Source organism: Sceloporus occidentalis, unplaced genomic scaffold, assembly GCF_023333645.1.
Source record: "Sceloporus occidentalis isolate IW3139 unplaced genomic scaffold, rSceOcc1.0.p SCAF_88, whole genome shotgun sequence".
Classification (NCBI taxonomy): Eukaryota; Metazoa; Chordata; class Lepidosauria; order Squamata; family Phrynosomatidae; genus Sceloporus; species Sceloporus occidentalis.
In genome coordinates, this window is record NW_028317068.1 from 2406720 (window position 1) to 2550898 (window position 144179).

Genomic DNA, 144179 nt, shown 5'->3' on the forward strand with positions numbered 1-144179 from the left:
TTGCTGGAGGGAGGTGAAAGAAGTGAGATTTTTATGGCTCTATATAGATTTTTGTGGATCTATATAGTCCAGGACATAGCTAGGAGACTTTCTTTTTGGCTACAACAAGAAACAATAACATCTCTAAGAACACCAGTATGTCCTTACCAGTGATGTCTGATCCAGTGTTGGAGGCAAGACTGGAGGAGATTAGGGCCATTGCAGTTTCCAAAGGGTCTTTTTGAAGAATCAATGGCAGCATTGAGGGGTGCAGACATTCTTACCCAGTCCCTTAATGTCTGTATCTGGACCTGTCTGGAGTAGGCCCAGTAGGCCATTATCACGGTTGAGTCCTGATTTTGTCCCCTCTTCTCAGAGGGTTTATAGTGGTGGTAGCAGAGAAGGTGCTTCTGGGTGCCATACTACGTTTTCCGGCATTGGTTCAGTTAGTCCAGAAGAAGGCTACACTGGTCTTACACATATACTATGTAAATATATATATATATATATATATATATATATATATATATATATATATATATATATGCCTGTGTGTGTGATCTCATCCATTCTATACTGTGTCCCTGCATGGGAGAAATAAATTGTCATCACCTTAACAGGACCAGGATGTCAGGGTCTGAGGTCAGATTTTGTCAAGTTTTGTCCTCCATACCACAAATAAGTGTGCTGCCTGGAGACACAGGGGTTCTAGTTCACTGCCCATGGACAATAATGGGACATTTACAGGGTTAGTTCCTTAGCAACCCGCTTCTGGCATCAGTACTAGAGCTATTAGTTAGTCTTAGATGCTTTCTACAACAATGTGAGGATCGAGACAGGGTGCCGACTGCAGAGATGGGGGGAGTTGCTTCTTTTCTGGGGAGCCTATTTTGAGTCAGTTGCTACTGGAAGTCTGGGAGAAGTGGTGCAAGAGGTGGGGTGGCTGTTGCCTCTTGTTAAGAGGGGGCATCAGCTGCTGAAGTCCTAGAAGAAGATAAAGGGGAAGAGACTGTTCACTGATAACCAAGGGAATCACAGTAATGCGTTATAAAAGTAGGCAGCAACTTTATTGGAATCTGGTTTTCTTTTGGGTTTTGCATCCCAGGGTGCTGTCTGTACCTAGAAAAGTCTGTGTTATCCATGTGTGGTTGGGGGTGAAATGATGAAAGAGGTTGCATTTAGACTAATTCATCATCACTCTTTTCCTAAGGTGGTGTCATAAATGATGACATAGCACCAGAATTGTGCTGGGTCTAATATGCTTCTTTTGATTGGACGGGTCAGATGTCTAGGCAATGCAGTAAAGGGGTTTTAATGATCAAAACTGACATAAAGTCAACTTTCTGGTTGCTCCTTGGGCAAAGGATTATTTCCCTCCCTTGAGGTATTCCTGGGATGGGAAATCCCAACGAGTTGTTCAATCACGTGTTTATATTTTGAGAAGTTTAGTTTTACATTTCTGGAATGAGTGATGTCACGGTAACCCCCTGTGGCTGAGGAGACATGAGGGTATGTTTGGGTTTGGGAGGGGGCACTGATGCATTCCTGGGGAGACTCCTCACCTGCCTGTCCAGTCCATTCTTATGTGTTATCTATTATGGCTCATTGGTGGGGGGGTGGCCTGTCTGGTCTGCCCTAACCAGACTCCCATGAACTAGCTGGCTATGGGGGCTCTACATGCATGGAAATGCTTGATGCGCCTGACCCGGACCTAGCCACAAATCCATGGAGCTGTATGGCAGCTAGAAACCGCGTCGATACCCACCGGCAATTGGAACTATGACGCCACAGACATCCATTGTCCTACAACTCTTCTGGGGTTATACTGTGCTTGTGGTGGGCAACACTTGGAGGTGGTTACAGAGAGGGAGCTTATTTAGGAACCCTGGTTTTATTACCAGTCTTTAGAAATAGAAAAGAGTGAAGAATCACTCAACAGAACATGTTTCCTCTGTGATGTGAGGCTTGCATGCAGCTGCTCGGCCATGGAAACCCAATCTTTGAAGCTCCCGCTGCTCAAGCTGATAATAATGCGAGTGGAATTTTGGAACTCTTCAGCTATTGAATCAGCAGAGCTTTGGCGACTTTTACGCACCATGCCCCTCCGCACTTAGTGACCCCACTCAATGACTTTACGTAGTCTTCCACTTCGTGGAGATGCTGCTGTTCCTAAACGCTTCCACTAATACCATTGGAATGACCATGGAATATCTAGCAGGGATGACATTTCACAAACTGACTTATTGCAAAGGTGGCATCCTATTACAGTACCACACTTCAATTCACTGAGCTCTTCAGAACAACCCTTTATGTGTAAAGGCAGCATGAAAGGGCAGCATATTTGTATTTATGTGTTTGTGGGCAAGTGTGTATTTGTATAAGTGTGTTTTGGGCAGGTGTGTATAAAGGCAGCGTGTATGGGCAGTCGTGTGTAAGGGCAGTGTATGTGTATATGTGTGTTTATGGGCAGGCGTGTGTAAGAGCAGTGTCAATAAAATAACCTCTGTAAAAAAATAGCTGAGGGGGCACAATTTTCCATTCTTGCCTCGGGTGAAAACAGGGGCGGGCTGGGTCAGGGGGCAGGGGGGCACCCTGATTCTACATTAAACGGCCGCGCAGCCAGCCATTTAATGCCCGAGATGCCATTGCAGCTGATGTGGCTGTGAGTCCTAAAGGGGCGGTAAGACACGCTGGCCACTTTAAAATCATTAAGCGGCCAGCGTGCCTCCACAGTGCCACCCAGTGTCCTGTTCCGTGTGACTCCGCCCCCTTGAGTGGCACGTCACATTGTGAATGTGATGGGCCGCTAAATAGGGCGCAGTCACACGGAACAGTTCCTCGTGACAGGTAGAAGAGCACGTTGGAGGACAGCAGCAGTGAAGGATGGCAGCAAAAATGTAAGTATTAAAAAAATAGTTGTAATAGATGGAAGGGGAGCCGTATTCAAAGGGGGGGTGCATTGGGACAACAATTAAATACAAAATGGGGGTGGCTTGGGGGTATAAGTACACAACAGGGTGGTTGGGGCACCACATAAATCAATACACAAAGGTGGGGGGTGGGTGGCTGGGTTCAATATACATGGGTCATTAACAATGCAAAAGGGGCATCAATACACAAGGGAGGGAGGCTGGCTGGGGACATCACATAAATCAATACACAAGGGTGTTGGGGCATAATGTACAAAGGGGGCTGGCTGGGGGCACAAATCCACATGGGGCAATACACAAAAGGCATAATGTACAAAGGGGGCTGGCTGGGGGCACAAATCCACATGAGGCAATACACAAGGGTGTGGGGGGAAATACAGTAAAACCAAAGGGGGGCTGGCTGGGGCATCAATACACAAGGGGGGAAAACAAACAAACAGCAAACCAGTGTGGAAATCATTTTGGATGTGGGTGTCAGTGTGGCAGAGCCTGTCCTGGTGTGTGTGTGTGTGTGTGTGTGTTTGGGTGTAGGTGTGGCAGAGCCTGTCCTGGTGTGTGTGTGTTTGGATATCGGTGTGGCAGAGCCTGTCCTGGTGTGTGTGTGTGTGTGTTTGGGTGTAGGTGTGGCAGAGCCTGTCTTGGTGTATGTGTGTTTGGATATCGGTGTGGCAGAGCCTGTCCTGGTGTCTGTGTGTTTGGCTGTCTGTGTGGCAGGGACTGTCCTGGTGTGTGTGTGTTTGGGTGTCGGTGTGGCAGAGCCTGTCCTGGTGTGTGTGTGTTTGGGTGTCGGTGTGGCAGAGCATGTCCTGGTGTGTGTGTTTGGGTGTCGGTGTTGCCTGTACTGGTGTCAGGGTAGGCTGTTTGGGGACAACATTGGCTCACACTGGGCTGCTTGGGGACAAAGTTGGCTCACTCTGGACTGTAATTTGTTAATGTTATCTTGGTGCTGGTCGGGTTCTATGTGGGCAGTGTGGGCACCAGGGCTGGCTTTGGGGGTGTGCATCCTGTGATCTATGCCTGTAATTTAGGGGGTTTTATCTATACCTTCAATGCTTAGTTGTTATGTGATTTCCAGTTGATCTGTACCTGCAAAGCTGGGTTTGTGTGTTATTCTGTCGATCTGTATCTGCTATGCTATGCTTCCATACATTATTTATGTATACCTGCAAATACAGGGTTTGTATTTCTTATTCAGTTGATCTATACATGCACGTGCTGTTTACATGTGTTGTTTATTTGATCTTTACCTGAACTACAGGGAGTAAGTAAAAGAGAGCTGTGGCTTAGTGAATGACAAGGACAAAGGGACTCTGGGGATGATTACAGGGGAGAGGACCTCTCAATGTCACAGTAGGGTCAAGAGGAGGGAAGACTGTACTGACTCTCACAGTCTTCCCCTAATCAATGGTCAGTGTGCCAGGGGCCCGAGGAAATGCCTAGGGTCCAATTTTTCCATATTTAAATTTTTTTTGTTACATAAAAAAATAGCTAATCCTTGTATTAAACATAAATTATTTTACTCTCAGTCCCATCACATTACATCAATATGCGAAAATCAGGAAAAGATGGGCATGGATGGTGTGCTGATTCGGTGGCGCAACGGGCCACTTGACTAGACTTGCCCCACCAGGCCTTAGGCTGCCAGCCCTCCCCTGGGTGAAAAAAAGCTAGCTAGAGCTCTGCTCACAACAACCAGGCAGCTTGAGAGCCTGTCGCTGAACTTATTTGTAAACTATAAAGAAAAGCTTTTGTAAAGCAATACCTGAGAAAGAAGGAAAACTTTTGAAAGCTTACATTTTGTAAGTATTGTGTTAATCAAATAAAAAGGGTATCATTGCATACAGCAATACCCTGGTATTTTGGCATCTATATATATATGTTGTTTTTTCAGTGGCATGATTTAGTGCCCCCCAGTTTTGACTGTGTGCATCACAGCATGCCTCTGTCAACCCAGCACCACTTAGTGGATGCAATTAACATTAAAAAATACCATATCTATTTGTCGTAACTTTAATTTATTATGTAAGAACAGCCATCGTTGTTTTTTTCCTATTATAGTCCTTCTACCTAATAGAAGCTGATTCTGCCAGCCTTAGAACAAGTGAAAGGGAAGTACAAAAGTCTTAGTTATACAGTTTTTTCCTCACATTCTGTTGACCTACAAACAAAATAAACAAGTGATCAAAAAGCTTTAGTAAATATTCGTAATAATGCAAAAAACAAATGTGGATGACAGAGCAACTGATATCTGATATCATGTGTAGAAAATAAGCAAATTACGTTTACTAAAACACACAAAGTATATTTGCCTAAAACAGACATTACTTATTAGAACCTAAATTTGTAATTCTTGGCATCGATGTGATTTGTATTTGTGTGTCAAATTTGAGCCTGATAACCTTTGAGCTAAAGAAAAATTATTTAGTTGTATGTTGCGAAGAGGTGCGAAGAGCCATCAGTTTATGTTAGCATTTGAGTTATTTCATGATCTGTAAACGTAGCATTCAAAAATGTGTTGTGTTGTTTGCCTTTGCCTTTTGCTATAGTTTGGTTCACCTTCACAGTTTGCAAAAACCTTCTACAAGCTGCACAGAACATGGAGGTTTAATTATACTTCATATATTTTGTTTTAGCTAAATAGTGATCGAGCTGACTCTAGAACGGGGAATTCCTTTATTGCTTTTTTTTTTATCAACCACTTCCTTCACAGAGTACAAACTGTACTGCACGGAAGTGGCTTAGTTCCCTAATTTATTTGTGTAGCTAAGTAAAACACTAATACTATTTTGTGTTAGTTAATATGGGCTTTGTAGTTACCCCAGCTGCACCATTGCTTTACCCTACTGCATTACATTCACCTTTACAAATTCCCATTAACGGGCACGCTAGATGCCCAGTAACTGGAGCACAAGGGAATCAAAGCATTCCAGGATTGTTGGAACATATTTGTATGCTCCTCCTGTAAACCATGACTGCTGTGCCCGATATTTTTTTATAACTGTAACACATATGTGTGGTTCATTGTTGTACACGTAATTGTTGTCATTATTACCCTTTTCAATAAATGGAGAACTGAGTCAGTCTGTCTGACATTGCCTGCCTTGTGCCCTGCTCTGCCTTGCCTGCTGTAGATCAATTTCCTTCCTTACTCTGAGTAATAAATATTTTTCTAATTTTTGGGGCAATTCAGTGTCCCGTATGGTGGAGCTAGATATGTGCCAGTGTCAGCCTACTCCCAGTGCCCTCCTACTACTGCAGCTGCTGCCATATCACCTTCATTACTTTGAGGGATCATTAATTAAACTGGTCCATTTTTTGGGGAGTAATTGAGTCACATAGCTTGCTGCTGGATGTGTGTATCCATTTGTGCAGTGCTGCTGTTGCTGGTGGTCCTGCAGTGCAAAACCGAGTGTGGATCTCTTTCTTAACCTTACAATGGGGCTGCTGTAGGCAAAAGGTGAGTCCAGAAGGTTTCATGGACCTCTCCCTTTGAGAACGTCCCCTGAATGTCACTCACAAATAAAAAAATGCACCCGAATTTCCTCTGACCCGATAAGCCAGGAAACAAAATTAATAGCCTGAAAATGAATGCATCTGAATCAATTTTGCTGGCCATGCACAAATATAATGATAATAATAATAATAGCAATAATAATAAAAGCACTTGAGGTAGAAGCTGCAGCTCTGCTTCACATACATTTTCTGAATAAACCCCCATGTACAGCGTTAGTCCAGTCACTGCACAGGGCATCAGCAAAAGGGACAAAACGGAAATTAAAAGGGACCTGTTAGTTATCATTTGCATATGATGACTGGGCTTTCCATTGATACTTTATAACTTGAAAAAGGTTATCTATATTCTATCCCTTAGAATTTGAGTTTAGACAGGTAATTGAGTCAGAAATCATGTGTTTCTCACCTCCATTTTAGATGGGTCACTAGATCGGACTTAATATTATTTATATATTTATTTATATACATATTATCATTTGCCCTTCAATGGTTGATGCCAGAGGAGGCCCCTGCCAACGACCAATAGAGTTGTTCGTACGGACCTTTAACTCCTGGAGCCTCCCCAGACCAAGTTTTGAAGTCAGGACCCAGAAGACCAATGGTCTCCCCAAGCCAAGTTGCTCCGAAGGGTAAATTGCCCTGCCCTTTGCCATTGGAACACAAAGTTTTTTTTACATGAACAGCAACGCGGAGACGAGCACGAAGACGAACACCAGACCTGCGCCCAAGTCTAGTTATAAAGCCATTTACAAAAAATGTAAAGTCCATTATTCTACATTGAGAAAGATTATTCAAAAGTGGAAAACATTCAAGACAGTTGCCATTCTTCCCAGGAATGGACATCCCAACAAATTTACCCCAAGATCGCACCGTGCAATGCTCAAGGAAACTGCAAAAAAACACATCTCAGACAATACCGGCCTTAGTTAGCATGTTAAATATTGAAGTTCATGACTAGAAAAAGACTAAACAAGTATGATTTTTTGGAAGGGTTGCCAGGAGAAAGTCTCTTCTCTCTAAAAACAACATGGCAGCATGGCTTTGCAAAGTTGCATCTGAACAAACCACAAGACTTATGCACAGCGCCACGTTTGGCAAAAACTAAACACAGCATATATGCACAAACACCTCATAACAACTGTCAAGCCTTGTGGCCCAGGGGGTATTGTGACAGAGATCCGTACTGGGAGTGACTAGCTCCGCTGTAGAGATCCTTCTTGCCGTTGAAAGCTTAATTGCTCTAGGGATTAACCCTTCATATTCCCCCCAAACACTAGTCGAGACTTAGTGTATGGGTAAAACAGAACAGTTTATTGAGGAGAGCACAGATATTTATACACACAAACATGATAGGATTAAGGGTTTATTCTCATCTACTAGCAGACAGCCCAGCGCCTCCATACAGTTCTATGGCCATATTTCTATTTCGGGGTGATCCCCAGGGAGCAGCGTCAATCTGGGTCTGGGATGTTATGGGTTAAAAAGTGACGTGATCTGTCATCAGGTCATCAGAGTGTAATGTCTCTGTTGGTAAATGCAGGTAAGGAATCCAGTATGCAGGAAAGGTAGCAACAGGAATGGTTCGGACAAAGAATAGTTGAGCAAGCCGGGTCAGGAATGGAGAAGGTAACGTAGTCAGGAGCAAGCAATGGTTCAGCAACAGGAGGATCCTCAGACAAGCCGGGTCAGGAGTGGAGAAATCAGAATAAACAGGAACAAGCCGAGTCAGCAACGAGAGGGTAATCAGACAAGCCGGGTCAGGAGTGGAGATATCAGAGTAGCCAGGAACAAACCAAATCAGAAGTAAACACAATATGCAGCAGGAAACAGCTCAGCTGGGAACAACAACCAAGCACTGACTGAGTGTCAGTGCTCAAGTTTTAAACTTGCTGCTTCTCCAAGCCCCGCCCCCAGCTGATGATGTGGAGCTGTGCGTGCAGCGTGATCTCCACTGAGGCATAGAGAGAGGGAGGGGGCGTGTCATGTGTGCGTGCGCCTCCTCCCTATTCTGGAGGGGCGGTATGGGGAGCAGCAGACCCCGAGTGCCCGCCGGACGCGGGCACCGAAGATTGGGCACCGGGGAAGGTAAGTGGCGAGTACCCGGGAGAATGGCTCCGCTGCGGTTCGGGACGAGAACGTCCCGGATCGTGACACTGAGCGACAGCGTCGGTAACTTGGCTGGGAACAGTTCGTGCAGTAGCCAGGCCAGAGTTCCAAGGCTGTTACTGAGTAAACCCCGGTCCTAAAGATTGGTAATAAAACCAGCATTCCCAAACGAGCTCTCTCTCTGTAACCACCACCGAGTGTTGCCCACCACAAGCTTAATGTAATATCAAAAGAGCGACATGGTGGGGCAAAGGGTTTCCATAGTGACGCTGTTCCAATTGTCGGCAGGCATCGCCGTGGTTCTTAGCCGCCGTACAGTTTCATGAATTTGAAGGTAGGTCAGGCCCCCGTGGCCAGCTAGTTCATGGGAGTCTGGTTCCAGCAGACCAGATGGGTTTTCCCAGTTACCCTATACGCTCCAATGAGCACAGGGTAACTTAGACATAAGAGGGGACTGGGCAGGCAGGTAAGGAATCTCCCCAAGAATTCACCAGTGCCCTCCTCCCAAACTCAAACATGCCCCTTGAGTCCTCAGCCTTAGAAGGTTACCATGACAGTGATGATTTGACCTTGTTTTGCAGCCACAGGACCTGTGAAACTTGCAGTCATTGAATCAACAATGAACTCCTCTGTATACCAAAGTATTCCAGAGTTAAATGTGAGGCCATCTGTCCGACAGCTAAAGCTTGGCCGAAATTGGGTCATACAGCAGGACAATGATCCAAAGCACACCAGCAATTCTACAACAGAATGGCTAGAAAAGAAGCAACGGCCCAAACATAAAAGTCCAGATGTCAACCTGAATGACTGTTGCTCAGGAATAAGTTTGCAGCAACCGTTCGGCGCCCCTCACTCTCCTCCCTGAGGCCTCTGTCTCAGTCGCGGTGCCGACATTTCAGGCTGAGCGCCGGAATATGACGCCACAAAGGTGGGAGAGGATAGATAGTGAGAAAGGGGGTAGATAGTGAGAAGGGGGGTTAGATAGTCAGAAGGGGTAGATAGTGAGAAGGGGATAGAGAGTGAGAGGGGGGAGAGGAGGTAGATAGAGAGAAGGCGGAGAGAGGGTAGATAGTGAGAAGGGGGTGAGTTTCATGGTCAGGACTACTTGCCAAGCTGTGACGGTGTAGAGGGTATGGGCATGAAGGGGTTAATAGCACCAGGCCTCTAGATTTACTAACTTCGCCCCTTAACAAGGCATCAGTTATATTAAATTAACCCCCAAATCCTGCCTGTATCCCCAGTTAGTCTGCCACTCACGATTTTGATACCGGATTCGTGAGATACCCCGATGCCCGGGACATGCAGTTCCAGGCGCCAGGCAGGCAGCAGGGTTAGGATACAGATTCCCCGCAGCGGTGCAGGGGACCTGCATCCTACTCTCTGATACACTCAGACAGCCTCCCCTGCCAGCACTTCCCACGGGGGAGTGCCGGCACGGGAGGTTGTCTAAGCGCATCGTGCAGACGTTCACCGGCTGCGGCGATGGGCGTAAACAACCTCCGCTGCCGGCACGTCTGCACGATGTGCTTTAACAATCTCCCTTGCCGGGACTCCCCCCGTGGGAATTCCCGGCAAGGGAGATTGTTAAAGCACATCGTGCAGACGTGCCAGCTGCGGAGGTTGTTTACGCGCATCGCCCCAGCCGGTGAACGTCCGCACGATGCGTTTTACCTCTGCCCCCAGTGCCGGCACCGGAAGTTGTATACGCGTATTGCGTAGATGTCCCCCGCCGGCCCCGCAAGACACCCGGGAGTCTGCTCTGGTAAGTCGGGGGGGCAGAGTGGCAGCATATCTTGGGGGGGGACAGTGGCAGCATATCTCGGGGGGGGACAGTGGCAGCATATCTCGGGGGGGAGGAGGAGGACAGTGGCAGCATATCTCGGGGGGGGGACAGTGGCAGCATATCTCGGGGGGGACAGTGGCAGCATATCTCCGGGGGGGAGGAATAAGTGGCAGCATATCTCGGGGGGGGGCAGTGGCAGCATATCTCGGGGGGGGGACAGTGGCAGCATATCTGGGGGGGAGGACAGAGTGGCAGCATATCTCGGGGGGGGCAAAGTGGCAGCATGTCTAATAAAAAAGCACCAAACTTTTAGGGTGCGACCTATATACGGGGGCGGCCTATATCCGAGCCAATATGGTATATATATCCTCTAGAAATTAGGTAATAACAATTTGGTAACGTGTTATCCTATTTTAGGGTTTGTGGATATCAATACTAGAGCCCAAAGACAGACTTGGATTATGAATATTTTAATAACAAAAAGACAAATGTTACACATTGTCACAATTACAGAAAACAAGACATACAAAAGAAAAACAAAACAGGCAAACAGTTCTTAAAAACAATGGGACTTAAACACAGGACCCTCACTCACAAGTTTCTTCAATAAGCAGGCCTGTGGAAACTCCTTAAGTTTGGGGTGACCGTGACACTCATCCCCTTCTCACTATCTACCCCCTCACCCCCCCTGTTCCAATTAGAGTATATTGTGCTTTTTTGAAGTTGCTGCATTGCCCCTAAATAAGAGTATTTTTCAAAGAAAACACCCTGATCACATGACCAATTATATGACACCTTTTCCAAGAATTGGTTCCAATCTTTGATCTGCCAATAAGTTATTGTGGGGAAAAGGTGATGGAAAACCCCTCCACTTAAATAGGAATGGAATTCCTATAACTCAGGATTCTTATCAGTTGGTCCATGAATCACCACAGGGGTCCTCTGTGAAGATGACACTTTCAGCCAGAACAGATACAGAGGGCATGTCCAAAGAAACTGATCAACATCAGATTAACTCATTCAATGCTTACACATAGAAACGAACCATCTGTGCTGGATTACCCTTCCATGAGTTAATCATGACCGTGAGGGGGTAGATAGTGAGAAGGGTGGACAGGGATAGATAGTGAGAAGGGGGGAGAGTGGGTAGATAGTGAGTAGGGGGAGAAAGGGAGTAGATAGTGAGAAAAAGGGGGGCAGGGTAGATAGTGAGAAAAGGGGGGGACAGGGTAGATAGTAAGAAAAGGAGTGTATAGTGTGGGATTGTGAGAGTTATACCTTCGAATTTGTGAGGTGTTTCTTGTGACGGCCCCAGGTACAGCTGCCGAGGCAAGAACCTGCCCACCCCGAAACAACGCTTCGGGGAGTTGTTTAAGCTGCACCGTCGCTTGATGAGATGGCAGCCCACCAAGGAGGAAGTAGCCAAACTGGAGGGGTTGGTGGCGAAGGAGCTCCAGCTCAGGGAGCTATACCGACCATTATATTGGGCTGCAGACCAGCAGGGGTTGGGGTCTGGAAGTCACTATTCTCCGGAAGGTGAGGACACCGGCATCCCTGGCTTAGATTGGGAAGCCTTTGAAGCAGAAGAAGACTTTGGTAGCTCAGAGAGCTATAGGCTCTGGGACCTGTACAGAGACAGCGTGGAAATGCGGTCATTTTCCCAGGAGTTGACCTTGGCAGCTGACTTAGAAGGTCTAGTCTACAGCGAATGGTACCTGGAGATGGAATACTTGTGGCTGCTGGAAGGTGGCCTCTCCATGACACGGGAGTCGACGGATCTCATAGTCCCAGCTGGCCTCTGCCCAGCACCTACAACAGAGATCCAGGGCAGATCCCAATTGAGGGAGCTGAGGGTGTCGTCCCTCCTCCTCAGCGGCTGATGGATGACCTGGGAGATGGGGCAGTCAGCCCATCTCCCCAGAGGTTGACCCAAATTGAGGGAGCTGAGGGTGTCGTCCCTCATCCCCAGCAGCTGACAGATGACCAGGGAGACAGCGCTGCCGGCCCATCTCCCCAGCAGGAGCCCCAGGGAGGGTTTGCAGGCAACAACCCTCCCCAGCAGCTGCGTGAGTACCCCAGAGATGCGGCTGCCGGCCCAGCTCCCCATCGACAGCCCACTATCCCGGGAGCAGAGGAACTTGTCCTCCCTCCCCAGTGGCAGATGGGAGCAGGGGACGCCGTCCTCTCCTCTCCGTCCAGTCTGGGTACAGATCAATGTTCCCTCTAATTTTTCTTAGGTGGTGTGCGCAGAACATTTCTGTTGTGCAGTATATAGTAGGGATGCACCGAAATGAAAATTCTGGACCGAAACCGAAAATTCAGCATTCACTTGACCGAAACTGAAAATGACCCCCCTTTAAAAAAAAATAATAAATAAGCACTTTATTAAAAATAACACACCAAAATTGGACAAAAAAACCCCCAAAAATATTATATATATATATATATATATATATATATAATTGCTAACAGCAATCACACTCCTATCATGCCCAGGCAGCCAGTACATGCTGGAACCTGGGCATCATATGAATGTGATTACAGCCTCCCTATGCCATGCTACCCCCCCCACTTACACATCCATGCTATCACACACACACTCATTCACAAACATTTAGCATAAACTACAGCATTACACCCATCACTCTCACACACTTACTAATCCACTCTCACTTAATGTTTTTCTACCTTTCCTCTGTTAGTTACTTTTGCTCCTCCTCTTCGTTCTTCCTCTTGAGTCTTCTTCTTCTGTGTCCTGTCCTTTCGGTTCAGTGAAGGCGGTGGGCGTGGCTTCAGTGTTGTGCGCCGGGATACGAGATCAAATCCCGACGCACAGCATCAGTTGCCCGCTCCCTTGATTGATTTTAAGCCGGTTGGAGGGAGATCCTTGATCTCCCCAACCGAGCTTGCTCCTCCAGCGGCGGACATTACTGTCCGTCTCTAGAGGAGTGTCAGCGTGGTGACACCCCCCTGACGAGCGGCACCCTGGACGGACTGCCCGCCCCCCCTGCTCCCCGTTAGGTGCCGTGCGCACAATTTTAGGACGTGTGCACTCTCTCTAAAAGTTATGTGCGCGCGCACAAGCTCGGTCCCGTCACATTTCTATTATAATTTTGATGTGGTGCTCAGTCAAGTCCTTGCAAGTCAATTTTTGGGAGTCAGGCATACTTAAAGCACTTTACGCCATATTATGATGTCCCAAAAAAAGTTGTCAGAAAGACACAATGCATGTTTTCACATCAGTACAGAGATTTCTCTGTTGATGTGCATGAAGTCATACTGTCTCAGTATTGTCCAGTACTGTTGGTGTGAGCTTTGTTTTTTAGGGTTAATTGATCAGATTCTTTTACTTGTGGTTTTGATTTATTTATGATATAACTCCACTATGTCATATGGTTCAGCCAAATTGCTTGCCGATTAAAGACACATGATATGTGACAAATATTGTGCTTACTAACAAGATGCACCTTATACCCTTTGAGAAGACTATCAGCTTGCTGCCAAAACATTTGGGTATCGCATGTGGTGCCCTGTCTTTTTTCCTATCTAGACTATTTATGCTGACCATTGAAATGTGTGTGTTTGCTTTATATATATATATATTAGATGCGTGCAGTAGCGTACCTAGCGGGGGGGGGGGGCGCTCATCACGGGGGTGCCAACTTGCCGGCACCCGGCACCCCTCCAGAGACGGACAGCAATGTCCGCCGCTGGAGGAGCAGGCTCGCAAGGGAGCGGTATCGGAGGTCTTTAACAGACCTCCGACTCCCTTGAGTGATTTTAAGCCAGTTCAAGGATCTCCCTTGAACCCGGCTTAAAATCACTCAAGGGAGCCGGAGGTCTGTTAAAGACCTCCGATACCGCTCCCTTGCGATCCACGCGGCAACAGCTGCTGTGCGCCGGGGTTTGTTGTCAGATCCCGGCGCACAACACTGAAGCCACGCCCACCGCTGTCTGTGCCCTTTGAACCGGAAGTAGACAGAAGAACTGAAGAAGAGGAGCGAAGAGCAGGAAAAGGAGCTGTAAGGAGAAAAGAGGAAAGGTAGGAAAGCATTCAGTGAGAGTGACAGAGTGTATTGGTATGTGTGTATTGGTATGTGTGTATTGGTATATGTGTGGATTGGTATATGTGTGTGGATTGGTATATGTGTGTGGATTGGTATGTGTGCGGATTGGTATGTGTGCGGATTGGTATGTGTGCGGATTGGTATGTGTGTGGATTGGTATATGTGTGTGGATTGGTAAGTGTGGATTGGTAAATGTGGATTGGTAAGTGTGGATTGGTAAGTGTGTGAGAGTGATGGGTGTTATGCTGTACCATTTCCAATGTATTTTTCATTATATAATTATGCTCTAAAGTACATCATAACTCCGATCACTCTATACTGTTCCATACAGTGGCAGAGCTGGGAGACAGAGGCCTTGCACCCCCACCGCAGGACTCCTGAAAGGTAAGTGAACTTCAAAGAGGGAGAGGGTAGATAGTTAGGAGGGGTAGATAGGGAGAAGGGAGTGAGACGGGGGATAGGGGGTAGATAGGGAGAAGGGAGGGAGAAGGGAGTGAGAAGGGGTAGATAGGGCAGAAGGGAGTGAGAAGGGGTAGATAGGGCAATCATGCCAAGTCTGCGAGTGCCTCCTGGAATCTGGGTATGCCTGGGCATGATAGGAATGTGATTGCTGTTAACAATTATATATATATATATATATATATATATATATATATATATATTAATATTGTTATTTAATTGTTTTGTCCTATTTTGGTGTGTTACTTTAAATAAAAGTGTTAGATTTTTTTATGGTGTGTATGGGGGGGTCATATTCAGTTTCGGCCAGGTAAATGCTGCATTTTCGGTTTCAGTCCAGAATTCGTTTTGGTGCATCCCTACTACTAATGAAGTGGTAGGACTACACCACATCAATGTTTGGCTTAGTATATAGTGATTGGGGTTATGCTGCACTATTATCAATGTCTGGCTCAATGTATAGTGATAGGGATTACGCTGTACCACCGTCAATGTGTGCCTCAGTATATAGTGATAGGTGTTATGCTGTACCACTTTCATTGTCTGCCTCAGTATATAGTGGTAGGTGTTATGCTCTACCACCGTCAATGTCTGCCTCAGTATATAATGATAACAGTAATGCTGTACCGCCTTCAGTGTCTGCGCCGGTATATAACGGTAGAAGCTATGCCGTTTTAAAGTGTGTGTGTGGGGGGGGGGGTGCCACATACAGGATCCGCCCCGGGGGGCCAAATACTCTAGGTACGCCCCTGGATGCGTGCATTCCGATTTGTATAAATTATAATTTAAAAAAATGTGCCAATTATGTTAATTCGTACCAACATCTGAAAAAAAGAAGGGGTCCCAATTAAACAAAGCAGAGAGCTCTAAATGTTTGTATTTCATTGACTTTTTTACTCTCTCTTATTCACTTTTGCTCACGCTCTTTCACACTCTTTGCCCCTGCTTCCTTTTCTGCAGCTCCACTTCTTGTCTTGCTTCTTCTTGTTCTTCTGTCTTCATCCTTGGTCTGCTTCTCCTTGCTATCCAGTCCTCTGAATTTCCTCCAGACTGAAGGGCTGGAAATTAAATTTGTTGTCTGAAAACAAATTGACCAAAGCATGCAACATGTTGTTAATACTGTATATAATATATATACAGTATTAACAACATGTTGCATGTTGTTAATACTGTATATAATATATTCTTACATTAGTCTTATCTAACTTTTGCCACAAGATGGTGCCATGTGCCCATTTTATTTTAAAACTAACTACAAAAACAGGCTTGAAATTATGTATAGGCACCTATAAATAGCATTGCTTTAAAAGCTCAGGGCTAGGTTACTAACACTGCTGGGTAGTATTCCTAGGTATTTATACACACTGCTGTTCAAATGTTTGGAGTCACTTAGATGAAAACAAGGACATTTCTAGCTGTGGTAACATAATTGCAAAAGGGTTTTCTAATGATCAAATAGCTTTTTAAATTTAAACTTGGATTAGCAAACGTGCCATTGGAACACAAGAGTGATGGTAGCTGATAAAAGGCCTCTATATGGCTATGAAGATATATAATCAGCTGTTTTCAGCTACAATAGTCATTTACAACATTATATATATATATATATATATATATATATATATATATAATCACTTTTTTATGTATTTACCCTTATAGGGGGTCAATCATACATTTGTAATTGTAAAGAAACTTGTCGGGAATATGCAAAACATCAGAGTTATTTTTTTGACATTTGCTTAATGAAAGGTTGGTAGGAATAAGGAGAGCATAAGAGAGTGAATTTATTAGATAGAAGAAAAGGAATCAAATGTAGACAGGTGCCATATGATAAACCTCCATACTTCCTCAACAGCAGCAAAAAATAGGACTGGAGCTCTCCTGGTTCTGCAATATTCCAAAATTTATTGTTTAACAGCACATAAAATTGATCAGTTGTTCAGTTCTCAAGGCAGATGTATTATTTGGGTTTCATAAACACCACACGCTGGCTTTATGCGAGGCACTTAATCATAGGCCTGAATTTATTAGTTATGATATAAAATAATGGACGTAGGTGTGGTTTTGGTGGGGGGCAGCATTTCATTCTTGGACCCAGGCAGCACAATGTATTGGACTGGCCCTGAATCAAGTGTACACTTTATGCCAGTGAGTGGCCAAAACATTTTGCAGCTTCTTTTGAGGGGTTAGAAGTTGTCCCCTTAAGACTCCAATACTGCCTCTAAACTAAAATCAGGGACTAATGAAATATCATATATATAATGTTCAGATGAAATGTGTAAATTTCATGTTGAGCTCTAGCAAGTCACATGAATAAACCATGATATTTGTGTATCCTCTGGAGCGACGAATCACTCTTTACTATCTGCAAGTTTGATAGATGAATATAGCCTTGTCAAATGCCAGGAGAATGCTATCTAATGGGATGCACAGTTCCAAATATTTAGTGGAGAATGGATAATGGTCTTGGGCTATTTTACTGGGTTTGGGCTAGGCCTCTTAACGCTAGTGAAGGGTAACGTTAATGCTAAAGCATACAAATACATTTTGACTATTTTATGCTTTCAACTTTGTGACACCAGTTTAGTGAAACTTGCTTTCTGCATGGCTGTACCCTGCTGCACAAAGCAAGGTACAAAAAAATTTATTTTGACAAATTTAATGTGTAGGACCTCCACAGTGGCCTGCACAGAGCTCTGACCTTAACTCCATTGAACACCTTTGATATAAATTGTAGCACTGATTACAAGCCAGGCCTTATCGTCAAACATTAGTTCTCTGATCTCACAAATGCTTCTTTTGGCTGAATGGGCACAATTCCCACAGACACCCTCCAAAATCTTGTGGAAAGCCTTCCCAGAAAAGAGGCTGATATAGCCGCAAAACGGGGCCAATTTCATATTAATGCCCATGGTTTTGGAATGAGATGTCCAACAAACTTATACTGTGTAAGTGTTATGGTCTTTATTTTATACTCACTATTTAAAAAGTGAAAATTCTGAAAATGCTTGTGCCTTTACATGTGAAAAAAGTTTGACCTTAAAGTGTAAAAGAAAATAAACGTGCTCATACATTGACCAATACCAGAGCCGGACTGGCCTACAGGGGTACCTGGAGATTTCCTGGTAGGCCGCCTCCCCTAGCCACCTAATAATACTGGTGGCCACGGCTGCCAATGAAGCTGCAGTACTGGGAGTGACTGCTCCTATGCCAGTCTGTTCCACACCGAATATGACGTCATATCCGACGTTCACGCTGACTGGCATACATGACCCCCAATATAATGGCGAGGCTGTTCACATAGTGTGCAAGCGACAGAGAGAAAGCTGCAGATGAGATAAGGGGGTGAGAAAGAAAGAGGGATTGGATTTAGCTAGTGAGGGGGAGGGTACGGGAGACAGTATGTAGAAATGTATGTTAGAATAAGTGTGTAAACATGAACCTGTATTTGAGCATGAATGTATACTTGTATAGGCATTTGTGTGCCCATGGATGTGTAAGTGTTTGGGGGCCAAAGTTGGCAGAGGCAGGCTATATAGGGGAACTAGCAAGCTGTTTAGCAAAGATGGAACAGGCAGGCTGTTTAGGGGCACTGACTAACTATTTTGGTGCCAAAAATGGCAAAGACACTTTGGGGTGCTGGCAAGTTGTTTGGGGACAAGCTGTGTGGGGGCACTGATAAATTGTTTGGGGGTAATGATGGCACGGGCAGGATGTTTGGTTGCAAAGATGGCACTGACAAGCTATTTGGGGGCATAAACAAGCTGTTTGCGGGCAAAGATGGTTTGCCCTTATTAATGACTCATGTGTTTTAATTGACTTTCAAATGCAGGGTTTGTCCCTATTCTAAACTGAAATATTGGAGCCAGAATGTGCAGTGTGCCCAAAATGGCACCATTAAATAGGGGCTGTATTCAATTATTTCTAGGGCTGGCTTTAATTCCCAGTCAGGCCCTGACCAATACAGTTTGGGAAAGTAGCTTTTTTTTATGGAGGTCATTCATATTTCTTTCTACACTACAAAAAGTTATCTTAGAGGGGATATGATATCATTATACAAATACATATGGGGACAATGCCAATCAGTCTTCTGATGACCTAATCATTAAAAGGACTGTACAAAATCCATTAAGACTTGAAGAATAGGTACTTTACAATCAGAACACTAAAGAATCGGAGCTCACTACCTACAGAGGTTGTACTAACAATTCAGATGATGCCTTTAAATATGGGCAAAAAAGAATATACAGTACAAGATTATAACTGATTATAAGGACATATAGCTCCTTGTTCCAGTCTGAGAAATCAGATTGCCATTTGGATTCAAGAACACATTTTACAAAATTTGACGTTGGTTCTTTTGTCTTCTTCTGGACCAACAGCAATGTTGAACTTGATGGTCTTGTGGCTTCATTAATTACTTCATCTGCAAAAGTGCCTACAGATTTTGTCATACAGTTCCAGCATATTTCCACAAGATGTCACCCAAACACTACTGCAAAGACAAAACAAAAAAGCTCACCCTGGTCAGTATAGTCTTTTATTGAAATGTTACTAAACACAGTCATTTAGAACACTGATATTTTAATACAGTGATAATCCGGCAATGAGACACATTTGAGGCATATGCATTAAACAAAGATTCTGCTTTCCCAAATTTACTATCTACTTAAGAAATATCTAAATAAAAAATAGGCAAATTTTTAAATTATGGATCTACTGGCTGCTTAGTACCACCTTAGCGTAAACTGTTAGTTATTACCCTCAATTATAAACACTGAAAAATGTATTACATTTTCTGCAATGCTCTCATACTGCAGTTTCTCTAAAAAAAACATGGGACCAATTCTCTCATAAGCCAAACAATTTTGTTAACAGTTTTATTAACAGTTTTTCAAGGTCAAGTTAGGAAAAAAGAAGGTGAAATCCAGCCCTATGTAATATTCAGTCATCTTAATATTTCACAAAACCCTGCTTTTGTGACTATATGCGTCAGGAACATATTTTTATTGATTGATTGATTCTACATGAATACTGAGTAATTGGACACTGAGGAAAGTTTAGAGATTCATACACAATCGTAAAAAAAAATCTAATACTAACACATCTAATGCTCAAGTTCTCTTATCTTAAATCTTAAAAGAAGCTTGTATTTTGAACACATATAGGTACATCATTTGGATCACAATATTTTGGGAGGTAACTTTAGGTATGCAGGAATGTATTTTGGAGGCTTTAATGATGAAAAATAATTTATGAGAACCACAAAATTGCTACAGAGTTGATCCTTTTTGAGTGTTTCTTTTACAGTTCTCTAGCTGCTTGTATGATATAACATATTATATTAGTATAGCTTACAGACTATAGGCCAAAGGATGCCATACAAACTTATGTTCTTTTGCATAAATAATTACAAAATACTATGACCATGAGGTCAGAACACAACTCATGATGAACCATTGGGTGGGACCCACAATTTTCAATGGCAATACAGTGAAGGTAAGATTCACCCATGGAGCTTACCCAGTGAATTAACATTAGTGAATTAAAACCCCATATACCTGTACAAAAATGAAAAGGGCAGGTAGTTCCGAGAGGAACTTTTTTTCCAGAAGTGTGTTATCCAAAGAAAGGGGAATCCCAGTGAACACACTCACATATTAACTCTGAAATACCGGTATATTAAAAATACCTAAACAGTCATTATCAGACTATACTGTGATCACTAACCATGTAGCCATATTCATACTGCTATATTATATTAATACATTTAATATTATCTCTATTTGAAAAGTCAGTATACTGTTAATTGTGTCATATATATATATATATATATATATATATATATATATATATATATAGACCAGTGGCAAACAGTATGGGAATTTTTTACTACAGATTAGCTCCCATCGAATTTAACACTATAAAAATGGAGTAATGCTCCTTAATGCACAAAAACAGTAACCCAGACACTACATTGCAGTGACTAGACTCTTGTTTTTAAATTACGCACCTTCCTTTTTTCCTGTCAGCACCCAACAAATAAACAAACCGTGTGTCTTTTTTAAAAGTTTTTATTGCAAACCCTTGGGTTTGGTCACAGAAAAGATACATTTCCTCTTATTAATTACAGTACATTGGTGTGATGTTTAAATTCTTACATATATATCTGTTCATTTAAATATACAGCTCTTGATTATATACAATATGCACAAATGGTCAGGAATGTCCAAAAAAATAAACATAAATAAATGATGTTTATTAAAACCACATTATTACTACTTTGAACAACTAAATGTGGGGCATTTTGGTCCATAAAACGCATTTCTAAAAATAGAAATCTGAATAGCAGCAATGCTTTTCTAGAAGCATTTTAAAAATATTGTTGCAAGCCACTTGGCAATACATTTCGTTAGTACTACCTAAAACACAAAACAAGATTTTGCATCTACATTAAATTTCGCTTCCACATATGGAAGAAAAGTACAATGCCCCAAAATTAGTGATCAGCATGTGTCACATTTAGGTGTGATTACCAGTCACACTGTGACAAACCACACATCCATTTCATTGTATAAACCCAAGAAATTCCATCTAATGTGGACAGTTCTAGAGTCTTGACTATCTCTGGATGGAGAAAGGCACATTGCAAAAAAAAACAACACAGTTGCTTCTTCTCTTTCCTTTTTATTCTTGTCTTCACATGTTCATGGTCTGCAGCCAGGTTGAAGTTCATGTTCTTCAGGACATTAGCACCCAATATTTGGGGGCAGTGTCCTCCTCCATTTGACGCTTATCTACTGATGATTCCTCCCAGCAAAACCAAATAATGTTGTTAAAAATTATGGCTGTGATGCTATGACGAAGGATGTGCAATCGTTAGTAGAGAATAAAAATAACCAAAGTGACTGAACCGATGGCTAAACGGAGGATTGCTCAAAGAAAGGACTCCATTGGTGGGGCATATGAGAAGCCCATAAAAGCGTCAGCAGCTTCTTTAATACTGGCAGTTATGAGGATGCTGTCAGGAGATTGGCCAATGGAATTGGGGACAGGCTCTTCAGTGAACTCAGGATCGAAGTGCTGCAAGTCACTTGGACCACTCTGGAGGGGGAAAAAAAACCATTAAATATTATGATTTGCCAGACCAAAAACATCCAGTTCATTTTATTACATTTATGTAGTGGCTTAATGGAAGAGGGCTATTAATTTCTTGGAGGGGGGCACATTTTAAATGGATTAAACACATCGAATAAACACAACTAGGGAAACTACAAACGTCTTAAAAACTATTGGGAGTACTTGTTATTGATAAAACACATAGCACATAAAAAAAAAAACAAGCTAATACTTACCACATTAGGGTTAAACGGAGGTGTAATCTTCTTATTGATGAGATCATCCCAGTTAATTGGAGTGAAAAAGACATGGTTCTTAATCTCCATCTGTCAGCAAAAGGAGGAATAGGATTAGATCAATCAAAAGTAATTAGACACGTGTGGTGCTGTCCTCAGTTGTCAGCTGATCATGAGTGCTTATATTTAGACATATACTTACAAAGTCATTCTTGGCACCAAGTCTTTTAGTTCTGTCTTTCTGCAAAAGACCCTCCAGAAGATTCCTGGCCGAGTTTGTTATGTTTGGTTTTAGCTGCAGTGGTTTATTCAAGATATTGTCATACATTTCTGCAGTGTTCCTGCTGTAGAATGGAGGCTGTGGAAAAGGAAAAAAAAAAAAATATGTAAAAAAAAATGTAGCCTAGCAGACCATATGCAGATATATATTTATCTATATTACACACACACTTTAGTCGTTTGGGCACCAAACATGTTCAGAACCTTTTGGCATGTCAAGAGCCCAGATGACTAATAAAGCATCCTAGATTTCATTCCACATAATATAAGATGTAACAGTAACTCTGCTTACCAGGCCATATAACATCTCGTACAATACAGCTCCGAGACACCACCAGTCCACAGTTCTGTCATAAGGCTGTTTGTGAAGAACCTCGGGTGCAAGGTACTGTTGGTGATGAAAACATAAAAATATCTATAAAAAACCAATCCACACATATTGGCACATTCAGTTTCAGAACCACGTAATCAGTAGAAGCAAAGCCTACCTCAGGGGTGCCACAGAAAGTGGAAGTTGTCCCATTGGGTTCAATGTTCTCCTTGCAAAGTCCAAAATCTGTCAAGACAATGTGGCCTTGAGAGTCCAACAAAATATTCTCTGGTTTTAAATCTCTGCGGGGGGGGAAATAAAGAAAACAAAAGGTTTGAGTTAAAATTATAATGTAAAATTTTATGCAAGAAAAAAAATTTAAATGGCATGGGAAGTACATCTAATGGCCTAGAGCAGATTGATGCTGGGAACTGCTGATATCAAACAATATGGTATATAACTGGGAGTTAAACAACACATACCTATAAACAATGTTCAAAGAATGAAGGTATCCCAGTGCACTGGCGATTTCAGCAGCATAAAAACGAGCTCGAGGTTCCAAGAAGCACCGTTCTCTTTGAAGGTGGTAGAACAACTGTTGAATACAACATGGGAGAAGATATTGAGAAGTGTGCCAAACAATACACAATTCATTTCAAATGACATGTATAACCAAGGAAACAATAGCAGGAAATTGCATGCTGATCATAACATAGTATAAAATTTGGCAGGTTAGAGGGAAATGCTATAACAAGCAACTTTCCATCCTCTCTGTCTTTTGCGTTCCCCGATTAAAAAAAAAAAAAAAATGGGATGTGACCATAGAACTGTGCAGCCAAGGTGCGAAAAGATCTACTGTATTAAAACAAAGCTCACCTCTCCACCATTGATGTAGTCCAAGATAAAGTATAATCTGCTTGTTGTCTGGAAAGAAAAGTGGAGCCCAACTAGGAAAGGGTGCTTCACATTCTTTAGCAGCACATTACGCTCAGACATTATGTGCTTCTCCTAAAATTAAAAGAAAGGCAAAAAAAAAATTAAAAACTGTTTTAAAAATAGTAAGTGCTATTTTCTAGTTTGTAGACCAGGCAAACACCAACTATAACATACCTCTTTTTTCTTTAGGATTGCTTTCTTCTGCAAAACTTTAACGGCATAGAATTTTTCATCAACTTTATGTCGTGCAAGGAGCACCTTTCCAAAGCTTCCTTTACCAATGATTTTCAGAAATTGGAAATCAGATGGTTTAGCATGAGGGTTTGATGAGGGACCAAGGTTGATCTTCTGAGATGGACTAGGCTGTTGAGTAGAATGTTCCAAAATTAAATGATATTCAGTTAACCATTCTATAAAGTCTACATTTTCATAGACCCCAAATGATCTCCTTATTTCTGTACCCTTAAGACGTAAATATGTTTTTTTCTAATGATAGTAAGTAGTCTTGGTATATGAGATCTGTGCAAGTATACACATCACCTCAGTGTGAACTGGCCCATTTACTTTTAGATGAGCAACACTTAAAAACTACTTGGTAATGGCAGCTATATTTATATATAGAGAGAGAGATATTGAAAGCAAATTACTTACAGGAGGTGATGAGCTGTCATTCAGTAATTCTGGTTCGGTAGGTTGAGAAATATTCAGGATCGACTGAACTTCAGGGCTAAAAGTTGAAAAAATAAAATAATAATAAGTGTTATTTAAATAAAACGATTGTGGAATTCACAATAGTAATACAATTAAAGAGAAGTCGAATAGGAAGTAATGTAAACCTAATAGGTGTTGAATTAGACTTCCCACCTACACCACTACAAATCTTAACTTGAAAGCAGATATAATGCACTCTTTGATTTTGTTATTCCACAATCATAATAAGACATATTAAAAGCACTTACTGTTTGCAAGCATACGAGTTGGTGGCAATTTTCTGAATAAAATCGTTCAATCCCATTCTTCGTTGTTTCATGAAAGCTGCAAAACACAAAAAAAGACGGACCGCTCAGTATGCTATATAAGATCAAAAGTAATCAGAAGCCCGATCCAATCCGCAGACATCCCACAGAAAGCGCTGGAAGGACCCCAGAAATTCTAGATCCTCACTCACCGATGAGTATCGCTACCATTCCTCTCATTTTGGAGTAAGTTAGAGCCGGAGAAGTGGCTCCGCTTTCCGTTTTTACAGTCATGGCTGTAATTGGAGTGGTCTAAGTTTCCAGTAAATCCGAATATGGATGACTCGTATAATCCAAAGGAGGAAGGCGCGACCAACCCGAGAACAGTCACTCTTTCTGAAGTTCTTGGAACCTCCCGGGGCCTTTTATACGAGAAGCGAGAGGAGGCGGGACTAAGCGACACAATGAGGAAGAACTTGGCACAGGTTCAAAGCGCCCTGAACTAGCCAGGGTCAGGCAGCCGGCGCCTCCGTCTACACCACGCCCCTCGTTCGTTGTGTGACGTCAAAAGACTGTAGCGCCTTGCTGCAGCCTCAGCTTGTTCTACCAGTAAGGAGGGCAGAACTTTGTGTACCGCGGTTTGTGCCAAGTAAGGGGGGGGGGGGGAAGCCGGGCATCAACTAACTAGGTAATTAGTGCTGCGGGCAACAATGCCTATATGACTGAAATGTATATAACGATATCAACGAAAGTGCTTTCAAAAAAATAATTGAAAATAAAAATTGGACGTAAAACATCAGAGCTGTTTTCAATGTGGCAACTTGCACTTGTTGGCAAGTGACTCGGGAGTCGGGACTGATAGTTATAAAGAAACACTTGTACAGCGCTGTGGAATATGTTGGCGCTACAAAAACACTCACATAGTAAGAACGCATTTGTTATGTTGCTATATGCTGTAAGATCCGCAGAAACCTTTACATTGTTAAGCGTTACACATTGACATGCAGATGATTCGGCGCCCACCCTTTGCTGACAACACCAGAGGTGGCAAATACTATGCATTGGAGCAGGTGGTTCACCAACGCATCGGTGGGAGTAAAAGTGGCAGAATCATGCACCACACAAATAGCACATCCCACTCATTCTGCACCCCCTATGCCAACTGTCTCTTTAATTACACAGCCAACACAAGAGGGACTCCCTTCAAAACACAGCCATCCCTCACACCAATGCAGCTGAAAACCAGAACAAGCCGGGTCTTTGAACTCACTAACCTCACTATATGCAGCTATGCCTTTGGGCAGCGGTATGCAGATATGTCCGGAATAGTGTTTGTTTAACTAGTAGGGCAACTGACAACAATTACAAGCAAAACCCTGCAATCAAATCCTCGTTTCCCATCCACAGATCTGATGATAATATATATAATCACCGAGACCCAAAAATATCCTACAGATAGCAAACATTATCACCCAGACCCCTGGCTTTTTTGTAAACTCCATTCAACTATAACTAGCTACTATGTTCAATTTATATGCACGCACATATATGAACATATATATCTATATATATATATCTATATCTATATATATATATATATATATATATATCTATATATAGATATATATATAGATATATATATATATATATATAACATTAGACCACACTTTAAAACTCAATATAAACTCAAAGCAGATACTTTATTGGGTGCTTTTCGATGAACCCCATAGATGATATAGGACCACTTAAATGATATAATGGCACAGCTTCGTGACTACCACTAGATGGCGCTAATGAGTCTTAATTTAAATGTATACAAGTGGCAAGGGGGCGACTTAAACGTCACATTTTTAAACACAAAACAAAAACCATATATTTGTGTATGCGTAAATAATTTCATGTATAGTCTCTGACTGGAGCTTAATTGTGTATATGAATACATCTATGTGCATACAGTATAATATGTATTATTTTATGCAAAGAGACTACTAGTGTTGCACTATTATTGTTCTGTACTTTAAATGAATATATAACAATGTGATTTATTTGCTAAGTTTTAACACGTCAGATCACAATGCAACAGTCGAAACTCGACTATATGTGTTTGTGATTAGCAAATAAAATAGTTTACAACATTTTTTTTATAGCTTTGACAGCAACCCCCTCCTCTTTCATGTATTAATTACCCCTTTTCCCGCTAGCCATTCATAGTCTTTCAAGCCCCAGGCGCATTAAAAGGTATGCTAATAGCAAAGACAATGCTAATCTAATAAACAGATTACACACATGGCTGTGGTGGGGTGGGAGTTAGATAGATCAGATAACTGCCAGCAGGAGGTCTTTCAAAAGAGTGCAAAAAGACAATAGAACTTTCGCTTGACTTGTTTGCTTGTTTGACAATGATGTCTTATTTCAATACATAACCAAACCCATAGTTCCGATTGCCTGACATGAATCCCACAGTCTTATGCAAACACGTTAATTGCCACAAGCAAGTAGTTAAGAGTCCCCTTTAAAGTGCCACTCTATGTTATCACTGATCAGCGAGTGATCCCTAAAACCAGGACCCCATATCTATGCAGTGTAACCTTACCTTTCAGAGGAGACTTTTCAGTTTTCGTTCTCATGTTGGTATGCAGCTATGCAGTGGAAGGAATATAATCCACAGGACCGATCACTCCCACCCCCCCCGAAAAAAAAAAAGACTGAACAGGATCCACAGTGTTGGGGTGGAAAGAGTCTCTCTTGAGCAGCCGGCTTACTTTATTAACCCACAGCAGTGCTGATTAGCATACAGTAGATAAGTCAGCAGTTAAAGATTGGCTGCCGGACTCTGCCCAGTGCTGGATCACAGTGCCAAGTGACAAGTAAATCAGGTTGTAAAAGTCACAGCAAGGATCACCGGTACTTCTATTGATTATACAGCGGATCGCTTCACCCAGTGCCTGCTGCTGTCCTTCTGGCTACCCACTAATCAAAGGCTAAAAAGGGAATAATAATAATAATAAAAAGAGGAAGCGCTGGCAGACTTACACTTAAGCGGAAGGGGGAAGAGCTCAGGGGGTCTTTTTGGATGTCAGCAGACAGATGTGCTTGTGAGTGGCGCCCGCCTCGAATATCCTCACTGACTTGCAGTCTCATCTGCATGAAAGTCAAGTTTGTTGAGACTGGTTTTTCCTCCCTACCGGATACCTAGAGGGTGGAGCAGGCGCCCCATGTCCAGTCCTGTCACCTAGCAGGAATTTCCTTACAGGAAAAATACATTTTTTTTCTCCACAGCCCCCCTTTTTTCCCCTTCCTGTCATTGCCTTACTGGGACCATTTTTTTTATTACATGGAATTGAGGAGGGAAAAACTTGCTGATAAAAAGATTAAGTGGAATTAGTATTATTTGGGGATATTTTGTGACGAGATCTACAAAGTCTGCTTAATCCAGCTAATAAAACCATTGAAATAAACAATATTTACTATTGTATACACATTATTCCAGATGAGTATCTGGTCAGTGTTGGTGATCTGTCACATTGTCACCCGGCTGCTGGTGTCAACAGGTCTGAGACCAGCAGTGGTTTCAATGAATAACCGCAAGGTCAGACACCTCTGAACGTTATTGTTTCATTGAAAACCCTCAATAACAATGGATACATACATAAAAAAAAAATCTCTGCCACTAAGCATCCACCCTGTCGTTTATTTCAACTCCCACCACGCTCAGCCGGGTATAGCTTGATAGCAGTAGTGGTCCATAATATCAGAATGCATCATATATCATTTCCCCCATGTCACCGGTTACAGAAGGCAGGGATATAAAAGTTTCCAAAAAAGAACAACCTGTGTAGCCTGTATACATTAATATATATATATATATATATATATATATATATATATATATATATATATATATAAGTATAATATATATAAAAGTATAATATATATTAATTTATAATATTATATATATATATATATATATACATACATACAATGTATTCATATTTAAGAATGTTAGGCACACTTAATTTGTGGTGTCTCGCTCATTTCTATTATCATGGAAATCTTTCAATCGGTACACCAGAAACCATTTAAGTTTTTGCCATAGGTGGCGTTACTGATCTTTAGTTTTTTTACAAAAATTTCTGCTGATTTAGAGCTTGCGTGATTTCACTTGTGCTGGATCTGATTTCCTCAGGAAGGTTACAGTGACTGAACCCAATGAACCTCGGAGGAAGCTGACCTTTGGACAATATAACAACACTTGCAGAAAGAGAATATACATTTATTAACCTTAATATGGTTATCCCAATGCACTGGCTGATTTTTATACATAAACTGGTTGATCTTGCATAATTAATAATGCAGTTATCCCCATCACGATACAAAATATATGGTATGTAAAAGTAGTTGCTCCTTAGCTATATGACCCAAGAGCCATTGACCTTAAATTTTAGCCATGTGTGTTAAACATTGTAGTTTGCAAACGTTGTATATATTTACATTACCGCAAGCTTTATTACTTAAGTAAACAAAGATTGTTTACACACGTATAAGTAACTATTTCTAAATGTAGAGTAACAATTTTACATTAATGGATTGCTATTGGGACTTGCAATTGCATGGAATTCCAACTTAAAGGGACCGAACTGTCTTTTTTTATACTTAAAGATCATTAAGATTTTACACTTAAAGATCCTCATTAATGGTGTCCAGAGAAGGCTTTAATTTGCATGAGCGTCTCAGTGGGTTAAAGTGCAGTGCAATCCTTCGGCTCCTTGGTAAGCATGACACAGAAAAATTGCAGCTGGTTGGCTCAAGTGTGCCCCTACCTTGCAGCTTTAGTGTTATTTACGTACAATTCCACTTACAGCTACCAGAGCATCTGGAGTTTTTGCACCATTTACACAATTACTAGATCATTTCTGTGCTCTACACACCTGTGAGTTTTACACATACAGTGATATGTTTCAAGACACAGCCATTTCTAATAAGAAAACAGGGTACATTCATGGAGGCAGATCTCCGCAACATAGCTTGTTAGACCTATTTTGGCTCCAGGTGTTACGTTAGGCCTGTTTTTTATGAACATGATCTGCACTAGTAAGGCTGGTGACTTCTACACTAGATACTTCCATACACAATATATTTATTGTTCTAGTTTTAGAATGTAGCAAATATACTGTGCTGTAATATACAATATAATGTACTCTTTAACTACTTAATGTTACATGTTATAAAAGGCAGTGTGGTTCCCCTCATTATTGCACTGTCAAGGTTGCACAGGACATATCATCTACCCATATAAATTGTATATATATATTGTCAGCTTATGTGCAGGGTATTCAGAGGCCCAATATTCTTGCTTGGAACTTCGGCATGAAAGCTCACAGACATGGTCCTCAACTGCTGTTGTAGCTGTATGTATAAATGTATCTTTGTTATGCATTAGTTGACCACCCATATTTTAACTGTACAGCGCTGTGGAATATGTTAGCACTTAATAAAGAATAATAATGGCATAATTTATTTTGGACTGTAAGCTTACAATCCGGGCATTTATTAACCCACATTCTGCTAGGAACTTTGTATTAAAGCGCTGTAAGGCTCATTTGGTATTTGGTAACCACCCCATATTTAAATACAGCTCTGAGCAATATGTTAGCTTTTAATTAAAATCATGTCTAAATCAATTCAGGATGTTTTAATATTGTTATCTGATGTGGCAAAGGTAGGTTTGCAAACTCAGTTTTTCTGTTAATGTTGACTATTCTTATTCAAATAAATCTGTTCATTCCATTGTAGAGATCAGATGAAATGTATATACATTTACTTGATATATGAATACATCTTGTTTAAGTGTTTCTAAGAAGTCAATCTGGCTAGAAATCTGAACAAGCGTTCATTTGCAGATATTGTGTGTAATAGTTCACTTGAACCAGTACATAATTCATTGACTGATTGAGGAAAGAGACACTGAGGTCAGTGAACACACTTGCTCCACAATTCCTTGCATCAGATGTAAATCCAAAAGTCTAGGCAGAAACCTAAAAAACCCTTTTTCACCTGTTCAAATAGTTCAAATACTTTGATGTAAGTCAATACCCATTGCATTTGTTAACTAGGTATAATCAAATAGATCCCTTTGCTTTATACGAAATACTGCCTGGCTAATTCACTAATGAACTTATTACAGAGTAGACATATCAAAGGCCCAGTGCCACACATAAAACAAATATATATTCCACTATACTAACAGTTCATCACAATGCTTTATTGCTTAGTGTAACTATAACAGGACAACTAAATTCTTGAAATGTTGTCATTTTGGGAGTGACCAAAATCATAAGGTCCACAGACATTCACTTTAGTACTACGACTTTTTCTAAACAAATGGAGTACAATAAAAGGAAAAGGGTTAAAAAGTAAAGAACAAATACATATATATTGGAAAGTACCCTTCCCCAGTTCAAAACAATGTTCACATTTTGTCAGGGAACTTTGAACTGTCATGTGACACAACAGCAGGGATGGAAAGGTTTTTGCCATAGAAGCCAAAAAAACATCTTTATGATTTCTGTTAATTTTATGTAGTGAAAATGAAGAAGGTGGCACATCTGCCAAAGTTCATTTGATTACCATACCTAAAACCCCCAATGTTTAGTTTGAGTGTGGAACAGCATATTTAAATTATGATAACTACAAGGTGTTAATTGAAAATCTATTCTGCACCCCTGCTCTAAAAACAGCTAATAGAAATTTACTTTTGTCCTCCCCAGATGTCACTGCTGGACTGACAACTTTCACAACTGATGCTACGTTTTCTTTGCTAATTTAATTAAGTGAAGGGATCAAATCTTATTTGCATTATAAGTAAGCAGTATAAACAAATGGTTAGTTACTAAATAAAACCCCATATAATATAAAAATGATTGAATGATCTTTTAACATATATTTCAACATCTATTTGAAAGGTTGGAAATGAATGAAAGCATTAGGGTCATTGGTATTCAAACAGGAACCACTAATAAGTCACTGCCATTCACCACCCCTTATCCTTGACTTAGACAAAACAAATACCTGTTTACACAATTCAAAGAAGAGATAAAACAACATATAAGGGTGAGGATTAATTGATGACCAGCCAACAAATAGCCACAGCCCATCCCAAAGAATGAATTGGACACTGCTAACATCCTCTAATTACAAATAGGCAATTTCAAATGAGCCTATGCTAATTTTAATCTGATAAAATTAAAGATTCCAGCAATGGAATTAAAAAAATATACAGTATTATAATTTAAATGCACCATTAATCAAACAGATAGAAAAAAATCCAACTTTAAGTGTTGGGCAGAATTACTTTACTGGCTATCATTTACCCTTAGCTCCAGAGTCTGCATTAAATTTGAATTTGAGTCCCAAAATGTTAATCTCTTCAAGATAAATAGGAATCCCAGCCTTTTATAAACATTTCATTTTTTAGTGCTCTATATTGTTTATATTTAGTTAATCCACCTAAATAGAACATTTTGATTATGGAAACAAATTGCAGTTTGACACATATGACATCCAACCCATGCAAAAGCCAAGCAATACGTTGCTCACTGGCGCTTTAAAATTCAGAGCCAAGATGAAGTCAGTAATGGAATTATTGAAATCCTTGGCTTTATTTATTTTTTCATTCTTTGCTTTCATGATCCATCTGCTGCTTGTTGTTGCCTTTACCCATACATGGCATAAATTACTCATTTATCCGATAAATATAACTTTAAGGGTGTGCTTTAGTTTATTACATTATTCACATGTATGTAGTTTTAACCATTTGTGGATGCAACAAAAGCACATGGAACTGAAAAGGAGGAAACATTTTTGCTGCAACCTTTCAATGGGCTAAAATGTCAGGCAAGCAATTAGATTAGAAAAACAATCTAATTAGCATGATAGCATTTCGAACTGCAGTCAAAACTGATTTAAGGGGAGAACTAGAAATGACAGGGCCCTTGTGCGAAAATTGCCCTGGGACCCCCAACTTTACCAAGCAATATGTCCCACAGTGCCACCTTTGCCCTCAAACAGCTTGTAAGTGCCACTTTTGCCCCAAGCAGCCTTATTAGTGCTATGCTAAACCCCAAACATGCTGGCTTTGGCATCCTTGTGCCCTAACTGCTGGTCAACAGAGGTCACCAGGGCCCCATCCCAGTTGCGACCCTTGTAGTTATGCCACCGAAGATATCAGATATATAATGCAGCATGATAATAACTTATAGCCAATGCTTAGAAGTATGGATTTAATTTATTTTATTTTAATTAAAAGAAGAAAAAAATGTATACCCAAGGTATCTCAAAATTACACCTGAGCTGATAATGTCATGGTTGTCAGGAGGACTCACATCCTGGCAGCTCGATCCATATTCTTATTCTCATGATGCCTGGCAACAGTATAAGGTCCCTGGGAATCAGCGTAGCTAAATGGACAGGGAGCATGTATGTGTGTGGGTTAGTGCATGCTCAGGGCATGTCCGTGTTTTGATTGGGGTATGTTAATTGAGGGGTGGGAGACCCTAGGTGATATAAGGTGCCCTCTGGGTGACCCCGGTCACTGTCCTTTTTTACAGACACGGCCAACAGTCTTACCTGCTTCCCACCCTCCCTCCCTATTTCTTGTGTACTAACTTTCTTTCTTTTGTCACAGCTGGCGGTTTGTTTGTCCTTGCCGGTCTGGTTTTGGTAAGTGATGGAGTTTGGATGCTGGTGTAATGGAAGGCTCAATCCTCCCCTAACCTCTGGTGTTTTATTGGACGTGCCCACCGAGCTTGTTGGACGGCTGGTGGTTAGCATTGGTGGTGGGACAGCGAAAGGTAGCTGTCAATTTTGTTTGGACGAGGGGGGAGGTGAGTACCTGTGGTCTGGATTGTGCAGTGTGAGAGGCCGGCAAGGACGGGGTTAATTCGGTTCCTGTGTTGGTTATGTTTTGAATATGTTACGGTAATGTGTTATGTATATTTGTATATTTGTATTTATTATTTATCGGTTATTGTATATTATTCTTATTGGTTTATGGTGTTTTGGGCCAACACAGTGTTTTATGGTTTTATAATAAAATTGTGCTGTGGCCTGCTTTATCCAATTTCGGTCTCCGTGTCGTTATTTGGTGGGTTAAACTGGTATTGGGTTTACAATGCACGATACACACTACCTACATACATGTGTTATGCCTAAATCTTTTGGCCTCGGCCTGAAAAGGCCACTGGTCACTGGTACATTAAGATCTTTAAGATAGGTACTGTCATATCCATGCATTGTTCAGGGCTGGTAACTTGGGTTGAGGTTTTCTTATCATTAATTGTGTTAATCACTTTTATAAACCACTCCCTTTTCACCTTGTGCTTGTATGACCATATTTACAGTTATTCAATGACTGCCTTATCACTTCCTTCATTCCAGTGGATTATTCATCACTCATATTGTAAACTCTTCACTAAGCTCATACCTCCCAAGTATCCTCTTAAAGTTCTACCCCTTGCAATCACTCTAACCGCATCAAAGTGTCTCTTTTGCAAGTTTAAATATTTCAAGGTATGTGTCGGTGTTTATAATTGTCCTAATATTTGCACTGGCGTTACATAAAGTAGCAATACCTTCCCTTCCCAACAAGCTGTGTTGAGGGTCCTTCTTCTATGATTATCCTGACTTAGATCTAAGTTAATGTGTCTTGGAACTTGTTACTGCATGCATGTGCATTTATATGACACAACTAGTAGGCACAATGTAACAATTTAAGCCAGTGAAAGGATACACACCTTGTGTGTGTCTAGTGATAAATGATAAACAAAGTAATTCGTGTCAACTTCAAGGGGCCATTTTTTGGGGCCACACAATATTTGGGAAGGGCACCCCCAATGTTTTATGTGCCCAGATCAGACACTGTTGTTGGGGGCATGGTTAGAGACAAGTGGGGCCATGGATGTACCTTAGTACCTTGCATTGCATTGAGGCAGGACGCCAGTATATGACAACACAGACCTGAATCGATTTTACAGCTCTTCTGATCTCCCTTACCAGCCCATGATCCCCACTGTGTACAACAGGAGCTTGTTGGGATGGTTGGGAGGTATGGGAAAGGTTGCGCTACTTTATATTCGTTAATGTGTAATTTCTGAAAATAATAATAATTCTGCTTTTCCCATGTCCTACAGTTTATAGTTATCTACAACAAATAAAACAATGCTTACCTCCCATCTGTCTTTTACTTCTTTGAGCACTTACCTCCCACTGTCCTGATTTGGACACCTGAAATGTTGATGGGTATGTCTACGTAATGTTGTTTAGATATTAAGTAATAAATGCCTGTTAACCCCTTCAGTACCCTAAATACAATTTTTTGCCATTTTACCATATGTTGGTTTAATCAGATGCCCCTTTTGCATGTTTGTTGTACCCACATAAATTAAGATTAGGATTCCTTTCTATTGAAACCATAGAAACACAAAAAAAACATAATTATTAGTGCTATATAAAAAAAAGCCCTGACCCATCGAGGCATGGACTCCACTAGACTTCTGAAGGTGTGTTATGGTATCTGACACTAAAAATTTAGCAGCAGATGCTTTATGTCCTGTAAGTTGCAAGGTGGGGCCTCCATGGATGCATCATGGTGACGTGTTCTCCAGGTGATTCATGAGACCAAGCCACCTTCTTCCACTGCTCCGTGGTCTAGTTCTTATGCTCACATGCCCATTGTAGGAGCTTTCGGATGTGGACAGGGATCAGCATGGGCACCCTGACTGGTCTGCGGCTACGCAGCCCCATATGCAACAAACTTTGATGCACTGTGTGTTCTGACACCTTTCTATCAACTGTAGTAGCTCTTCTGTTGGATTTGACCACACGGTCCAGCCTTCCCAGCCCACATTTATCATTGAGCCTTGGCGTCCACAACTTTTCAGAGTTACTGACTACTGCAGACCAGGAAAACTAGTGGGTTAAAAACATATCTAGGAACTCCATGGGTTTAGCTCCATGCCTAATTCGCCTCCCACTCTCGATCCATGTAATTCCCCTTGTACATTTAACCACACCCCTCACATACTTGAGTGGCATGAGCTTTAAATAAATGTTGGAGCTTTAAATAATTTATTCTTAAATAGAATACAAACAAGATTATTCTGCAGTTAACCAATAATATAGTTATATGTCTTAATTTACACAACACCTTTTTCCAGTATTTAAAATTAATAAAAACATATTGAAATATTTAAAGAAAGGTTTTCTCCGTGCTCCACAGTTTTGTGGAAGCACAATGAGATGCCAGAATAATGCAGATAGATTCTTGGAGAAAGAAAGGTGCAGAACCAGTTTTCTTTCTCCATGAGGCTATCACTAAAGAACATATCTTGGGATCCACTGAGACCCATGTAATGGCTGACTCTGAAGGGCCCCCTGGCATGTGCTCACTTTTTCCCACTTAATGGTTTATATGTTATTGGGGCAGGGATCACTTAGCTGTATCTGCCCCAGGCCAGAAGGTGACAGCCTTTCCCTGGTATAACATGTCTCTCAATACCTGCAGTTTTTTCAGTTAAGAAATTGAATTGGTTCCATATAAGAAAGATGCATAAACAACGGTCTTCGTCAGGAGCCCAAACAACTACATTTGGTATTGAAACCCTGTTCAACCTCATGACAGATGTAGCTTCGACTCACGGGCCAGGCTCAGCTCAGTTGCTCAATTAAATAAAACACCAACACACAATATGGGTTTGAAAAGGCCACAGCCGTTTTATTTAACAGTCATTGTCCTGTAAAACCTGAAATAATAAACATAAATGCGTTAACAGAGACAATGACGTAACCAAAGCCAACCTAGCTTGCCAAGTTATCCAGGTATCATACCACACACCAATTTTGGGAGGGGACATACCAGGATGCCCCAACCCGGACCTGAGGTTCCGAGCACCACTCCTTGCAAGGAACCTCCCACCCGTTATGACCACCAATGATCATACCACCACATTAACCCCTTGAATACCTGGCAAGCTACCGCCCACGACTGTGACTAATGCAGCAACACCACTCCACAAACTCAACCACATACTCCTGTGATCACCAAACTTAAATATCCTCCTACCAAAACTCCTCCCCTAAAATCCACAATTCCAGCCTTAGCCTAGCCCTGCTCAGCACTCTGTCAGGGCCCACTCTAGTCCATTCTGGCCCCCGTGGGCTTCATTACATTTTTATTGTATCCTAGCAAAAGAAAAGAAAGGTGTCCTGCAACTCCAAGCAAAAAATAAACCTTGCAAATAAACTCTGCCACTGCTTCACCACTCCGGATTTCTGCCATAAGCAAAAGGACCAGGATTAGGGAAAGAAAGCCACATCTACTGGAGAGACCGAGAGCCACCACAACAGTCCATCCCACAGACACCAAGGTAGTTTGAGGAAGGCTTCATGACTATCTTCCACCTGAGCTGCCATTTCCATGTCAGGGACTCCATACAGCCCTAAGTTGTGTGCGCATCCAGCATTTAGTGATACATAATTTGGCACAAATAGTGTTGTGAAAAGTATTTGCTTCCACATATAGTATCATGCATACACCATCAAACTTTAGGTACTGCTCATCTATAGGCCGATAGCTGACAAATGGGTCAGGAGATAATTGCCCTAGGTAATTTTCAGGTAGACCTTTAGGCATCATTTCTGAGTTTGTTATGTTATTTCCTGTTTTGGGGAGGGCTGGTTTCATTTGGCAAATACCGGTTAATGTGTATTAAACTGAGAAATGCCTGCTTTACAAATGTGTCTTTAGGCTTATATTACCAGACCACTTGGCTGGCGCCTGTTACCAGAACTACATAAAGAAGCATCTATGCACCACCATATCCCAGGGTAGGGATACTAAGTGTTTGCACAAGTATACTAATTTCAATAAATTAGGCTTTGGAAGTAATTGTTTCCTATGGAGCATTTACAAAAATCTTGCTGCCTACCCTTGCCACTTGCTGTAAGCAAGTCTCCTTCTTTTTTGATGATGGATCCAACTAAATAATGGCTCCCTTACTTTATATATTATATTAGATAATTGTTAGAGATTTTCAAGTTTATACTAACCATTAAGATGCAGTGACTGATCTCTGAACATTTCTGATAATCTAACACGCTATTGAACTTGAGCCTTCAAAATCATTACATGTGTCATCTTACTTGGAATATTGCACCAGCAATAAAACATGTGTAATTATTACAATTCGATAAGCAGGTGGACTTTAAATCCTTTTATATGCTGCTATGTATTCACAATTCATTGACCCGTATAGCAATCTTAATTGCTACTTTTATACATTTAATAATTTGTATATTTTAGTTAACACCAAAGTGCACAAAAACAGACAGCTTGTCTTTTAAAATTCTAGTAATAACAGCACATTTATATTCATATCGTAAGTAGGTGGGTTGGAGAAATCAAAGATCTCCTCTGTAACTGGCCCATTGTGCAGCAGGACATGGGTTTTGTAGCAGGGGAACTGCTGCCTTCTTAGACCTTGTTGACCTACGCCTGCATATGTCACTAGCCTGGGGCATAGGATAAAAACAACTACCTGTCATTACCTTATTTTTAAGGTCTTAGGACACATTTACCAGTATGCACCTGATCTATGTTTCTGCATGATCTCATTATCTGACACTGACTACTAATAATGTAAGTGCAGCCTCCAGTTGAATATGACGGCCATGTTGCATTTTTCTGGGTAACGTGTAACGTGCAGCTGGACATATCCAGCTGGCGGGTGCACAGTGCGGTTTAGCGTTGACTAGGTATCAATTTTTGGCTGTTTTAAAAAAATGCTTAATTGCTTTGATTTTACGGTATAATGATTATGGTTCTCATTATTTAAGGATAGTAGTGGCAACTGAGGCAGCTAGATGGGGATTGGGAGAAGAAGCCATTAGAAGGATTGGGAGATGGGAGTCATCCAGATTTGGTAGTTATGTTTGCCCATATTTGTGGGGTTGAGTTGTGTTGGGAATGGTCTAGTGGCTTGCTGACTAGGTTTGTGTTAAGACTTGTTTTTGTTTTGTAGGTTGGGTTGTCACAGTCTGGATTTTTGTCCAGCTTGAAAATGTACCATTTATGACAACTCTCTGTACTCACTAAGCCAATGTTTAACCCAAGACCACATATTTGCATCTAGACCAATTTCTTTCAGTTTGAATACTAAGCTATTGTGTGTCACGATGGGTTGCAAATAGCCCACTGTGACATATTTAATTTCCAGCGGAAAAATAAATATGTTTAATTTTACAATGTTGGTCTATGTGTCTTTAATTTATGGGCGGGGTCCCCTAGACAATCCACCAGTCAAGAGAAGCCCTGAAAGGGGTTAAAAGGAAAGGGAGACATGACTGTGGTTGTCATTTAAGGTCTGCTTTATTGCATCCTGATGTAGTTCTTCAAAAGCTTGGGTAGGATGCTAGGCCCTTTTTCTTTCCCCCATTACAAAATTTACATATTTCTCCTTTGGGGGTTGTGCCTAAAAAACAATCTGGGAAGTTTCTGGGAGAAACCGAGACATTTTGAGGCATGTGCAAAATTATTTTGTTTGAAAATTATCATTATGTCCAAAGTTGCTCCGGTGTAACCTTGATAAATCTATTTTTTGATAATATATGAAAAAACATTGACCTAGATACAGTAAAAGAAAAAAAAAGGCAATGCTATTTATTTTCTCTGTAGAAACATTGCACATTAAAAAATGCCACTGCACACTGAGAACTTTTACTGGATAATTGTAATGCACAGTAATGTTGACAGCAGCACGAAACATTACAAAAATACAAAACATCCACAGCAATCATATTGATGCTTGATAGATCTGCCAACCAATAGAAACTCAGGGCTAGGTATTTTTTCTTTTTTAAACAAAGTTTATCTGCTTACTTGCCAAATTTGCAAAAGCAACAGATTGATTCTGAATCATAGGCTGGCAAGAACCCCCCCCCCCCCCATATGCTGCATTTAACACAGAAATCTTATTACGTGTAAGGCATGACTATTAAAATTGCATTGCTTTTTTCATTTTGGTTTTTAGAACTTTATAGCTTTTTGGAATAACATGCCATGTGTTTCAAAAGAGGTTATTAAACCATAATAGTTATAATTAGTATTATTTGGAGACTATTTACATTTTTACCCCTGGTTAGATCGGGTTTCAGAGATCACATAAAATATATGAACATACTTTACTTGGGAACTTGCTGGGTTTGCCCTCACAGGTTTTGGCAGCTGACTGTTGGGCACCCAGGGCAGTCCTGGTTTTCTTTGCCCTGGTGTGAGTGGTGTGAATCTCCTTCCTGATTTATTCGGGTCCGCTTTATTTTCACATTAACCATGGAGATGGAAGGGATGACCTAAGTGGTTCTTTGGGAAAGCTGGATGGATAGCGACAACTCACTCCCCCACGGTTCACCCAAGGTTCACAAAACCTTAATTTTAAGAAGCCAGCATAACTGGTTAACATTAAAGAACAAAATGCTAACTATGTGTACTATCCTACTTGTGATTTGGATGACCTCATAATGAGCATTGTATTATACACAATAATACCAAGTTCCCACGTTCTTCTCTACAGGAAAAGAGGACAGTGCTATAACGAGGCATCAGGGAAGCGTTGACTGTGGACAAGCATTTATTTTTTCATCACTGTAGCTGTAGTGCCACCTACTCACTCTCTGAAACCCAGCCACGCAGCACTGTTTATCAGCACCTGCAAGCTGACTTGTCATTTGAGTCCTAATTTTCATGGTACTTTCTATTCTCAAAACAAAACAAAAAAATACCCATTTTATGACAAGCCATAAAATGATTACAAACTGTGATTAATAAATCGCATATTTAAAAATCCTGTCAGTAGATCCAGCATGCTCATCAAATTAACAAATAATTAGGTAAACAATTTAATTTATAAAGTAGTAAACCTAAAACATTAATATAGGAGATGTACTCTCATACCACTCTGTAGTGAATTTAGTGTTTGTTTTTGAATATTTAGGGCAGTATATGTATCTTTACATATATTACATATTCTCATGTGTATATATAGATAGATAGATAGATAGATAGATAGATAGATATCATCACCATAAGAAACAACATAATGTAAGGTTCGAGGCACACCTTATTTTAAATGATAGCAGTGTTTACACTAGTACAGAAAGGTTTAAGCTTTGTGAATTGGGTAGCCTATGGACAATTTATGCAAAGGAGTAACAGAAGCTCGCCCAGTCTTTTCTTATCTGAACTAGCCACATGCAAACATTATGTCAGAGCTAAAAGGCCAGCCTCTTGAACAGGAGAGAAACAGAAGAACCATACAGAAGCAGTGAAGTGAAAACATAAGGACCAAGTGTAAATTTATAAGGGTATATTTTTTATTAATAGCTGAAACACTGGTTGGTCAAGTGCAGTTTAGGCTAAAACAAGCTAATGATGATAAAGCAACCAAAATATTTTTTTCTTTGCAATTCATTTGGTGACCTTAATATATTATGGCTGGACCCCTAATTTACATCACATGTCATTGGGTGCCACAAAATGATTAATTATAAAAGAGTTTACTTTCAAAGAGCACACATATTTCTTAGCACACTAGGGACTAAACATGGCCGCCAACAGTATGACTTTTTTTAAACAGTAAAGAATTCTTATCTTCATGTACTTAAAAATGCATCATCTGTATACCATTTTAAAATACCGTAATGAATTGCTCAAGCATCTGGCACTCAAAAGATTAATGCAATCCTTTATATAACGAGTCAGCTGTCCATTTACTTATTCAAAATAAATTAAAAAAAAAATAGCATTAATTCAAAGTTGTGCGTTGTTTGGGGGGGTTAAGGAGGTGCTGTTGGTTAGGTTAGCCGGCAGTCCTATTATTACTCCTATGAAAATGACTTCTGCTGCAAACCCAAGATTCTTCAAACAGTTTTCTTGGTCCTTTAATCTGAAATGGCTGTCTAGTCAACTGTAAAGGTCCTTCAACACTGTATGACAGCTGATATTGAGGGGATCTGGTAGCTATTATTTAAATGTTATGTGGGTGCATAAAGGGTGGAGAAAGGTAAGGTTTCATATTTGTATTTTGGGAAAAAATAGAGATTTACATAAAGTTTATCTACAAGAATTAAGTGATGTGTCCATGGCGACATGGCATAAGGATGCAAAATGCTCTTCGCATTGTGTAAATATATGTCCACAAAACACCCCTCTAAAAAAAACAAATCAGAATGATTAGCGAAATCAAAGCTTTTAGCAACATATTGTTCATAAAATTTTCAAGGCCCTTGGAATTAGAGAAGTGTGTTTAGCTCTGTTGAGGATGAAGAGCAAGGAGCAGATGGAGTAACTAAGGAAAATATGTCCAGTTGACAACTAAGTCAGGCACCTTAATTGACTGCCAAAAGCCTCATAGCGTCACTTCTGAAATGCTGTAAACAAGTGTCCTGCTGGGATTTTAAAAAGTAATGCAGGAAAAAAGAACAAAAATTACTGTTTCCAAAACAGTCCTAGGGCATGGAAAACTTGGGAAAAGGGCCTGAATTACTATCCAGAAAGTTGTAAAGATAATGAAGCCTGGATTAGAGCTTGGTTATTGTTAGGGAAGATAACACACCTACAGTAGGTTTATTATAAAATGGTAAATAAGTGGTACCTAGTAGGATTGTGCATACAAACTTGACCGCTTCGTACATTTTTACGAAACACTGAAAACGAGTGTGATCCCTGATGAAAATAACGAAAGCTAATTGCAAAACTGCCGATGTGTTTGCCTGCGATGGATGAGCTATCTCACACATTTTCAGGGACATTTTCTACACATTTGATGTACTGAAAAAATGGAAATTGTTGTTGGATTAAAATATTTAGAATTTTGTAAGATATTTTTGGAAAGTGGATTAGCCCATCCCCTCAGGGGGCCTTACTACATTTAGATTTGGAAGTTATCTAAAATGAACATGACTTAGGGGTACATTTGTTACTAGCCGTGAAGCTTGTGATAGCTAGAAGATGGAAACAACAAGCTGAAATACATTGGGAATATATTAGAAATCAGATGAACTCCCACAACATTTACATTTGTTTGCGGGAAAGGACTGCTGTATAGGGCCCAAAAAACCCTAGAAGCCTGCCCCATGGAAGCGTTATTATTCATCACTATCTTGTATTGATTCGACCATAAGACCACTGTTATTTTTTCTGTGCTCCAAAGTCTGACCTGATCCTTGTTCTGAATACAGTTCATAGTTGGAATTACGCATACTATTGCCTGCCACAGCTCCATTGCATGGGAACTCTGTCTTCAACCAGTCTCCACAGTTGTTGATCCTCTTTGTCAAACTCCCTCCTACTTTACTTTCCCACCGCCAAGGGTTTCTCAACCATCCTCACCACCCTCTTTTTCAGTTTAATTACTTTTCCTTTCCATTTATAGACACAAGTGCACTCAAGCATGCCCAACACATCTACTAAGCAAATAAAACAAATGTAGTATTAGCTTTCTCAAACAAAGTGTGTGTAGTTATCAATGTTTTAAATTACTCTTGGACCTTTATAGCAAAGGTCCAAGAGTTTATATATTGTAACAAACCTTCTAATATACACAATTTTGTGTAAGACTATTAAAAGTGAACAGGGCATTGCATATCCTTTTAACATTATCTTTAAGCATCTCGCCCTTTAGTTAGACTATTACCTGTAAGTGTAAGTGTGTGTGTTAATGGGAGAGTAAGTGTGTATGTGTAAGTGTGTGTTATTGAGCATATGTGTGTGTGTTAAACAAGAATGTGTATTAGTATGTTAGTGTGTGTATGTTAGTGAGAGTGTATACGTGTGTGCTAGTGGTAGATTGCAAGTGTGTGTTGGTATGAGTGTGTGTTTGTTAACAGGAGTGTGTAATCATTTTTATCCTGTGAACTTTCCAATAACTTAGCTTATGCTTCTGGAGATAGAGTTCACAAAACTGTGCACAATATGCTAGACAAGGTATAGCTACCCTTCAAATTCCAACCCTGATAATGCTAACCAGGCAAGGCAGTCCCTCTGCCACAAAACCGGGGGCAGATCTCCCTATTGATCTCCTCAATTGAACGATGTACACTACTGTATATGCTGAGGCAGAATGGCCACCACTTTAACACTGTGCTATCTGTCCCTCTAAACAGAGCACAGACACTCAGTAGAATAGCTGGTAGCTGCAAGGGTAGAGGCAGTGGTTGCTACCCTGGGACAAGCCTAGGGCAGCATCCGACATAAATGCATTGCTGCCTATGTTCTTTAGCAATATGTAGTCAATTGTAGTCCTATAAGAGTTGGATAACTAGCTGCTGTCTACTTGTATGTTTGTTTTTGTGTTGGAAGGTATTTGTAAATATAACCTGCCTTGCATGTTGTCTATATTTTATTATTAAGAATACCCTTCAACATTTCAAATGGTCAAAGAGGGATAGCTTTGTTCAAGGGGGTGGGGGTTAGGAGTGTGGCTAAGGGCAGCGCCTTACCAAGACTTTATATGTGACTTTGTGACCTCCTAATTTATTTATGTAACCACATAAGGCATTTAGAACAACAATTATGTATTTTATTTACACTGTATAAACCCATGTCATGTTGCCTCTATACACATTATTGTGACTGAACAGAAAAGGTGAGATAACAGAAAGGGGGACTGGGGTCTTTGAGGCCAAAGCAGGGTCTGTCCTTCTTAAAGAGAAACTTTGCAGATATGTTTTTGTATGTTATAAGATGGGTGTCCCAAAAGTTGACTGCTATGGAGTTTGCCTGGTGCTTTGCAACCATGAACATGGTATATACACACATCATACTTTTTACACTTACCTGTATCACTGTTATTCCACACAGTTTTCTGCTCTGTAATGCTAAGTAGGTCCTCTCTGCGTTGTTTAGTAAGCTGTAATATAATTATTGAAAGGGATCAGCATATGTTGTACTATGGCATAAAATGTTACAGTTAAAATTACGGTAAAAAAAACATGTATTTAAACTAAATGCATCTCTGAAATTTAGTGTGACTGGGTTTACTCAATTCAAATTCACAATTCCAATTCCAGTAGGTTGTATTTTTCATGCAGTGCTAAAAAATATGGTAGCAGCAGGATTTAGTGGCGCCTGGTGCAATATTTGTTCTGTGCCCCCTGTAAATAACACACACACATGCACACATATTAACATGCAAACTCACTCTATCCACTAACACACTCTAAGACCATACACACACTCTTCCCAGGGTCTACTAGCCCTAGGCTTACAACTGACATCATGCTCTGACACAGTCACTCTTAACACCATATACTAACAGGTACACACTCTAACACCATATGCTCACAAACATTAATACCATACACATCCATGCATGCTAACACCATAGACTCATATACACACTAATGCTAAACCTAACACACCTACACTAACACCTTATCTCCCTCTCTCTCCTTTCCCTTCATATCTCTCTAATACTTTTTTTATCCCCCTCTCCCTTACATACCTTTCCCACTACCTATCTATGGTGCACCTCATCCAGTTCTCATGCAGAGCCTTAACCTTATTTTCTATTCAAGCTGCTAGTATTGCAAGCTCACATAATGTGCATTACATGATCACGCTGGGCTTACCAGGGCACCTGGGTCCTCTGCACCCACTACTAGTGACATATATTGGTACGCTGAGTAGGCCTAGGGTGGCAGGGGGCGATGAAGCACCCTAGTGTCCTGCTGCACAATGTGCTGTTCAAAGGGAGGCTGTGCTGCCTCATAGACTTCATTAAAAGCCACTGCACATCTTTAAGGCATGTTATATCAAAGAATACTGTGTGCATCATTGCAAATACAGGATTCTGATAACAGATTTGGGAATCCCCAGGAACTAACAGCATTCAAGTAAGTATAACTTTTTCTATATATATATTTGCTAGCACAGTGTATACATAACGTGTCATACTTACCTGCAGTGGTCCTTGTCATCCACACTTTTTTGGATGACAGGCCTACTTTAAAGGGAACTAAAAAGCACAAAACTCAAGGATCATTGTACGGGGCATTAGCTTGTAAACAGACAAAACATACTGGGGTATAGTAGGATTAATAGTAAATATCAATCAGAAGGAGCTCTGTTATATCAAGCAGTAAAATCAGATTTTATAGTGAGTGATGTATGTTACATTTTGCCAGTTGACATTCATAGCTATGATTTGCAATGTCAGTGAAACAAATGGAATGCAATGCTAACTGGCAGCTCATTTGGCCAGTCCAGTGAAAAGGGATATCAGTATGTCAAATTCCAGTGCATAAATGCTAACCAGGCAATTTGGGCCAGAAAAGAACTTTGGATGATTGAATAAGTAGACAGATAGAAAAATATAACCGTATATTACTGAGGATCTATTTATCTATTTTTTTTTACAGATGGCATCGTATTCAGAAAACTAGTGTTCAAGGGAACAAAATTGTCAAGTGCTATGGGACTGACTAGTGTGTAGGAAAAAGGTGAGCCCTATTTACCTTTTTTGAGTGTCATCATATGAACGTTAGTTTGTTTTTCCCCCATACATACGTTGCTAAATCTCCATACTGCATGTAATGACGCAAGCATGCATTTAACATGTTCTACTTCATTTAAGTTGAAATTGCCACCATCTACAAACTCCATCCAGTGATAATATTTCTTTCTTTGGTAATCTACACTTTTTTTTTTAATGTTTTCTTTTTTAATGTTTTCTTACTTATTAAACGCATTAACTTCTGTTTATTTATTTATTTTAAATCTGCATATGTCTTTGATCAATGTTAGAATGTAAAATAATATTGGTCACGTGCATAAAAAAATTTGAGCAGAGCCAAGCTAAAATTTATTTTGAAATACAATATGCTAAAATTCTTAAAATATGTCTCTATTTTTCTCCTTAAGCCAGTGATCAGCAATTTTTATAAATGTGTAGTCCTAGTAAGATACTTACAGGAACGATTCAGCTATCATATGTACTTTAACGCATTTGATTTCATTTTTTTGTGGTGTCACATTTCTGTTTCCAAATGCTTGGGGTTATTCTGCAGAATGCCTCCATGTGTATTGGCCCCTTTCCCCAGCTATTTTGAACATGGCTGAACACATCTCCCTGCATGTAATATAAATAACTTCAACCCTTTAGCACCATTGGTACACCTGCTTTTGAGAACTACACCTCCCGTCATCATCATCATCATCATCATCATCATTTTTTCTTTTACAGCTTTTTGCTTGGTGGTCTGTGTTTTTTTGGGGGGGGGCTCATGATATCAAAATTCTGAATCTGTGCATGGTAGCAAGAATAAGAATCTTTAGAGGCAGGGTGAGAGTGGGCAAGGGCCAGACGTGGGGGTGGACAGGGACAGTGATGTGGCTGTCTGCTTTACCTTTGCCATATCAAAGCTGTACCGAGAGTCTGTGCTTAACCCCTTAATGACAAAGCCCATACATGTATGGGCTCAAAATGCATTATTTTCAATGGGTTTAGGGACCGCCCATTGTCCTTAAGGGTTTAAATAGCATGCATTGCTTATTTGTATTTATGCAGGTTTCCATCTCGAAATGCCACAACAACAAAGTGAGAATATGAAAGACCTGCAACATTAGATAAACATAACATACTCTTGCAGTCAAAACTACAGTGAGAACAGGCTTTCCATTTCAAAGTGTCAGTGATCACCAGCATTGATTTTATCAGCAGTTTCTAAAAACCTTGTATGAATGCAGATTATTTTCAGATGAAAGTATTTTTTTTATGTTACTCTTAACCCCCTCTGCCAGAATTCCCAAGTTATCTCTACTGACTGACAATCAGCCTCTGTAATGATAGCAAACCATGTGCAAAGTTTTTTTCAAGTTGGCTATGTTTCTTTTCATCTCTTGATGCTGGGAAGTTGCCTGTTATCCTACATGTAGTGCTGACTCCTGTCCAGACTTGTGATATGTGTTGGGTGACATGTCCCACACAGTGGTCATATGGTCATAAAGAATATGATGCTATTCCCATACACACCTGCTGCAGTTTAACTTGAAACTTCTTTTGTTCCATACATTTACTATAACATTACTATTGCAAAGTGTAGATCAAAATGTGTGTTTGTAGAAACCAACACTTCTGGGAAGCTATTGGATTCTATACAAACAGGCTGACCACAGATATCAGTAAACAGAACAACCCGAGGAGGGGTAAATAAATAAATATATATATATATATATATATATATATATGGCTGAAAAGTCTTAACTAGCCTACTATTTGTAGGAAGACAATTAATTAAACAATATATAGCTGTGCTGGATAAAATCAGCACAACTAAACTGCAAAAGAGAAATAAGACCATATACTAACTTCGCTAGGGAGATAGTGGATAAGTGGAACACCATGCAAAATTGGTAAACTAGATAGCTGAAAGTATCTGATCTGCCATCATATTCTATGTATCTCTTCAGCAGGACAGGTAGAGCAGGGCTCGACAAAACTTGGGCGCCCAGGGTTTTGCAGGACAAGGTAGTAGAAACGTGCCACGGCTACCATTGTGAATCCGGCACCCTACCAGTGCCGGGAAGCGCCCAGCAGGGTCACGTAATGTATGTGATGTGATCCTGCTGGGCACTTCACGGCACTGGCTTCACCATGCACCTGCAGGAAAAAGTAGGGTGCCGGATTCACAATGGTAGAAGATGGGCAGTGGTGAGGCAGAGTGCTCAGAGTTAGTATGTCTACTGTATTGTAGTGCCAGATTCAGTTTGTGTGTGTGCATAGTGTTAGATTGTGTGTTTTTAAATATGTGTAGTGTTAGCCAGTGTGTGTATGTTGTTGGATAGTGCAGCGTTAGCATGGTGTTATGTATGCTACAATATGGCATTAGCATGAGTGTCAGCATATAGTTTGTGAATTAGTGTATGGTGTTGGCATGTGTGTACATGAGTGTAGAATGTTAGCATGTGTATGTCTGTTACTGTATGGTGTTAGTGTGTATACATTTAAGAATAATGGTTAAATATACAAGCTTGAGTCTTTATGGTGTAAGATACCCTTGTCATGAAGGGGTTAACTACAGTACCATACAAAGTGGTGCAGCTTTGAAGAAGTGTGTATTATGTTGTATTGACCCAATAAACATCCTTTAACTACTGAGAGGGGGTAATACACAAATATAAAAATGTTATTGGGGAAAAAAAGCTGGTTCCTACATTTTTGGCTGGCTCCTAGATCCTAACCAAATGTGTCAGCCATTGTGGTAGAGAATAATACATTAAGGGAATTTTAGCATGCGTAGGGCCAAATGGCTTCCCAGAATATAAAAAACAACAAAGGATTGATGTTTATAGTAGCATACCTCCCAACAGTCAAAGTTTTCACAATGCCGTCCTCCTCATGATGCTAACCTTGCGGGGTGGCTATTCAGCTAAGGTGGGCCTGCCGCACCCTGACTCCACATCACCCAACCCGATTAGAACACCTAAAATGTTAGGGAAGATGCAGTGGGTAGAAAAATTGGCAGAATGGTTCTCACTTGTCAAATTCAAGTCAAATTGTATGTTTCAGATCCTTGACAAATTATCACCATGCTAGTTATGAATATTATCTGAAATTTTCATAAAAAAATATATTAGACAAACATTAAAAAGAGGTCTTCTTTCTTATCTCCTTTTCCTTAAATCTATGCATTTTTACAATGCTTTTTTAACCATTATTCTCCTACTGTGCTTAAAAAGAGGTCTTCTTTCTTATCTCCTTTTCCTTAAATCTGTGCATTTTTACAATGCTTTTTTAACCATTATTCTCCTACTGTGCTTGTAAATTGCTTTAATATGATTGGTTAGGGCAATTAATATTTAATTTTATTTGAAGCCATATTAATATGTATAAAACAACAAAATATTTATTGTAACTATTATATAAAAAAAGGTGAGTGAAAACTGATTTTCTTTTTTGTACATTTTCTTAGGATTTTTTTGCAGGATAGGAGACATTTATAACAAAAACTGTATTAATCTTCAGCAACATTCCTCAAGTAGAGCAATACACCACATGCAGATAAATTTTATTCTCTGGAAAACCAAAACACTTATTTACACACTTAACATTTTTTTTTTTAAGTACTTTTGGGTTGGTGGGCAGCAACACATTTTCCAATTCCATTTTTTGTACTTTTCATTGCACTGCTTTCAGTAGAGATGGTACATTTTTGTAATAAGAGGCTATAGGGCCTGTTCACTTATGTATTTTTTTTAATTTTGCTTTAATGTTTTTCAGATACATTCTTGAGACACATTATGTGGAAGAACAATTTAATGCATGTAATAATTGTTTTTAATTGAAGGCACATTAATATGTATATATATAGTATATCCACACCCAATATTATTCTAACATAGAATAAACAGATTACAAAAGGAGTGAAGTCAACCAATTTCTAACATTAAGGCATGTAGCAAAACAACTATAATTCTGGTGCTTACTTATATAAGGCATTTTCTTTGTACTAGAGCATCGCACCCAGTGTTAAAATATTGGTGAAGAATGGCAGCGTTTACTAAACTGTGAGCTAATAGGTGAGCTGAAGCTGACTGGACATCTGGCTCAAGCTGCAGATCAAATTCTGCAGTATGTGGCCACATGTATAAAAATGTAAGGTGGGGCCAGGACCATCTAGTCATCCTGGGTCTGTTAACTCAGGCCACCTAAATTCACCTATGGGCTCACAGTTTAGTAACTATACCCCAAGCACACTTTGTTCATACTTCAAGCTTTGGACTTTTTATGCAAAAAAGTTTTAATGTTCAGGTTGGCAGCTCATTTCTCATTTTGTGTTGTTTGGTCATCAAGGGTTCAGAAATTCAAACTTGTAGGTCATGCTGTACAATCACATATTTTCGTGTTTTTCTAAACACCCACACAAGGTGAAGATTATATTTAAGTGTAAACGTCTTCATGTAGCATTGAGTGTTCACGATGAGCTTTGCATGCCACAGAGAAATTGAGATGTCAAGGTGCTGACTGGGTGATCTTGCAGAGTCCAAAATTGCAAGTGACACTGAGATATTTTTGGTGTACTACATCAGGTACATTGGGCTGTCTAATTTAGGAAACTAAAGAGTCTGATATGTTCTGATTTGAATATGCTTGAAATAGAACCATCATTTCTTCCTTCCCCAACTAACAGAACTACCCTATTTTAGGAAGCACACTGCAGAGTTGCCTTGGCAGTCATGGGTAAAGCAGGGTAGTCTCAGACCGAAGGTTCTGCTCACACTCACACTCATTTAGCCTCACCCCTTTATTTACTTAATGACTTTCACCAAACAGTACCCTCGCCACCCTCTCACTCAGCCCCTTCCAGCTTCCATATTTACTGTATATAGTGAGAAAAAGAAAACTCTAGGAGAAGAGACATGGGGAGTGTCTAGAAATGCTAATTCACAAAAAAAATGTTAAGTCAATATTTATAGCCAAATGTTGGGAAAGCAGTATTTCATTGTTAACTTTTAGAAAGTTTTCACTTTTCTAATTTTAGAAAACCTCCATTTATACAATGACACATAAAAGATTATCCCTGATACTTACTGTTTTCCTCTGTTCTTTGGGAGACCTGTAGTGATTTGAAGATTCATTCTATGACCGGACCAATCAATTGCGCTTCGGTTTCCCCTGGAGTTCCACCCCCTTTTGGTTATATTTTCCAAACAATGATTTTTCGACAGTTTCTCACACTAACAGCACTGGTTCTGTGCTATGTCCAGATAGAAATGAATGAATGCCTTCTACATGTCATCTGCAATAGCTTCATTCAAATAACGCTTTCATTATAATTTCCTTTTGCTGAAAGATCTTATTGACATTTAAACTGGCCAAAAAGACTTTTTTATTTACAGCTGTGCCTTGCTTTGTGTGACGGGACTTTCCCTCTTTATTTAGCATAGAATTGGGTACAAATAGAACCATTGTTCATGTAATGTAACACTTAAAATTGTTCACAGCAATGTATTATGTAATGATGAAGATTATTATTTTATTTAAACAATTGATACAGGCTAACAGAACATTATTATACATTTTCATGTATACAATTGTTCTTGGTTATCCCTTTGCTACAAAGATTTATTTGTGCAGTCTTTCAGAAACCGGTCCTGTGAATTGTAAGAAACATTTTATACAAAGTGGCTCTCTGCCTAATAGCACTAATCTTTTTACATCTGTAAATCAATGCATTCCAAAAACTTGGCAATTATTAATAAAGACATAAATGTTTCAGTCAAAGAATAATTTTGACTAGCTAAATATACCGAAATCTACAGTCTTTTCAAGCTAGGAAGATTGCATTTTATGTAATATGAAGATCATGACAAAATTGTGCTTTATTCTTGAATTTTAGTAAAATCTACTCGAAATAGGTTAATGTCTAAGAATTTAGGGATTGGATGGCTATTTTAGTAATTTCCTTTTTTAAAGTGCACCGACTTAGTATTCAAAGGGACACTGCAATGCCATGTTTGGTATCCCACTTTGCGCACAATGGTGGACTTCTTGAAGCAGCATGCACGCACGGGTCTCCTAGACCCCTTGGTACTCTCATGTAAGCCATTTTTTCACTTTTTCATTTTTTGACTGGATTCCCATTGTAGTCTTATGGATTTCTCTTGATATCTGTACTCTATCTTGTACAGCAGTGCAAAATATGATGGCACTATATAAAACAAAAAGTACTAATACCCCTTATGATGTCATGGTAACAACCCTGGCATCTGTGTAATTATTTATCTATTTTACGTTTATGCATTTTTTTCTTACTCTTTTTGGGTTTTTTAATCTTTTTTGAGGAAGGAGACTCTGTTTCACCTCCTTTCTCACCACAGCTGGTCTATGATCAGGAAGCAGGACTTTATATATCAGAAATCCATACTAGTATGTCCTATTGGTATTTGATCACTTCACTTATGATGTAACAGTACAATTTATGTAGTCTTTTCATAAAATGTATTACAGCTGGGCTCCTCAAAAAACCTTGAGAAACAGTCATACAGAAACTCTCCATTGAGAGCAGGATCAATAATTGGCAGTTAATATAAAAAAACATGCATAATTCACTACATTGCATGATATATTTGTGTATTTTCAGCAATATAGTAATGAATATCACAGCAACTTTTCACTAAATATAAGTTAAATTACGAATTTATCAACTCATCAGAGTGGTAAGCCTAACTAAATTAATTTATTAAAACTGCCTATACCTTGGGCATTTTGGCAGTCAGTGTAATTGTTTTCAAGATATTTACTTTAAAAGCTCTGTGCCCTTTTGTTAAGTTGATGATTGTTGTTGGTTTCAAAGTAAATTGTAAGGAGGAGAATGGAGAGAACTTCAGAAGAGACTCTGAGATCCTGAACTCCTCTCCAGTGACCAAATATTTTCCAGGGAACTTGTCTTGTCACAGAATTAAATTAATGAAATGCAGGCTTTCCTTTGACCTTTCTCCCTGATTTTTTTTCCAAAGTGCAGCCTGGATTCCATAAGCTGCACCATGATAGTGGAAGAGTACCTTTAGACATCTCTATTTATATTTCTCTTGAATTGTTCAGCTGCCTGCTTCCTTAACCTTCCTTTCTTAAGTGACCTCTCCTATGAAGCTATGAATTTGTGCTGTTAGAGGCATCATGTTTAACAATTTCCCTACTGAGCAGGCTGTCAGTTTCATGTAGGATCTTCAAATGGAAGCCTCTGATTTACTGACTGATTTTAATACCAATATTTTAACTTTCCTTGTTTTATGTTTTTCTAAATTTCGCTTTACTGATTGACCTCATGGTAGCTTGGCCCAATGTAACCTCTCATGTTGGCTCTGCTGATCTCTGATGAGTTTTTAAAGAAATACATTTAGCATGTTTTTTTACAATGTTTTATAATGTAATATTTACTTTTTGTTCATTACTTTATATGCATTACTGTTGTCAGTGCCTGACTGGCAATCATGAGGCAGCCCTAGTACTTTAAGGCCATATTTGATGGCAGGTGATTACAGGGTGGTAATGGCCAGGAGCCCACCTGGCATTTGCCAGGTATGCCAGATGGCAAGTCTGGGCATGCTATTGGTTAGCAAAATGTAAAAATGCAGTCTTTCACATCTTTTATATATTGTATTTATGTATGTATTACATAAGCAACATATGCTTGGCCAAACTACAATAGAAGCCCCATCCTATGTCCCTGAATCACAATTCAAAACTGTTCTCACACTAATCTCAGTTTCCTGGTGTCTCCAAATCTGACCCATTTTATTATTATTGTGACAATATGTGGCTTGTATAAATACATCTGACATAAATATGATCAAGCACTTGCTACAAGGCCTTGACGAAAGTCAGAAAAAGGCATTGCTGAGTAAGGGCAAAGTATAATAGACACAAATGTTATGTTTCCAAGGTGGCAAGATAGTCTTTGCTCCCAGACAAGATATAATTATGTAAAGTGCAAATTCTAACAGTAGTTAAAATGGAACTACTTGTCTACTAAATATACATTACCATTCAAAAGTTTGGGGTCACTTACAAATGTCCTTGTTTTTAAAAGAAAAGCTATTTTTGTTCTTTAAAATAACATACCATGGATCAGAAATACAATGTTGTTTTTAAATGATCTTTAGAAAGTAAGTTGTATTTACTTTAAAACTTAAGGTATTTACTGTATTTTTAATATGTGTATAAGAAAGCTATTGCTTGTGACCCCTTGTGCACATGCATGGAAAGTGCTCCCATTGATCTCAAAGGGAGCACATTGCTGCCGTTGATCAGAACTACTGCTGAATCAACCAAAGAAACCAACTGAATGTTCCTGCTGATTGCTCCAAATGTTTGGATGTATTTTGAGCTGGTGGGCTGCTAAACAGTCTGAAATTAAACATAGGCCTCACAAAATATAATTGGAAAATTTCAAGTTTAGAAAAGGGAAGTGATATATTCTACTTTGTGCATTGTAACCTTTAAAAACCATAAAAAAAACCTACACATTTCCCTACGTCTGACCCACAGCAGTGCCCTAGCCACTTTCTATCACTTACTTCTGCCACCACTGCCACTGTAATGTGGCAGGGGGCTGCTGCCTGGCTGGAATTCCCACCCTAGATCTAGTCAGCCTACGCCAGAATGGTGATCATGTTGTAGAAGTTCTAAGACAGCAGTTGCAGAGATGGCCTGGCATAGCAGGTCTAATTGCTGCAGTAAAAGCTCAGCCAGTGGGCATCTGTCCACTTTGCCAACCATTTCCTGGACAGAGATGTAAAAAAAACAATAGCTGCACAATTCTTGGACTATGTTTCCCTTGACCATGTAGAACATATGAACTTTAAGCAGAAAATACCTGATTGATTCCACTGCATTAGTTACACTAATACCTATAAAAAGACTTGGCAGCAATGCTATTTCCTGGCTTTTCTCCAACGCATACTGGAGACATAAGATATATCAGATGAAACTGGAATAGTTAATGCAAATGTCATTCATTGGGGTTCTGAAAAAAAAGATATTATTAAAAATGCCAATATATTTGCTTTTATCCGCAATGGTTGTTCCTGTAAAAGAAAAAGTGTCACTGTAACCATTAATTAAGGCAATGCTATGCTGCTTTGTGTTCCTGATAATATGTTTGTAATCTTGCCAATGCATTCCACAAGATAGGACATATTCACATACGTACTCTTTAAAGTATAGGTTCTGAATGGAAAGAATGTCACCCTAGCTACACATGAAAATGTATCCATTTAGTACCACATGATCAAAATAACTTTGGAGAATACCACCAAAGAAGAAATGCCATTCAGGATATTGGCCTTATGTATTTTTTAAGCCATCAATGTTTTATTGCCCATAAAGAATCATTATGCACTTACAACACTATGTAAATAAAAGAAATAAAGAAATAATTATACAAGGAAATGAGCAATAAAAATATTGGCCAACTAGTCATATTTTATCTGGAAATGTAATCAAATGTTAATTATTTTATTATATTTTAGGATGTCTATTTCTCATACACAGGTCTCTCGTTTGATTGGTGTTCAACCATGTTTTTCGTGACAGCAGTAATCTTATGGGGTTCATTAGATGTTGCAGTTCATGGGACCACATTCTTTTTGCTAGTTCTTAGGGGTAGGCTGGCAAGGGGGGCAGGGCCGGTCCCAAATTGGTCACAAAGACCCGCCTGACCTGGACCCGCCCTTTGTAAATAATTATGGACCAGCCTAGGAAGGCAGGAACACAACAGGGTCACGCTTTGTGATGTCCCAACTGCAAAAGAAAAAGCTGTGAGTAAGGCAGGGGGTGAATGAGAGGGTAAAGGAGTGAGTGAATATGCATGAATGTGTATATGTTAGAGGGAGAGTGTATGTATAAGTGTGTATGAATGTGTCCCATTGTAGAGTGCTACGGAATTTGATGGCACTATATAAAACAATAAATAATAATATTAATGTGTACGTGTGAATTAGCACGAGCATATAAGTGTGTGTGAGCATAAGTTAGAATGAGTGTGTAAGTGTATGTTAGTGTAAGTATGTGAAAGTTTGAGTGTGTATGCCAGTGCCTATGAGAATTGTGGGTGGTGTAGGGGCTGATGGGGCTACCTGGCTCTACCTGCCCACCTGGGCGTCTGTACATCAAAGGAATATCCAACTTTATTTGTGTCTACATTCCTAGACACAAGTCTACATTTTTAGAAATCTTTGATTTTAAACAGGAATATGTTGTTCCAACACATCACTGCAAATCATGAGACCAGCTGTTAGTGATACTGATAGCTGTCTTTTATTGCCATATGAGCGCTTGAGGAAACCTCCTTTTCTTCAAAACATAAGTAAATAACTCCAAATAAAGGTGTTCATAAAAATAAATGAGAAAGTACCACAAACCAAAGTAATACAATACACTGAGACAATTCTGTATGACAATACTGTGAAGTCCCATTATTTGTAGACCTTCATTAAACAGAATGTCTGGTTAGGTGATTAAAAAATAAATGATTGCTGCAGAGTTCAAAATTCTAGGAGGCTCATATGTGGCAAATAAAGACAATGAGAGTGCCAGAGGAACATGGGTGGATCAGTATTAAATGGGTGGATAAGTAGTAAGGCAATAATTAAGTGAAATTGAAGGTTTTAAATAAAATAAAACATTAGGTATGTATTTACTTACATGCTAAGTAAAAAAAAACTTCAGGCAGGGTAGTGAAAGTTCCAACTTGACGATAAAATACAATCAATATGGTAGGTAGGTTAACATTTAATTTAAGTAATGAAAAATGGGTGACCTACCGAAGCAAAAGCTATTTACTGAACTCATAACTGATGTAGTTCTAATAAATTTTTCTTATGTATCCATAAAATAAGGCCCATATGAGGGTTATGCCAAAACTACCTGATTTCCTTAAAAATACATTCAGTAATTCAAATCTTTGTGATATATTGTGATAAAAATTATCACAGCTGCCCTGTTTCTTTGGAAAAATATCTGAAGTGTTAACCTTTAGTAGAGACAGTGCTTCCTTGGGCCTGAAAACATCATGTCCCTTTTTTTCGAAAAGCTTAGAATCAGGGGAGGGCTGGTACCATTAAGTTTAGGGACAAACATGGCGGTCAACAGGATAACCTCGTGGGCAAAAACAACAAAGGGAGAAACATCACAGTGCTCTAACCAGTTGAAATCTTACACTATGACAATTTTCTATAAAACCATATAGAAAGTGGAGGATACTGTGTCCATGCCCATGTTAGTTCAGTTTTATGTCTAGAACATTTACTCATACTGTGTTTATTAAACACTTTAATAGGTATAACAAAGTTCATCAGGTTTTGACCATAAAATGAATAAACTACTTTAATCACTCACATGAATAAGCATAAGCACAGATATATAGCTAAGGTAACATTATGGTTATGTGATTACAAATCTTCCTCTATGCTACCTAATAGGAATCTAAAGATATTACAGTTCTTCCAAGAAACCATATTTATGTATACAACTTTCAGCTGTTATCCGCTCATAAAACAAGTTTATTGACACAGAGACTTTGTTCCTTACCAGTTTTACATAACATGTAATTTATATGAAAAACATTCAGTGATGTTATTTGTTATATTCAAAACTGTATTGCATAAATACAAAGGTAGGGTATGAAACTATGAACTAGAACTGTAGAAAACAGGTATTATTTAGGTATAAAATAACCATTGTCGTTGCAGAAAATAAAATCCATCAGCACATGTTAAGATATGACATTTCTTCACCTGGATTTGCAGCCCATCTGCTAAAGTAGGAGACTAGGGGATATAGCTGGAACTGACGTGAAGGTTATTTTCTCCCTTGTACTTGTAAGGGAGAGTGCTGAGCATGACATCATGGTACCATAACGGTCAATCTAGACTGCAGAGAAAAGTGTTTCCTGCTAGATCAGGGGTGTCCAAGATTTTTCTGCAGTGGGCCACTTCATCAGAGAGAAAATAATGCCTTTTAGCTTTATAATGCATATTAATACAGGGTTAATTTGGCGATAATGAAAAAAGCAATGGGCATACAGTTTTTTGATCAACCTTTTTATCTCATTCTATTAATACTGAAAAGTCAGTCCACAATCCGTTTAAAATAGCACAGTAAAACTGCACAAGGCTGGAGCACACTGTGGGTACAAGCTGGATTTAAGATGGCTGATGCACAAAGGAGGCAGGGCCAGATTAAGAGCATCATGGGCCTGGTGTTGGGGATTTTGGTGGCTATTTTATGGAAATATATAAAACAGACAGAATCTTAACTCCTCAGCATCGATGTGTGCTGGATAAAGATGACATCAGTGCTCGGCAGATAATACAAGATCGAATCTTATGTGATGCGATTGGGAGTAATCAGTACACTGAAAGAAGTCATCAAACACGGGACATCGAAGCCACAATTTAGTGCCACTAATCCTTTTAATAAAATTTGCAGATTGAAAAAAAGTAAATAACACAAAACCTTTACTTTTCTTCTCACTGATTTCTGGGCCTTAAAAGTTTTGTTCTCTGAAGTGACTACAAATTCAGGAGGGCGTTTTATCTCTGGATAAGTAAAAGTTAAATAGTTCTATTTATTCCTACAGTAAGTAAAGTGCCAGGAAACGGAAGACCAAATACACACCAGGACAGGCTCTGCCACACCAGTACCCAAACACACACCAGAACAGGCTCTGCCGCACCGACACCTAAACACACACACCAGGACAGGCTCTGCAACACTGACACCCAAACACACACACCAGGACAGGCTCTGCCACACTGATACCCCAATACACATACACCAGGACAGGCTCTGCCACACTAACACCCAAGCACACACCAGGACAGCTCTGCCACACCACAAAATACTCCAGGTCAGGCTCTGCAACACCAGCACACACACACCAGGACCGGCTCTGCCACATCGACACCCAGACACACATACACACCAGGACAGGCTCGGCCACACTAACACCCCAACACACACCAGGACAGGCTCTGCCACACCGACACCCACATCAGGATGGGTTAAGCTACACAAAGCAAAACAAAAATGCTTTCCACACTGCTTTGTTGTTTGTGTGTTTGCCCCCTTGTGTATTGATGCCCCAGCCAGGCCCCCTTTTAGTATTAATGTACTCCCCCCACACCCTTGTGTATTGCCCCATGTGCATTTGTACCCCCAGCCAGCCCCTTTCCCTTGTGTATTGATGCCCCTACCTCCTTTTGTACTGGTTAATGTAATGCACCCCCATACCCATGTGTATTGTAAACAGCCACCCACCCATCCCTTTTTGTATTGATTTATATGTGATGCCCCAACCACATTTTTGTATTATTAAACTGTTGCCCCATTGCTTCCCCCTTTGAATATGGGTCCCCTTCCACCTATCACCCTACATTTTTGCTGGCTTCCTTCTCCTCCGACATGCTCTTCTCCCCGTCATGTGGAACTCTTCCATGTGAGCCCGCCCCTTGAGTGTCACGTTGCATCTTCAAAGGGGCGGGACGAAGAGCCTCATTAACGCACTGGGCGGCATGGTGCCTGCACTCCGCCCGCTGTAAAATCATTACGTAATTAAGCTTTCCCGGGGACCAGCCCAGGCCTTCTCAGACGGGCCCCACCTCGAAGTCCGTTGGGCTGCATTTGGCTCGCGGGTGGCACATTGGATGCCCCTGTGCTAGATGCTAGGAATGCTGGGCAAGGTAAACTGCATTGGGTATGTGTAATTGTTCTAGTGATGGGCTGTATAGGTTTGTGAATAGGCAGGTGCAGGCAGGCTGGGTGCAGATTAACAATGTGCAAATGAGGCATTTGCTCCAGGGCACCTGACGGCAATGGATTGTTAGCTTGCGAGCTCCACCATGTATCGGTTTGTCTTAGTCTGTCAATTCTCGTCTTATCATACCCCTAGAATATATGTTTTATATTAAGCGCTGCGTAAATTGTTGGCACTATATAAAAAAAGACAATAATAATAATGTATTTATAGGGCAGTATCTCTGTATGAATATATGTGGTTGTTCCCATTAAGCATATCTGAGTTTGTTTGTGTATAATCAGTGTAGTGACAGAAGCAGCTTCCATAACAAATACAAGGATTTATTTTCATATTGCCTTATCTGATAGGTAATTCATTATGTGACATCCCACCCATGTAGTTCACGTTCGTCCCAACCTTGAATATGATTCCTAGATATTCTACTGACTTTAACTTTTTAATCCCAGGCTGACTGTGAATGTCTGAGTGAATAAAAAAGTACCAAAATTGTAAGGAAATGTAGCAATCCTTCTGATCAGCCAATGGCTTGCCAATGCACAGTATTGTATTCAGTGACCCCACAGTGTATGAAGTGCGAGCCGGACACAAGATAGGTTGTGTGATAGAGCGTATGTAAGAGTATGTGTGTGTGATCGTGTGTTAGCTATGGGGGCAGCGGGCACCACTTGGCTTTACTTCCACAGCCAATCCAGTATCTCTGGAGGAAGGACTGCTTCTTGGGCTACTTTTCTTTTTCTCCAGGGCACAGGAGCAGTGTTTAGCCATGCTCTCTCTCCACTCAAATCCTCCCCACTCTCAACCCTTTAAGTGCTATTGTGGGCTAGCCCTGTCCCTAGCATGGCTACCTACATCTCATGCACAGCTAGCTCTGCCCTCGTGAATGGCTACCTCTGGATGTCACAAAGAAAGTCCCCCCAAAGAAGAAGAGCTCTGTGCAGCATGTCCCAGGTATGGTGCCAGTCCTACCTTGTGCATAGGTACCTTCTGTTACATACAGTATATGCAGTTTGTCAATGTTGATACATGCAGTGGTGTATTCACCTTGAGCATTGCCCTAGGCTTGACTAGAGAAGGGAAGGTCTGGAAAAAAAACAGAGAAATTGGGAAAAAATAGTTTTTTTCTGTTTTTTTCCAAAGCCATTTTTTTCTGTTTTCTTCCAGAAAAATAGACACAAAATGACATGTGGAATATCTTCTTTTACAATGATAAATAATATGTTTATGGGATATGATAAATAATATGCCATAAACATATTATTTATCATTGTAAAAGAAGATATTCCACATTTCATTTTGTGTCTATTTTTCTGGAAGAAAACAGAAAAAAATGGCTTTGGAAAAAAACAGGAAAAAAAACAGTTTTTTTCCCAATTTCTCTGTTTTTTTCCCAATTTCTCTGTTTTTTTCCACACCTTCCCTTCTCTAGTCAAGACTAGCGCAATGCTCAAGGTGAATACACCACTGCATGACATATGATAAACAAAATGTTTATGACATATAATAAATAATATGTTTATGACATGGCATTCAAATTATATTACATGAAGTCCTTTATGAAAGATGCAATGTGTCCACATCCGACTGGCACAGATAATGCCAGTTACTTTTCCATTTGCAATTGGTGTTAGGGTGCAAATCTGATTGGGCGATTGTTATCCCTCTCCCAATCCAATTCCTGTAGGAGGATTAGAGGAGATCTTTTTTTGTGTTGATGGTTTCTTCATTTATTTTTTTGCATTTAAGGGAAAGGGGGTTACCTGTTCTCATGTATAGTTAAAATGTTCTTAACATATACAGACCTTGTTGTACTATTTGCAACAAAAAATAATTTTTTTAATAAGCAAATTCAGTTTATTATTTACTTAATACACTGTGTTTGTATTTCAAGCATGCTACTTTTATATACACTGCATTTCATGTCCCCAGTATAACTAAATCACTCTAAATTTGTAAAACTACTCCACTCTGCATTTTTTTCAATTTTTCTGAAAATTTCCATTTTTCTGGGGAAAAAAAACATTTTTTGCTGTTTTTTTCCATGGCTTCAAAATTTCCGGAAATTTTACATCTCTGCAGTGAATTTAAAGGTGCTGTGCTTTTAAAGACTGGGATATAATGTAATATTGTAGGTAGACAGTTGGGGACATCTCCCTTGTAACATGACCATTGTGCAGCAGGATCCCTCCCCCTTGTTTTATAGCAGGGGTACTATTTTAGTTTAAATCAGACTTTCCACCACTTATCATTTAACATCAATGTTTAGTGTATTTTTGCACATAATTTAATCTACCAGAGTTTGGGTCCAACAGTATTATCAAGAAAAACAATTACTATCTAACCTTATGCACACTCAAACTTTTATTCTAATAGTTTTAGACAAATATTGATGTTATTAGCTAAATTATAACTTATCGACTGTTTCTTTTCAAATTGATCTACTGTAATTCTTTCACACCTGCTTTAAAGCGTCAAACTGTTTTTGTATATCCTTAAATGGATACAATAATTTAACCTTTACTCATGCTGTAAATAGCAATAGAGATAGCGAACATAATGGCCCTGCAGCGACTGTCAGGAGAAATATATCAATATACACGGGAATTCCTGCGCTTGAACTCAGAAAGGGTCTCACTGTGTAATGTACTCTGCACTAAACATATTTCTATACTCTGCACCCTTGTTTTATTACAGTAATAGGTTATGCAGAGAGAATACATAAATACCGAGGTTATGTATGTATACTGGGTAAGAAACTGTACATAATATGGATTACTGGCCTCCTGCCTTTCTCCACATATTCTCAGCCTTTCTTTTTAGACAACTCCCATAAACCATGAAGAGTACCCTAGATGTTCTTATTGCAACATCCAGTGGTGTAGTCTGGCCTAGGCCTATATGGCCATATTCATGGCCAATGAGCTTTTGAGGACCACAGATCACTGCTTTCAACTCACAGTCACAGAAAAGTATTTTTTTGATTTGAGTATTTGCACTGGTTGGGGACAGGGTCTTGCTTTTGGTAATGCCTATGGCATAAACCTCTAAAAATCCCTCGCTTTTTAAACACAATATTATTTTCAATTGGAATCCACACTGAAAGAGGAATCTCACACAAAGTAAGGCAGTGGAAGATCAGTCAATGTCACTGTGCCTTTTCTTAAATACATTTGAATGAATTACTATTGCTGTCTGAAAGGGGACTGCATACCTTTATAACATACAGACAAAGAAAAAAGTATTTGATGGTTTGATTATAAAAATATGTGTAATAAATATACTAAACAGTTATTTAAAACGTTATCAATCTCTGAATGTATGCTGTTAGCTGTGCGTTAAAATGGAAACATTTATAAACAAAAGGTTGGGCTGGAACTATTTTTCTTTATTATTGAATACATATGAATTTCTGTTCCATACTGGTATGTGACAGCATTATTCCACTGTTAATCTATCTGGTTTCAGTGCAATGAGAAGAATCTGAGCCCTGAACACTAGAAACACTAGAACTGCTGTCCACGTATAGGATAGTAAAATAAACTGCACAGGACTTTTAAAATACAAAACATATCATAAATCAAACAAAAAGTGAAGGCAGTAGGGGTTATTCTTGTTCAAAGGTTTTTAAAATGGCTTTAACACCATAGACCCGATAAAATGTCCTGTTAGTTGGACTCTGTTTTGTTGACTTTTCCATGTCGATATTTATTCTGAATGCTCATTGTGAGGATTGGTAGGGGGACCTGTCTTTTATTATCCAGCTGTTTGGGACAGCAAAAAGAGGAAAGAACTGATGTCACCGTGACTCAGCTGATTCAGGGAAAGTTATCTAGATGGAACTGAAAGAGTTTGCTTTCACTCTCTGATGTGACCACCCGTCCTTCTTTCCTGAGTTGGCAAAAGGCTTCATGCAGGTCAAATAAGCATTCCAGTTGAGGTATGATTTGTTTCCTTTGATGATGTCATCAATGGTCAAATAACCATTGATCGCAACAAGTAGTTTAACGTAAGGTATGGTTTATTTAAGGACCTCAAAGTTCTTCTCCTTCCATGGCCTTCCATACTAAGAAGGGAAATCAAAGGCCACAAATGCTTATGTGATTCTCCTTCACTTTCCATGTTGGGCGAATGAAAGGTATCACCTTTGAATAAAGACTCCCATGAACGAATATAGCTATACCAACTTTTCTTACAATTTCTCAGAACAGGAAGTGCACTTCTTTTGTTCAAAATAAAAACATTTTACATATTATGTCATGTTATCAATCTGTCAAAGACCTTGGGTTTAATACACTAGGCTGTCACTGGCAAACAAATTGTTTAACGCACACATACTGTACATAAAGGGACAGTGTAGTGACTTATGGAGCCTCACCTTATGGAGTACTTTATAAGTACTTTAATATGCATTCAGTAAACCTACTAAAAAAGACTTACCTTTAGAGGAAGGCAGAGCACCAGAGCTGCGATATAACACCCCTTAAGTGGTCCCTTATTGTAACAGACAGGAAAGTGCTCCGACTGCTATCAAAGGGATATCAGAGTCCTTGCCTAAACAACGCTAGAGCTGACTGAGGGTTAACATATCACATGAGCACAGGCAGCAGGAAATATGCTCTGCTTCCATTTATTTGCAAGGGGACCACTGAGAATTGAAAGGGACCACTCAGCTACCAAGTGCATTCAATGTATATGATGGCTGGAGTCAGTGGCGGAACTACCGGGGTCGCAGGGGTAGCGACTGCGACCGGGCCCTGGAGTTCTGCCAGTTAGGGGGGCCCAAGGGGTGCCGAGCGGTTGCTGAAAACGACCGCTCGGCAACTCTTGGGCCCCCCTGACTGACAGAAATCCAGGATGCCGCTGCTCCCCGCTGCTGCTGCCGTCGTCGCTGCCGTCGTCGCCGCCGCCTGCCTCAGCGCTGCCCAGAGTGCAGTGTTGGGAGCGTGAGGCGTTTGTCTCGGGTGCCAGCGCTTCACGCAGAGCGCCGGCATATGACATCATATGCCGGCGCTCAGCAGTGAAGCGCCGGCACCCGAGACAAACGCCTCACGCTCCCAACACAGGAGTTGACGGTAAGTGACCTACAAGGGGGGGGGGGAATGGGTAGATCGTGAAAAGGGGGGGGAGATGGGTAGATCGTGAAAAGGGGGGGGGAGTGGGTAGATCGTGAAAAGGGGGGGAGTGGGTAGATCGTGAAAAGGGGGGGGAGTGGGTAGATCGTGAAAAGGGGGGGAGTGGGTAGATCGTGAAAAGGGGGGGGAGTGGGTAGATCGTGAGAAGGGGGGGTAGATCGTGAGAAGGGGGGGTAGGGAGGGAGAGGGTAGATTGTGAGAAGGGGGGTAGGGAGGGAGAGGATAGATTGTGAGAAGGGGGGTAGGGAGGGAGAGGGTAGACCGTAGATTGTGAGAAGGGGGGGTAGGGAGGGGAGATTGTGAGAAGGGGGGTGGGGAGGGAGAGGGTAGATCGTGAGAAGGGGGGTAGGGAGGGAGAGGGTAGATCGTGAGAAGGGGGGTTAGGGAGGGAGAGGGAGATCGTGAGAAGGGGTGGTAGGGAGGGAGAGGATAGAAAGTGAGAAAGGAATAGATGGGTTGGGGGTGTTGGGGGGGGCCCTTAACAGATTCTCGCACCGGGGCCCTGAGGTTTCTAGTTACGCCCCTGGCTGGAGTGTTCCTCTAGGGCTTTAATAAATATAATTTGTATTATTGCATTTCCATAGATAATTATTATAAACAACTTACTTAACAAAACAATATCCTGAAACACTACCAATATAGTAAGCTTAATAAATGTACAATACAGTACAATACAGTTGCCAAACAAGAGATGGGAAAAGTAAGAAATCTAGAAAAATATTTAAATGTTCCATAGATAAAAAATACACTACACTACACTTTATTGTTAGAGAGTCCTCCCCTTCATTTTGCCCCATACAAATATATTTCCTCCTCAATATAAAATTTGTTATAAATTTATTTATGCATAATAATGTATTTGTAATTAAAACCAGGTTATCGCTGAGGTGTGGAATAATTTAGTTGTAAAATGGGTAAATGTTTTAAACCCTACTTTTTATGGTTATGTATGGCTCCTCGTGAATATGGTAAAGGAATGCGTGGAATGTGGTCACTGAACACCTTAAATCTGGAACCATACGCCAACAGCTGAAAAATCTCAAACATAAAGACATCTGTAATCATCCATTCGAAATCATTGACATATGCTTATGAAAGCGAATGGAAACCATATGTTAAGGTCATATGCTAGTAAATAACACTAGGAACTTATTGACTGATATAAGCCTTATATAACACACTGGAGACTGGAAACTCATGACTAGAGGTGCCTTGTTTCCATGTGTTCTGCAAGCTTCCTTCAATCTATAGTAACGCATCACACAGAGAGTAATGACCTGCAGCTTAACAAACTGAGGTAAAATATATTTCGGAGGGATACTAGATGACACTAGCCAAGATAAATTCAAAATCCTGAACACAAATATACTGAGTTAGCTTTTCATTATAATAGACTCCAAATCTATTTTCAAATACAAATATTAATATTATTATTATTTTATTATTATTATTTATATATCCGCAGCAATTTATGCAACGCTTCTTACAACAGACACATTCACAGGATATGACAAAACTAGAACTGACAGACTAAGAAAACAAATATACATTAGGTAAAGATGGCCCTGCTTGCAAGTTTACAATAAAGAGACATATCTTAAATGGATAGCTGAATGTCCCAGATAGCCTCACCAAAGTAGAATGTATATTAAAGTATTTTTGAGTGCTTTAATACAGTATCTGCAAATGCTCTGGAAGATACCCCTCGTCCTATATCCGGGGTCATCTTATAATAAGACCTTAAATAGAGGTCTGACAATAAGACTAAGAGCAAGATCCCCAGCAGCGCTGCAGGGGACCTGGCAGCCAATGAACGTCTGTGCAACCATAGAAGCCCCAGCGGAAGTTCTGGGTAGCAACGGAAGTTGTCTGCACATTGTCTGCATTGGTTGCCCCTACTAGACACCAAGGAGTCTGAAGCACGGGGACAAGTGTGGGGATGCATTGGTCTGAGGGGGCAGAGTGGCATATAGGGGGGTATAAGGCATATCAGGGAGGTAGAGTGGAGATATAGGGGTATAAGGCATATCTGGGGGCAGAGTGGACAAATAGGGGGTATAAGGAATATCTGGGGGCAGAGTGACAAGCCTAGGGTCAGATGTGCATAACTGGGGACGAAGTTGGCAAATAAAAGGAAATAAAAACAAGAAATGCATTTTTCTCAATCATAGTTTTTATTAAACAAAAAAACAACTTTACATGTGAATTAATATTTACCAGTAAAACTTTTTTTTCCTATAGGGTAATCTATATTCAGGCATTTTATTTTTGCAGCTTCCTGGCTCAATTGTGGTCTGAAGATTCTCGTCATTGAAATTAAACGCGCTTTCTGTAGATGTGCATTGGGGTCTCCTTAGACCCACACCTGGGAACAAGCTCACCTTTATATGTTTCTAGGCTTTTGGTGCTCATTAGTATATAAAAATTATGTTGTGTCCAGGGGGCGTTACTTAAATTTTATTTGACAGGGATTAGAGGAGAGCGGCTTGTTCCTGAAAATGTATTCAGCAACTATTTGGTGCCCCTTTCTCTCCTCTGCTCCCTGCAGCCACTTGCCTCAGCCGATACCTTTACCTAGCAGCTAACTATTATGTAATTTGCAACTCTTTTTGTCCATTACAGATGCCATATTTGCAGTGCAGCCAGAAGGAAGACACTGTGAATAACAATGGTATTAATCTGATTGTAACCTGATTTTACTCAGCTGTGCCATATGCATATTGTTAGTGCCACTAATCTTTTTAAATGTCATTCTACAGTGTAAAGTTTATGGTATGCAGATTATAAAAATAGGTCAAAATTTGTCAGGACATTAACTAGCATTCTCGCCAGCGTTCGATCATGGAAACTACTTTTACAAAATGTAAATTGTTCAGTAATACAAATTCTTACTCATGAGTGATCAATGTGCTTGTGAATTTATATGTAGGACCAGTTACTTGGCATTGTTGGTCATGTAATCATCATATCATTTTTGAATTTGAGTGGTGAGGTTGAGCCAGGGGAGGGCTGGCAGCCTAAGGCCTGGGGGGCAAGTCTAGTCAAGTGGCCCATTGCGCCACCAAAGCGGCTGCGAGCGACATTGATAGCAGTCACTCCACCGGCGCCTAATGAAATTAAAGCGGCCGGCGTGCACGCACCGCGCCGCCCAATAGCCATGCCTGAGCTCTTTATCCCACCCCTTTTAAGACGTGGGACGAAGAGCTGAGGAATGGCCATTGGGTCTGACTGCTGCATGATGCAGGGGCGTACCTAGAATATTTGGCACCTGTGGCAGATCCTGTATGTGGCACCCCCACACACAAACTTGAAAACTGCATAGTTTCTATGGTTAGGCAAACATTGACAGGGGTACAGCAAAATTGTTATCATTATATACTTAGGGATTACGCTGTACCACTGTCAATGTGTGCCAATGTGAGACAATACTGCAGTACAACCCCTATCACTATATACTAAGCCAAACATTGATGTGGTGTAGGCCTACCACTTCAGTGACTGGCTTAGTATATAGTAGGGATGCACCGAAATTAAAATTCTGGACCTAAACTGAAAATTCTGCATTAATTTGGCCAAAACCGAAAAAAAAACCAGTTTCAAATACTTTATTAAAAGTAACACACCAAAATTAGACAAAAAAAAAATCAATAACAATATTAATATATATATACATATATATATATATATATATATATATATATATATATATATATATATATATATATATATACATATAATTAACAGAAATCACAATCCTATCATGCCCAGGTTCTAGCATGTACTGGCTGATTGCTGTTTGCAACCATATATATCTATTAATACTGTTATTGAATTATAGGACGGAAAAAAAAACCAGCAATCACACTCCTATCATGCCTAGACAGACTCCCTATGCCATGCTATCCCCCCACACTTCCATGCAATCTAAAACCCTCATTCACAAACATTCATCATAAACTACAGCATAACACCCATCACTCTCACACACTTACTAATATTTTCCTACCTTTCCTCTGGCACTGTCACTTTTCCTCATCCTCTTCATTCTTCCTCTTCTTCTTCCTCTTCTGTGTCCTGTCCTTCCGCACACGGAAGACGGTGGGCGTGGCTTCAGTGTTGTGCGCCGGGATTTGACATCAAGTCCCGATGCACAGCCACAGTTGCCGCGCGCATCGTTTTCGCGGTGGCAGCCGCTTAGTTTTTAACTTTGCGGCTGCCATGAATGGTCGTCTGCTGGCCGCCCGGCCCAGATTCAGGGTGGCCTGGGGGGCAATTGCCCCCCTGCTCCCCGGCCCAGCCCGCCCCTGGGTTGAGCCTGATTCAGGTCTGTTGTCCGTTATTTTAATTTATTCTCTTTTTTGTCACTTTCCTAGATAATTCCCTTTGTAACGTGCTAGGAAATTAACTTTAAATTCTGTCAGATTTTAAACTTTAAATTGGCAGTCGGCAAAAAGGTTTTTATGTAATTCTGTACACCATTCTGCTGTTAAAGTAGTTTGGTGTGCTCGCTTCATCTCCCTCTATCTAGCTCTTTTCCTCCCCTTCACTCTGGTAGCTGCTTCTTTATAGCCCCCACCTCTGCACAGACACAGTTTGCATACAGGCACAAGGTAGCTTATTATTTCAAACATGTATCGCAGCTAGGGTTAGTTGATTCTCCAGATGCCATGACTCTTAGCCAGTCTGGTGTATTAAGCATCATAGGAAAATGAGGGGGGGGGGGGGTCTACAATGCATTTACAGTACAAACACTAACTTTTGTTGACTGCATCTACAATAAAATTCAGCAGCCATTTTGCTGGCTGAACTTCGTAGAAGTTGGTATAGACTGGGGTTGTGGGGTAAACACTAACTGCAGCTCCGATGATATACAGTCAGCCATTACTGGCTGAACACCATTACATTACATTATATTTATATAGCGCCAGCAGTTTCTGTAGTGCTGTTACCACAAAGTCAGTACAATAATATAAAATCACACACAATAACAAACTGGTACAAAAGTAGAAGAGGGTCTGCTCTTGTGAGCTCCCAATCTAGACTGGGGTAGTTGTGGCTCATCTTTACCACTCCAGCTATTGTAAACACAAGTTCTCATGTTGCGCAGGTTCATGATGGTCTGTTAGCTACTACTACCACATATAATTTTTCCTATTAATGAGTAACTAACATTTCCCTCCCAATAGGAAACCTCTTTGAGCCAACAAAGGTAGGCAATGGGGAGAGGAAGCTGCTTTATGAATTTTACATGAATAAAATACAGCCCTGAGTGTTTTGTTTAACTTATTTATTAGTTTTATCAATTAAAAAAACACTTACTGTACCAGAACTTGTTTGACATTTCGAGCAGTCAACCTGCTGTCCAAGAAGTCCAACGTAACTTTCAAATGCATGGTCTCCGAGGCAACGCTGACACAGTGTATGTTGGTTTTCCTCTTGTGTAGTTGTCATGTGTGTTACAGCAGACACAGGTGTGTATTTTAAGTGCTTGCTCTGAACTTTTTCCACACTTGCTGTCGGCTTCTTTATCCATCGTCTCACCTATAAGAGAATGCAAATTTAAGGCATTGTTCACTGTTGAGTTTAAAGGCACATACAATCCATGATGGTACCCACCAAACAGGGGAAATAAACAGTGATTGTTCTGCTGGGTGGCATGGGCACTTAGATGTGGGCCTACTTGCTGCATGTGTCCCCTCTCCTGGAGCAGGGGGATTTGCAGAGACACATTTCTGGAGTGTGATCAGTGATGATACTTCTGTCATGTGAGAACATTATATCATAGTCACATGAAGCTCTGTAATAGAACAATCATAGTTTTCCTGCTCTCCTGGTCATGATTATACATGTGCTCTCGCTGGATTTAACACAGTTTCTGGTTCCCTTGGTCTCCATTTCTGTTTTTCTTTTTTTTTTCTGGGCAGGAGAGCAGTAGTTGACTACATGAACTCCCTACCAGAGATGTATAATTTCCAGAAATTTTGAAGTCATGAAAAAAAAACAGGAAAAAATGAAAATTTTCAGAAAAATTGAAAAAAAAAAAACATTTGTAACTATACATGAGAACAGGTAATTCCCTCAAATGCAACAAAATAAATTAAGAAACCATCAACACAAAAAAACAAAAGATCTCCTCTAATCCTCCTACAGGAATTGGATTGGGAAAGGGATAACAATCACCCAATCAGATTTGCACCGTAGTGCCAATTGCAAATGGAAAAGTTAAGTAACTGGCATTATTTGTGCCAGTCGGATGTGGACACATTGCATCTTTCATAAAGGTCTTCATGTAATATAGTTTTAATACCATGTCATAAACATATTATTTATCATTGTAAAAAAGAAGATATTCCACACTCCATTTTGTTTCAATTTTTTCCGGAAGAAAACAATACATGGCTTTGGCAAAAAACAGAATGGCTTCCTCTGCCCGTTTCACGAAGCCACCCCCCCAGAAGTCAGAGGGCACTAGGTAGACTAACTAGGTGGGACGTTTTAAAATTTCCTTTCTATACTGATATTTGCTTATATTTGGACATTCATCTGTTATAACTTTTATGTAATATTGTAAGAACAAAAACTTGTTTTCCTCTGGCTTTGTTCCAACCCCTCTCTTGCCCTTTTAAACATGCTTCTCGGGGACCAAAATAAATAAATGAACTTCATAGAAAATAAGTAATATTTATACATTTCACAATCACCTGACTTGAAGTAGTGTTGTATTATATAATGCAATCTGTGTAAATGAAAGAACATTTTTCAGCTTTTCTTGTTTCCTATTTAATCCAAACTTCCCATTTTGTACTAGGGAGAAATCAATACATTTTTTTGCCCCTGGGTCACTCCAAAATTCTTAAAGAGGGGCCAGTCTGACTTAGATTAGCCCAGTCAGGGAAGTGGGTCACGTAACACGATGTGTAAATAACACTGGGAAAGCAGCAACTAAAGGAAACCTATGCAAAACATTTACTGCTCTTCTGTTTCAAGTAACAAACACATTTTAGCACACAGGTGAATAATCACTAATCATATTTGGTCTCTGTGGACCAAAAGTTTAAGCTTTGAACAAGCATTAATGGTTATGTATAAAAGGTAACTGTGCTACAACGTTTTAAAAGTGATCTTATCATCATAGAAATCAATGCTAGGGTTTTCCAATACCAAAACTAACATCAAATGCATTACATTTCACACAAGATCTTGCTGTATAAACTTTGTGTATATTTTTCAATAAATAAAATGGAAATTTCCCTTTAAGGAAATATATTAAAAAAACTATTTTTTCTATATACATTATACAGTAAGTGGTAAAATAATTTAGACTGTCAAGAGGTGCCATCAGACCCAGGCTGTATATCTGGCACACTGGGCAAATGCCCAGTTGGTCGCTGGCGAACAGAGCCAAACATGGTATGTGAGCATAAGAAAAGTACTTTCAGCTGTCGGAAGCACTTAAATCATCCGGTAGCCGCTGCCCTTTAAGTGCCAGGGCCTTCCCACCATCGTCATTCTGACCCTGGGTACCATCATCCAGGTTTCTAAGAGCAACAGGTAAAATTATAGCTGTTGAAATTCATATGTTGTTTTTCAATGCTTGTTTTTTTCTTTGAAAACATGATTTGCTAAAAGACATTTTGATCAAAACCAGATGTAATCCTAAAATATATTCTTCATATTCTAGATTTGTGGAAGCATTATGAGCTTTAGAGTGTTGTATGTCCCTCTTTTCATGAGTTTCTTCTAAATTACTCAGACTGCATATTCCAACCGGACAGCAATGAACCTCTATAAATAGGCCTTTTCCTCAGTATTCTGCTCATCCAAGCTTAACTGCACAAACTTTAATACAGCTTGTCGAAGGTTTTACTCTAATCGTTTTCTAATCTTAAGTAGTGTCCATTTTTAACATGGAGGGCTACATAACAACAATGAGAAACATTAGATGGACAAAAAATTCAGAGACAATTTAATGCATATGATAGCTGAGAGGCCCCTATTCATTATTCACATACCCATGTACCCTATGCAATTTGAGAGAGGTTAAGGAAATTAGGTAGGGAGTGTGAGAGAGGATAAGGGAGTTAGGTAGGGAGTGGAGAGAGGGTTGGGGAGTTAGGGAGTGAGAGATATGGTAACTGAGTCAGGTATGGAGTAAGAGAGATAGGGTAAGGGAGTTAGGAAGTGTGAGATAGGTTAAGGGAGTTAGGTAGGGAGTGGGGGGGAGAAGGTAAGTGAGTTAAGTAAGGATTAAGAAGCTATGTATATTAGCTTGAGTGTGTATGTGTTGGAGTGTGTGTTAGCAGATGTATGTATAAGTGTGTGTGTTAGTATGATTGTGTATGAGTTGGCATGAGTGCTTATGTGTACGTTTGTGTATAAGGATGAGTATGTGTTAGTGTGTTATGTTAATAACTGTGGGGTGGGGGGCCAAGAGGGGCCAATTTGCCTTACCTGCTCTGGGACGAAAGGTGCCAGCCTTGCCCTGTACGCAAACCACATATTATAAAAAAAATATCAAAATGTGTCTTTATTTATGATAAGACTCTGGCCTCTGACATAAGTTCAGACTTGTAACTCTCTTTAGTGTCTTAGTGTTAAGTGAAGTCTGGCTTAGAAATATGACTCAGCTGTAGCAAACATTAGATGTACTGTCTGTAAATAACACTAGGAAAGCAGCAACTAAAGAACACCCATGAAAAATGTAATATTTCCTGTTTTTTGCTTCAAGTAACAAAGATCATCTTAGCGCACATTGCTGGGTATCCAGTGACAATACAGATATGCCCCTTACATTAAAAAAAAGATGAGGGTTCCCCTTTTATTAGTATACAGTAAACTAATTTTACTAAACAGGTTGACTGATGAACATGCCGTATTGTGTCAAAGGAGCCTTTTGCATTACAAGCCAAATTTTTTCGCCAAACACCCAAGTTCTGGTCTGACTTACATTCAGTCAGAGGAAATAATAACTGTCTTGGTGAATGTTTAATACTGTATTTTTGGCAAATAAGCAAAGTATCTCTGCATCAGGAAATAGTGGAAAATCTCAAGTAAGCATAATGGGCTTTTTTTTAGAACAGTAATCTGCTTTAGGTCACCTGGTCTTTTCTAAAGAGTTTACAGTCAGATGGTTGTTCAATAATGGTGTGTTAACATGACCCTTGCACAGGAGGAGCAGTAGATGTTCTTTGTTAATTGGACCAATAAACCATTTTACCTGTATCAGTTTTCTCAACAATTTAATATGAACTACACACGACATTTAGAAGTGTAACTAATATGAGGGGCCAAGTACAAAGAGGAGACATATTACCTCCTGCTGCACATATTGATTGTATAGGGAATACTTTTTAGTGATGTTTTCATTGTCTCCTTCCTGCTGACTTTCTTACTTATAGTGGCATTAACCATTACATTATGGCTGTCATCATACATCATACAGTAGGTCTCAATTGTCACCGGAAAAAAAGATGCTGCTGGGGGTATGGGTCTTCTTGTGACCTAAAGGCTGATCACAGCTCTAACCCATGATCTGCTAGTGACTATAGTTGTTAAAGGGTATTCTTAGCTTATCTGCCCCCCTAAGCCACCAATAGGAAAGGAATCCCTCATAATAATGTTGTGTTCCATCGTATTCTTCCTAAGACATCTGTGCTATTTGGAATCAACTTATTTTGAACATTTCCTATGAAATATGAAACCACATAGACCCAGGAAACATATCCTTTTTATTTGCCTTTTCTCTGTAGCTAGTGAGACACAGCTTTGGTTTGTCTAAGTTGTCTTTGGAAGAAGAATTGCTTAATATAGGCTCTGAAACATTTTCCATGATGCATCAAGGAAATGTGTTTCTGATTTAAACTTTGATTTTTCTAGTTACAGTTCATAATGAGATTTGCGGCCTAGACGATTTGTTCTACAGGTCTTTATTAAGTAAGGCCTGTCTTTTTTATTTGGGTGTGTGATTTCTCTTTCCGAGAATAAAATATGATTATAAATTAATTCGCATTTGCAATATGACTAAAGGTGGAAATTATGTTTTACATGCGAGACATGCGGCTTCACAACAGTTAAATGCCATCATATCACCCAAGTGTCTATGTTCAGGAAACACAGCCCCTCTTTGGACGCCATATCCCTTTGTCTCTCTTTTTCTTCCCCCCACAAAAGTTACTGTGGATGCCCATGAATACTACTAAATGTTAAAAAAAAATGGATAACTTAACTATAGGTGTTCAGCACGTTTCCTGTTCTTTGCTAACCTCCTAACGTTTCAAATGGACTAAGAGGGAAACTTTTTAGGGGCTGTGGTAGCGGTGTGTGCATTTTTGACAGCAGTTAGCAGTTACTAGGTTCTACGTAGGATAATGCACTTTACTTAATTAAATATATAAACACATCACCTGCTATAGAACACTGTGATACACTCATACACAACAAGTATTCTGAGCGTCTAGAAAATAGGGACAACAGGGATTGAAAGGTTTAGGTCCAAAAAAGGGACCTTCAGTCCTAGGACACTTGGGTGGTATGTTTTTGTTATATAAAACATAGGACCAAATGATGTGCCATCGCATATCATGATTTTACTGGAATAAAAACAGAATGCTTATATTAATTACTATTGGGTCACTACAGATCATTGACTTGGTGGTGACATTTTGATCCACCATGTTCCCATCTCACATTGCCAATAGAACTCACATTTCTATCACCTTCAAAATAGAATCTGTCATTTGGAACCTGTGCTCGAACACACTGTCCTCTGAACATTAAAAAATAACAACATTTATTATTGTAATAATAATATTATTGTATGCATAATAAATTCAAATTTACCATGTCTTAGGGTGGGAAGAGCATTTTAGACCAATGGGTTCACAAGGAATATCCAGAGCACCAAGTGCTCACTTTTTCTAGGACTGGTCTAATTTCAGATGACCAGAGTGGACCTCCCATATTTTTTTTTAATGTGGCAGATTGCAAGCGGTTCTGTGTTCAGATATTCAAGAGACTTCCTGGTTGCCAGAAGTAGTGGTCGTGGTTGATATTTGCATGAAACATAAATAAACAAAGTTACCATTTACGCAACTTTTTGCAGCAAACATTGCATACCTAATTCTGTACAACCACGGATGGTGGGGTTTGCCTACCACAGCTGCATACAAATGTCTAGTGCTATTCAGCCTGTTTTGTTTTTTAGAAAAAGAGGTCTGCGCTTTTTTTTTGTAATCAATAACTTCACATTTTGTGGTTTTCTTGTTACATGTACATCCTTATTTTTTGTGGTGACCCACTCTTCCTTAGGTCTGTCACATACAGTATACTGATAATTAGTGCTTATACTGTAGGACCACTATGTGTGATCAGAGACACACACCCCTCTCTGGAAGAACTGTTAAATAGTAATTTACATAACATCATTAGGCTTTTGTTGGATGACAACTCCTTCTTATTGGTTTGATTAGTGCAGGTATAGCATACTAAACAATATTACTCAAGTTACTGTTATATAAGACTACCACAATGGTAGCATATAAAACCAACCCACTGGTGTCCCCTTGCATACATCCCATGTGTCCATGTTAACTAGAGACAATGCCTCTTTTGGTATTCTACTAAGGGGCAAGATCAGAAATTGTTGGGCATACTAAAGTTCTGGTGCTACATACTGTCACTCACAGCAGACAATGTCAGATAAATGCAATCTCTGACCTGCTGTACTAGATACAGCAAACATTACCACAAAGTACAGAGGTAACTCTATATGTTAAGGCCTGTTGTACCTCAATGTTCCAGAATAGCTTAGAATATGTCCCAAAAATGTGTTTTAATATTTCTGTCTAACATATTCCTGCAAGTATTCAGAAATTATGAAATAGAACATCCCACACAACTCTCTTCCATAATATCCCTAGTACCCCAGGCATCTCTGTGGCTAATAGTAAGCTTAAATATTAGCACTACAACAGAACGAAACTCATTTGTACATTAGTCCCATTGCATATATCAACACACTGTATTAGTCTTTACTAAAAGCAAGAGGACTTTTATTCACTCCAAGCTTTATAATGATTTACAGATTATAGGTAATTCTGCATGTATGTCTTGCTAACATGAGGATGCATCCAAATGAACCTGCTATTATAAAACACTGTCTAGTCCTAGATTTATAATCCTTTTTCACAATAGACTAGATGAGCGATACAGACACATTTGGTCATCCTATAAGCTTACACATATCCTCCTTTCCCTCCAGATTATTATATTACCACAATATGTCACTGTAAAGTACAAGTCCTATTGTGAGGTCATTGAAATTTGAGCTTTGTCGGATAGTTCACTTGTGAGAGGGAGGTTACATAGTTACATAGTCTGAAAAAAGACATGCGTCCATCAAGTTCAGTCTTTCCCACATCTGTTAATTGCTGTTGATCCAAAAAAAGGCAAACATAGCTCAAGGTTGACTTGTCTAATTTCTCAGAAGACTTAGGATACTAGTGTTTCTTCTTACATGATAATATGTAAATAAATAGTAAATGTTAGTCAAAAAATGTATTGCCACAAACTGCAGTATGCATTTTTTGACACTAGAAGGATATTCTTCAGTCTTGTACCTTCCCAGGTTAGACAGCTATGGAGAAGACATTCACCACACCCATGTTATCCGTAAGAGTGGAGATGTCATGTTGTGCATTACAAGCCAGATTGTCAGTTCATTTTCCCATCCTGCTAAAAACAGGTAAAGGAGGAGAGAATTGGAAACAAGTTAATGCTCAATACTTTGTTAGTGTTTGAGTCATTATATATGACAGATAAAGTCATACATGACAGATAAAATATGATTACCTGCTACCCTATACATTAGATTTTGGAATGAGTAGTTCAATGCTTCATGCCTTAGTCTCCCCTGCATTAGCCAGCCTCCCAATGATACAGTGCTGCTTGTCTCCTTAAAGAAAACCATGAAAAAAATCCACTGGGAGTTAACTTGACGTCAATACACCAGCCAGAAACAACATTTCTTATTTTATTAGCATTTCCATGTCTTCCTTTTAATTTAGAATCTGATGGAAAATTTGCAAAAACTTTGGGTGTTATTCTGCAAATGCTTAATTCTGCAACTTCTTGTGTTGTGAGATCATTGCAGCTAGTGTAATTAATAATGTATAGAGTCTGCCCAAATCTTCTCAAATTACTTTCGTCTAGAACAGTGTTATACAGTAGAGATGTGTACTCAATTTAATTATTTGTCTGTTTGGATCCCATTGAAACACGGATTGCATGCTAAAATTCTGCATATACATATATATATATATATATATATATATATATATATATATATGTGTGTGTCACTATTTTGTCTCTCTCTCTCAAAGTAGTCAGCATTTTTCAAGTTAGTATTCAGTAACCTAGAGGTGACTTGTTTCAATTCAGGTCATATCTTTGTTCAGGTCTGGCTCAAACGAGTACATCTCTTGGCTGGCTTGTTGAAGCATGTAATGATGAGCTTTGTTACGTCAATAGTTTACCAGATAATCAGTGGTTAAACTGAGTGACATTAGACCAACAGAAAAGATCTCAGTATTCAAACAATATTTGTGTTTAGAACTGATTCCATCTAATGTGTGTTATATGTATTAGGTTAATCCTGTTGGCTAGGAAGCAGCTTCCTCATTAGCAAGTTTACCCGGTTTCTTTGGGTGTTTTTAGCGTGTCTAAAAGTTCCAGTGCTAGCACAAAGCTCTTGAAAGTTTGCATTGTGAAACAGTGTGGATTATAACTGAATTCAATGCAAATGCACCATTTAAACAATGGGAAAAATATATAATTTTAGTAGCTTCTGTGGCCCTGCCTGAACCATCAAACCTGAGATCAGGAGGGATGCTCCAGCCATCATATGCACTTTAATGTTTATGATAGCTGTGCCCCCTTTAAATTATCATTTTTGTTCCCTTGCAAAGGAAGGATTAATCAGAATATCCTTATATTTTTGCATTATTTCAGCACCAGTTTATGTTATGTTATGTTAAGTTATGGTATATGTAACACGACTTTTCAGCGGCTGCATGACCTTGAAATCCAGTGCTCGCTATTATTAGCCACAAGAATACCTGCCATAAGCTATAATGTTTGGCTGGTTTGATCTGACCATCTGATCAATTTTAGAACAAAGTTCCTGGCAGGAATGGCATGCGTATAAGGACCCTGCTTGTGAGCTTACATTATAAAAGGAGTTATAACAGAGGCAAAATATTTATAGCCTTTTCCTGGATGTGATTCGCTGGATTGCTAGTTCAATAGTGTCTTTATAGGATTCATATGACAGGATACTGAAGGATACTACCTAACAAAGGTAGATATTTAGGCTGTAGTGTAGAGATATTAGGCATAGACATAAAGACCATAAACTCCAAACAAATAAAAAGTTTTCCTAGTTACTGTAGCCTTTGCAAATCATCCTTTCCAAATAAATTAGAATTTTATTTTTGATGCATAGATATCTATGATGTATAATAAGGGGTCAGCAAAACAGGAGGAAGATATTTCCACCTTCTACTGCATCGTATAGCACAATGCAAACTACTTTTTCTCTCTGCAGTGATGTTGTTTTTCCATCGTCCAAGGTGCATCAAAGGAAATAATTAATCAAGCATTTTTTTCTCATCTAGAACAGATGGCTAAACTAGGACAGATAGCCTAATTATGATATAGAGCTCAATTCCAGTAACCTTGGTGCAGTGCATTTTGTTTACTGATTTGTAATGCATTGTAGGAGAATTTACATTATGTAGTTTCATTTTTTGAGAGCTAGTGATGGTTGGACAGGATAGACTAGTGAACATCTTGTTAAGAAGTCTTTTGTTTACTGTTATTACTATACCGTCTAGTTTGGCTCATTTGCCAGTCTGGTAATAGAGGTACTGCAGGTGCATAAAATCATAATGAAAATGAAAGACACAGTACAGTGGCCCAGGCTGGTCTTTGCATCAAGCATTACAGACTGAAGCCCATGGGGGGGTGGGCAGAATGGGCTATAGTGGGCTTCGACTGTTGTGTAGAGGAGGGGTAGGCGTTTTGGCAGGAATTAAGAGGGGGAGGTTGGGGTCGGTTTTCTGGGCATGGGAGCCAATTTTAGACAGCATGCCTGCTTGCGTGTTCCTCCCTTCCGTAATTTTTCTCTCTCTAGGAAATTGTGTGTGGATTTTGTCACAGTCTAAGGTATCCAGGTATCCAGGGGTATGCAGGGGGTTAATGTGGTGGTAAGAGAACTGTTCCTAACAACCGGTGGGAGGTTCCTTACTTAAGTGGTATTTGGCTCTGGTACCTGGATTGCTCGGCAAGCTTACTGGGTTCGTTGTATAGATTTACATGTTTGTTGTCTTTGTTAACATACATATGTTTATTGTTTTCAGGTTCTGGCATGACAATGACTCTAATAAATAAAATTGACTGTGGCCTTTTCTTTTCCAAAAATACAATTTTATGTTGTGTTTTCATTATTGGGTAAGTCGCAGAATGGTGCTGCTAATCAAATGCCCTCGATTAATTGATCATCAGCAAGTGTGACCACCTCCACTGGCCTAACTACCTCTAGGGGGCCCAGTGAGACCCCTTATTCCTGTCTCCTCGTACCGGTTCAAAAAAGTTTAGAAAGCTATACTGCTGCCCATGTCCTATATATATATATATATATATTTATATATATATATTTATATATATATATATATATATATTTTTATATATATATATATATTTATATATATATATATTTATATATATATATATGACAAGTAAAACCTAATAATTATGTGCTAGTAGAGTAAACAGCTGCATTGCAAAAAGATATATGTAAATCATCAATAAAGTATGTAAGAAAGTATTGCTAAAATAAATGATGGAAACATTGTTAACTTGTAAATTAATTAACTATAATTATAAGACACTTGCCCAATAGAATTTTAATTTAACCAATCACAATGTTGGGCTCTGCTTCTTTGTCGAAGAGAAGACAATAATTCAGGTATGCTGATAATAATGTAGGTCTTATCATCGTTTGTTTTGTACCCAAGTAATGTGTGCTGCGAAAGATGACTCCCTTATTACAGTTTACATTCTATAGACTGTTATTACTCTATTGCCCTGCTGACTATAATTGTTCATTGTGGTGTTCAGAATAATTTATTAAAGTGCCTTGCCTATGCATGTGGTGACTGCAAGCTTCCAATATCCATAGGCACTGCACTCTAATCAATTACTGTAAAATATGACCTTCTTTGTTTTAACAGCTTTTAAAAGTTGTTGATCTGGGGTTGTTCTCACTGTCTTGAAGTTCACAGGTATGCTGATGAGTAATGGATTAAACAGCCTTGTTTTCTTTTACTTATTCAAAGTATTCATGATGGTTTTGACCCAGAAAATGTCCTATCTTGATAGGACTACATCTGGATTCCGACCATAATCTTTCATCTTCCCAATAATTTTGTTGCTGATTATTGTTGAGGCTACCTTTGTAAGCGTAGATAAGGCAAAGGGAAAGAACATAAAATCAGTAGCTAAAGCTTACCCTGACACTATGAGACATTAGGTTCCATTAGGTATAAAGGTTTCTGGTTTTCAAACTAAATATCTCCATAACAATTACACTGTCTAACCAAAAGCACAAGCTATAGATAAATTATTAAATTTGTTATATACTACTTGTTACATCCTGTCTACCCATTGTACAGCGCTACAGAATTTGATGGCGCTATATGAAACCATAAATAATAATAATCTAAGACAACTGCTTGAAACACACGTGAGCTTCAGCTGGATATTAATACACCCATAATAATAACGCAACATCTGAAGAGGTAATTCAGCATTCCGTAATACCTCGCTAATTAGTAATTACAGAAGATCTAGATAAACAAATTCACATGTCTTAAAATGTTGGAGGACCATTAACTGTGAAGAAAGTCAAACTAAAGTACTCAATGTTATCCTCCCTGTGTTATTATTTACAAATATAAAATAACTAATTGGTCGAATGTTAAGACAAAGCCAACGACTACCTAACAGCTACAAAAATTCTATGATTTTGGCCCCTGAATTTACTGTGCCCTTGTAGATACCAGCATATTTTGGATCATATTTAGAATGATCCAATATTTTTGCGTAAAATTAAATTGTTGAGTGATCCCTTTACATTTTCGTGTAGCCCCCTCTTGTAAATGCATGGACAGATTCTGCAGAATTTGCCAATACGCACTTGGCTCTTTCCCTACATTCCAGCTAAGCCACAAACATCTCCTGCTGCCTGCATTCATGTGGCATAATCACCACCAGTCCGCTCCAAAACTGGCTTGCCGATTGTTCCAGTGATGGATCCACCCTGTGAATGCAGACATATTACCCATAGTACCCACAAAGTCCCTTATTTGTTGTAAGGCTAGACTGTCCCTTGAACATCAGCACACTTAAAAAAATGTGAGCATGTCCCAAAATTAAATTTAACATGACAAAACATGTTTGCATATGGCATCTCCATTTCATATTTTAATTACCCTAACTGATTAGTTCTTTTGTGAAAAATAATGGAGGGGCAAATGGATAACTAGAATTTGATTTGATAGAAATATATTGAAAAATGATCTATCAATGTTGCTCAAATCCTACACTTCACAGACAGTAAGTGGGAAAGGAAATACAAATTAATTAGGTAGCACTTGTCACAGATCTTAGCTTCTCATAGGTAAACATTTAAACTAAATATTTCTATAAAAAACTTAAATCAATATAGGTATGCTTAACTATGCTAAACGGTTTCCCAATAGTTGATGTGGAAAATAAGCACACCCTTAGTTATTTGAATACTAATTTTCCCACTTATTGCAACATTTTCCTTCTGCCATTCTTAGGTACTTGTAATAGGGATTTACAGCACTCCTGTAACAACGCCTTATCTGAAATGCACCTTCATGAATCATTCTAGTTGTTACTACACTTGGTAATCTATATTCAGCAGCAAATAATTTTTGCCATGAAACATTACTTTCTTGGAGTATTGTACAAAACTGACAACAACTTCTCTAAGTGTGCTTCATTCCTTTGGATTAAAGTTGCAGTCAGAAAAGGATGACTGTTGCTTATGGGGTAAAGTTAAGCTCAGGCAAAGGTGGATTTGCCAAATAATTTATAGCTTGCAGGCAATAAACTTCTTTCCTAAAGAACATATTTTCAATTTGTATATTTTTGCAAAATCTTGAAGTTAGCATGGAGGTCCAAGAAACTAAAATGCCATACTTTTTTTTTACCTTGTTGCATTGCCACTTAGAGCATGACCTACAGTATCTCACAGAAGTGAGTACACCCCTCACATTTTTGTAAATATTTTATTATATCTTTTCATGTGAAAACACTGAAGAAATGACACTCTGCTACAGTGTAAAGTAGTGAGTGTACAGCCTGTATAACAGTTTCAATTTGCTGTCCCCTCAAAATAACTCAACACACAGCCATTAATGTCTAAGCCTTGGCAGCAAAAGTGAGTACACCCCTAAGTGGAAATGTCCAAATTGGGCCCAAAGTGTCAATATTTTGTGTGGCGACCATTATTTTCCTGCACTGCCTTAAACCTCTTGGGCATGGAGTTCACCAGAGCTTCACAGCTTGCCACTGGAGTCCTCTTCCACTCTTCCATGACGACTTCACAGAGCTGGTGGATGTTAGAGACCTTGCGCTCCCCCACCTTCCGTTTGAGGATGCCCCACAGATGCTTTGCTGTGGTTGCCCCATGGGCGAAAAGCTACACACTGTCCCAATTTATTGCATGATTAGGGTAATGAGTGTATGTGGTAAAAGTTTGAAGAACACTGGTCTAAGTGACTTGATTTAAGAACACAAAAATTAGAGAAGACATATTTCGTCTGGGATATTCAAGTTTCAGTGGCTAACATACAGCTTTCTTATGTGAGCTACTTGTTTCCCTAGACCCCAGTGAATCTCATTGAGTTTCTTAACCTATGGAAACTCAGGTATCACAAGATAACCATACCTGGGGAACTTTCCGAGTTTTGCCCGGAGTCTCCTGGTAAAGCGCTGCTGAGTCTCTGGGTCACTGTGCTATTTCTCTAGGGTGTGTTTAGCCCTGCCCATCCCCCCCATATGGCTTTAAGCTATCTGTGGCTACAGAATTTACAAGACACTGGAAACTGGGTCTCCTGTATCATTGCTAGAATGTATCTGTCCCAGTTTTTGTAGGGCAGTCCCTATTTCTGGCTCGGCTTTTATTTACATTTTATATTGTCTTTGGGGTATTTCACTTGCAAGTAATAAATGAAGTTTGCCAAAAGTTTGCCTTTTCTAAGCCTTATTGCTGTATAAAATCATGTTTTAAAATAGGGAGGAGGCCAGCAGCTAAATTGGGTTGGTCACATACAAATAAAATAGAAAAAAACTGCACTCACAGTCTAACAAGAGTTAGTTGTATTTTGAATAGTGCTGTGATTGTCTCTACTAACTATATATATACACAATATATGAGCATTTTGCCTTTTGATCAGTTCAGTTTATATGTGGTGAATATTACTCATAGACACTCCTTCTGAGGGTTTTTCACACCCTAAAGTCAAAACATTCCACTCGTCCCAGACATCATTGGATACCAGTGATCCACACACATTCCTTTTACTACTGTTAACATAGAAAGGCAGGGAATGCAATCTTGCGTAGGTGGCATGACAAAACAGTCTATTATTCAGGTACCGTGGTATGGGGAAAAAGCTGGCACTAGCATAAAACCAAATGAGCAAAAAATCTAGATTGCTGTTTTACCATTGTTTTCCCTTTCTTTTGTTTCCTCCTAATACTGGTATTAGTCATTACAGCAGTGAGCTAGTGGGTGTTTGTGTGCATTCAAGATTTTTCATTGTTTAAAGGGACACTCAAGACATCATATGCACATTAATCATGGATATTCTGCAGAATCCTCTCCCCATGCATTAGCCTCTTTTTCTGCACCAGCTCCTAGGCTTCAATGACATATGGTGAGCTAAACACATCTCTCGCTTGCTAAAGGATGGAGGTAGTACGATAAACATGGTCACCCCTCTGGCATGTGAGAGGTGAATGCATTCTTCATAATCTAAGGCCTTGGTTGTATTAATACATGAGTATTTTTCATATTGCGTAAAATATTTCCACTGAACTGTATGAACAACTAGGAATGTGCAGCATTGCTTATACTTGCCCAGAATCACCAGCACTGCAAATTCTCCCGGCACTCTTGATGACTTAATATCTCAGCATTTACTACTTATGCTGAACTAATTCATTTTTAATAGCAATTATCATGTATAAATGTATGCCTCTGGATGAAATGCATATAATCTTCAAATCCTCAAGTCTGTTTTATATAGTCAAAGATTTATTAAACGCAGCTTGGTGGTAGGCTGTAATAAAGTATTATAAGTTAATTTCCTAAAGTCAAAAGGCGACTTAATTCCTGGTTCTCCTTTCATATGAGTTTAAATTCTACACATGGAAAAAAAATTTGTGATATTGTCACATATATACACTTTGATATGGTTATACACTTCAGGCAATATCACAAAATGTTATATATATATATATATATATATATATATATATACATATCTTGTATTAATTTATAGCGCAATGCTGATAACAACTCAGTCCCAACAATATGTTAATTAGAAATGTTAACTGCCCTAAGGTAGTTTGAGAAAAATGCTGCACACAGATTCTTCATTTGAAACTTCCCAAGACAATTAATTGGATTTTTAATAAGCTGTGTATTATTTTGTATTTCTCCATTTAACCCCCAAAAGTCTGCCAATTTAGTTTAATAAATATGCAATAATTAAGTGAATTATGATTTTTGTTAGAGCTTCTCTTGATAAGTATTCTACAAGCATTTTTGTTGTAGATCTGTTGTAGCATTAGCATACACCAGGCTCACATTTGGTGATCTAGCAAACTGGGCAAATGCCCTGGAGGCTCGCAGTAGATGGCTCGGGTCACTAACATTTACTGCAGTCTGCGCAGGCGTAATGATACACTGAAAGAGTGTTAAAGCATAGCTTGCGGCTGCACGTATCTAGCACTTGGCATTTTTTCTCGTTTTTAGTGCATGTACACATTAATCACATTACAGCTCTCACAAATTAACAGTCTACATCATAATAAGAAAACAATAAAGGAAAAGTAAAGAGAAAGAAGCCAAGGAAGGAAGAAGAGGAGAAAGACTCATGCAGAAGGCAACCCTCTTCAGTGCTGTGAGAGCATCATTCACCTTCTAAGGCCATGGTCCGGGAGTCTTCCAAACTTCCATTGGTTTCAGCTCTATCTACACTTGGTTGTGCTATTGGCTTCTCATGCTGACAGCTGCCTCCGTAAAATCTAGCAATTAAAATTCAGATTTCTTTATTTCCAGCAACTCTTTGAGAATATGGAACTAAGTCTATCTGCTTTAGACATCACATTTTAACTGTATTATATGTACATAAGGACTTGCCTCAGCACCCACAGGCCTTGCCCAGATTGCATCCACAGGACCTACCCTGTACCTGGATTGTACCCACAGTGGTCTCCTCTGAGTCTGGCTCAAACGCCCCCTTATTCATTCAAAACAGTACTCCATCTCATTATCTGTCTCCTTTCTCCCTATTATTCATTAGAATATTTGTACCCCCTTATCTATCCCTTGCCTCTCCCCCAAAACTTATATATGCACTGGTATATATTTTAGCACACACTCTCACATTTGGACAGACTTACTCACTCACGCCAAAACACACATACCCACATACTCACTAACATGCACTTACGCATACACATCCATGCTTACACACCCTTACAAATATGTATCCATGCTCATACACACATAAACATTTGCACACACATAAAAATCCATGCTCACAAACAGATACACGTCTACATGCTTGCGCACACATATCAATGCTCACACACACATACACGTCTGTGCTCACACACATATGCCCATCCATCTTCACAAGGACAGCCGTGGTCACACACACATAGACATCCGTGCTCACAGACACACACATCCATGCTCACACACACACACACACACACACATCCATGCTTACAAATACCCATGCACGTTGGGAAACCTCATGTTTAACCACAGGGTCACTTATGTTACAGGACCCTGTTCTGTGTCTGCCTTCCTTGGCCAGTCCAAAATTGTTTACAAAGGGCTATTCTGACCTTCAGCCCCAGTATCCCTCCCCTAGCTTTGCCACTGTACTCAATTAATCCTTTATTGGAGCTAAGAGCACACAGAACAACAAACTAGCCCTGACAGCTGCTGGATAAAAATGAACTTGGCAAGAAATTCTTACTAAATTCAGCTATTAAGAAACTTACTTGAACAATCAACTAAAATAATCTTGGAGGAATTTGGTAACTTTTTAACATTTGATGCTGGGTTTCACAAACTGCATGATTGCAAATGGGAAAACTGAATAACACGGATACCAAAAAATGGGCTCTATGAATTGTGTTATTATATTTTCTTTCCCTATATCTCTATTAACCCCTATGTTCCACAACCCTCTAACTTTTCAACGGTTAATGGTGCAGTATCTAGACTGCATATAAGAAGCCAAAACTAAACAAATGTTTCTTTAGGGAGAATAAAAAGAGTTGACAATGTGTATGTCTGTTAAGTAGAAGCGTGTTATTATGTTCCTACAGCTGCAGACAAGGAATGAGTTCATTTGTAATCAATGCCTCTTGAAAATGTCTCATCCAAGTCTTAGGCATTGAAATACACATTTTTACAAACAAAAACAAAATAGTAATTCCATAGGAGAAAAACAAATTCTTATTTTTAGTACAGAAATTATCCACACATACAAATAGTAGAAGATGGTTTAAATAATTGCCATGTAAAGTTGTTCCAGGGGATATGTTAAGACCCGATCAATCTATATTTATTTCATTTTAAAGTTTAATAGTTATGCAAGTCATAAACCAGGCACCTGGTTTATCCAGGTACTTGTGGTTAGCCAAGGATACAGAGGAGCAGTGAGCAGACACTCATAGTGACTTAATCTGCAAGTGGAATGTATTTTTTTACATTTTTGATTTATGTTTTGGTTTGTTCGACATGTTTGTTAAAACTGCCTCTGTATATGCTTTTGTGAATCGTGATATATGTATACTAAATTAATACAGAATAAAAACCTGCATTATTTTGAGTAACCCTGTTCGTGTGTGCTGTACCTACTGAAACCCTCAGAATTAAGAGGCATTAAACCTTACAGTCTCATTTTCTAACATACATGTACATAATTATTTTAGGTATGCATTACAGCTTTGAGTAGCTTCCTTAGAGGGAAGAAGTGACACAAGTGATTGGTTTATCTCAATCCATATAAAAATAAAGTTTTAATTATACCGCAAATTAAATTTGTGCCAATTGAAGCACAGATCTCCTCCCACTGCACATCTGCCAGTCAGTGCCACACCATATACAATGTTATGTCCAAAGTGGCGCCAACTGGCAGAAGTGCAGCGCAAGACTGCACTGCAGACTGCCAGACAGGGAGGTGAAGGAAGAAATATGTGTGTGTAAATATAAATTAGGTGTGCTAAGGTGAAGGGGAAATAATGCTGGGTGGTTGTGGAGATGATGAGCAGTTATGTTAGTGTCATGAAGATGGAGGGGAATGATCGTGATGCAATATTGGATAATAGTAGGGGATGGAGATTTGAAGGGATATTCACATTCATATATACATATACACAGACACACACATATGTGCTCACTCTAACACCTCACACATACATACTTACAACATAGACACAGACATGCATATAAAATATACACACAGCCACTCATACACCTTACACACAAATACATACACACACAGCCCCTTCTATACCATACACTTACACATACTGTATATACATACTGTACATACACACTCTCATATATAAACCCACATACATACACATATGCACACACACACACACACACTCATCATACACATAGACACCCTAAGACCAAGATGTATGGTTCAATAATATTTCACAGTCTCAGAAGTCCACTTTCATTATATAAGGAAATAGTGGTTGGGGTGTTGCTTTTTTGCCCTTTTATTTCTTATTAAACCAGACACAAATTGGCTCACAGTGAATTTATACCACCCACAATATTCTTGAGTTTCATTGGGATTTTATTTTCTCTCAAGCTTTTTATGTATAGATTTTAAAACACGCCCTTTAACACAAGATAGCTCCAGGTTAGCGTTTCAATGGTGCTTTGTTCATAAACAAAAAAAAAGTTTTGGGAATCACACATATGAAACTTTCAGTTTTAACCTGACATGGTATTTCTTTCAGAACTCTGTCAAAGGAACAACCATTTTGACTAAATTTGACTAAACTGTGTTGTTTATGGTTGAATAGTCTGACATGACCTTGAGGCAAGAAAGGATATCTCCAGTCCTCTCTCTAGCTTGGCATCCTTGTCATTGTGCATGTAAACACTCAATGTATTCCCTTCAAAAAATACATATTCCGTTAAGGTCCTGCTTAATAAAAACTCACAGCTTGGTCCAGCGTCCGAATGGTAATGTTTAACCTATGCTTTTTAATGTAAACATTCTAATGGTGCAGTCTAAAGATTTTCCATATACATTATCTGAGCAATCACTGTCATTAGCCTTCAGTCTATTGATTTCCATTCTGTGCTTAAGTGCATATTCACCACAATGTTTCTTCAATGTTCAAGCTAAACATACACTAACCTTGTGTAGCTGAAACTATTAATCTGAAGACACAGTCCTGTTTCAGGTTATCATTATATAGATGGCATGGGGCTTGGCTTACACAGACATAAACTAGCTGCACATCTCAAGACATCTGGCTCTGACCATCCTTAGCGACGGACGCCAAAGCCACAGTGTTAGCCAGTGCTGATCAACTAATGTCTAATTATCATCTATAATTCCTAGACCACTTTACATGAATGGTGCTCCATATGAGCTTGCATGACAATGTTTCCTTGTCCTTTACCCCATAACAGTTGAAAATGTTAGAATAATTAAGCGCATCTTCAGTCTTCAAAGCTACTGGCATATCCAGTTTTGATGTGAATTCATATTGGCTGATATACTCAATATTTCAATGGCAAACTACATTTCAATTACATTTATAATCTGCAATCAGACTCAATCAAGTATCTTCCACAAATGTTACCCCATGCCTTCTTTTTGTTGTTTATATTTTCTCTTATTGCTTTCTCTTACATTCTCAATCCAAATGTTCATTTCAACCTTCAACTTCCAGAAACCCTAACCTCCCAAAGATTACTTTAATTTCCAAATCATAGTTACCAATCATCATTTGCTTTTTAGACGTAATCACTGATGTTCTCTGTGTCCAGTCATAACCTGTTTCAGCTGTTATGTTATCATAGACTGTATTTACACTGGCAATATATTCATTTAAGGAATGTTATAAAATGACAAAAGAGAGAAAGACAAAACTAAATGTCAAAATGTATCTTTGTCTGTAAAATGAGGTGATCTTAATACAAATTTGTACCATATTATCCAAGATTATTATATCGCAATCGGACACACTTCTACCATAAAAATGATACCATATCAGTATTGACGTATTGCTTTTTTCTTAATATTTTAATAGCTTTGGTAATCTGCCATGTGCCGTACTGTTACAGTTTGTAGGTTACACCATCAGTCTATTAATATCTTTTTTATTGTGGGTTAAAGTGACATACCAGCTATCCAATGCACTTTAATTCATATGGTAGCTGCATGGTCCCTGTTTGTGGTGGTACTTTTGAAAATCAATTTACCCCTTCCACCGCCCTAACCAATTTGGTAAGAGTTTGGTGGAACGCATCTCCACCTTACACATGGGCTGGAATCTATACATAATGCAAGCGCTTCCCTGCCACTAATTAGCCACTTCAAGCCGCATATTAGTGGCAAGCAATGTTAGACCATGGAGGAGGAGGGCATTTGCAGCCACAGGGCTGAAACTACTAGGTCAAGTAAGTCATTTTTTTATTTTTTCATTTTAAAGAATGCATGTTAAGTACTCACAGAATACCGGTACTTTTTATACTTTCTTCTTTAAGGGGGATGTCAGGGACATTAAAATGTCCATTTAAGGCTGTACTTTGTAGGTATCAATGAAGCTGTCTGGATGTTTAGTTGCTGTAGTTGATACCATTATCCAGTCTGCACAATTCCCCTGCTGTTTCTAAGTGTTAGGTTACAATTGTATAAATGGTTGCAGCACAATCCAGCATGTGAACCGTATGTCTCAAATAATTTATAGGTAAAAACACCTGCAGTGTCCCAGAAAAAGGACTTTCTTTTTGTGCATCTTAGACCTACTACATCGTTTTAGCATGACCCCTTACAAAAATAACAATGCAATAGTGTCACTGAATGTTAGAGAGTGTTGTTTTCTTGTGGAAACAGTCCTATATGAATATATATATATATATATATATGTGTCACTAGCTTATGTTAACTTATAGTTGGATGTGCCACAATGGATTTAAGACCAATGGAAGAGTTTCCCACAACATACATAAAATTCAGTATAACTGGAGCAACATACAGAAATCAGCTCAACTCTGTCCATGGTCCTTCATGATGTTATATTTGTTTGCTTACATGCATTAAATCTGTTTCGATAACTGTGGCATTTATATGTTTAATGTCTATGATGTATCCTGGAAAATAACACATGATCTGGATGCAAATATGCATGCATGCACTGCACGTAATTTTCTATGCTACTCTAAAACCAAAGCAACTGAATTTTTTAAAAATACATTTTAAATGTATTATCTTTCTTGTATTTATGTGAATTGATGCATGGTTACATGACATATATAGTTTTGTGATGTTGCAGCTGTGGAATTTACAAATCAAATTCAGAACATTTTCACTGCGCTTTTCTGAATAGAGAAAGGTTTCCGAAATAGTGGATGCTTATACAGAATGTCAAGAATGTGAATAATGTATGAGGCCCTTGTTGAGGTTTCGTGAGAATGGTTTGCTTATGTGTGCATCAAAAATAAAGAAGAAAGCATTGCTAGTGCACTGTCAAGAGGTATCAATAGAACGTAAAAAGCTAGTTCAACAATGTTACACTAGAAATACAGAAACAGAATTTGACAGCCGGTAAGAACCATTTGGCCCATTTAATCAATTCATTTTTTTTAATGATGTATGCCTTGATCAGTCATTGGTCTTGTCTTAGATTTAGGATAAACATGCCTATCCCATGCATGTTTCAATTCCCTCACTGTGTTAGTTTCTTCTACTTCTGCGTGGAAGCTGTTCAATTGATCTACCACCCTAAGCTACTTAAAGTTCAACATCCGGGATATATCTATCAATACAGCTCATAGATAGTATAGTAAATCAGGTCATAAGTAATGGCTGCTGTTATTTAACAATGCCAAACCATTTCCTGACAATAATGGCATTGGCTGCTAGAATGTTGGCTTTGTGTAGACATGTACCATTGAGCAAAATGCATCCTTGCAACTCTGTCTGCACAAATCTGGGTGATGTGAGGCCTTAAGACTGTATGCACAAGACTCAAATATTAGTCCGTTATTCTCAGATAACTATGATGGCAGCATGAGTTGATATAAACAATGAAACAATCTGGCAAGCCATGGCCAAATGTTAATGATACTTATGTTTAAATAACATTTTAGTGGCCAATGTTTTGTTTTCAGTGTTCATTACTCTCAGTGTTCATTACTCTTTATTACTGTATATGAAAGGGTTTCAATAAAAGGCCTTTTTTAATAAAACTGGATATAATTGTTTTGTCATTGATTAAAAAAACATTTATTTGACATGATAGCAAATCTTCTTTACTTTATATTGCTTGGATAAAATGCTTATATTGCGTATTATTGTTATTATGTATTGATCTATATAAGGTAGAAATTAAATTATCAATAAACATTGGCTTATAGGTCTCAAAAGATCCAATTTTTCAACTATTTAATTTGTATATTTTAATTAATCTACAAAATGCATTTTGGAAGTAAAATGTTGTTTTCTTAAATGTAAAAATTTAAATTATTATTATTATTATTATTATGTAACAATGTATTTATATATTATCTTATCAAAGTTAAAATGTATCATCTGTATAATATTTGCAGTTACAGAAGTTATTTACTTTTAGTTATTTCTTTCTTTTTCTAGTAATAGAAGCTACTGCGTAGTCATGAACCAAGCAGCTTAATTACAACATCACATCACTGATCATTGAGACAGTGGTATAAAATATTTGTCCTAAGGACTGCATGAATGAATGAAGTGCACATTTTGTTCAATCTCTAGATACCAATGCATATAAAAGCAATATAAGTGGGTCACTTGAAAATTAATAGGTTAGGGATTTGGTAATTTTAAAATAATAAGGTCATGCCTAAATTGTGAAATGTTTAGGGTTCCAGGGGACTGAATCTGATCATCATTTCAACAGAGCATAGATCAAACAGATCAAGTTAAATGACTGTAAATCATTTACTATAAAAACAAAAAGGTTTTAAAAAATGTGATGTTTCTGTCCTGCACAAGAGTGGCTGCATATTAATACGTGTAATCTCTGTTTGCATTCTAATAATACACTACCGTCAACCTAGAACTACACAAATTTACCACAGTCCTTTAAATCAAGATACACTATACATTTGAAAATCATAATATTTAGATGTGCAGTGGTTCCTGCTCACTTGTATCAAGTGACATCATTTTTTAAGTCTGGCAATGGGTTACAGAGTAAGAGAACAGTAGGACATCAATACACTAGTTAATGAATGGAAATGTTAATACAGTAGCTTAGACAAGACCACTTGCAGACTGGCGAAAGTAAGAGGGTCATAGTACAACCTGACCTCATTTAAAATGAGGGTCATGGTACAACCCGACCTTATTTAAAAGTCTGTATATTTTTATGCAACTTACTAGAATGCTTCCATCAATGGAAGGTCTCAGCAGTGTAGTATATTGCTACAATTATTTACCCTGAAATGCTTCATGCACCTAACAGTGCACTATCCATTCATCTGCATGCAACTACATGGTTAAAACAAGGCTTTATCTCATTGCAGTATCATAGCATGCCGATAATGAATTAGAAAACCTTACCCTTTTCTTAAAAAACTGAAAGGCAGAACACTTCTTGACTGGGAATCCATTCATGTCTTTGTTGACCATTTTCTTCAATGGAAAGTACACAGTGAAAGATCCAGACAGGCACTTGCTTAGTCACTGCATCCGATCCTCCCTCTTGATTCTCTGTCTTGATTGCGATGTATTCAAAGAGGACAGCAGTGAAATACGGACTTGCTTGAGTTGCTTGAATCCTTAACCTGATATATTCATTCTTCACCAGCTACTGCAGCATCCTTTAGCAGCCTGCGGTGAATGGGCATGACTGTGCATCATTTATTAAAAGCAAAAGTATGTTAAATGCTGTATGGCAGCATCTTGCTGACAAGCCATATCCAAAATGACGAAAACATGTTCCATCCGTGTCCTTACAACAAGAGCTCATAGCTTAATAGTGACAATGTTGTTTCCCTGTGCCTGCATTTTGCTGCTCTTCAGGTGACGTGATTCACTGCCTGTTTGAGAGACGAGAACTGCGATCCTTCAAGGTTTTTTTTTGGACCTGGTACCATCCTTTGGGAATAGCACAGACATAGTACGAATGAAAAGTGATGGAAAGAACACGTAACTAATAGGACTATCATCGGTTGCTGAGTAAAACACTCTTGACAAGCATCCTCTGGAGAGGAATACCTATGTGATTTCATACATGCTTTGATATGAAAGCCCTAGTTAGCTAGCATGACTCATTACTTGTATCATGTACTGCATTACTTTACAGTACACTTCTTGCCTTTAATGAGAACAATGGACATTTTGGATTCTTAAGCCAAGTAATTTATCATTTCAATTATGAATAATTATGCAAAATATACAGTCGTGTGAAAAAGAAAGTACAGTAAATTAAGGAGAAATACCAGTACTTCTACCTTCTAGTTTCCTTTCCCACTCATACCATCTTTTCACTAATTTTTCCTCAGTATATTTTCCCTTATTTACCAATCATATTTCCTATCCTGATTCATATTCTCACACTTGTATCTATCTCCTCCTCTTTGCCATAACCTAATTTGTCTTAACCTTACCCCAAGTCATTACTCTTTATTTCTTTGTTTACTATTTTTCCATCGCACTATTTTTCTTTCGCATCTTCCTTTCTATACTGCCTTATGCCTGTTTCCCCTACAGTCTCTTTACCCATCATTTCTCTGTTTCTTTGTAACCTAGTTATTGTATTCTGTACCCTAATCTCATCTCCTCTTTTCCTATCTCAGTCTTTTCTACCATCTTTTACCTAACACTTTTAACCTACAAAGTGCTGCATTCCTGAACTCACTCTAGTTTCCTTTTCCAGAGAAGGTAACCCAATTTCTCTGTACATAATGGTTCTTGCAATCCCAGCTAATGCTGACCACAGTGATACACTATTTGACCAAAAGTATGTGGATGCTTGACCATCACACCTATATGAGGTTGTTGAACATACCATTCCTACATTTGGGAGGTCACTGATGCTGTCCTGGCTTGCAGTCAAAGTTGCAATTCATCCCAAAAACTTTCAATGGTGCTAAGGCCACTCAAGTTCCTTTACACAGATGTCTTTATGCACCTTGTTCTGTGCACAAACTTCCTCAAACTTGTGCCACAAAGTTGGAAGCATACAATTATCCAAAATGTCTCTATATGCTTGAGCTGGAACTAAAAGGCCTAGCTCACACTCTGAAAAACAGTCGCAGACCATTACCTCTCCTTCACCAAAATTTACAGTAGGCACCACGGATTCTGGTTGGTAGTGTTCTCTGGCATTCACCAAACCCAGACCATGGTGAGAGCCATTATCTACAAATGGAGAAAACCTGGAACAGTCATGAACCTTCACATGAGTGGCAGGCCTTCCAAAATTCTCCAAGAGTGCATCAACAACTTATTCAGGAGGTCACAAAAAACCCAGACATGTAGAGAACGGCAGGCCTCATTTGCCTCAGTTAAGATTTCAGGTGTGTTGCTAATTAAGTAACCTTCTCTGTGAGTTCTGCTTGGCTTTTGCAGTTGCATTTAGCTTGGACACACAAGCGAATCCTGAGCTGGGGCGAATCTCCTAAGTGACATCTCTAAGTGAGGAGTTACAAGCAAAGAAGGAGAGTATATTCATTACTATTGCAAGGGGGAGCACTGTGTTTGTTTGTGTTGTGTTCAGTGTAAAGTTTTGTTGAAAAAAGCAAAAAAAAAAAGGGTAAGGGCTATTTCAGGTGTGTTGCTAATTAAGTAACCTTCTCTGTGAGTTCTGCTTGGCTTTTGCAGTTGCATTTAGCTTGGACACACAAGCGAATCCTGAGCTGGGGCGAATCTCCTAAGTGACATCTCTAAGTGAGGAGTTACAAGCAAAGAAGGAGTTAAAAAGCAAGAAGGAGGGTAAAGTATAAATCCTTGTGATTGCATATAATATATTTATATATATTTTGCGCCTTACTGTCTGTTTTTGCCAGTTATTGGAGCTATCCCCATTGCCAAGATGTCCTCCATGTTTGACAATGCGGTCAGGTGTACATCTTGCTCAATGTATGCAATCCTTGAGCAGCGCTTCGAGGGTGCATATTGCTGTGCGAGATGTGTGCGGGTTGCTCATTTGGAAGCACAAATCCTGAGTCTAGAGGAGCAACTGGCAACACTGAGATCTATTGACAACTTGGAGAGGAGTCTGCTGCTCACTGAGCAAGCTCTCTCGCAGGTAGAGGTGGGGGAGGATAGTGGGATGGAGGTACAGGACAGTCAGGCAGCTAGCTGGGTTACAGTTAGAAGGCGGGGTAGGGGGAAAAGCGCCAGGGAGGCTAGTCCTGATCTAGCACACCCCAACAAGTTTGCCCGGTTGGCAGATGAGGGGGATGTTAGTTCAGAGTTAGCAGTACTGCAGCAAGTCACTGCCTCTGACCACCAGAGGGGTGTCTGCTCCAGTAAGGAGGGAAGGAGGAGCGCAGGGCAGGCCAGACAGGTGCTGGTAGTGGGGGACTCAATTATTAGGGGGACAGACAGGGCGATCTGTCACAAAGACCGGGATCGCCGAACAGTGTGTTGTCTGCCTGGCGCTCGAGTTCGGCACATCGCGGATCGGGTTGACAGATTACTGGGAGGGGGTGGAGAAGACCCAGCAGTCATGGTGCACATTGGCACCAATGACAAAGTGAGAGGGAGGCGGAGTGTCCTTAAAAATGATTTCAGGGACTTAGGTAGCAAGCTTAAGGCAAGGACCTCCAAGGTAGTATTTTCTGAAATATTACCTGTACCACGTGCCACACCAGAGAGGCAGCGGGAGATTAGGGAGCTAAACAAGTGGCTCAGAAGCTGGTGTAGGAAGGAGGGGTTTGGGTTCATGGAGAACTGGGCCGACTTCTCTGTCGGATACAGGCTCTACGGTAGGGACGGGCTGCACCTCAATGGGGAGGGTGCAGCTGTGCTTGGGGAGAAGATGGTCAGAAGGGTGGAGGAGTGTTTAAACTAGGGAAAGGGGGGGAGGGAAACTACAATATAGAAGGGGAAGATAGTGTAGATAGAGAGCTGGGGCTTATAAATGTACCTGGGGGTGGAGCAGAGGGAGGGGTTAGAATAGTTAATAGGGATAGGCTTCATAGGGAAAAAAACCATACACCTCTAAATTGTATGCTTACTAATGCCAGAAGTCTGACCAATAAAACTGACGAACTGGTTATTATGGGGGACTTTAACTATCCCGACATAAACTGGGAAACCGAGACCTGTCAATCTCATAAAGGAAACCGGTTTCTGACTATAAGTAAGGATAATTATCTGTCCCAAATGGTACAGGACCCGACCAGAGGGGGCGCCCTACTGGACTTAATATTAACCAACAGACCTGACAGAGTAACTAATGTGCAGGTCAGGGGACATCTAGGAAATAGTGATCACAATATGATGCATTATAACTTGTCCTTCAATAAGGGAACTCTTAGAGGAGCCACAAGAACTATGCACTTTAGGAGGGCAAAGTTTGATCAACTAAGAGAAGCCCTTAACACTGTAAATTGGGAAAATGTCCTCAAAAACAAGAGTACAGACGCTCAATGGGAGATTTTTAAGAATATCTTAAATTCTCACTGTGAAAGGTACATACCGTATGGGAATAAAAGAGTCAGGAACAAGAGAAAACCAATGTGGATAAATAAAAATGTAAAGGGGGCAATAAATGGCAAAAAAAAGGCATTTAAGCTACTAAAACAGGAAGGCAGTGAGGAAGCACTAAAAAGCTATCGGGAAAAAAATAAAATATGTCAAAATCAGATAAAAGCAGCAAAATTGGAGACAGAAAGACTCATTGCCAAAGAGAGTAAAACAAACCCCAAAATGTTCTTTAACTATATAAATAGTAAAAAGGTTAACAATGAAAGCGTTGGCCCCTTAAAAAGTAATGAGGGAGAAGTTATAGACGGGGATCAGGAAAAAGCTAATCTATTAAATATATTCTTCTCTGCTGTATTCACAGAGGAAAATGAAATGCCAGGTAATATACAGCAGGATGAGATAAATGCCCCAGTACATGTCGCCTGTCTAACCCAGGAAGAAGTGCAGTGCCGCCTAAAAAAAATCAAAATAGACAAATCACCAGGTCCAGATGGCATTCACCCCCGCGTTCTAAGGGAGTTAAGTAATGTAATAGACAGACCCCTATTTCTAATATTCAAGGACTCTATAGTGACAGGGTCTGTTCCCCAGGACTGGCGCATAGCAAATGTTGTGCCAATATTCAAAAAGGGGACAAGAAGTGACCCGGGGAATTATAGGCCTGTTAGTTTAACTTCTGTTGTGTGTAAACTGTTTGAGGGTTTCCTAAGAGATGCTATTTTGGAGTATCTCAATGAAAATAAGTGTATGACTCCATATCAGCATGGGTTTACAAGGGATCGGTCCTGTCAAACTAACCTGATCAGCTTTTATGAGGAGGTGAGCTCAAGACTGGATCGGGGTGAATCGCTGGATGTCGTATATCTTGATTTTTCCAAAGCATTTGATACGGTGCCACATAAAAGGCTCGTACATAAAATGAGAATGCTTGGGCTGGGGGAGAATGTGTGTATGTGGGTAAGTAACTGGCTCAGTGATAGGAAACAGAGGGTGGTTATTAATGGTACATACTCTGAGTGGGTGACTGTTGCTAGTGGGGTACCACAGGGGTCAGTTTTGGGTCCTATTCTTTTTAATATATTTATTAATGACCTTGTAGAGGGATTGCATAGTAAAGTATCAATCTTTGCAGACGATACTAAGCTCTGTAACGTGGTTAACACAATAGAGGACAGCGCACGATTACAAATGGATCTGCATAGGTTGGAGGCTTGGGCTGGGATGTGGCAGATGAGGTTCAACACAGATAAATGTAAGGTTATGCACATGGGGAAGAAAAATCCAGGCTGGGAATATGTATTAAATGGGAAAACACTGGGGACGACTGACATGGAAAAGGACTTAGGAGTTTTAGTTAACAGTAAATTTACCTGTAGCGACCAGTGTCAGGCAGCTGCTGCTAAGGCAAATAAAATCATGGGGTGCATCAAAAGGGGCATAGATGCCCACGACAAGGAAATAATTCTACCCCTGTACAAGTCACTAGTCAGACCACACATGGAATACTGTGTACAGTACTGGGCACCAGTGTACAAGAAAGATATAGTGGAGCTGGAGAGGGTTCAAAGACGGGCAACCAGAGTAATAAGGGGAATGGGAGGACTACAGTACCCAGAAAGATTATCAGAATTGGGGTTATTTAGTTTGGAAAAAAGACTGCTTAGGGGGGACTTAATAACTATGTATAAATATATAAGGGGACAGTACAGAGATCACTCCCAGGACCTATTTATACCCAGGACTGTATCTATAACAAGGGGACATCCTCTACGGCTGGAGGAAAGAAGGTTTCTACACCAGCACAGACGGGGGTTCTTTACAGTAAGAGCGGTGAGATTATGGAACTCTCTGCCAGAGGAAGTGGTGATGGTAAACTCAATAAAAGAGTTCAAAAGGAGCCTGGACGTGTTTCTTGAAAGCAATAATATTACAAGTTATGGATATTAGATTAATAGGGACAGAACGTTGATCCAGGGATTTATTCTGATTGCCATATTTGGAGTCGGGAAGGAATTTTCCCCCTGGTATGGGGCAATTGGCATCTGCTTCATAAGGGTTTTTTGCCTTCCTCTGGATCAACACAGTAGGGACACAATATGTATATAGGTTGAACTTGATGGACTTTGGTCTTTTTTCAACCTTATGAACTATGTTACTAAGATTAGTGTTCACGATTTCACAATAAGAAAGGGACTGTAAAAACGGCATCCATGGGAGAGTTGCAAGGCAAAAACCAATGTTGACCAAAATTAACATAAACGCTCGTCTCACATTTGCCAGAAACATCTTGATGTTTTGGAAGTCACGGGTCCCATTACATCTGGCATAAGCTAACATAGCATTCCACAATAAGAAAATTATACCAACAATCAAACATGATGGTGGCATTGTGATGGTCTGGGGCTGCTTTGCTGCTTCACGACCTGGGCGACTTGCCATAGTTGATAGAACCACAAATTCTACTATCTTCCAGAAAACCTTGTAGGAGAATAACCGACCATAAGCTTGTGGCCTAAAGGTCAAGCACAGTCGGGTTATGCAGCAGGACAATGTTCCAAAGCCCACAAGCAAGTCTACCTCTTAATGGCTCAAAAGAAAAAAAAATAAGGTTTTGGAGTGCCCTAGTCAAACCCTTGACTTGAATCTGATTGATGTGCTGTGGCATGACCTTAAAAAGCAAAAAAAACCTGAAGCTGATTTAAAACAATTCTTCCAAGAAGAGTGGGTCAGAGCTTCCATGCTTCTATAACGGAGAAGCAACGGCAGCAGAGGTTGTCTGCGTGCATCACACAGATGTTCACCGGCTGCCAGAGAGGAGGATACAGGTCCCATGCAGCACTGCAGAGGTCTGGACCCCAACCCTGCGGCTTGCCCGCAGGGCTAAATGAAAAAGGGAAAAAAAACACCCGCGATACGCGATACGAATTGCGCATCCCTGCGCCAAGCCCCAATTATAGGCTACACCCCCACTTTAAAGACCTAAAGTGGGTGGGGGAGTGCGGCCTATATTCGGGCCAACACGGTATAAAAGCTGCGTTTTGTGTTTACTCATGTCTGTCTTACATTAAAATTAGTTGGATAATCTTAAAACATTTAAATGTGGCAAATAGGCAAGAATAGGAGAAATTGGGAAGAGGGCAATGCCACAATCCACGGAAGGAGAAAAAATGCATAGACCTCATAATATATAAACACAATATCATGGACCACACAGTTGAGATCTCCTGATTTCTCCAATATTACACATCAGAGAAGGTGATCTACCCCTGTGTGCAAGCAGGGCCAGCCTTAGGGGTGTGAGACTGCACAGGGCGCCATGGTAGCAGGGGCACCTGCCCGGGACTTAACTTTAAACATCGTTTTTTGTTTTTTTTAAACTTTATTTAACATCATTCATGTTAAATAAAGTTTAAAAAAAAACAAAAAACGATGCTTTAATCTAAGTACCGGGCAGGGGCACCGAGCGGTAGCTCGTGAAGTTCTCAGCAACCGCTCGGCGCCCCTTACTCTCCGTTACTCCGTCGCGGTGCCGGCATCTCATGTTGAGCGCCGGACTATTCCGACGCTCAACATGAAATGCCGGCACCGCGGCAGAGCGAGAAGACGGATGCCTCCCGCTCTCACCGCAGGACTCCGGCAACAAGGTAAGTGGGGGGGAGGGGGTGTAGTTTGAAGGAGCAGAAGGGGGGTGTGTGTAGTTTGAAGGGGCATAGGGAGGGGTGTAGTTTGAAGGGGCATAGGGAGGGGTGTAGTTTGAAGGGGCAGAGGGGGGTGTAGTTTGAAGGGGCAGAGAGGAGGGTGTAGTTTGGAGGGGCAGAGGGGGGGTGTAGTTTGAAGAGGCAGAGGGGGGTGTAGTTTGAAGGGGCAGAGGGGGGGTGTAGTTTGAAGGGGCAGAGGGGGGTATAGTTTGAAGGGGCAGAGGGGGGGTTGTAGTTTGAAGGGGCAGAGGGGGGGTGTAGTTTGAAGGGGCAGAGGGGGGGATGTAGTTTGAAGGGGCAGAGGGGGGGTTGTAGTTTGAAAGGGCAGAGGGGGGGTGTAGTTTGAAGGGACAGAGGGGGGTGTAGTTTGAAGGGGCAGAGGGGGGGTGTAGTTTGAAGGGGAAGGGGGGTATATTTTGAAGGGGCAGAGGGGGGGTGTAGTTTGAAGGGGCAGAGGGGGGGTGAAGTTTGAAGGAGCAGAGGGGGGGGGGTAGTTTGATGGGGGTAGTTTGAATGGGCAAAGGGGGGGTAGTGAGGGGGGGCGCCAGAGGAGTAGTCCGCACAGGGCGCCACAACACCTAAGGCCGGCTCTGTGTGCAAGTAGGAAAAGTGAAAACTAAAGTGAAAACTACAGGGTTTAGCATGTTTTTTAGGTTCGACGAAATGGTGCCAGGCTTTGCTTTCTGTTCTATTTCTTTTTATTTGTTCTTCAGTTGACAAAATTGCTTATTGCTTGACAGCTAAAGAGTGGTAGCATGTTGCAACAAAAAAGATGTTAAGCTGAAAAAAATCTGTATCTGTATTACAATTTAGCAGCATTAAAAATAATACATTGATATTTCATATTAAATGTATTGATAGATAGACAGATAGATAGATAGATAGATAGAATCTAGAAATATTAGTAGTCTTCCTCAAGAATGTTTGGTTGCTTACCTGCACACGCTGCACATTTGACCCACTACATCTCTGTAAACCTTCTCACATATGGTATTTTGAAAATGTGAAGGTTTAAATACCTCAACAGTTTTCTGTATACATATGGATTAGATCCCTTTTAAGCAGCAATAAAATATATTTCCATTACTATGCAAAGTATTAAACAAATCATGGGGAGTATATACGGTACATTAATTTATCTCTTACTGTTTTATTGTACCAATCACAAGATCATAATTTTGTTATGACTCCTTTTTTTGCTTACCATGTTTTTTAATCTAAATAATTTTGGAGGTATTTGCATTTTAGGAAAACAATTTGTTTATGTGTGCATGTTGAATACTGAAACTCTAGTACAATTAGAATCTATATCTACAATTCCAGGCACAAAGGGTGTATGATGGCCAGCTCATAGTTCATAGTTCAGGCACATCGCATGCTAATGTAAATGTATCTTTACCGCTTCACCCCCAGTCCTGTGTTTGGATCCAAGACAGCACAACAATAAGAGAGAATGTAGAACTGAACATATCTAACAAGGAATGTGAGTTTTAAAATTTCCCAGCCTCACTCAAATGGAGATACCTCTGCCATTGGTGCATTAGTTATATTTGATTAATAGTTTTAATAGTTAATAATTCAAGATGAGTAATTCATTTAATAAACAGCTTTAAAAATAATTTAGTTACAGTTGCTTTAACAACATAATAGTGTGATTAATTATAAAACACTACCTGCAAAGTTTTAGTACAGAATGAAGTAAAACTACACAATGTACAGTGACACAATAAATATATTATATATATATATGTATATATATATATATATTACAAACACGTGTTAAAATCACCTACTAGCAAAACAAGCAACCAAGAGGAGACTCCCTGCTAAATCTAATACCAGTGTCTCACTATCCAATCAATGTAATGGGGTATTAAATGTAAGTTGGTGGGCCCTCTAAACTAATTGAAACCATTACACTGTGGTCTAAAGCTCTAGAAGTAACTACTGAGCAGGACAGAAGATACTTTGCACTAGATATTTTTCACTGCGCACAATCTGTGAAATGTATCATTACCATAGTGGCTCATTGTGGTAGTAGGGGATTTAAATTGAGCATTTTTGTAAACCTATCACTAAAGGAATAATAACAACCTATAGCTGTGGTTTTTAATAGCATGTGTATTACTACACAGGATTCATCTGCTCAAGTACTTTTGTTACTACATCAATAAAAGGTATGCTCTGTAATTAAGTTTGATAGGGTATTTCTCAACCCTTCTGTACATTTGTACATATGTTCTACAAACGGTACAGATAATTTTACCTAAGTTCAAGATACTTTAATAGATATTGATGATCGTGATTTCAATGTAATTATCTCGTGTATCAAGAAAAGGAAATGCAAAATATGACTATATTATAATTGTGCCAGGCAAATAACACCTCTAAATCATGCCCAGTCTCAAATTTTGCATATTACTAGTCCCCACCTAAATTTCCTGGACAAAAGTTTGCGGTGTGCGCTTAAGTAGAACCAAGATATTCTTTATGCATCTTAAAAAGTAGAATATGCCAGTCATGACATCACGGAAAGCAACACGATGGCTAAAAACTATGAAAAAGTAGTAAACAAATTTTTGCCCCGTTTCGCTGGTCGGACGACCACATTAAGTATTTGGGGATTAATATTAAGGCAAACCCTACCGACCTTTATGCTCGAAATTTTTTGCCTCTTTTATCCTCATGTTCCGCAGACTTGCGGGAATGGTCATATAAACATATCTCGTGGTTCGGTAAGATGGGGGTCCTTAAAATGACTTTAAGTCTTGTCGCAGGACCTTCGCCAGGTATATCTGGTCCACCACCTCACCCAGATTGGCGTATCAGTATTTGACCAGGTTTAAAACTGCAGGAGGTATGGGCTTGCCGGATATAGAGGGGTACTGGGTGTCGTCGCACTTGTGGAGAGTGGTGGAATAGACGCATGGCGCCCCTGCGCTTTGGGTACAGCTGGAGGCTTCTTTAATATTCCCATCTTGGTCGTGCCCCGGGTGGCGGACAAATTTTGGTCCCCTCCCCACCAAAGAACCCACCCTCACGGTTCTGAAACGAGCGCAGCCTAAATACAATCTCACTACCTTTCCTAGTCCTCTTCTACCACTGTCTTTCAACCCTGAAAGCTGATATGACTGGTGCGGTTACTCGCCCGTTTCTTCCACCGGGAGACAGAGTCCTTCGTGTCTCCAGATTGTTGCGGGGGGGGCGCTTTCTCCCTCTTACGGACCTCCTACGAGATACACATCCTACCTTTCGACGTCAGTACCTCTACCACCAGCTTAAGCATTTTGTTTCCTCTGTTGCTCCGCTCTGCTTGATGGATAGGCCCCTGACGCCTTTCGAACTCACCTGTGACGACTTCGCCAGTTTCTCTCATCTCCTGTCCCGGCTGTATAAAATTTTTATGGATGCTCAAACCTCCACTAAGCCATATTATCTTTGGGAGGGCGACCTGGGCTTGACGATGGAGGCGGCTGACTGGGATAAGGCTATTGCTCTGACCCATTGCTGCTCTATCTCCAGTAGGGTACAGGAGTCCGCCAACAAATTGTTGACGCGTTGGTACAGGGTCCCAGCGGTGCTCCACCGCTTTTTGCCGCTGGTTCCGCCTGAATGTTGGAGGTGTGGTTCCCCTGAGTGTACTTACCTCCATCTGTGATGGGAGTGTCCCTTGGTGAGACCCTATTGGGAGGCCATTATTCGGATTATTAAACATGTGGACAATCCCGATCTCACTTTTACTCCTGCTAGTGTTCTTCTCCATATCAATGATTCCCCAATAGGAACATATAAAAGCTTTCTCTCTATCCATCTCCTTAATGCGGCGAAATCCGTGATCCCCAGGTTTTGGAAGCAGTCTAAGACCACCTCCGCTTTCTGCAGGTAAACTTCATTCAACAAATGGAGGAACTAGTGCATTCCTCGAGGGGTTCGGCATATAAGAATGGGTTGAAGTGGTTGCCGTGGAACTCTTTTTTGGCATCCTCATCCTTTACCACCATAATGGGAGGCAGCTCCTTGGATTAGGCCTTACCACCCTTAGGTACTGTACTCCCCTTGGTCTATCACATGCTACATATTATGCTCTCCATACCTGCCGTTTGGTTTGGACCGCCTACCTTGTATTACTTACCTTAAGAGTCCTATATGTGAGTCTTCTTCAGGACATGCTTTTTGCCCTCTCATCCTAAGGTTCTCCACCGGCCGGAACTTCCCACCTCTGTTTTTTGTTTCCTCTGTTTCAGTTTGTATTTGAGTTATGTGCTTATTCTCCTACTTGGTACTCATATGTCATGTTTGCACTATGCCTATGTACCGTTGTATGCTCTGGTGACTTCTACAAATGTTGTATTGTATTTTCTGATACATTACCTAGTCACGCTTGTTATGTACACTGAGACGCATGATATACGCTGCACTGTATAACCCATACTTGAGATGTACTTGTATTTCTTTTGATATCGGCCTGATGCCATTGAGTGCGCATAGACCATTGACCATTGTACGTCTGTATGCTAATGCTGACATGTTTGTATTTTTATACCTTTTAATAAACGGAGAATTGAGAAAAAAAATGTTTGCTGCTTGCTACCATGTCATCAGTAAAGTAAAAAACAAAAAAATGTAAAAAAAGAAAAATGAATAAGCATTGTATATATATATATATATATATATATATATATATATATATATATATATATATATATGTACTTGCAACAAAAAGCACTGGGGACCAGTGTTCCCTCTAAGCTGTGCGCTTGTGCATGCGCACATAGCTTTCAGAGGGAGCGCACACGAACAAAAATTGTGCGCACAACCAGTAGCGTACCGAAGGGGGGGCGGTCCGCTACCGGTTGTGTGCACAGCACCTCTCCAGAGACGGACAGTAATGTCCGCCGCTAGTGGAGCAAGCTCGGTTGGGGAGATCAAGGATCTGCCTCCAACCGACTTAAAATCAATCAAGGGAGCGGGAGGTCTGTTAATACAGACCTCCGATCCTGCTCCCTTGCGATGCGTGCGGCAACTGATGCCGTGTGTCGGGATTTGATGTCAGATCCCGGCGCACAGCACTGAAGCCACACCCACCAGGGCCGGCCTTAGGGGTGTGTGACATGGTAGCAGGGGTGCCTGCCCGGGACTTAAAACATCGGGGTTTTTTTTGTTTGTTTGTTTTTTAAACTTTATTTAACATCATTCATGTTAAATAAAGTTTAAAAAAAGCTGTTTTCAGCACTCGCTCGGCGCCCCTTACTCTCCGTGACTCCGTTGCGGTTCCGTCATCTCATGTTGAGTGCCGGACTATTCCGGCGCTCAGCATGAAATGCCGGCACCGCGGCAGAGCGAGAAGACGGATGCCTCCCGCTCTCACCGCAGGACTCCGGCAACAAGGTAAGTGGGGGGGGTGTAGTTTGAAGGGGCAGAGGGGGGGTGTAGTTTGAAGGGACAGAGGGGGGTGTAGTTTGAAGGGGCAGAGAGGGAGTGTAGTTTGAAGGGGCATGGGGGGTGTAGTTTGAAGGGGCATGGGGGGGTGTAGTTTGAAGGGGCATGGGGGGGTGTAATTTGAAGGGGCAGAGTGGGGGTAGTTTGAGGGGGGGTAGTTTGAAGGGGCAGAGAGGGGGGTAGTGAGGGGGGGCGCCAGAGGAATAGTCCGCACAGGGCGCCACAACGCCTAAGGCCATCTTTACTGCACCAGGAGAGGAAGGAGAGGACATAGAAGAGGAAGAAGGAAGAGGAGGTGACAGAGACAGAGAAAAGGTAGGAAAACATTCTGTGAGAGTGAATTAGTAAGTGTGTGAGAGTGATGGGTGTTAAGCTGTAGTGTGTGTGTGTGATAGCATGGATGTGTAAGTGTGTGTGGGGGGGATAGCATGTCATAGGGAGACTGTAATCATATTCCTATCATGCTCAGGTTCCAGCATATACTGGCTGCCTGGGCATGATAGGAATGAGATTGCTGGTAGCAATTATATATTTTTTTGTTCAATTTTGGTGTTAACCACACCTTTATTAAAAGTAAGTAACACACCAAAATTGGACAGAAAAATTCGATAACAATATTAATTTATATATATATATATATATATATATATATATGATTACTAACAGCAATCCCACTCCTATCATGCCCAAGCAACCAGTGTGATTGCTGTTAATTATATATAATATATTGTTGTTAATTTTTTTGTCTAATTTTGGTTTTACTTTTAATAAAAGTGTTTTTTTTGTTTTTAAATGTGTGGGGGGGTCATTTTCCGTTTCAGTCAAGTGAATGCTAAATTTTCAGGTCCAGAATTTTCATTTTGGTGCATCCCTATATAGATATATATAGTATATATATATATATATATATATATATATATATATATATATATATATATATAGTGTGTGTGTGTATATTATTATTATTATTATTATCCTTTATTTATATAGCGCCAACAGTTTACGCAGCGCTTAATACAATACATAAATTCAAGGGATATGACAAGACAAGAATTGACAGACTAAGACAAACCGATACATTTGGTGGAGAGAGCCCTGCTCGCAAGCTTACAATCTAGAGGTGTATATATATATATATATATATAGTGTGTATATATATATAGATACTAGGCCAGACACTAAAGTGGTAGGCCTACACCACATCAATGTTTGGCTTAGTATATAGTGATTGGGGTTATGCTGCATTATTGTCAATGTCTGGCTTGTACCATGGTCAATGTGTGCCTCAGTATATAGTGATAGATGTTCTGCTGTACCACTGTCAGTGTTTGCCTCAGTATATAATGATAGCAGTTATGCTGTACCACCGTCAATGTTTGCCTCAGTATATAATGATAGCAGTTATGCTGTACCACCGTCAATGTTTGCCTCAGTATATAATGATAGCAGTTATGCTGTAACACTGTCAATGTCTGCCTCAGTATATAGTGATAGGTGTTTTGTTGTACCACCGTCAATGTCTGCCTTAGTAAATAATGATAACAGTTATGCTGTACCCCTGTCAATGTTTGCCTAACGATAGAAGCTATGCAGTTTTAAAGTGTGTGTGTGGGTCCCACGTACAGGATCCGCCCCAGGTGCCAAATACTCTAGGTACGCCCCTGCCCACAACAGTTTTTCCCAATTTTTTTTTTATCCTTTATGTGGCCTGGAGCCTCCGCTCGTGATTCGCTCATAATTTACTTATGCAGTGAGAATTTCACCTTTAAAAAACATTACAGTAAGTAATACTGTTGTGTAACTAATACTACATTATCACACTATAATGTAGTGTTATTAACCATGAGCGAGCTGTACCAAAAATATAGAATAACAATTTAAATGGCTCTGGGAAAATTTTTGCACAAGAGAAATTTTCTGCGCACACCACCTAAGAAAAATTAGAGGGAACATTGCTGGGGACCCATGCAAAATGGACCACATTATGCATTTAATATAAAAAATAGGGATGAAGTGTGCATTGAATGAGAAGGTAATGTAAATATTTCTGCTCCAATGGTATACACATATAGTGGGGTTTTTGAAAAATTTGGGGTCTAAAAATTGGGTGCATCTTATACAGTGGTGGTAGATATATAATTTTTTACTAAAAAGGGGACCGGAAAGGGGACCTGCTTACCTGTTTTGCTCAGCAGCGGCTCTTGATCCGCCGCGGTGACACAGGAACCCAGTGGAGTCACGTGAATTCACATCGCATCACATGACTCCGCTCAGTTCCTGTTCCTGCTCGAGCAAGGCAGAGGGGAAACAGTGGCCCCCATGGAAGTCTGCAAGTGACAGCAGAAGATCTGCAGTTCAGGTAAGGTGGGGGGGGGTAAATGAATGTATGTATGTATGTATGTATGTGTGTGTGTGTTAGCATGGATCCATGTGTAGGGGCAATGGGAGGTTGAAAGTGATGTGCATGTACTGGCTGCCTGAACATGATAGGAGTGCAATTGCTAGCAGCTAACATCAATCACACTCATATCATGCCCAGGCAGCCAGTACAACAACTTTATGTAATATTTTTTTTAAAAAGTTTCGCCCCCCAAAAGGTGCGTCTTATACAAGGGATCGTCTTATACTTGGGGAAATACGGTAAATGTTTATTTTAACCGTAAAACACAATTGCATGAGTGTATTTAGTATAACGAAATTATAAAATGTGGGATTTAGTAAAAGTAGCAGAAATGCATCAGTGTCATGCAAAAAAGTAAGCAGATAAATGAATGAAAATGGCATATGATTCATTGCCAAGAACAGGGAGATATGGTCCTTATCGTTATGTGGCCAGGAAACTTTGAGCTGATGGAATTATGAAAACCTGCTATTCAAGGGCAATTCGTTGGCTTGGGTACACAACCACTTGCTTAACTTTTTTTTTACAGCAAGTAATTTCCCAATCTTGGTTTCCCTCATTTAAGCAATAAATGAATAAAACAAATTGTGTAAAACATGCCAAAATATAATGAAGTAATCGCTGTCCCCGTGTTGCTGAATATGCATATTCTGAGGTTTTGCCAAAGGGAAAATTTTATTTAGACCTTCCCGGCAGGGTCAACCTCCTCACAAGTCTTTTTTCTACTTCATTACATTTTATTTTATATTTCAGTATTCTTAGCAAGCCAATTTAAGGGTGCATACAAATTAAACTAAGCAATATAAAAACTATAAATCCTCCTTTTATGTGTGACATTGACATCAGTAATCATAAGTTCCTGATCTTAAGATCTGAACATTCTATATATTATCAACAATCATGAAATATATAAGGAAATATAAGGACACAGCACTGGTATACTTTAGGAGGAGCAGTTGTCTTTTGGAACCCAAATCTACCTCTTGAAACCTATTTACCCGTTAATATTCCATCAAAAAGATTCTATGGAAGTGACTTGCTAATGTTGGTAACCAGATTGTTGTACTAACAGGCTTCATGAGGTGTAGGCATTCTGAATGAAATCTGCTATGTTGAAGCATGGATTTCAAATATGATACAGTAGGAATGATCAGTTGCACCACACAACTATGAAGGAGTCACTGCAGGACTGTGTGACCCTTGAGCATTCATCATCTTTGGTGATCAAGTATTAAAGTTAATATTAAAAGAGGCTCATGGTAAATAGCAAGAATCAAACAAGCTGCCATTTCTAGGACCATTTTAGTTTGTGGGCCTATATGATTTCCCGATTAAGAGACCATTACTAATGTAACTGTAATTGTTTTCAATATTTATTTTTACTAAAAGTACTTAATAGACTGATCAGCCATAACATTATCGCCACCTGCCTAATATCGTGTCCTAAGACACATGGACACCCTGACTGCGATGCACTGTGCGTTCGGACACCTTTTTATCAGAACCAGCATTAACTTTTTTCAGCAAATTGAGCTACAGTAGCTCGTCTGCTGGATTTGGCCACACGGGCCAGCCTTTCCCCCCCACATGCATCAGTGAGCCTTGGCCGTCCATGACCCTGTCGCCGGTTCACCACTTTTTCTTTCCTTAGACCACTTTTGAAACCTCCACCAAATGCACATTATTGCATATGATAACAGAATTGTCCCTTTAGATTTCAGTGCGGCCCCCAGTTCAAATAATTGTAGGGTTCTGCAGAATCCCTTCATATGCATTTGCCTCTTTTCCTATCCCCCCAACAGACTTGCAGGAGATGCATTAAGCTGAACATATATCTTGCCGTATGGTTTATTCACCCCTAGTAAGCTTCATTTCTGAATTCAATGAGAGCAGTTTCCTTCCACTGATTGGCTGCTTCAAACTTCTGCTAAAACACTTACCTTTAATGGAAGCTGAGCTCTGGATCTGCAACTTCCACTAAAGGTGTTTTAATTGTTTTGCCACTTGGAGAATGCATTCCTCCCTTTTGCAACTGCATGGAATATTAGATTACCCTTTAATTTAGTTTGAATGATTTATTTTTTTATTTAAAAATGTAATGATTTGTAATCAGAAAAGTTCACCTACTGGGTGTGTTTTGGGGAATTGTATTTTCTATTGCAACAGCTGCAAATTCACTGATGGGTCACATTCATGAACAATAATATATTATTTTCATATCCAATCGTTCATATGACATATGACATTATATTTTATATTCTGTTCAACTTGGTTACATAATTTATAATGTTGAACCAAGACTTAAATGCGTCATTGCCAAACTAAGTACCCATACGAGTAAAACCAAGAATATATAACTCACAAAAGCAAGAGCCCCTGTCATGGTGAAGTGGTCCACTGAAGTTGAACAAGCATTTCAAAGTCTTAAGGAAGCTATTTGCATTCAACCTGTACCGTCACATCGGATTTCTCAAAGGAATTCATCCTACAAACCGATGCACCAGATGTAGGATTGGGGGCAGTGCTCATGATCCCAGCTCACATACTTTTTAATAAAAGTTACACACCAAAATTGTACAAAAAAATTATATATTATGATTGTTAACAGCAATCTCAGGCATACCCAGATTCCAGCATGTACTGGCTGGGCATTGTATTTTTTGTCCAATTTTAGTGTGTAACCACACTTTTATTAAAAGTAACACACCAAAATTGGACAAAAAAAATCAACAATATGACTTGGCATGATAGGAGTGTGATTGCTAACAGCAAACACACTCTTTTTATACCCAGGCAACCAGTGAATGCTGGAACCTAGGCATGATGAGACTGTGATTGCTGTTAGCAGATTGCTGTTAGCTGTTAGCAATCACACTCCTATCATCCCAAGTCAGCCAATACATGCTGGTACAGGGTGGCTGTGAGTGCAGACCCCATACTGCTGGCAGCCTCAATACACAAGGGGGACAGCTAGCCAGGTTTCAGCATGTACTGGCTGACTTGGCATGATAGGAGTGTGATTGCTAACAGCAATCATAGTCCCATCATGCCTAGGTTCCAGCACTTACACATCCATGCTATCACACACACACAAATTAATTCATCACAGATTCATTCCCTCAATCAGACATACTCATTCACACAACCTACCCCATCCCCTTACCTGCTCTACAGCTCTCGATGCCGCTCACAGACTTCAGCAGGGGGCACGGCCTCCCTCGTTCTCCCCACAGAGGAGGCAGGACTGGAGCAGAGAATAGACCCTCCCACAAGTAAGCAGCAGGGCTCTTATGAGCCTGGCTGCCGATCTCACGCGGGCCGCATCTCGAGGTTCCGCGGGCCGCATTTGGCCCGCGGGCCGCATGTTGGACGCCCCTGCCCTAGAGGATTGCTAGATATAGCCAAAGAGACTTGGGAACATGAGTTTACACCACACAAGAGCATCATAGAGCATGTAAATCAGATGCAGGAACGGATGGCGGCCATTATGCCCATTGTTAGAGAACACATGGAGAATGCTCAACAACGTCAGCAGAATAGCTACAATAAAAATGCCAGGGTCTGCACGTTTAAAACAGGAGATAGAGTGCTAGTTTTGGTTCCTACTGTAGAGAACAAATTCCTAGCAACGTGGCATGGACCTTATGAAGTCATTGAGCAAGTGAGAGTCTTACTTACCAAAAGTGCAGGCCGTCCTTAATTCCATACAAAATGCTGGCCTGACAGCAAACCCTAGTAAGTGTATTATTGGCCTAGAGGAGGCTAAGTATCTATGGTATTCCATTGGGAGAGGCTTAGTTAAGAAAAGAAAAAGAATGCAGGAAAGTGACTCAATATATTAATTCTGACTTTCCCCAAATAGTAAATAAACAGTTTGAGCAACTAATGTGTGGGTATGCATTGCTTTAGTTCCTCAAATCACCAAAAGCTAATCTTCAGCTTGCCAGAGCTTTACAATGTCCCTGAAGAGCCACTATAGCCTTTTCAGTGAAACGTAGCACTACAGACTTGGAACTATACAAATACTGCAGGATCTTAATAGTGACTTAATGATGAAATACATTTATTTTGGTGCAGTAATGATCGACATATGCACAGACTTCAAGTGCTCCTGTCTTCGGGTATCATACCTGCCAACTTTCATGTTTCCCTTAAGCGGGAAGCCGACAGATGCATAATCTTACAGTATACATATATTTTTTTGTCAAGAGAGAGATTCCCCTTACCATATATATAGAGTAATTTTAAGTTATCTGTGTGATGCATCAAAACTAACTAAACCTTTAATTTCAACTTTACTTAATAGCTACACAGACAGAACCCTTAATTAGCAAGTCATATGTATCTCTGTAAAGAACCAAATTTTGTTCTCATGATATCACATGACCAGCTTAGACATGCACTGATGATTTTTTCCCCATTAAGGAAATGTTCCGGGCGAGTGTTTTGCTTCCTTCCTCAGTTGGCGATATCATCCAATACAATTTTATTTGATTATTCTTGTTGCAAGATGTAATTACAAAAGAAATGACTCAGACTTTAGCACAATCATCTGCATCATCTGTCATTTCCAAACAAAATAGACAGTATTGACTCACTTGTTCTGTTGTAAACATGTATCTAATTAATATATAGATCTCTCTCTCCCTCTCTATATATATATATAGATGGCTGTAGAGGAGAACGCGTCGGACATCACACAATTTATCCATACACCAATTCATTAATTCACTAATTCACACAATTCATCCACACATTAATTCATTCATTCTCTCACCCATTCACACAACACATCCATTCACACAATTCATCCATTCCTTATCCGACTCATTCTCACGCTTTATCTCAAGATTCTTACTACCCCCTTTCTCACTATCTTTCCCTTCTCACCATCTACCCCCTCTCCTCCCTTTCTCATACTCTCCTCCCCTTCTCACTATCTACCCCCCTACTCACTGTCTACCCCCTCTACTATCCTTCTCACTATCTACGTCCTTTCCCCCTACTCACTATCTACCCCCTCTCCTCCCCTTCTCACTATCTATCCCTTCTCACTATCTACCCCCTCTCCACTTAATATCTATTCCCTCTCCCCCTTCTTACTATCTATCCCCTCTCCCCATTCTTACTAACTACCCCCTCTCCCCCCTTCTTACTATCTACCCCCCCTTTGCAGTTCACTTACCCTGGTGAAGTTCTGTGGTGTGAGTGCGAGGCCTCAGTCTCACTGTCCTGCCGCGGCACAGACAAAGGGGACCGAGCGGTTGTTAAAAACATTTTCATGTGCGACCACTTGGCGCCCCTTTCTCTCCTCCTGGCCCTGGCCTTGGTAATGGGACGGCAGCATGACGCCCCTGCTGCCATGGTGTCATTCCTAAATAACTACAATGTATTTTTAAAGCCTTTTATTTAATTTAATGTAGACCTTAAGGAATATCTATATTATTTGCCCAGAATATCTGGGACATGCCACTGGCACATTGGCTTACTAAACAGAGTACTGCCTATTCTTACTGCAGGTGGTGATTGGGCTTCCCAGAATGCCGCTGCTTAATGGGCCGATAGGAGGGTTGACATAACTGTTTCTTTAAAGGTGTGCCTCAGCTTAGTTATATTGTATGTATATTGAGTCACAGTAATTCTCCTGTACTTTGTTCTCCTATTTTTATCTTAGAAACATTTATAGTTTTATCAATTGCATTGGAAGAAAGGGAGAGTCAATGATTAAAGTGAAATAGTGACACATTCGGTGAAAATAGTTACGTTCGTACAGGCTTGTTTTCAAAGCAATAATATACCTTAACTTATATCGGAAGGAGGGAAATAATATATATGCTTGATTGGGTCAGGCATTTATAGCCAAAATCAGGAAATGGTCCTGCTAAGAGATCACTGGTAACCTCATCTAGAGCATAACTCCCAAGTGTTCCTCTTTCAGAGTGACAGCCCCACTTTAGAACACCAAGTTACATTAAAAAAAGTTTCAATACAACCCTGATCCTTAGTCATTTCTCAAACCATATCTCTTTCAAATGTTGTAAGTTATTTGACAGTATTAGGAATCCCACCTCCTGAAGGATGAAGAAATCGTCAAGTACAAAAAGGGCCTATTTAAAAGGAGTAAAGGATTATGAAAGAATTATCATGAAGACCAAAGGAATAATGTAAAAGGTTGGGTATGAGAGAAACATTAAAATACATAAAAAGGTTTATTGCAGTCAATGTCTTTCTGTCAGTGTGTGGTTGAACTAAGTGATGTTATAAACATACAGCTGTCAATAACAGCTCAGCCTAGGTTGACATGTGTTTTCGTTGAAAAATCCCCACCTCTCCTAACAATGGTAACATTTCACTTTAACAAACACAAATGCATATAAACATGCATATACGTAAGCATAAGTACAAACCATTCTTCAGCACACAGTATTTCCATTCACGCCTTATACATAAATATATACATAAACTTGCTTGTGTACAGTGAATTGTAGTTTTAGCCGTCCATTCTACTTGTATTGTTTATCATTTGAGGACATGTGGCAAGTACAAATATTAGAGAGGTACCATGTGGCTACATTAGTAAGCTTTAAAGGGGCTGCCTTTCTTTGTAGTTAGTTTGATAAAATTTATAGTTTTTCCATATATAACATAGATAGATCTAACAGAATTAACACATCTAATTGTTTTCATTAAATAATCCCTTCTCACCGCTAAACTGTTTCACTGCAGTGGTCTTTAATCATAGTCTTTTGGATACCTCTCTTTTCTGCTATTGAGGATTGTGGGCCAATTAGGGAGATAAGAAGATTTCCCCTGACCAACCCACTGATCTGTAAACAAATTGAGATCTGTGCCTTTGCACCCACCTGGCCTCCTGGCTGTGCATTGAAGCTCTTTACAGGGAAAGGACAAGTCTCAAGTGAAATGAAGAACTAAGGTAAATCGAAGTATCGAACCATAAACAGAATCCTGCCACAGACCTCACCTGCAAACCTGCCCATCTCCCTCTACAGTGATGCCCCAATCTGGGCATTTTACATGATATTCAGGTGGAGAGTGTGATGGTGAACTTTACCCACTCAGAGCCAGCCTTAGGTTGTTTGGAACATCTGTGTTTCACTCTGTCCACATCCTCTGTGTGGACCTAAAGACCTATGGGTGCCACAAGGAGCAACTCAATATCCTTAAATGTTAGTGCGTTGCCCGTGCCTATTGCCTCCCATGTTTTTACCTCTCCACTTGCTGTCTTTAAAGTCATCTGCAACTGATGCTATCTCCCCACATCTATACCTACCTCCAGCAACTAGGCACACCCCCTTCCACCTATGGTACTCACATTGTGGGTGTTGTTTTTACTTAATGTCACTATTATTTCTACTTTCCTAATGGCTGAAATTGTTAAACAAATTCTGAAGCAAAAGTACTGCTGTTATAAAATTTTTTTCCATCAAGAGTATTTTTAGTGAACAATTAACATGGAACATTGCATAAGATGCAAGTAAATCAAGCATTGATTCTGTTTGTTAAAGATAAAGTAATACACCTGTTACTTACTCATCAAGTCCCTGAAGCCTGCCGTCCTTAGCAGAGAAAAAAAATGAGTATATTTCCTTTTGAACATTTATTTTTTTATAATATATTAGTAAATTGTAATTAATTTATAAACAAATCATTTCATTATTATGAAACAATAAACATATAAATGGTATAAATGCTTGGGCTATGAGCCATTTGGAAAAAGTATTTGGTATAATTTTTTTCCATTTCAGTACAGTCAGTTGCCCTTCTGTTAGCTCTACTGTGTGTGATTAAGGTCAAGGTTTTTCAGACTAGCAGGTTGGTAGATTTCCAAAATAGTCCATGCACATTGAGATCCATCATGCTACATTAACCCTTTGCATCCCGTCATTTATATATCACCAAGGTAGATTATGTTTATGCCTTGTGAGGGCCCACAAATTTGGGTTGGCTTACTGCCATTGGTTCTATTTCCAAAGAAAGAGAGAGTAACTAGTTAATAGGCTGTAGAGTTATTTCATCATTGAAATAGAAAATTAAATGCTAGTGGGGTTGGACTGAAACATAAGTTATGGGAAACATAATAGGAATTGAAGTCTATAAAGCACTTAATACAAAAACAATAAATTCACAATTGTATAGGGAAGCAGCAACCTATTCTGGCCTAGGCCAAATATGCCTATTGTGGCATGTCCGGGCAATCAGATTTCACTGTGAGCCACTGACGCCAGCTGGCTTATTTACACTATGGAGGACTGTGCTTAACTGGCACACCTTCAATAGCATGTGTTCCCCAAAGCTACCCATCCTTAAAAGGCCAAGAGCTAGGATATGATGTCATACAGTATACCAATGCTTAGCAGTAAAGGATGGTGGTGGCGGAAGTACATGTTCTGGATGTCAAAACCTAAATACATTGAGAACGATAGGGTTACAATTTAGACAAAAAATGCCAAAACAAGTATAGAAACCTTTCTACAACATATGGACATTTGAAAACAATATTTATATCCAGGGAACTCTCCCAATAATCAAATCTGGAAATGTTTAAGAACCGTTAAGAATTGTTTGGCACTTGCAAAAAATATATATTTTATTCAGTGATAAACACTTTTGCAGGTCTATTTACTAAACTAATAAATGACATAGATGACAAATATGCTCCCCAAGGGTATTTTTAAATATTTAGCCCACCCCCATCCTGTGCTTTGTGACAAGTATAAGGTTGGTATAGTTTAGCCAAATATCCCAGAGATTAGAGGGGAGGCTAAATGTGACCCCTTCCCCTTGGCCAATTTTTTTTAACCAGGTTTCAGATGAGGACATGCAAATTGTTATTCAGCACACATCCCTGTACATACAACTCACAAAATTTAAAGTTGCATATGCTAGCAAATGTGTACATTTGTGAACAACTTAAATGACCACTTAACTTCTTAGTAAACAGAACAATTTGGTTAAATTGGTGAAATAATGATAAACAAATTGCACGGATGAGACCATATACGAATACTAACCAAAATTAGAAAATAGCAATAATGCTATTAATTAGAGAGTGAATGATGTTATTAGGCGCCAAATTAAAGAAATGAATATGGAAATATGGTAAGGATACTACCAGCATCACAGCTTTTAGCATTTATAAATTAATATGTTTTTGTGAGGTCTATACTTAACCTTACCTTAAACTTGGCAAAGTCTGTGAGTAGTTTAATATGAATTATTCCTTCAAAAACGAAGGAAAAAAACAAAACAGAAAGATTTGTAACTGCAGCTGTTGTTCTCATCCATGGGCCAAATATTCTTGCCACTGGCTGCTTGAAGTAACCAATCAGTGGTAGGAAAGTGATCCAATTGAAATCAATGGTAGGGCTTTCCAGGCATGTGAACAGGGGTCTGAACATTGTTTGCTGAGCCAACACTGTAGCTGACTGGCGGTAAGTATATTTCTTGCAGGGAGCATACCCGGAAACTCTCCAGGTGAATCGCTGCTTCTTTGGATCTCTGGCTATGACCAAAATCGCCAGGTTGCAGGAGTGGCATTTAGACGTACCTGGCTCCCCGCTCATTTTCCCCTCCCATCCCCATACAAATGTTAAGCAGTTGGGGCTAGCCCTACCCGCAAAATCATCGTCTCCACCCACAAATAACATCTGGCCCACCCGCAAATGAAGTCAGTCGTTGGTCTAGCTGAAGAGGGAGGGCTCATGATACCCAGAACCTATAAGTTCTCAGGTATGGCAGGTAGATTTGTTCAACTGAGCACATCTCCTGTTCAGAAAATAGCTGGGTGGCAGGGGAAGGAGCATATATATGATCAAAATCCCCCTATGCATTTGCAAAATAAACACCATGAAAATTTAAAGGATTCATGCAGCTTAAAATTAGACTATGTTTCCCCTTCACAGGTATTTTCATTGTCTTCTAATGTGTTTCTCAGAGGAATATTGGCTGTCCGCCCTTAACTGTGGCTAGGAAAGTGTTGAGCTAAATTACTTTGGCCTTTTTACTTCTAATGTTATTTCAAGTTAACTGCCATTCTCTGACAAGAATATTTATATAACACTAGAAAGCACCCAGCACTTGTGAGTCTGTTAATCTGTTAACCCAGTCTGATAAAATGAAGCAACAACTTTTAATAGTCCACACAAATCAAAAATCCCTTTCCATGGTGCATTATATTCGCAGGTGAGATCTCTTCTAATTGATCTTATAAGTTGACACCCCTCATTAAAAGGAATAATGTGGGAAAAAAGTGAACAATGACCATATTAAATTCAAAATGTGTCAGAAGCTGATTTTAACTCTAAAGTGGGTTCAAGAATCTCTTAAGAAAAATAAAACTTGCAGTAGTTAAAATCATTGACATTACTATATATCGTTAATAAGATCTTGTTCTATGGTGTTGTCACATTTTTTTCATAATCCTATTTTTGGTCAAAATAATATGGGCCATGAGACAGAAAAAAGCTGATGTTACTTCTGCCTATGAAAATTATAGGGACAGTTGTGCTCCAATATATTTTCAGGTATTAGCGACACAAACTGTTTCAGGGAAATCGAAGCAAGGCTTCACTATGATATGCCATTTAGTTACTTACTTGGTTGCTGTCTGCTGACATCAGGGCTTCAATACGGTTGAACTCCTAATGAAAATCACTATACATGAAAACAGTCCTGTAAACTGAATTTGTGTCTAGAAGGTGGCTATCCTGGTAATGTTCCAAGGTTTAAGATGTTTGCTTGGCCTGCACAAATATTGCAGGCATTGACACTGAACCTGGATGAAGCAAGCCTCTCACCCCGAGTGATACCGGCCATAGTTGTGTGTCGGCAAGGGTGGTGTCACAAAAGGCCCGGAGCCAATCAATGTTGCATGAGCCTACGAGATTGAGCTTTTACTTGGTACAGGTGCTCCCTGACAGTGGTACATTATATAATGAGCAAGACAGTTGTACAGCATTACTCCCACCGCTATATACTGAGTCAGGCATTGATTGTGGTACACCATTATAACCATTACTATATACTGAGCCAGACATTGACGGTGATACAGCATACCTCCCATCTCCCATTAGGGACCAGGAACCAGACCGACACAAAACATATAGTGCAAAACACCTTTTATTGTAAAAAGCAAGCAAACAAAGCCAAATCGTAATCCAGGAGTGTATATCAAAAGACAAGCCATGGCAGGAACCAAAGCAGGTAGTTAGACGAGCCAGAGTCAGGAGTACGGAGTTCAGCGAAGTTCAGCAACAATGTGCAATGTCAGTCAGCAGTTGCTAAGGCCAGTAAGGTATTGTCGTGTATAAAAAGGGGCATCAAGTCGCGGGATAAAGATATAATTTTGCCTCTGTATAAATCAATGGTAAGGCCGCACCTTGAATATGCTGTGCAATTTTGGGCACCTATTCTAAAGAAGGATATCATAGCACTAGAAAGGGTGCAGAGGCGGCTACAAAATTAATAAAAGGAATGGAGCACTATAGTTATGAAGAAAGGTTAACTAATTTAATTCCGTTTAGTTTAGAAAAACGTCGCCTCAGATGGGATATGATAACATTATATAAATATATTCGGGGCCAATACAAACCATTGTGTGGAAATCTGTTCATAAACAGGACTATGCATAGGACACGTGGTCATGCGTTCAGACTGGAAGAAAGGAGATTTAGACTAAAGCAGAGGAAAGGGTTTTTTACAGTAAGGACAATAAGGATGTGGAATTCTCTGCCTGCAGAGGTAGTTTTATCGGAGTCTGTACAGACGTTTAAACTGCAACTGGATGGATACCTGGATAAACATAATATTCAGGGATATAATCTTTAATTATGGGGAAACAGCTTATTGATCCAAGGAGAAAGGAATTTTTTTCCCTGGTTAGTGCAAAATTGGAAAGAGCGAAACCGGGGGTTTTTTGCCTTCTTTTGGATCAACAGCAACAAATTAACAGATATAGGAAAGGCTGAACTTGATGGACGCATGTCTTTTTTCAGCCTATATAACTATGTAACTATGAATGCCAGGTATCAGGAGCCAGGAGGGTAGTAGGACGAAGCCACATCATACACAGTAACTTAAGAACAACGGAATGCTCTTGGTAGCGGGAAGCAAAACACAAGGGCAAATGCAGGCTGCAGGCTTATGTAGGTCAGAGCAAGGTGGAGCTTCAAAGAACCGCCAACAGCCCACAGTGAAAAGGCAAAGAGCTCTCAACACTAGAGAAATCTGCTGTGAAACCATGACACTCCCATCATCATTTTTGTTTGCATTTTGTAGGTTTTTCTCACTCACTCTTACTCTCTCAACACTCTCCCCCTCTTTGTTTTCAATCTTTTTTTCACTACCTCTTTCTTAACCTTCTTTTCTCTCCCTCTTTTTATTCTGTTTTCTCCCTGTATCTCTTTCTTTCTTTCTCATGCATCATAACTCACTCAGTCATACCTACCATACCTCACTTTTATAATATCTCAGTATCATATCTCCCATTACACCTCACTCCCCTCATACCTCATTCCAACCGCACACCACTCATATGACACCCAGCCATCACATCTAATGCCCATTACACCTAGCCACCTGTTATGATCTACCCACGCTGCAAGCTGCATATCTCTGTCTTGCTACAGTTTCTCTGTTTTGCTACGATCCATTCCTGGATTTCCTTATGCTCTGTTCTGATCTTCCATTCCTTGCTTCTAGTTCTGCTCTTTGCTTCAGCTCTGTTTCCTTTATAAGGTGTGCCCCACCCATTATGTTTTTTCTCAGTCTGCAGTCTAAAGGTATGTCTCTCTGATATGTGTTTAGATTTCCTGTTTGGTTTGTTTAGTACCTCTGTATGCAGGGTTTAGCGTTAGGACCTACCGTATATTGGAGTACTTTGGCGTAGTGGTGGGCTAAGCATACTATGGCCATAAGATGTGATGGAATCTTATAGTCCTAGGCTAGTACCTGTATTTATATGTGTCAGTCTGTGATTTAACCTGTGGGGTGTCCTGTCCTGTTCATTTTTGATCTTGAGTATTCCTTGTCTTGTCCCCTGTTGTGCCCTGTATTATGTATGTCTTGTCTGGTTATGCTTCTTGCCTGGTCTCCCTGTCCCTTGCTTGCTATGTTTCAGCAGTTACTCTGCTTAGCTTCCACACTCCCAGCCTGTAGCATCCCGCACATGAGTCTAGTGCATAGGGTGCCTGCAGGATATATCTTTGCTTCGTTCTGGACTACATCCGCTGCTATATCAGGGCGCTGGTATGTGGCTGCACAACCCTAGATGCTCAACACCCGGGTGAGCGCAGTCACCCTGCACCAGGCCCTGTCATGTGACTCCGCTACTGCATCCTGAACTCCATCTTTGGGTGCCCTGGGTCATTACAGTCGTCTGTATGGACCCAGTTCCTGACACCACCATACATCACACATCATGCTCATCATTTAAGTAAGTAAGATTAAATAAATCCATACCAGTAAATATGAGTTTACAATGAAAAAATACTTGCAGTTCTGTATGTTACTGGTCTTTCCCTCACGCTTATGGTCTCTGCATTGCTGAGAGAAGCAGAGTGCTAACATGTCATATCCCAATGCTCCACTTTTCTTAGTAATACAGAGGCCCTATTTGCTCCTTCCTAAGGAAAAAGGGGCCCTGAAAAACGTTCTTGATCTGGGCCCTGGAAGCCCTGATGGCAGCCCTGATTTTGTGGATGAATTGAAAACACAAACTTATGTCGCCTTTGTTATTGCAGATAACATTGATGAAATATTTTTAGAGATTAAACATTGACATGTACTGTACTCACAGGATTTAATAAATATTGGCACCAATTAATTTTACTGTTGTTCTGAGAAACAGAACATTTGAGGAAGTGAAGCATATCAGGTTTAATATGCAAAATGACCCTGGAGAGAAACCCTGTGTAGCCTCAAGCTAATTAAAGACAATTACAGCTTTTCTAAAATATGATGATGATGATGATGATAAATGTATTATTATTTATTGTTTTATATAGCGCCATCAAGTTCTGTAGCACTGTACAATGGGTAGACAGGACAAAACAAGTAACATGTAATATAACAAATTCACTAACAGAGACAACAGGTGAGGAGGGCCCTGCTCAAACGGGCTTACAATCTAGAGATGATGTACCTATATCCAAGTGACACTGTCTCCCCAGCTAACACATCATCAGGTCATAACCTGTCAGTGCTGGTTGTTGATCTAAAATCCCATTAGCACAAAGAGTTAAAAATAAATTTGACAGTTTGGTTCAATCATTGACTTGTTTTCTGAGAACAGGTGCACCTCCCCTTACTTTTTTCTTTTACCATGACAAGATCCATGTCCCCCAACTGTCCCGATTTGGACGGGACAGTCCAGATTTTGGGTCTCTGTCCCGCTGTCCCGCCTATCCCTACCTTCTTCCCGCTTTGCAGGGGCAGAGGTAGGGTGAGACGAGAGGCGTTCTCACCTCAGGTGCAGCTGCGGGGGGTGCAGAGCCGCCCGATCAGCAGCTGCAGCCTGCAGGACTAGTTGGGAGATCACGACTTCCCTCGAGTTGGCTCAACATTAGGGAGCGAGAGGTCTGTCACTTCAGACCTCGCTTTACTGCTCCCTTATTACTATGGACCAGCAGCAATAACCTGCGCGTAGTGATGAGGGAGCAGTAAAGCGAGATCTGAAGTGACAGGCCTCGCGCTCCCACCACAGGATGGAGGATGAATAATGAAGGAAGAAAGATGGTGGAAGAGGTAAGAGATGGGGAGAAAGAGGTGTAATGGCATTGTATATGAATGTATGTGTTTGTAAGCTTGTGTGTGTGTATGGACAGGTGTGTGTAAGAGCAGTATAGGTATTTGTAAGCTGTGTGTAAAGGCAGTGTATGTGTATATATGTGTGTAGGCACAATGCACGTATATATATGTGTGTGTAAAGGCAGTTGTGTGTAAGGGCAGTATATATTTATATGTGTGCGTGTGTGTAAGGGCACTGTACGTGTATATTTGTCAGGATCCACTCACTGCTGCCTGAACCATGGCTGAATTATACTTCAGGCTAATACATCTGCTACCACTAGTGGCCACCCTCTTCCCTCTGGAGTGATCTGAACCTGATTATCAGGTACAGCTGCGCCTCATGACTTGAGTGAAGCCCTGCCTTTAAAAGACCGGCCCTGCCCTTCAGTCAGGGCCTTGGCATTGTAGTTGTAGGACTGCCTTTGCTCTGAGCCACTACCTGTACCTGAGCTTGCGCCTGTGCCTGTGCCTGTGCCTGTGCCCGTGCCCGTGCCTGAGCCCGTTCCTGTACCCGTGCCTGAGCCGGTACTCGTGCATGATCCAGTACCCGAGCGTAAGTCCGTACCCGTGCATGAACCTGTACACGTGCCTGGCCCGGTAGTACTCCGTTCCAGTCCGCCCTGCCAGTGGGCCTCCGTTCCCGTCCGCCCTGCCAGTGGGCCTCGCCTGTGCCTGCACCTGTACCTAAACCTGCCTGTGGGCTTACCTGCCAGTGGGCCCGCACCCGAGCCTGTACCTGTGCCTAAACCTGCCTGTGGGCTTACCTGCCAGTGGGCCCGCACCCGAGCCTGTGCCTGCACCTGCACCCAAGCCCGAGCCTGTGCCTGCACCCGAGCCTGTGCCTGCACCCGAGCCTGTGCCTGCACCCGAGCCTGTGCCTGCACCCGAGCCTGTGCCTGCACCCGAGCCTGTGCCTGCACCTGCACCTGCACCCGAGCCGGTACCTGCACCTGCACCCGAGCCGGTACCTGCACCTGCACCCGAGCCGGTACCTGCACCTGCACCCGAGCCGGTACCTGCACCTGCACCCGAGCCGGTACCTGCACCCGAGCCGGTACCTGCACCTGCACCCGAGCCGGTACCTGCACCTGCACCCGAGCCTGTACCTGCCTCAGCTCCCGTCTCTCTGCCTCTGCTCCCGAGCCTGTACCTTCCTCTGCTCCCGTCTCTCTGCCTCAGCTCCCGTCCTTTCCAGTTCTGCTACTCTGTCTGTACCTATCTCTCTGTCACCATGCATAAAGGAGTACAGACAGAGTCCCCCGTATCCCCTGCACATGGACTCCTACCAGACCTGCTCGCCCGGGTCCTGACAATATGTATGTTTATGCGCAGGTGTGTGTAAAAGCAGTGTGTATGGAGAGGCGTGTGTAAGGGCAGTGTATGTGTATATTTGTGTTTATGAGCAGGTGTGTGTAAGGGCAGTGTATTTGTATATGTGTGTGTATGGACAGGTCTGTAAGGGCAGTGTATGTGTATATGTGTGTGTAAGGGCAGTATATGTTGTTGTGTAAGGACAGTGTATGTGTATACGTGTGGCACGTATGGTGTGTGTAAAGGCAGTGTGTAAGGGTCCTGGGAGGGAGGCTAACATTAGCCTTTTTTAATAAAAAAAAAATCTGATGTTGCTGACTACTCTTCCAATGATACTCAGTCAGCATTATGGTGGACACCTGGCTGGCTGAGAATCATAGGAATTGTAGTTCACAGCTAGCATCTGCAGCTTTACTGTTGACTGCACTAATCATGATACTCAACCAGCATCATGGAAGCAGTATGTCTGGCTGAGCCTCATGTGAACTGTAGTTAACAGCAGATGATATGACAGGTGTTAGTTGTGAATTTAAACTCCCACGATGCCTAGTTATGTGGACACCTGGCTGGCTGAGCATCATGGGAATTGTAATTCACAGCTAACATCTACTGTTAACTGCACTTCCCATGATGCTCAGCCAGGAATTCGATGTGTTCTTTATTTTTAATATGCATGACTGTGCTGCCAAAAATGTAGCGTGTAGCTTTAAGTAGCGATGCAAGCGCAAGCGATGCAAGTAGCGATGCAAGCACGGCATTGTAAATTGTAATTGTACTGATGAGTTCCACGAGAGCGATTAAAAAAAAAAAAAAAAAAAAAAGTGTCCCTCTTTCACATTTTGAAATGTTGGGAGGTATGAAGATGTTTCAGATATTTTGCTAAAAATGTAAGTAAAAAAAGTAAAACAGAATGCACGTATATAACGTAAACAGTGATTATGTTGAAGGTGTTTTATTAAGTATTCAAGACAGGACATAATAACTTACTTATTATTAAGTGTCTAATAAGGCAATTTGTAAATCACTTATGCCCTTGTGTGACTACATCAGAATATGCTTTTCATTTGATGTCTATAAGAAGTGTAACGGACGTCGTACAGACTGGTGGATTGACTTCATTACACATTAACTTTTTATGTAAGTCACATTCACTTTCTCAGGATTGCTGGAAAGGAAGTTGAAAGTAGCCACCTCCCCACAATAAAGGCACACATAGAGAAATCACAGTTCTTATTTTCTGCCAGGGCTTCTATGAGTCGGAAGTGGCGGGTAGCAGCGGAGTTTGTCTATGCACCTTGTGCAGACGTTCACTGGCTGCCCCAATAGACACCAGGGAGTCTGAAGCACAGGTGACAAGTCTGGGGATGCATTGGGGGGGGGCAAAGTGACATATCAGGGGGTATAAGGCATACCTGGGGGCAGAGTGGCATATCAGGGAGGCAGAGTTGCATATAGGGGGTATAAGACATATCTGGGGAGGCAGATGTGCAGAACTGAGGGCAGATGTGCATAACTGGGAGGCAGGTTAGCAAATAAAAGAAAATAATGCTGATCTCGGTATTGCTAAATGCCATTGAGGCATTACAGCAACACAGTTTGGGTGAACAAAGTGATTGTAGATTGCTTTCTTCACCCTTTTAAAGTCATGACGTGCCAGACAGGTCAATTGTCGTTAACTGACTGTTTTTTCGTGACGTGCCTGGCATGTCAATTGTCATCAAGGGGTTAACAGTGGCACTTTTACCTATTATATAAGCAGGGCCTTCCTCACCTGTTGTTGCTGTAAGTCAAATTATTATGTTATATACTACTTGGTAAGTCCTGTCTACCCATTGTACAGCGATACAGAATATGATGGAGCTATGGCAATAAATAATAATATACATTAATACATACAGACACATCAGGAGTTGAGCACCCTGCCCGTGAGCTTGCCATCTATCCTGTTACTGTTATACAATGTTCCTGGCAGGAATGGTGGACTTATGATGCCCTGGTCATGAGCTTACAATCTATGTTCTGTCTGTGCTTATTTTCACGCTCTACATAATATTATGTGTTTTTGCTGATTTAGTTTATTTATTTATTAAATTGTCCATAGAAAACTGTTAAAATTAGATATTGTTGAGTATAGTGGGGTATTTAGACAGGGGGCACCCTAGGCCTGACTCGGGTTGCCATTAGTCCCAGTTTTCATGGTACAGTCCCTATTTTCAAGAACCTGTCATCATACACCCAACATTTCAGATATCCATATTGGGACCCCTGTGTTTTCAGGGGTGGCAGGGGGTAGGTGGGGGGGAGGCATAGCCCCTTCCCTGCCTTACCTGAATAGTCACCTTTTTACATCATTTTACTGCTTATGTTCCCCAATGCATATGTGGAACAGTGAGGCAGCTAGCTGGGACAGTGTACTAAAATTGTTCAAAAGCTGTTGGAATATTGTGTCATGTGTCCCACAACTGTGTAAGGACAGTTTAGCTGTGCAAACTTGCAGTGAACAGCCAGGCAAGAGCAGCTGATTATAAAGAAGCTTATTGATGGGTTAAGAGATCATGATTTACACTCTGTGTGCGAGATATCCACATATGATGCATTTTGCCTCCCAACTGTCTCGCTTTGTGTCCTGATTGGCCAGGTGTAGAAGTTAGGAGGTATATATATTTAAACCTTGTTCCAATCACAGATAGGCATTATATATTCCAGTGAGTAAATGGTTTTAGTGAAGTTAATGCCGGCTAAAATTGGTCAGATCGTAACAAATTTGAAATAAAACAGCACATTGTAAAAGTATATGAAAACATGTACTGATCACTAAAGTCTTTCATGGTTGTGAATAGTAATTTAACGTAGTATCTACCGAGCTTGGGTAGAACTAAGCAAGCCTGCTATTGCAGTGCTGATTGTTTCACAAAGCAGAATCGGGATGCAACTAGAATATTATAGGGTGCATCATGAACCTGCCCACCAACTTTCAATATTTACTTTGTCTTTTTGGAATGTAAATCTGGCACTAAAGTTAAGACCCTTTTGTGATAAACTGTTTAGCCATTCAGTGTGAGGACTTCCACAGCGTTCACTATATGTGTATACCATGACAGCGGTTCTCGTGATTTAGATCCTGTAGTTCTGACATTTTTTGGCCATCCCTAAGATAATCAAAATACTTACGTTTAAGTCGAATATCTCCAAAACTACTACACTGTATTAAACATTGCCTTTGTTATGCTGAATTATGTAAAGGCAATTGTTCCGCTGAAAATATTTTAAATTATTGCAATAAAGATTTAAGCTCAATAATACCCCATATGTCAAATATAATAATTCTACTATAAATGCTGTTGTCCTTTTGTAATCAGATGTTCTGTTGGGAGGTCATTACATTAAATGAATGGAATATTGTCTTTCACAACCTGTGCCTGGGTCATTTGAGTGTACTGGTAAAAGGGGATTATCAGATTTCTGCACTGATAATACCGAATCAGATTTAAACCTCAATCATTCTTCAACAGCGAGATGAACCTTAGTGTTAGAACATCCGCATGTTCAAGGATCTCCATGAGTGTATTAGCACCGTGGGAATTAAAATCAGGTGACAGACTTATGTTCCTGTATGAATGAACAGAACTCTGGCCGTGTAAAAATGTACATTAGACACACAACAAATTGTATCAATGACTTGATCTAGAACTGCAATTAGTCATTCACAAATTCTACACAAGGTAAAATCAAGCCGTAAATCGCCATTTAAATAAAAACGATATTAATAGTAATGATGTGTAATATTATTCGGGCAATGTCAATTGTTCTAGCACGTCTTAATTAAACATTATTTGGATAATCAAGAGTAATTTCGCTTTTGGAATATTATGTATTTCATTAAAAAAATGGACCTAAATCAAACACACACCATACACAAAGTCTAATGATATATATATATGTTTATATATTTAGATTATAGCTTTCAGTCGAATGGTTTTACAAAATGTACCTCCATATCACAACCTTAAAAGGCATACACATTCAGATTCCCGGGTTGCTGCTAGAATAATACTGACCAATAAATACACAAAACAAGGCAAGAATTCAGCGCATACCCAGAGAACACCATTCTGATTATAAAAGTTGCCTAATGAAATCAGACATAGGATGACAGATGAGATTAGCCCATGAAGCAGAGTACATCTGATTAACTTGTTAGTCTTGGCCACCACAGAGACTCTTACAAGATTAGTGAGGCCTATGTTTTTATTTATATCCTTCAACCTTGACTGGGGCTGAGGAGGCTTTCACAGAAGTGCTTGGAAAGCTGGTCTCAAAGCTTCATATAGGAATTTAAAAGGCATTCATGTCAATGAGGAAAAGTGCTTGCTAATGGCTAAGAGGAACTCCTTGTGTCCTACTCTAATTATAGTCATCTTAACATTGTAGACATTGCATTGATATAATAAGGTCCTCTTACACATAGGCAGTGTCAATCTGACAGCATCATAAAAATCAATATACAATCAACTGAAAAGCTGATTTTACTCTCAAACCATGGATTTATCTATCTATCTATCTATCTATCTATCTATCTATCTATCTATCGCTCCTGGACTATATCCCTTTAATAGACCCATCTGCCCAACAGCAGCCAAAAGTTTTTTCCTTAAGTAAAGTATTAGCAATAGGTTATACAGGTGAAGGCCGTGGTGTGTGTGTTTTGGGGGGGGGGTAGTGATGTTCATCTTGATTTCAGGGTTTTGCTGTCCAACCAAGGCTGCCAAACACCAACAGTGTTGTGCTTCCAGCTTTTTTTTCTCCAGAGTGCCAACTAGCCTTCAACTTCTTCCAACAGAGCCAGCTCGCTATGTGAGGCAGCAGCAGAGCAGTGGGGTCATGTAACATTGCGATACATGACCACCCAGTAGTAGTGGGGTAGCTCATATTGTTTGACCAGGGCACAACATGAGCATCTCGTAAGGGTGTGTGTGATAGTGTCAGCATGGAAGAGATAGTGTTTGTGCATGTAACAGAGTGTGTATTTATGCAAATGTATAAAATTTCCCACCCTCTCCTGTCCACTGATCTATAAACCTGATCTACCTGGGAATAATTCTGTTCTCCCAAAGCTAGTTGAGAGCTTCTTCTTTCACAGGGCAAGGGAGTGCCATTTGGACACATCCACTTTTTCCTTTTTGGTTCTGGCCCCACTCCATTTGCATAAAGCCATGCCCCTTCATAAAGCTCCTCCACAAGTGGAAGCACTCATAAGTATAATATATGACTCGCAATGGGCATTCCAATTCACCCCAAAGGTGTTCAAAATGGTGCAGGCCATTCCAGTTCCTCCCCATCGAACTATGGCTTTATGGCCCTTGTTTTATGCACATTCAAGAATGGAATGGAAAGGGCCTTCCCCAAACTGGTGCCACAAATTTTGATGTATACTATTGTCTTAAACATCTTTGTATACTGTTAGGGTGGCTATCTGTAGCTCTCCATCTTCTGGGGAGCAGCTTTTTGAAGAGCAGGGAGTGGGAAGTGAGCTTAACCAAATACCACTCCCCTACCCAGAGAAAAAAGAAGCTGGCCTGAAAATCCTGAGGAAGCAGAGCTTCACCTGGAAACTCCAGGTCAAACCTGGTTCCCAGCATCAAATTCTAACATTAAAATAACACATACCGTAATTAACACAATGCTCAGTTAGAATGCTGGAAGCAAATAACATGAAAACTGCTCTACAAATCAGATAATTAAATAAACATTATTTAAGTCTCAATGAAGTCACATGTCATTCGACCAAAATAGTATAACAACTCACGGTGAACCAGCAGAGAAATCATTACTAAATATTTTACCATAATCAAATAGACAAATTTAGATGTTTTACTGAATTATTGGTGGCTATACTTTAAATTTAATTACTGTAAGATGTTATGGAATAACTTGCTATGATCTAGCAACTTAATAAACAGGCAAATGAGAATTACAGCCATATGGAACAGAAAATACATTTCAAAGTGCAGCCTATTGAAAGCCGAGGGCAGCGCCCTTACCTACAGTCCACAAAAAAATTTGCTATTACTGCCAAGTTACAAAGCTGGCACCCTCCGACTGTCTTGATGTTAAAGAATCATGGCAATCGTGATGTCACTATCATTTGTCCTCAATGGTTTGTACGTTATTTCCGTTCCAGCATCTTAAATAATGTTATACATTTGGGCCTACCTTTACCTTGACCAACTCCTCATAACAGCTCAATCTAGTTTCTGAGATTTCTTAGTAGATTATGTGATTATATTGGAAAGGTGATTCAATAAGAATGAAAAGAGAGCATACAATTGTTTGATGTTATTTTATTTATTACATTACATTTGAATTACAAAGCATGATTTTAACTAAATCTCTAGTATTGCCAAGACTGTACTCATCAGTTAAAAAAAATGTATTTGGAACTTAAAGGCAATACGGTAGTTGCTCGATTATAAGTCGACCCCCCCCCAAAATTTGAATATTAATTCAGGAAAAAAAGAAAAAGCCTGAATATAAGACTACCCTATAGGAAAACAGTTTTACTAGTAAACATTAATTCACATGTAAACTATTTTTCATATTTAATAAAAACTATATTTGAGAAAAATGCATTTCTTGCATGATTTCCTTTTACTTGCAAACCTGCCCCCCCAGTTATGCACATCTGCCCCAGGCTTGCCACTCTGCTCCCCCAGATATGCCTCATACCATCTATATCCCACTCTGCCTCCCTGATATGCCACTCTGCCCCCCAGATATGCCACTCTGCCCCCTAGATATGCCTTATACCTACCAGATTTGCCTTACACCCCCTAAATGCCACTTTGTCCCCCTGATCTGCCACGCTGACCCCTGATCTGCCACTCTGACCCCCCAGACGTACCAATGCCTCTCTCACAAATACAGGCTGTAAACAGCCTTCACATATGAACTATCCAAAATAGCAACCATGTACATTCTCTTATGCAGATGCCTTCCCTATCAAAAATAGATCCAGATGTTCCAAAGAAACTTGGGTTTACAGGAATGTGTGCACACTACAAAATAGGTAAAATTAAATGAGTCTAACAACTGGAAACACCTTTGTTGTAATCATGTGACAAATATGGTTAGGAAAAGGCAGAGGAACACACTGTACTATGGGTGGATCCCAGTATCAGCTTGTGGTTCTCCTAGCACGTGGGAGTGTTAATCACACGACGTAGTAAGGTTACATAGCTAAGAACAGCCTCACCTCTTTAGCTTTTGAAACAGTTATTAACCCCTTAATGACAAAGCCCGTACATGTACGGGCTCAAAATGCATTGTTTTCAATGGGTTTAGGGACCGCCCATTGTCCTTAAGGGGTTTAAATTGTGACTACCAATAAAAATATTTGCATTAAAGCTAGTAACAGCAACAATGGGTTTACATTTATTCTGGTCTGATATGCCTATTGCTTAATTCAAGGACTACATCCACAACACACCTGCATACACACACAAAGACAAAATGATAAATAGACAGACAGAAAGAGAGATAAAAAGACAAGCAGAATAAAATGAAGGGGAGATTGGTGACCAAGGGGTACTGCAGTTAAAAAGCAAGGGTCATTTGGCAGACCAAACTCTGCATCTTGTTCAGTTAAACACATATTCATTAGAGTAGATCACACCAAACCCAGACTTTTGGTAAATGCTGTCTGGACTCTTTGTTGCCCTAACCTTCCAGGGGTTCTGGTAGTGGCCTAAAATCTTCCAAGTCAGACCAGCTTAGGGCAGCTGCCTTTGGGCCAGCCTTCTCCTGACTGTATGTTTCACATGGCTATTAAGCTGTGCTATTTAGTCTCTGTGAACAACTAAAAGTGATTTGACTGAATAATTATCGTTGACAATAGCACTTTTAATGCAGAAGATGAGGAATATTTCTTAACAATTCCGACTCCCGTACGGAAGATTGAGGTGCCTGAACACTGATTACTTGGAAAACTCAAGGAACTGAATACTGAACATTCACCTTATCTATTCCAGCATATGCTGAGTGTTTTTTTGTTCCATGGTGGTTGTCATACATTTGACAGAGCAACTTTCTTTTGAAACCTACTGCTGCAACTATAAAGATAACCTTCCCCTGAAAAATAAGCAGGACATAAAATGCCAGGAGAACTGAGTGCAGAGGAAGGAAGACAAGGAATGTGTACAAGTCATGTAAGAGTTCAATGTACTGATATTTTATTGGTTGTAAACTTACTAAAATTACATACTTTGTGAGATGATAACAAAAAAAAAGAACAAGAGAAAATCAGGTCACATCATGATAAATGTGGAAGGTCAAGTGTTTCTTTTTAATATAGAGCTGCTTCATGCAAATTGCGTTTCTGGAAACTGACCTGCAATTAACAAACATCTGGCATTTTTGCTAATAGATCTTCATACAAAAAGGGACCAGAAACTGCAATCAGGCAAACTTCAATTTGTTTAATAGAGACTGGTCAGTCTTACACATTGATAATTTAATATGCACTGAAAAAGTAACATTTACCAAAGCAGGGCTAGGTAGAAGGCCCATAGTCCTCGGCCAATCATGGAATTCCAATATACCGGTGGCCTACAGTTTTCAAATGAAAGCATCCAAGTGGGCAACAGTTGGTGACATATGTACATTTCCACCCACAAATTGCTAAAATCTAAAACATGTCAGGGAAAGTATCAATAAATCTATTATAGCTGAGCCAACAGCTGTACTCAATTGGCAGCCACTGCTTATAACTATACCATACTCTTCAGATATACTCCATCTTTTTGTTGTTCAGGCAGGTGGGCTTTGCTTTAGCTCTATCCACTTACTTTCCTTCTTCTTTCCTTCTTATTTCCACCTACATTTATCCGCTGCTGGATCTCATACAGACAGAGTACCATGAAAGATCACAGGAATGCTGACTTCTGCACAAAGTAAAACAAATACATCTGCATGTAATGCTTCATACTGTTTCCAGCACTAGGAGAAGCAGCTTTCTGTTGGAAAAAGAAAAACACTGTACAACAAGTGGTTTCATTTGTAATTACAATTATACTTTTAAATATTTATAGGCTACAGATCTAAGCACAGGATTTAGACTTCTGGCTTATGGACTAGACCTTCATACAATGTATCCTTTTTGTGTTTGTCGAAAAATGCTTTGCATCACAAGTATTTTTTTTATATGCAACACATCTGAATTTGTTGATGTATACTATATGTTAGAAAAAAATATATGTATGTGGGCATGTGTTCGTGTTAATACCCTCAAAGGGAATCTGTAGACACCATTGTAGATCACTGTATATTAAGGTAAACATTAAGCCTTGAATGCTCTGTGTTTGTCTGCAGCTTACCAGGCACTGTGTATGCAGGAAATGGGAAAGAGATAGTGTTTTGTGGACAACCCATATCAGCCCCACCGAGATAAAATGGGCATAGCATGGCATGACACCAGCCACACTGTGTAGGTGTAGCCATATGTACTGTATATGTGTGATTGAATTATTGACTGTGTGTTTAATTTCAAATTGTCCTTAAATGTAGGCAGAATCATGATTTTTTTAGGGGCCCGTGGATAGCTGATGAATGTGTACAAAGTCAAACCAATGTTATGCTGTTTTCTCTGAATACTGATTATCTACTCTTTATTAAATTAGGCCCACTAATGGGCTTGATTGTTCTTTGATGAAATTTAATTAATTAAGAAGCTGCCCCCTTACGAAAAAATTACTGCAGTTTTTCTGAAGTAACGCTTGGCTGCCTTTGATTTATACAAAGAAACCGGTCAATGACTTTTGCAGCTGGTGGATTGCATTTATTTGTCACTCCTATACTTTGTATTTCTTAGAATTTTTTGCTCTGTCCAAAGACAATATGATTGCGTACATTGCACAAACAGATATAAACACTGACCACATTATACTGTGCTCTGTGTAAACGCGTTATAAACACTGACTCCTATACTTACTAAAGGGTTGCCTGTTGAGTTATGTGTACTATTTTGGAGCCAGGCAGCATAGTTAAGCAGCTAGCATGGGTTAATTCCATGAAGCAAAAAGTGATTTTAGGAGCCAAAGCTACCTGGATTTGTCCAGCCATAAAGAATAGTAATACTTAGTACAGTTCTGAAAAGTATCAACTGGTCATCTGTTTAGGCCCGCATTTCTCATGATTAGATATATTTCTCTGCTCACTCAATTTCAGAAATGTTATGACTGACCATATACACACTTTAAAACTACATAGCTTCTATTGTTAGGCAAAAATTGACAGGGGTAAAGCATAACTGTTATCATTATATACGGAGGCAGACATTGACAGGGGTACAGCACTTATCAACACCTATCACTATATACTGAGGCACACATTGATGGTGGGACAGCGTAATCCCTATCACTATACATTGAGCCAGACATTGACAATAATGCAGCATAACCCCTATCACTATATACTAAGCCAAACATTGATGTGGTGTAGGCCTACCACTTCAGTGTCTGGCTTAGTATATAGTAGGGATGCACTAAAATGAACATTCTGGACGGAAACCGAAAACTTGGCTGAAACGTGGCCGAAATGGAAAATGACCCCCCCACACCTTCAAAAACAAAAACAAAAGAAAACACACTTTATTAAAAGTAAGTAACACGCCAAAATTAGACAAAAAAAAAAATCAATAACAATACATACATATATATATATATATATATATATATATATATATAATTGTTAACAGCAATCACACTGCTATCATGCCCAGGTTGCCTGCTGTTAGCAAATATATATATATATATATATTATTGAATTGTTCTGTATTGGTGTGTTACTTCCGTTTAATAAAATTGTGGTTAACACACCAAAATTGGACAAAACAAAATTAACAACAATATTATATATATAATTGCTAACAGCAATCACACTCCTATCATGCCCAGGTCCCAGCATGTACTGGCTCTGTTTACAGCCTGCCTATGCCATGCTACCCCCCTTCCCCCACACTTACACATCCATGCTATCACACACTCACTCACTAACATTTATTCACAAACACTCAGCATAAACTACAGCATAACACCCATCACTCTCACACACTTACTAATCCACTCTCACTGAATGTTTTCCTATCTTTCCTACTTTTCCCGCTACAGCTCCTTTTCCTCCTCCTTTTCCTCCTCCTCCTCCATTACTGTGCGTCTCTGGAAGGGTGCCAGCATGGTGACACCCCCCTGATGAGCGGCAGCCGGGACAGAATGCCCCCCACCCCCGCCCCCCACTAGGTACGCTACTGCAAAGGGCAGTCACACCAAATATTGATTTGATTTAGATTGTCTACTTACTTTGCATTTTGTTAAATGATAAAAACAAACTACCGTATTTGCTTGATTATAAGACGAGGTTTTTTCCAGAGCAAATGCTCTGAGAAATACCCCTTGTCTTATAATCGGGGTCGTCTTATAATCAGACCTCAAATAGGTCTGACTATGAGACTAAGATCCAGATCCCCTGCAGCGATGCAGGGGACCTGGATCCTCCTGTGTATGCCCCCCCCCAACTTACCGGTGCTTCTGAGTCCCCGGTGCTTTGTCCGGCATTTCTGGTGGCAGAGTGGCACATAGGGGGTCAAAAGGCATATCATGGGGCACAGTGGCATATAGAGGGTTAAAAGGTGTATCATGGGGCACAGTGGCATTTAGAGGGTTAAAAGGCATATCATGGGGCACAGTGGCATATATGGGGTATAAGGCATTTCTGGGGCAGAGTGGCAAGCCTGGGGGCAGATGTGCATAACTGGGGGGCAGGTTGAAAAAAAAAGGAAATAAAAACAAAATATTTTTCTCAATCGTAGCTTTTATTAACAAACAATTATTCACATAGTTTACATGAATTAACATTTACTGGTAAAACTTTTTTCCTATAGGGTCGTCTTATATTCAGGCTTTTTCTTTTTTTTCATAAATTAATATTCAGATTTTGGGGGGTCGTCTTATAATCAGAGTCGTCTTATAATTGAGCAAATACGGTATTAACGTGTCTCTTTTTGAAAGCATTCTTACTTTACAGCATTTTTCACACATGCCTAAGTACTGTATATATTGGAGTATATAACAGTAAATAAGACCATCTTAACTTTCTGTTGTGAGGATTTGTAAGATTATTCCTTATTAAGGTATTCCTTCCCTTTTGTTCATCCCCTCTCTAGCTGATTTATGTATTTGTATCCTAGTTCTGCTACCTTGTGACATGTCTTAGCTGCTATAAGTTAAGATAACCCCTTTACTTTTTATTTAAATATAGATAAAACAACTACATTAATGGGCAAGCAAAAAAACAGCAAAAAAGTTTAGGTTGTGATGTAAATGTCATGACACATGTGACAAAACTTGTTTGTGGAAACTTTGGGTTGGAAAACTGTGACACAACCCCCCCCCCACACACAAATGTTTTAATACAAGGCAATAGTTTTTTCTTACTTCCACCAAAGATAAGTGAATCTTTCTAATCATTTTCTAAATGATACTGGGTCACTAACAAAATGTGAAAATGCAATAGTTAATGTTTTCATTGGCTCTGAATTTCCACTTACGTTGACAAAGTAATAAGGTACATAATATTTTTTTTTAAATATTCTTCCCCCCTTTCATATGCTCATGAGCCTCTTTACAATGAAATCATCCTTGCCCAAGCATTACCTCTCCTTCTGTCTCAATCCCCCTCAACACCCAAATAAATTGCAATCTCCTAACAGCAATGCATTATTTTCCTTCTTAAGATGTGTTAATATTATTGTGTTAATTAATTATTTGTTTATAATCAGTTTCAATATTAATGTTAATTTTCATTCTCCCCTAATGTAATGGCGCAACTGTAATAGTTACCAGATCACTTGAACCAAGACTACCAATAACACCCAAGGCACTTGATCTAGTTGACTAATTTGTATGGAAACATTGCTGAGTTGACATCTTGGCATAATCCCCTTGTAAATCTCTTGTGAGACACAAATAGAGTCTCAGTCTCGGATAGGAGTTACACAGAGCATAAAAACAGAACCTTATCTGTGTCTAGACAGTTCTGTCATCCAAGTCCATAACCACAGTTCACCCAAACATGACCTTGTATATCTAACCTTTCTCTATCAAACCCTATAGGCTATATATAGCCTCAATGTTCGAAAAGATGAACATCAGCAGTTACACTATAAATTCATAACATAGATTAGATCTTTAAAATTTTAATTTAACTGATCAAGAACACATTTTATAAAAAAATAAAAGAACGTTCATGCTCCACAAATAAAACAGTGATTTCCTTTTCCATTTTATTTTATTTACCATTGCCAGTTAAATAATGCAGCTGCAAATACAGTGAATACATTTTATTACTTAGTGAAGTTGTCTATTTTACTGAATAAAGCACATGAGCAGGCTATGTGATTCTGCCCCGTTAAAGCATACGTGTGCCCTAGGCAAAGGTTTTAATTGTGTACCCAATAGACCACTTCTACTTTTATTATTACTTATGTAGTGCCAACAGAGTGGTTGGCCCTGGAGGTTACAATCTAAAGTCAGGGAGAAATTGATACACAAGGGGTAAAATATTTAAGGGACAATCGAGTGTCTAAAATGAAAAAACACCATAAGCAGCTCCCCTCCCCCTTCAGCCAATCAGAGGGGAGCACCCGTGCACGGAGGGTCTTATGACACCTCTCCAGAGCATTCACCAACACATCTCCTCCACAGCAAAGAGCTGAGGGTGGTCAAAGGGCTAAATACAAATGCGGGATTCTGCACATCCTCCATGCATTTGAAAAAGGACTCCAAGAAAATTTAAAAGGGACGCTCACCTATCATATTGATTCAAATGCACATAATGGCTGGGCTGTCATTAACGTTAACGGCTAGTGATGTAGTTGGCAATTTTTGTTTTCATGGATCGCTTAACTTCTTATTGTTTATGTGAGAATAAGATGGAGTTGGGTGGAGCATTCAAAAGGATGCCATAATACATTTCAAAATCCTGATAGCCCTTATCAATACTTCTGCCTATATAAGTTTTCTTACATCGACTTATGTCCCAAATAGTTTGGACCCACATATAACATATGCCTTGCTTTACCACCATTATAACATCCTACCATACCTGTCTACAAGCTATTATTAATATATGGCCTCCCTGAAGAAAAATGTATGTATGTTTATGTAAGGATAAAATAAGTATTCTATTTAAATTTGTATATCAAACAAAATAAATATGTTTTTGTCTTGAGTAGACAAAGTAATCCCTGCTGTGATACCAGCTTCAAACACGCATAGGAACACATTCTATTTTCAAAGCATGCTGACTGTGTGATCTTTTTAAAGATGTGAAACGTTTACAGCTGGTAAAAAGCTGGGAACATAAAAGGTATTCTGTTTTGCTGCCAAGAGGCATATTTTGGGGTTATTTTTATCATGTAAACAGCCACCAACATATAAACTTTGAGGGACAGGATATATCCCGATGCACTACAGTATAGTATAAGTGTGTACTAAGAGCATTTCACTAGCAATATTTATGGAGCTTAATAAAATAATTGGCAAGCCATGTTAGCATCTATTAATCCAATAAACGTCCTCCATACTGACAACTGTCTAATAAAAGGATCCAAATTACCTTAGATTGTAGACAATCAAACACTGTGTTTTATTTTATTGCCATAGTAAATGTAAAAGTGTATGATAATTTAGATATTAGTCAGATTTAAAAGTGCAGCCTACATTTTCATTAGTAATACATCTTTTTGGTGACTAATGCACAGCTGGGTCCATGAGTACTGCTACTAATACATTATTTGGTTTCAGTTAAGAACCTTGATTATGAAACTGGAAAATGATGCATATATAGACAAAAAATATATGTTTGAAATGATAATAAACACTTTAAGTAAGGCAATACTGAATGCTTTATTTCACCTGTATATGCCATATGTGTATCTGCCAGAACACTATATGATGCTGAATATTTATATATAATTTAACCTAGAATAGGATAGGCTACCAGTGTTGAACGGAAATTGTTAACAGGCTGCACGCCAGTGATCCTCCAGTTCTCCCCACAAGTAGCCGCACACCCACAGACCCGCATGGGGAAATGGGTGCCGAAGATCAACAGTACCTCCAACCCCAACAAAAATAAACACAGGCTTCGCACTTTGGTAAGTAATTGAAAAATGCTTTAATGTGCAATAAAGTGCTAATATGAACCCATTGTAACACAAAGTAAAACCTGGGTAAAACCTGGAGAGTTCCCAGGTATGTATGTAGTTTTATACTATTGAGGATAAGCCTGTGTTACAAATGTAAAAAAAAAAATGTATTGGAGTTTGCGGTAATACGAGTATTATTATATGACACACAAAACTATTTTTAAAGGTATAAGGTTGTGTTTACGGTGTTTAGCATAACTAGAACTACCTTCAGTTTAGGCCTTATGTTTTTGAACGTAGTATAAATTGTTTGTAAGGATATATGGTTTAAAACAATTCTACATCAGTGGCAAAATGTGGCAGAATCAGTTGATTAACCCCTTCGTGACAATTGCCGGTCCGGGCACGTCACTGAAAATCGTGACGATTATGACAATTGACGTGCCAGGACCGGCACGTCTTTAAACGGGTGAAAAAATCGATCCGTGATCGATTTTTTCACTCAAACGGTGTTGCTCTAATGCCTCGACATCGAGGCATTGAGCAACACCAAAAAAAACATTCCCGCCCCCCCCCCGATCGCTCCTAGGAGCAAAAAAAAAAACATGTTTGAAAGACTGCACGTCTTTCAAACATGGCGGTGCCCGCCGCCGAAAAACGGGTTTAGGAAGCGATCGCGAGTCGCTTCCTTTGCTTAGCTGGTGTTGCTAAGATGCCTCAGTATCGAGGCATCTTTGCAACACCTGTTTAGCAAAGGAAGCGACTCGCGATCGCTTCCTAAATGCTCAACTTACCTTCCCGGTGCCGGTGTCTTCGAAACACACGCGGTGTTTCAAGATGGCGGCGCCCATCAAGCCGGGGGGCGGAGCCTGCTGACATCATCGGGGGGGTGTTGCTGGATGTCATGGACATCCAGTGAATAACACCCCTAGTGGTCAGATCACTCATAAGAGTGATCATGATTTGATAAATCAAAGGCAATGTTTTCTAAACATTGCCTTTGATCAGTATTGGATCTGCCCCCCTCCTTCACTTGCTTCTAGTGAGGGAGAGAGACAGATCGGTGTGTTCCCTAATAAAAATATATATATATTGATCCAAAGGCTCTTATAAGAGCCACCCATATAATATTAACCCCTTCATTGCCATTGATCACTGCATAAACAGTGATCTTGCATAGTGGCAATTGTTTTTGGGTTTTTTGTTTTTTTTACATGTTTTTTTACTTTTTTTAGTTTTTTTTACTTTTTTTTAGGTTTATTTTTTTTTTTTATTATAGCCATTAACCCTTTCCTTCCCCACTATTTTTGCTGCAATTCTTACCATGCAGCGGTATACGGCTGAGGAGGCGTATGCCTTTTTGGCCACAGATTCTGAGGCCACTGATACAGCGTCAGATTTTGACGTTGGTCAGTTCACAGATACATCTAGTGATGTATCTGTGGCTGTTAGGACGCCTACCACACGTAGTCGTGGCAGTGCACCAGAGGCATGGGTAGCGCCTAATAGGTACAAGCCAGCTATCCCTCCTTTTTCTGGAATTCCTGGCATCAATATTGATGTTACAGGATTCACTCCACTGCAATTTGTGCAGGTTTTTTTGGGAGACGATGTCTTGGGAGACATTGTCACACAAACAAACATTTATGCCCAGCAGCACCGTGCTGCTAGCCCTAATTCTTTTTGGGCAAAACAGCCATGGACTCCCATTGACGTGCCAGAATTTCTTAAATTCTGGGCACTCACAATGTTAATGGGCATTATAAAAAAGCCCTCCATCCGCTCCTACTGGAGCACCAGCCCCATCTTTAGTACCCCCATTTTTGCCCAAACTATAACTAGGCAAAGGTATGAAATGATTCTTCGTTTCATGCATTTTAGCGACAACAGCCTGTGCCCCCCTAAGGAGGACCCCCAGTTTGATAGGCTGTACAAAATCCGCCCCCTGATTACCCATCTCGCTGCCAGGTTTCCAGAGGTTTATACACCTGGAAAGAATATCTGCGTGGATGAATCCCTAATGAAATATAAAGGAAGGTTGGGATTCAAGCAGTATATTCCTTCCAAGCGCTCTAGGTATGGAGTGAAGGTGTATAAGCTCTGCGAGAGCGAGACAGGATATACTCATGCCTTCCGGGTATACGAGGGTAAGGATAGCTACCTTGACCCTCCAGGTTGCCCAGATCATCTGGGCACCAGTGCCAAGATTGTTTGGGACCTAATATTCCCCCTTATGAACAAAGGCTACCACTTGTATGTAGATAACTTCTATACAAGCGTCCCTTTGTTCAAGCTGCTGTATTGTTTCGATACGGTAGCTTGCGGTTCTATAAAAAAGAACCGCTTGGGTTTCCCACAACGCCTGGTACGAACCCGGCTAGGAAAGGGGGAGACCTCAGCTCTACGCCAAGAGGAGCTTTTGGCATTGAAGTTCAAGGACAGAAAAGAGGTGTGCATGCTGAGCACCATCCACGATGAGAGAACCGTGGAGGTTTCTGTCCGTGGCAGAGCTGGGGTCACTACAAAGCCAGTGTGCATCAGGGCCTATAACAAGCACATGGGTGGAGTTGATCTGTCAGATCAACTCCTACAGCCCTACCTCATTATGAGGAAGACAAAGGCCTGGTACAAGAAGGTTGCAATTTATCTAATGCAAATTGCAACCTATAACGCTTTTTTGCTGCACAAAAAAGCAGACACTGGGCTGAAGCTGTCTTTTTTGCAGTTTCAGCTCGAAGTAATTTCAGGTATCTTGTACCGTGATGCACCTGGTCCCCAAGTAGTGATGGGAACCAACAGAATTGGGGCTACCCATTTTATTTTTAAAATCCCCCCTACAGCAAAGAAGCAGAATC

General features: G+C 40.0%; 1 protein-coding gene across 4 annotated transcripts; it reads right to left on the minus strand.

The window, feature by feature from the left end:
* Nucleotides 1-21773: 21773 nt before the first annotated feature.
* Nucleotides 21774-94439, minus strand: LOC149284796 (serine/threonine-protein kinase Sgk1). 4 transcript variants are annotated; one of them, XM_089496235.1, is made up of 14 exons: nucleotides 94371-94439; nucleotides 70488-70713; nucleotides 52280-52299; nucleotides 44559-44610; nucleotides 24677-24752; nucleotides 24369-24444; nucleotides 23892-24080; nucleotides 23658-23789; nucleotides 23264-23376; nucleotides 22960-23083; nucleotides 22764-22859; nucleotides 22395-22550; nucleotides 22193-22282; nucleotides 21774-21941 (listed from the first exon to the last, which is right to left on the minus strand). In XM_089496235.1, exons 1-14 carry the CDS (start codon nucleotides 94437-94439, stop codon nucleotides 21774-21776), a joined length of 1587 nt encoding a protein of 528 aa, XP_089352361.1. The 4 variants fall into 4 exon arrangements, with proteins under 4 accessions (XP_089352361.1, XP_089352363.1, XP_089352362.1 ...); XM_089496237.1 differs by lacking the exons at nucleotides 44559-44610; nucleotides 52280-52299; nucleotides 70488-70713; nucleotides 94371-94439 and adding an exon at nucleotides 27267-27300; XM_089496236.1 differs by lacking the exons at nucleotides 44559-44610; nucleotides 52280-52299; nucleotides 70488-70713; nucleotides 94371-94439 and adding an exon at nucleotides 24886-24967.
* Nucleotides 94440-144179: the final 49740 nt, after the last annotated feature.

Excerpts from the sequence above, each read along its gene's own strand:
- LOC149284796 (XM_089496235.1), bottom strand. The coding sequence starts at position 94,439 with ATGGTCAACAAAGACATGAATGGATTCCCAGTCAAGAAGTGTTCTGCC. Across the intron at positions 24,753-44,558 it reads GTGGAATAACAGTGATACAG|CTTTCATGAAACAACGAAGA; the intron begins GTAAGTGTAAAA and ends TGTGTTTTGCAG. Across the intron at positions 24,081-24,368 it reads ATGACAGCTCATCACCTCCT|CCTAGTCCATCTCAGAAGAT; the intron begins GTAAGTAATTTG and ends TCTACTCAACAG.